Source organism: Urocitellus parryii, chromosome X, assembly GCF_045843805.1.
Source record: "Urocitellus parryii isolate mUroPar1 chromosome X, mUroPar1.hap1, whole genome shotgun sequence".
Lineage (NCBI taxonomy): Eukaryota > Metazoa > Chordata > Mammalia > Rodentia > Sciuridae > Urocitellus > Urocitellus parryii.
In genome coordinates, this window is record NC_135547.1 from 922,307 (window position 1) to 1,066,485 (window position 144,179).

General features: G+C 37.4%; 2 protein-coding genes and 1 pseudogene across 6 annotated transcripts in view; all 3 read left to right on the plus strand.

Annotated features, from left to right (window-relative positions):
- Nucleotides 1-11,580: 11,580 nt before the first annotated feature.
- On the plus strand, nt 11,581-11,912 carry LOC113201379 (eukaryotic translation initiation factor 1 pseudogene; annotated as a pseudogene).
- Nucleotides 11,913-25,978: 14,066 nt separating this feature from the next.
- Nucleotides 25,979-82,115, plus strand: Vamp7 (vesicle associated membrane protein 7). Its single transcript, XM_026415051.2, has 8 exons — nt 25,979-26,064; nt 31,840-31,994; nt 36,675-36,732; nt 38,900-39,037; nt 41,273-41,363; nt 60,356-60,423; nt 78,799-78,891; nt 81,957-82,115. Exons 2-8 carry the CDS (start codon nt 31,849-31,851, stop codon nt 82,023-82,025), a joined length of 663 nt encoding a protein of 220 aa, XP_026270836.2. The 5' UTR covers nt 25,979-26,064; nt 31,840-31,848; the 3' UTR covers nt 82,026-82,115.
- A 59,547-nt stretch (nt 82,116-141,662) lies between these two features.
- Nucleotides 141,663-144,179, plus strand: part of LOC144250845 (uncharacterized) — a 12,872-nt gene continuing 10,355 nt past the window's right edge. For 4 of the 5 annotated variants that reach the window (XR_013342595.1, XR_013342594.1, XR_013342596.1 and 1 more), the window contains exon 1: nt 141,673-141,862. Coding sequence is in view for 2 of the 5 variants with exons in the window: in XM_077794027.1 (XP_077650153.1) it covers nt 141,707-141,862 (156 nt within the window). In the remaining 3 variants the exon portion in view is untranslated. Of the gene's footprint in view, nt 141,863-144,179 lie in introns of all 5 variants that reach the window. The other variant, XM_077794028.1, reaches the window with a different exon arrangement.

The window sequence follows — 144,179 nt, forward strand, 5'->3', positions numbered from 1 at the left end:
ATGCAGGAAAGTTTAGAGGTGAGATGATCATGTTATAAGAGCTTTAACCTAAGCAGTGCATTAATGCACAGATATGGATTAACTGAGTGGTAACTGTAAGCATGTGGAGTGTGGCTAGAGGAGGTAGGTCACTGGGAGTAATCCTTTGGGGTATATATTGTTTGTTCCTAGTGAGTGGAGCTCTCTCTGCTTCCTGATTATCATGGGCTGAACTGCTTTCCTCCTTCCACTGTCATGTTCTGCCTTGTCAGGTCCAGGGCAATGGAGGTGGCAATCTATGGACTGAGACCTCCAAAACAATGAGCCAAATAAACTTTTCCTTCTTTAATTGTTCATGTCACATCTTTTGTTCACAGCATTTTTTAAAAAGCTGACTAAAACATTTACCATGGTCTTTACCACCCCCCTTTATTGCATACTGAATATTTAAATTCATATAGGCTGTCTTCAAGATCTGAAGGTGTTTTTCTATGCCATATAATCTATTGGTGATGCTTTCATGTTAATTTTTAATTTGATTCATTGTGTCTTTAATTTCCTGGAGTTCTGACTGGTTTCTTTTTAATATATCAACTTATTTATTGAAACAGTTTTCACCTCCTGTATTTGTTATCTTAATTCATTCCTTAGATCTTCTTTTACTTCATTGAACATTTTATTGATCAGTTTTTTATTATCTTTCTTTGGAATTTCATCCACTTTTATACCTATGAGAGCTTTTTGGGGGGATTATGAATTTGGGGAAGATTTGTTTGCTTGTTTTTTAATGTTTTCAGAGGTCTTGGACTTGTGCATCAGTTGAGATAGATTCCCTGTCCTCTTTCATTCACGTGTCTTTTTGAGTATAGTTATCTTTTTTATTCTGAGGCTTCTCTCTGTTTTTCATGTGCATGTAGATGTCATGGTGTGGTCTCCCTCTAGCTGCTTCTTCTTGGGGCCGGGTTGTTGGTTTGGGATTTTTCTCTCCCCTATTCTATGTGCTGAGGTATTGTTGAGGCTTAGTGGGTCTATATCATGTATGGGGTGATATTTGCTGCTTCTTGGCTGAGTTTTGAGTATTGTTCAGCAGAAGATCTATACTCTGTGAACTTGAAGTGTCCCGATCAGTTTCCAGCCCCTCTTAGAGAAATGGAGAGCCAAGCATATTAATAATGTTAGCAAAAGATGTACAGCCTTATAATTAATATCAATAATGTTAGCAAAAGATGTACAGACTTAAAAATAATCTTAGAAAAAGATTTACAGCCTTAAAATTAATGTCTGGTGTCTACCTTGATATCTATAACACTAATTACCACCTGTAGAGGAATGGTGAGGTCAGAATTTAACATCAGCACCAACAATAAACAACTGTGAACTGAATCAGACATTAAGTGGCAGACACCCACTAGATCGGCCACTATATTCATAATCATAACAAGACAAATGGGTTGGGAATTACATAAACTATCTAATTCTATCAGATAATGGGATTAAAATTTCTCAAGTGAGGGCTGGGGTTCTAGCAAGAGCACTTGCCTAGCATGTGTAAGGCACTGGGTTTGATCCTCAGCACCACATGAAAATAAACAAATAAAAAGACATTCTTTCCATCTATAACTACAAAAATTTTTTAAATGTTATAAAAAATTTCTAAAGTGAAGAGAAAATAGGGTGTAGCTTTCAGCTTCTTTTCTTCCAGTACAGGATGGGATAGGCTAAGAAGGGTTGACAAGTAGTGTACTTCTTTAGTGAGGCTGAGGCAGAGTTCTAAATTGGAAGCTCAAGCAGTTGGGATTTAGTCTTGGCTGATCTTTGGAACTCTGTTGGTGGGTATTTGAAATTGAATCAATACCCCCAATGTTGCTGGGGAGATGCTGATCTCTACTGGACATCTGGGTCTTGGGGTGATGCCATAAATTTCACTTTTAGGGTGTGCAGTCTAAACCTCCGAAGGTCCCACTTTCACCACTATGGATGTGAATTACCCAGGATGAGCCCAGAAGTGCAGATGCTGCTGTCTGGCCAGTTACTGGCATCTCCACAATAGTTCTTATGGGATGCTAGCAACAAAGAGAACCCTCTTTCCTTGGTATCCTGACCCTGGATCACCCTGTTTCAGTCACACTGGTCCAAGCACACTCTGAGCCCCCATAATAGGTGATTGCTAGGTCAGGCTGGTTACTTCCTTTATAAGTTTCCAATCTCCAGTCTCTGCTCACTCCCCTGCCAACCAGTGCTACAAATGACCTTAGTTTCCACCAGAGTGTACACCTGTGGGTTGAGTGATTTTTGTTGCTCTTCATTCAACAACATCCTCCACTGTCTCTAGCTCCATTAAAATCAGCCTCCCTCTCCATTCCACAGGTTTTCCCAAGTAATTTTTTTTCATAATGCCTTTCTCTCTCTCTGCCTATGCTCCCCCTGCCCTCAGCAACCGAGGCCACCACACTTCCCATGTCTCTAATGTATTATTTCTTGTGTTGAAAGTTTCTGATTTTGTGTCTCTATGATTTCTTTTACTAATCAATGTTGAACTATAGTGAATTCCCTTAGTTACCCATCTCACTGAAGATCAGTCTTCCTACTTTCTAAATCTTGAGCTGAGGAACTGCTGGGAAGGGTGCCCTTCCTCTAATCTACCATCTTTCCTTCTCCTGGGGTTTTAAATTTATGGTTTGAGTTCAGTTTTAAGCTTGGACTGAGGATGGTGTTGGGGCTTGGGCTACAGGGGCTCAATTTTAGGATTTAAGAATTCAAGATTTTGTTAGGATTCAGGTTTAGTGTTAAATTTGGCATCAGCAGGCACAGAGGCAGAGGCCCTATCCCTGGTAGCAGAGATCAGAGCCAGGGACACTAAAAGTCACAGGCCCACAGGGCAGAATTGTGGGTGCAAAAGATATAGTCTCCAGACATAGAGAAATACTCTATAGCCTTGAAGCCTAATTGAATTTCCTCTGCTGGACTTCGAAATTTCTTGCCAATTTTACCTTTCATCCTTCTATTTTCTCCGTTTACAAATTTGGTTTGCCCATAATTTTTAAATTATGCTTGTCTTACTATTGTATTTTGATAACAATAACTTGATTTCTAGTCTTATAGGTCCACAGATGGAGAAAAATTTTATCCAGGTTGCATTATACCCAGAATCTTATGCATACCTCACATATCTTTGTCTACTTCAGGTTTGTAAAAATACTGTCCTATCTTTCCTCAAAGAGTCATTATGGTAATAGGTATTATGTTTGTGTATATAATTTCAGATTGATTTTTTTAAATAATAGAAGTGAGAGATTATGGGATTTTCCCCATATGGATATCTAGTTTCCCAGCACTATTCGAAAGATTTTCCTTATCTTATTGAATTGACTGAAATTTTGTATAAAACCAGTTGACCCCATATATTAGTTTCCTGTTCCTTCTGCAAATTACTTGGTTGCTTAAAAAGTTTGTCATTCTGAATGACATAAGTAAGAAATCAGTTTCACTGGACCAAAACTGAGGTGAAAAAACAGCTACATCCCCCTCCAAAGGCTCTAGAGGAGAACCTATTCCTTACCTCTTCCAGCTTCCAGTAACTAAAGCATCCTTTGGCTAATACCAGCATTAGTCCAGTCTCTGTCATCTTCACATTGCCTTCTAGGTGCCAAATATTCCTCTGTTATGTTCTTATAAATTCACTTGTGATGGCATTTAGGTCCAATCAGATAATACAAATAAACTTCCCATCTAAAGATCCTTGACTTAATTATATCTTCAAAGACCATTTTTATTTGCTTATATGAAGTAACATTTAAAGGTGCCAGATATTAGGACATGTATTTATTTCTTTGGAAAGGGGAAGTTTTTCAGCCTACTATGGTAACATACAATTGTCAAAAATCACTGAAGTGAACACTTAAGATCTGTAAATTTTGTTGGAAGTAAATCATACTCTCAACATTTTAAAAATAAAAAAAGTCACCAGTTTAGAGAAATGGGCAAGAAAATAAGAAATGATTATTATCTATAATATAGTAAGAGCAATTTCAAATCAGGTTTTAAAACATCAAAATAAAAAACAGTATGTCTTTTGAGAAGTAAAGCAAGATGACTGCTGAGTAACATCTTCTGGAAATCATATCCCCACAGATGCACAAGTTGAACAGTTATTCATTCACCAAAGTAGATTCAGAAGAACTAATGAAACTAGGTGAAAGGCCATAGTGGTTGCTTTCAGTATAATAAAAAGAAAAGATGCATTTAGGAAGGTAAGAAGGGAAGAGCTGCCTATGTCACTCCACTTCCAACTGTAAACAGTGCAGCATAGAGAAAGAAATCTTTTGCTTAGAGGAGAGAGAAAGCGAATTGAGTTCAGGTCTTAGACTTAAAACCAAGTACTCTAAGGAGCACCATGACCTCTACTGCCAGGTCAATATCCACAGACTAAGACATTAGAATTGGTAGTCATCAGGCAGCAAAAAGACCACTTCTCCAACCCCAGGCAGCAGAGTAGGCACAAAAGCTATAACAGGACTCTGTCTTGGAGCTCAGTTCTAGGTACACCATGGTGAAACCAAGTCCAGATAGAAAACAAAGGCATCCCAAAATGGAAATTTTAGTCCTGTCCCAACATCAGGCACAGACTTATATTAGACTGTGACACTTGGAAGTGAGCCTGGGGAATATTTCCATGCTCTACAACTGTATAGGTCCTTGTAGCTGTGAGACTCAAGGTGACTTGTGCAGCTGTGACCAAAATACCTGACAAGAACAATTAAAGTAGGAAAATTTTATTTTGGCTCATGGTTTCAGAAGTCTCAATCCATAGATGGTCGACTCCATAGCTCTGGGCCAACTCCATACCTCTGAGGCCATTTTTGGTGGAAGGCTGTGGTGGAGGAAAGCAGCTTAGGACATGGCAACCAAGAAGCAGAGAGAGCTCCATTCACCAGGGACAAAATATAAACCCCAGTGGCATACCTCCCATGACCTACCTCCTCCAGCCACATTCCATCTGCCTACAATTACCAACCAGTTAATCCTCATCAGTAGATTAATCCACTGATTATGTTATACTTCTCATGATCCAATATTTCACCTCTGAAAATTCTTGTATCAGTTCACAAATGAGTTTTTGGGGGATACCTCATATCTAACCATAATACAACCTAGCTTAGTGACAGCCTTAATGGCTAAGGAACTGTCTCCACTACCCACTTCCCAAACTTGGGAAGCACTGTTATCTTTAAGCCAGTGTTCACTGATAGAGCTCTAGACCTACCCTGGCACCAGGGAGAAACCTGTGCCCTAGGAGGACAGACCCAGGTTTTGACCTGCATCATCACCAGCTGTAGTGTGGGCTGATGACCTGAGACTGCAGGTTCTTGTGGCTATGAGACTCTGCTGAGACCCAGCTAACCATCAGCCTACACAGCTAAGGAACTAAATTGACCAACATTATCCTAACCTTGGGAAGGATAGTGTGGAGCAAGACTTAGTAGGATAGCAAGCACGGGACATTTCCATGGAAATTAGTGCTGAACTGGCGAAACCCAACACTGGGTACCTAACAGCCCCCTTTCCCAAACTGGAGCGTCTGAAACATCCCTGGTGCCAGGGGAATACAGGTAGCCCCGGCTATTTGACTTTTATTCTGGCAAGCATTAGTTGTGACCAGTTGCAGCATTCTCAGGCCATTAATTCAACGCAGAAGTAAGAATCCCATAGAATTGTGGGCCTTAGTCCTTCCCCAGTGTTGTGCTTGTCTTGGTGGGTTGTGGGCTTAAGGCAGCACCTAGCTTGGCAGCGTTGGTGGCCACAGACATGACATAGGAGTCTGGGGCTGGTGATTCCATGGTAATTCTGTCCAGAGCCATGCATAATCCTATAGTGCCTGACAACAGTCTGGTGACTGTGAATGAGACATCTGGGCTTACTCCACTCCCAGGGAGAGGCTTGAAGAGATGGAGTTCTCTTTCCAGGTACTCCCCTGGTTCATTCTGAACCACACATTAACTATGGATTTGAGACATACCTGGGTTCTATCACCCTGTGGTACTGGAAGAGTGACAACATACCAATAGCAGATTATTCACAACCTTGGACTTTGGCTCCATCTAGTGCTGAAATCATAGAAGTGACTACAGGCTCAGAGAAAATAGGGAGACTGCTTAGAATTTCTGGAAAGATAGGCACAAAGCCAGATTAGGACAACTGAAATAAATACCTAACCCTTCAATACCCAGACAATGTCACATGCCAGCAAGCATCATGAGTATTCAGGAAATCATTATCTCACCTAATATTCAAAATAAGATGCCAGAAACTGATCAGAGAGTATTCAGTATGGAAGAATTCTCAGAGAATTTAAAACAGCTATTTTTAAAAATCTTTTTGTAGTTGTAGATGGACAGTATGCATTTATTTTGTTTTATTTTTATGTAGTGCTGAGGATTGAACTCAATGCCTCACACATGCGAGGCAAGCACTCTGCCACTGAGCCCCAGCCCCAGACCTAAAACAGCTATTTTAAAGAAATTCAATGAGCTTGAAGACAACACAGAGAAATGTGCTGCAAGAGAAGACAAACAAATAACACATAAGGGTGGCCAAAATTGCCTGACAGTAGACTTCTCAATAGAAATCTTACAGACAACAAGAAAGTGGCATGAGATTTTCAAAGTACTAAAGGGGAAAAAACTGCCAACCAAAATACTGTACACAGCAAACCTATCCTTTAGAGACAAACGTTGACAGAATTAATACCCATCATACCTATCCTATATGAAATGTTAAATGAAGTTCTTCAAAATAAAAGAAAGAGACATTAGTGAGTAAGTAGATAACATAGGAAGGTAGAAACCTTCCTAGTAAGAGTAATGATACAAATTTAGAATGCTCTAATATGGTGAGCATAATATATAAACCATTCATATCTTTAGTATGAAGAATAAAATACAAAAGAATAAAAATAATAACTATATGAATATGTTAAGCAATAGGCAATATAGCAAGATGTAAAATGGGTTATCAAAAATTCAAAATGTGGGGAGTAACTGAATGCAACTAAGAATTTTCTCTTGTTCTTTGTTCATTTTTATTCTTATCCTTACAATCAGGTTATGCTGCTATCGTTTTAAAATAGATTGTTACAATAAAAAATGTTTTAATGGATTTTATTGGTGCATTATTATTATACATAAAAGTGAGATTCATTGTGGCACAAACAATGAATCCCACTCTTATGTATAATTATAATGCACCAATATATATATATATATATATATATATATATATATATATATATATATATATATAATCTCCAGTACTGGAGCAATACTGGAGAAGCTAAGTACATAAAGACACAAAGCAAGTATTAATAGACCTAAAGGCCTAAAGGGAGAGATAGGCTCCACTACAATAATAGCTGGAGACATTAACACAAAAAATTTCAGTAATGGAAATATGATCCAGGCAGAATATCAACAAAGAAATATCAGAGTTAAATTGTAACCTAAACCAAATAGACCTAACAGATATCTACAGAATATTCCATCCAAAAGTCCTTTCCCAGTGTTGTGCTCATCAGCTCATGGGATGTTCTCCAAGATGGAGTATATGATAGAGCACAAAATAATTATCAATAAATTCTTAAAAATTGACAATATCAAGTATATTTCCTGACTACAATACAGAAAAGGTAGAAATCAATAACAAGAAAAACTTTGGGAATCATATACATATATGGAAATTGAGCAACTTAACTTTTGAAACGAACACCAATGGATCCAAAGAAGTAAAAAAGATATTATAAACTTTTGAAAAGAAACAAAAATGGAGACAAAACAACAAAATCTATGGGACATAGCAAGAGCATTACTGAGTAGTTTATAGAAATTGGTGAACACATAAAAAGACAGAAAGATCTTAGATAAATAACTAAAACTGCATTTCAAGGAACTAGAAAAGCAAGACTCAAATGAACCCAAAGTTAGTAAAAGTTCAGAAATAATAAAGAATAGAGCAGAAATAAATGAAATGAAGACTAAAAAGCAATAAAAAGATGAATGAAACAAAGAGCTGGTTCCTTGAAAAGATGAAATAGACAAACTCTTAGCTAGACCAACTTAGAAAAGGAGAGAGAAGACTCAAACAAAACCAAAAATGAAAAGGAAAACATTGCAACGGACACTACAGAAATACAAAAGGTCATTTGTTATTATTATATGTCAGCACATTTGATAACCTAGAATAAATGGACACATATACTTTACCAAGACTGAATCATGAAGAAAGAGAAAATCTGAATAGACCAATAACAAGTAACAAGATTGAATCACTAATACAATCCTCCCATCAAAGAAAAGCAGAGGACCAGATGACTTCACTTCTGAACTCTAACAAACATTTAAATAGCTAAACCAATTCTTATTACATTATTTCAAAAAAATTGATGAGGAATGTATTCATAGAAACATATTTTATGAGGCCAACATTATCCTGCTATCAAAACCAGATAAGAACACAACAATAAAATAGGACTACATGATGGTATCCTTGATGAACATAGAAGCAAAGATCCTAAAATACTATCAAATCAAATACTAAAAAGACTATTCATCATGATCAAGTGGGTTTCATCACACAGATGCAATGATTGCTCAATATATGCAAATCAATATTCATGATACATATCATTAACAGAATTAAGAACAAAAATAACATGATCTTCTCAATAAAATTCAATATCTATTCATGATAAAAATGCAAAAAATAGATATACAAAGAATTTACCTCGACATAAAAAAGTCATTTATAACAAGCCAACAAAAACATTATATTGAATGGGTAAAAGCTCTAAGATGTGTAAGAAGATAAGAATGCCCACTTCTGTCACTTTTATTAAACACAGTGCTACAAGTCCTAATGAGAACAATTAGACAAGAGAAGAAAATAAATGGCATGCAAAGGAGGAAATTAAATTGTTGCTATTTGCAGATGACATAATCTTATACATAGAAAACCCCAAAAATTAAACCCAAAACTATTGGAACAAATAAATTAATTCAACAAATTTGAAAGATACAAAATTAACACAAAAAACTCAGCAGCACTGCTATATGCCAATAGTGAATTATCTGAAATAGAAATCAAGAAAGCAATCCTAGAGCTGGGGTTGTAGCTCAGTGGTAGAGTGCTTGCCTCACATGCTCTTGGTTCGATCCTCAGCACCACATAAAAAATAAATAAATACATAAAAATAAAGATATTGTGTTCATCTACAACTAAAAAATATTAAAAAGAAAGAAAGAAATCCTATTTGCAATAGCTAAAAAATACCTTGGAATAAGTTTAACTGGAGATTGGAAGATCTCTACCATGAAAATTATAAAACATTGATGAATTAAATTGAAGAAGACACAAAAAGTGGAAAGACATTTTATGGTCATGGATTCAAATAATCAGTGTAATTAAAATGCCCATACAATCTAAAGCTATCTATAGATTCAAAGCAATATCTTTTAAATTAACAATGGCATTCTTCATATAACTAGAAAAAAATCTAAAATTTTTTATGTAAACACACACACATAGACACATAAGATAAAGAAATTTTAAGCAAAAAGAATAAAGAAGGAAGCATTATACTACCTGGACTTCAGAACGTTCCATAAAGTTATAATAATCAAAAAAGCATGGTGTTGGCATAAAGACAGACATCCATAACAAATAGAATACAGACTCTGGGGGAAAAAACGCCAGGCGTCTACCACCAACTGATTTTTGAAGATGTGCTAAGAACACACATTGAAGGGCAGTCTTTTTAATAAATAGTGTTGGGAAAATTGTACATCCACATACAGAAAACTGAAGCCCCTTTCTCTCACCACTAACAAAGATCAATTCCAAATGGATTAAAGACTTAAATGTAATGTAAGACCTGAAACTGTGAAACCCCTAGAAGAAACAGGAGAAATGCTTTAAGACATTGGAATTGGCAAGTTTTTTTTTTTTTAACAAGACTCCAAAAGCACAGGAAACAGAGACAAAAACAAATAAATGGTATTATGCCAAACTGAAAAGCTTCTGCACAGCAAAGAAAATAACAGAGTGCAGAGACCACCTACAGAATAGGACAAAATATTAGTAAACCATACATGACAAGGGTCTAATATCCAGGATACATAAGGAACACTAAAAATTCAATAGAAAAAGTAAATAAATAAGCCAGGCATGACAGTGCATACTTTTAATCCTAGTGGCTCAAGAGGCTGAGGCAGGAGGATTGTGAGTTTAATGCCAGCCTCAGAAATTTAGCAAGACCCTAGGCAACTTAGGAAGACACTTTCTTAAAATATAAATAAATAAGTAAATAAATAAAAAGTGCTGGAGATGTTGCTTAGTGGTTAAGCACCCCCAGGGTTAAATCCCTGATGCCAAAAATAAATAAATAAATAGGAAAAGAAATAAAAATAATATTATTAAAAGTTAATAATATTATTTTGTGTAATAGATCCGAAAATACATTTATCAAAGGAAAACGTACAAACTACCAATGGGTGTGTTTAAAAATGATCAACATCACTAATACTGAGGAAATTAAATCAAAACAACAATGAGATATCACTTTACCCAAGTAAAAATGGCTATGATAAAAAAGACTAAGGATAACACACACTGGTGAGGATGTAGAGAAAAGGAAACTCTTGCACGCTGTTGATGTGAATGTAAATTAGTACAGCCATTATCGAAAACAGTATAGATATTCCTAAAAAGAATAGAAATATAGCTACTGTATGATCCATATATTCCACTACTAGGTGTATACCCAAAGAAAATGAAATCAGTTTGTCAAAGATATATTTGTATTCCCATGTTGACTGCAGCACTGTTAACAATAATCAAGATATGTAGTCAATCTAGGTGTCCGTTGACAGATGAATGGATAAAGAAAATGTGGTCATATACACAATAAATTGTATTCATCCATAAAAAGAATGAAATCTAATCATTTGTGGCAACATGTATAGAACTGGAAGACATTATGTTAAGTGAAACAAGTTGGGCATGAAAAGACAAATATTGTATTTTTTGCTAACATGTGGATACAAAAGAGCTGCTCTCATAGAGGTAGAAAGTACAATAGTGGTTACTATACACTGAGAAGAGTTGGGATAAGGGAGGATGGAGAGAGGATGGTTAACAAGTATAGAGTTGCAGTTGGATAGGAAGAATAAATTCTAATGTTATGTAGCATGGCAGTATAACTATGGAGGACAGAAATTAACATCATATTTCAAAATAACTATAAGAGATAATTTTGAATACTTGCAACACAAAAAAGTAATAAATGTTTAAGGTGAAGGTTATGTCAATTACCATTATTTTATTATTATGTACTCTATACATGTGCTGAAATATCATGCTGTACCCCATAAATGTGTAAAATTATTACCAATAAAAAATAAAAACATGGGCCCCGACCCAGTCACTGAGCAGCCACCGAGGACTCAGCAGCCTCGTTTCCCTTTGCTCCGTGTGCCCCCCACCTCCATCGCCCCAACTTTTCCAGCAGGGGCCTTTGGCAAGCCAGGAAAAGGAATCCTGGAATCATATGGTATGTGTGCTATTGAGAACCTCCACTCTTTCGACCCCTTTGCTGATGCAAGTAAGAGTGATGACCTGCTTCCTGCTGGCACTGAGGATTACAAGAATTCAACAGAGAAATGGCAGGAAGACCCTTATTACTGTCCAAGGGATCTGATGATTACAATAAAAAGAAACTAGTGAAGGTGTTTAACAATAAATTTGCCTGCCATGGTACTGTAATTGAGCATCCAGAATATGGAGAAGTAATTCAGCTACAGGGTGACCAGCGCAAGAACATATGCCAGTTCCTGGTAGAGATTGGACTGGCTAAGGATGATCAGCCAAAGGTTCATGTGTTTTAAGTGTTTGTGGCTCATTGAAGCTTAAGTGAGGATTTCCTTGCATGAACAGAATTTCCCTTCTGTCCCTTGTCACAAGTTTAAAAATCTCACAGCTTGTATAATATAACCATGTAGGGTCCGCTTTTAACTTGGACTAGTGTAACTCCTTCATGCAATAAACTGAAAAGAGCCATGCTGTCTAGCCTTGAAGTCCCTCATTTAAACAGAGGTCAAGCAGTAGGTGCCTAGAAGTGTCCACCCTGAAACAAAGCAATAACATGATGTTTCAGCAAAGCCCAGAGCCCCAAGATCAGATGGCTGTGTCTGACCAGAAGCTTCTCCACTCTCCCTCAGCTGAGGCTCCTGCCTTCAGAGTGTCATGACCTGATCAGGAGGATGTGGTAGGCAGCTGTACCACTAGAGGGGGTCTTTAGTAGTTTTGGTTTTTTGTTTGTTTCGTTTTTGTTTTTTAAAAACAATCCCTGGTGTCTAACCTGTCCAGGTGAGCAGAACTCAGAGGCCACCTTCCTTCCAGTGAGGTGACGCAACATCTAGCTTGCCACAAAGGTCTTTTTGACTATATTCTACCAAAACAATAGAATGTGAGGCCAGCTTAATATGAGTGAAACTTTTGACAAATACCAAACTGATGTTATCAGTCCTGTAGCTAGCTGTAGAGCTTGCAACTCACTAGCAACAGCTTCCCAGTGCCATGGTTTTTAGTTTTCTTTTTCCCTTCTAGTTTTAGTGTTATGTAATGTATTTAAACCCTTATTTAAATAAAACTTGTTTTCAGAAATAAAATAAATAAAAAATGTGAAAGAATGGGATCCTATAACTTGGGATGGGTACATAAGAGAAGATTCTGATAAAGTTGGGAATATTGAGCCCCTATATATTATCAAGTTTTGTTTGCCAGTGGAAGTGGTCTCTTTATTCTGTCTGAGGGAATTAACTCTATGTTACCTGAGAAAATTTTCAAGGCCCTCTATGAGGCAGTTTCCACACATGACAATGTTAATTCTCCTCAGAAACCATCCCCATCTCTTCCCTTTGTTTTTAGACCTCTAACTGTACTCAAAGTCCCAACAGGCCTCTCAGGGTGTGGTTAAAAGTGTCACTAATGAGGAGGTGTGCTGTACTCCAAAAAACTAAAGTTTTCTAATTTATACAGGCAGAAATTCAGGGAACATGTGTTGGAATGGACATTAAAAATGTAAGATATTGGTGGAAGGATTATAAAGTTTGATCTGGCCATATTTATTTAGGGCTAACTAAACAGAGATTCTGCATTTAATATTGCAATTGAGAGGATTAGGAAGGGCTCTAACCATTGGCTTGATTTCTTGGCTGAAATATAGACAAAAAGGTGGCCCACAGTGAACAAATTTGAAACACTAGACATGCCTGGGTTTAATGTAGAAAGGACATTGGAATATTACAATAAATTTGTCATTTAAGACCAATTCACCAACACTAGAGTATCCAGAAGACACAGAATTCACAAATACTTTAAGAAACAAATGTGTGAAGACTGGGCATCTGTGAAGACCTCTTATCAGTCATCTCTGTAGATCAGACCTTACAGTGGGAACTACGGTGAGCATAAACAATACTTTGAATTTTGATCTTTTCCCAGGTAACAATATTTGTTACAATGATACTTTAACACAATGCTGGACAGTGGCAGTGAGTTGCTATTCTCAATCAGTAACATGATCATGAAGGTAAACTACTGATATTCTACAGTATATATGTTGCTAAACTATGATGTTAAGTAGGTTAACTATTTAATGCATTTTAACTTATAATATTTTCAAACTAAAATGGGTCAATTGGGATGTAACCCCATTATAAGTCAAGGAGCAACTGTAGTTCAAATTAGTAAGTGAAAAAGAAATTATGCAACAAATAGTGATTAGACTTACCCATAAGAAAAAAAATCCAGATGGAACAAATTTATATATATGTAAATTCAGCTTCAAATAATGTCAACTCTGCCTTTAATATAGATCTTGTATCACTACATTCCTGTTCCATGTACACATATCCTAGAGCAGAGGCTACTAAAATATCTTACTAATCCTACCTCTGATCCTTACTCTCTACAATTTATTTTCCATACAGTAGTCAGAGTAATCTCTTGGTGGAATGTGATGGTCATCATTATACGAAGTACATGTATGAAGACTTGAAATGGGTGTCAGCATACCTTATATATAAACAGAGATGTGAAAAATTGTGGTATATATGTGTATTAAGAATTGTAATGCAAAAAAGTACATGTATAATGGCATAAATTGGCGTGAACATACTTTATATAGAGAGTTAAGAAAAAATGTGCTCTATATGTGTAATAAGAATTGTAATGCATTCCACTGTTTTCGTGTATTTAAGAAAAAAAGTCTAAACCAGAACATGTTGCATACCTGTGTAAAACATCTATTACTTCACATTGTGAATAAAATACACTCATAGAGATGAAATAAACATAAACTGAATGAATATATAATGCTAATGGAAGCATTAATCATTATAACAAAAGAACCCACTAAAAATAGCCTACATGTCCATCAAAATGACTTGTTAAGCTGGGCATGGTGGTGTACGCCTGTAATCCTTGTGGCTTGGGAGGCTTAGGCAGGAGGATCATGAGTTCAAAGCAGTCTCAGCAATTTAGTGAGGCCCTAAGCAACTAATCAAGATCCTGTCTCTAAATAAAAATATTAAAAAGGGCTGGGAATGTGGCTCAGTTGTTAAGTGTCCCTGAGTTCAATCCCCAGTACCAAAAAACAAAATGACTTGTTAAATTATTTATGAAACACTTATCCAAAGAAATATTACATAGTCCTTTAAGAGAATGGAGTAGAGCCATATATACTAGTATCAAAATTTACCTAAGATGCAATACATGAACAAAGCAAATTACAGAGTATTATGCATTGAGTGAGTGTATTTGTGCAAATAATGAAGAAGGGGGCTATGTTTGAAATGCATTACTATGGAGATGAGAATGGTAGAAAAGAAGAAATTTATTTATCAACATACATTTCCTTATTGTTTATGATCTTTATAAATAGCATGGTTTTGCTTACATAGTGAAAATTAGTGAATAAAAATAAAATTATTTTATTTATTTTTTAAGAGAGAGAGAATTTTTAAATATTTATTGTTTAATTTTATTTTTCGGTGGACACAACATCTTTATTTGTATGTGGTGCTGAGGATCGAACCCAGCGCCGCACGCATGCCAGGCGAGCGCGCTACCACTTGAGCCACATCCCCAGCCCTATAAAATTATTTTAAAAGGCAAGATCACAATGAGTACATCAAAGAAAAAACACCTAAGCAAACAACAATAAAGAGGATTAATTATGCCCTTTTATATGGGTAAAATGTTCAATTAACAATGTAAATATGACAGTACTAAGAGAAAAATAATGCTAATGGAAACATTTTAAATTTGTCTTATGATATTAATGGATAATTTTCAAGACAGTAAAATTGTGACTTACACAAATATAAAATAAATATGTGTCAAAGACTCTATTTAGCTTACTAATTAATGTGTTAAAATTGGTTTAAAAGAAAATATGAAGGAGTCACTGGATATATCAGCCAAACAAAAACTAAGTGGGTGCTACATAACTAAAACATACAATTAATAATATATATCTAACAGACATCTATAGATTGAATTCACTTTTTTTCAGCAGCATATGGGACATATTCTAAAATAGACAACATTTTAGGCCACAAAGGAAATCTTAGCAAACACACAAAAAATAGAGATAATACCTTACATTATATCATATCATAATGAAATGGAATTAGATATCAATGATAAAATAGAAAACAGAAACCACTGTGGATTAAATAAAACACGTTTAAATGATGAATTAATAGCAGAATAAATAGGAGAGAAATTAAGAAACTCTTAGAAGTAAAGGAGAATAGTGATACAACATCAAAATCTCTGGGACAATATAAAGGCAGTTCTAAGAGTAAATCTCATAGCATTTAGCTCAGACATTAAAACAATAGAAAGATACCAAATAAATAACCTAATGTTATTCTGAAGGACCTAGAAAAAGAACAAACTAATATCAAAATCAGTAGAAAACTGGAAATAATTAAAATTAGAGCTGAAATCAAAGAAATTGAGATAAAAAATACAAAAGATCAATGAAACAGAGTTGGTTTTTGCAAGGATAAATAAAATTGATAAACCCTTAACTAAGCTAACCAAAAGAAAGAACAAAGAACTCAAATTATCGAAATCTCAGATGAAAAAGGAAATATCAGCACATCTACTACCAAAGGATCATCAGAAACCATTTTGAAAATTTATACTCCAATAAGCTAGAAAATCTTGAAAACACTGGCAAATTCCTAGAGACATATAACCTACCCAAATTGAACCAGAAGGATATAGAAAATTTAAACAGGCCAATTCCAAGTAATGAAACTTAAGTAGCCATCAAAAGCCTTTCAACAAAGAAAAACCCAGGACTGGATGGATTCTCAGCAGAGTTCTACCAGACCTTTAAAGAAGAACGAATAGAAATCTTCCTCAAATTATTCCATGAAAGAAAAGAAGGAAACTCTGCGAAACTCATTCTAAGAAGCCAGAATCACCTTGATACCAAAACCAGACAAAGAAACATCAAAGAGAGAAAGCTGCAGGCCAATATGCTTGATGAAGACAGATGCAAAAATCATAATAAAATATTGGTAAATGACATAGAAAAACACATTAAAATATAGTGCAGGGCTGTGGTTGGCCTCAGTGGTAGAGCACTTGCCTACCACATGTGAAGCACTGGGTTCAATCCTTAGCACCACATAAAAATAAATAAAATAAAAGTATTGTGTACATCTACAACTAAATATATTCTTTTAAAAACAGTGCACCATAGTCAAGTGGGTTTTATCACAGGGATGCAAGGTTGGTTTAACATATGGAAATCAATGAACATAATTCACCACATAAATAGATAAAGACAAGAGTCACATGATTATCTCAATAGATGCAGAAAAGCATTTGACAAAGTACAGCACCCATTCATGTTTAAAACATAAGAACAACTAGGCACAGAAGGAACATATACCAAGATTGTAAAGTCTATGTATGACAAACAAGGCCAACGTTATTCTGAATGGAGAAAAATGAAATCATTTCCTCTAAAAACAGGAACAAAACAAGGATGCCCACTTTCACCACTCCTATTCAACAAGACAAGGATGCCCGCTTTCACCACTCCTTGGAACTCTAGCTAGAGCAATGAGGCAAGAGAAAAAAAAATTAAAGGAATACAAATTGGAAAAGAGAGCTTAAATAATCTGTTTGCTGATGACATGATCCTATATTTAGAAGACCTGAAAAACTCCACCAGAATATTTCTAGAGCTCATAAATAAATTTGGCAAAGTAGAAAGACACAAAATCAACACCCAGAAATCAATTGTGTTTCTATGCTTCAATGATAAATCTGCTGAAAAAGAAATTGGGAAAACTATCTCATTCTCAATAATCTCAAAATAAAAAAACCTTCAGAATTAATCAAACAAAAGAGGTAAAAAACAAAGGAACTTTACAATGAAAACTATAGAACACTAAAGAAAAAAATCAAAGAAGACCTTAAAAGATGGAAAGACCTCCCATGTTCTTGGATAGGCAGAATTAATATTGTCAAAATGGCCATACTACCAAAAGTGTTACACAGATTCATCGTAATTCCCATAAAAATTGAAAAGACTTTCTTCACAGAACTAGAAAAAGCAGTTATGAAATTCATTAGGAAAAAAAGAGACCCAGATTAGCCCAAAGTAATCCTTAGTGAGAAAAGCAAAGCAGGAGTCATCATAATACCAGATCTAATTATGCTACAGAGCTACAATAGCAACAACAGAATGGTACTGGTAACAAAACAGACACAAAATCCAACGGAATTGAAGACACAGAGACAAACCCACATAAATACAATTATCTCATATTAGACAAAGGTGCTGAAAACATACATTGGAGAAAAGAAAATCTTTTAAACAAATAGTGCTGGAAAAAATGGAAATCCGTATGTAGTAGAATGAAATTTAACCCCTATCTATCACCCTGCACAAAACTCAAGTGAATCAAAGGCCTAGGAATTAGATCAGAACCCCTGCAACTGATAGAAGAAAATGTAGGCCCAACACTCCAACATGTCAGCTCAAGAACTGACTTCCTTAACAAGACTCTGAAGAGCAAGAAGTAAAATTTTAAAAATCAATAAATAGGATGGCATCAAATTTAAAAGCTTCTTCACAACACAGGAAACAATGAAGAGCATTGTTTTCAATCAGATACAGCATTAATATCCAGGAAATGTAAATAACTCAAAAAACTTAACACACACACACACACACACACACACACAGATACAGCATTAATATCCAGGATATGTAAAGAACTCAAAAAAACTTAACACACACACACACACACAAACACACACACACACACAAACCAAATAATCCAATCAAGAAATGGGCAAAGAAGCTAAACAGCCATTTCTCAAAAGAAGAAATACAGCCGAATATGATGGTGCATGCCTGTAATCCTAGCAGCTCAGGAGGTTGAGGCAAGAGGATCATGAGTTCAAAGACAGCCTGAGCAAAAGCAAGGCACTATGCAACTCAGTAAGACCCTGATGTGGCTCAGTGGCTGAGTGTCCCTGAGTTCAAACCCCAATACCTCCCCCTCAAAAAAGAAGAAATACAAATGGTCGATGAATATATGAAAAAGTGTTCAACATCTCTAGTAATTAGATAAATACAAATTAAAACTACACTGAGATTCTACCTCACTCCAGTTAGAATGGCAATTATTAAGAATACAAGTAACAATAAGGGCTGGGAATATAGCTCAGTTGGTAGAGTGCCTGCCTTGCATGCACAAAGCCCTAGGTTCAATCCCCAAAATATATATATCTCAAGCACAAAAAGCATTTTAAAAAAGTAACAATAAATGTTGACAAGGATGTGAGGAAAAGGGTACACTCATACATTGTTGGTGGGACCGAACATTGGTGCAACCACTCTTGAAAGCAGTATGGAGATGCCTTTAAGAACTTGGAATGGAACTACCATTTGACCCAGTTATCCCACTCCTTGGTATAAACCCAAAAAACTTAAAATCAGCATAATAAGGTGACACCACCACTACAGCAGCAGCACAATTCACAATAGCCAAGCTATGTAGCTAGACTAGATGCCTTTCAACTGAAGAATGGATAAATAAAATATGGTATATCTACACAATGGAGTATTAATCAGTCATAAAGAAGAATGACTTTATGGCATTTACAGGTAAATCGAAGGAAATGGAGACTATCATGCACAGTGAAATAATCTAGTTCCAAAAAGTCAAAGGTCCAATGTTTTCTTTGATATGCATAAGCTAATCCAAAATAAGGGGGAGAGAAAATAAAAAAGGATAGAAGAAATATCAGTGGGAGTGGACAAAGGGGAACTAAAGGAAGGGAGGAGGAATGGGCTAGGGAAAGAGAGTGGAATGAATCTGAGCTAACGTTCCTATGTACATATATGAATATACCACAGTGAATCTCTCCATCATGTACATCTACAAGACACTAATTTTAAAAAAACTAAGTAAATAGCAGAAAGAGCAGTACAGTAGAGGGAAGAGAACAGGGGGAGGGAGGAAGGGAAGGGAATGGGAAGTACTAGGGACTGAATTAGAACAAATTATATTCCATAATTTTATAATTATGTCAAAATGAATCCTATTGTCATGCATAACTAAAAAGAACCAATAAATATTTTAAAAATAAAAAGTATGAAGAGTTGATATATGTTTGCTAACAGATAAAAATTTGTATTCATATGTACTATATATTATGTAAATCAGTTGTATATGTATTAAACAATACTCATTTGCATTTCTATGGACAAAAATCTTTTATACTACCATTAGTAGTATAAAAGATTTTTAGACTTTTAGATTTGTAAAAGTCATGTCAAAGCCAAAGTCATAAATCTCTCTAGAATCAGATTACTGGAATTCCATTGCCCAGTATTCCACTAAATGGATACACAGTCATTTTTGCATATTTCTAAGCCATTCCACATTTTTCCTGAGAGTTTTTGGCAGATTATCTAGATAAAAAGAATAAAAAGAGCTAACAACTGAAAAATGTGGTTAGATATCCACATTCATATGAAAAAAGAAACTTTTTTGGCAGTATGGGAAAATTGACAATGTACTAAGTCATAAATGAAAACTCAGTCTCAAAACAGAGATCATGAAAACTAAATACATTGATCACAATGTTATAAACTGGAAATTAAGAAATGTCTGCATAAAATCCCCAACTGCAGAAAGCCACCAGTGAAATGTGTGAGGACCTTTTCAGCATGGAAGCCAGTGAAGGGGTAGATCAGTGTTTGGGAACATAGTGGCAATCCCGCTATTAATATCGCCCATTACATGTGAACTCCACTTCAGCTCTGCCAAGAGATCCCCCACAGCACCAGAGATGGACATGACCCTACCCCCACCTCTATCCTGTTTTGGCAAAGAACTTTCTATTGAATTCCTTTGATCTGTTCTGATATAAATAAACCGGGTGTGGGCTCCATTCTTTGTTAGAAGATGTACCCATCTGGTCAGCTTGGCCCATCATTGCCTCTACTCTGAAACTATATTTCTGTGTCCTGTGGTTATTTTATAGTACTATTTTCTTAGCTTTTATTTCTCAGCCAGCCCATCCCTTGGGAAGGGAACCCTTTCCCTCGCCCATGCAGGACTTGGATGAGGTCCAACTATTTGGAAAAAAAATTTAAAAATCTTGAAAATAAGTTCTGAATCAAATGTGAAATCAAAATTGCAACTACATATTAATGGGATTCAGTGTAATACTTCAACACATGCATAGAGTATGTCCTAATCAAATCCAACCACCATTTATTCCCATCCCACGCTTTCACCTGCCTTAATATGTACAATCTATACATGTTAACCCAAAATAAAATATTTAAAATGCTAATTATAATAAATAACATGCTTACCCTTACAAAACTTGTAACTACAAATGATTTAAGGATATGAACACTGAAAATATTATTTTTCAAAACGTGTTGCTGTAAAAATTATAGTCTGAAGAACTTGTAACTCCTTACACACCTTGATTACTAAACAAGACTGAAAATAAATGTAGTATATATTGATTAATAAGTTAGAAATAGAATAGCAAGACAGCAACAGTAACACCAGCACAAAGTAAATGAGAAAATTAATAAAAAATAAGTGCATATAATTTCAAAATAGAAAAATTGATAAATTGAAGCCTATTGTTGAAAAAAATTATTGAGGGTATTAGAAACAAACAGACCTCAAAATGTTTACTGGTTCAAGCACACTTAAAGTTCCTCATTCATATAATAGTATAAGGCGGATGCGCTTAGTAGGCAAGGGATGCTTTGCTTCTACATGGTCATTCAGGGCTCTTCAGTCTTCAATAAATTGCACCCAAAGTTGCACTGGTTATCTCAATTTTTGTCCACTGAAAGGAGAAACAAACATTGAGGAGTGTACATGGAAAATTCCTAAATGTCAGATCTCCAAGTGTCACACATACCATTGGCCAAAACTCATATAGTTACTCCAAATTGTCTGTCTACTTCAGCAAGAAGGTCTGGAAAATGTAGTCTGTTTCTGTGCCCAGAAAAAAAAAAACAGAATGCAGATTATGGTACATAGCTATCAATTTGCTGTGTTTAGTAAGTCTGTTCAAGAACAATGAGAGACAGAAGAATTACACAATGTTCAAGGGAAGTAGGTATAACGTGAAAATTTCACAAGGTGAAAACCTAACAAATATCACTGGTGACACTTAAAAATAATTTGAAAAAAAGATTATCTAGAAAAAAGTACTAAACTGATTATAGGAGAAATTTTAAAATTCTAGTAGAATCCAGGTGTGTTGGCACATGCCTGTAATCCCAGTGGCTGGCTCAGGGGGCTGAGGCAGGAGAAAGGATTGAGAGTTCAAAGCCAGCCTCAGCAACTTAACAAGACCCTGTCTTTAAATATAATATAAAAAGGGGTGGGATGTGGCTCCGTGGTTAAGGCCCCCTGGGTTCAATCCTGGTATCCCACCCTAAAGTTTAAATAGATAAAAAATGGAAGAAATTAAGTTAATGGAAAATAAGGTTTATCAGGTATATTATTAAAAGCCTGCATGGAATAAATATTGTCATGATATTTTTAACAGTTCTAGAAGATCATCCTAATTTTGAATGAAATAAATATCGAAATTCAAAGAAAATGCATATTATAAAGTTACTGAATAACATCACTTATGACCTTAGGATAAAATTTTTTAAAAAATGGTAGCAAATTGAGTAAATCATAACTAAACACAATTTATGCCAGGAATAAAAAATAATTCAATACCAGAAAATTTATTATATAAACAATTTGATCTATAGGTTTAAAAATAATTCCTCATAAAAGGTATCTAAAAATTATGTGACAAAATTGAGCATCCATAACTAGATTTGTTTTAGACCTCAGGAAACTATGGTAAAAGGATATTTCCTGAACATGACACAAATCATATATCTGGAACCAATACTCATTCTTAGAAACAAGAGAAGGATGACCATTATCAACATAACATAATTCTGCAAGTAATTTTCAATGCAGTAGAACAAGAAAAAGAAATAAAACGTAGAGCCAAGCATGTGGATGCATACCTATAATCCCAACTACTAGGGGGACTGAAGCAGGAGGATCATAAGTTCAAGGCCAGCCTGAGCAACTTAATGAAACCCTGTCTCAAAATAAAGGTGAAAAAGAGATGAGGTGTAGCTCAGTGGTAAGAATGCTAAGCACTTGTTTCAATCCTCAGTACCATAAATAAACAAATAAATAATATAAAACCTTAAAAATAAATAAGACTTACAAATACTGACCAGAAAGAGCAGCATTTTTATACATACTACATACTTTATAGAAATACTTTATTTATAAAATTCACTCTTGTCTATTTGTAATTTTAAAATTCAAGGCAATTAACTGGAAAAAACCCATTGGAACATGAGAGTAAAGTAATATGTTGTGGTAAAAATAAAATTTAAAATATATAGTTTTCCATCAAATAAATAATAACCATTTAGAATATATGCTGAAAATGTAAACTCTTTAAGAAACATAATAATATGATACAAAACAAGAATCTGTATAATACTAGAAAATGTAATATTTTAAAAGCTTACTAAAGGACTTAAAAAAATACTTGCATGAACAAACCAACCTCCATGTTTCTAGAAGGGGAAATGTCATAAGCTTTCAGGATTGTAATATTTCAACATCATTAGGTTTTTAATTTTTTGCAATTTAATTTTCAGGTTTAATACAGTTTCTATTCAGAGCCAAATACGATTATTTGGGGAGAGGGATCTAATACAATGATCCTTATGTTCACATAGAAAATATATGCACAAGAATAGCCAACAGCATTCTGAAAAAAAAAATACTAGGGAGTGTTTTGCCCTTTCAGATATTAAAACATTATAAAGCTGCAGTAATTAGAACATTTGTTACCAGTGAAGGACTACAAACCAATAATAGAAGAAATAGATGCAACTATGCATAATAACTTGCTATATAATAAAAGTGTATCATTTCAAATTAATTGGAAAATAATTCAATAAAATATAGTAAAAAATAAAATTCGATCATTTTCTTATAAGCATACATCAAAATATAAAACAGGTAGAAAAAAGAGTTAAATATGAGAATGAAAGCAAAAAACCTTGGCAAAAGTGTCAGAATACTGATACAGGCCTTTTCCCCTAAGCATCAAGGAAAAGATGGATATAATATATATATATATATATATATATATATATATATATATATATATATATATATGATTACATAAAACTTAAAATTCCTTTAAAGTACTGTAACTAAGATAAAATATTAACAATGTTAAAGGCATTTGCAACATAACAAACATCTGAGGGGTTTATGTCCTAAATACATATAAAAGTTTCTTACAAATGAATAAGATGAATACTCCAATTTTTTTAAAAAAGGAATTAAAAACTGGAATAAACAATTCAGGTTCAATGAATATCTATTGTTTTCGTTTTCAGTACTACCCTTATTCTGGAAACTCTCCTTCTTCTTATTCCAATCACATGATTTGAGATTTTTACATGTTCCTTCTTCCCTAAATATAGTTGATTGGCCCAAGGAGAGCATCTTTTTTTAAAGATTTCCCATCTCCTACTTTCAAACTGAACTCCACGTCTGAATATTCAAAGCTATCACCAATGAGGTCAGAAAAAAAATTGTTTCCTCTTATTTAGAAAGATCTATATTTCCTAAAAGTTGTAAATTACAATTATACTTCACTATGATTGAAAAGCTTCCCAATTCCCATATTGGGATATTAGAGTAGGGAAGCTGGGGAAAATACCAAGTTATAGTGTTGAGCTTATTTTTTGGAGGGAAGAAGTTCAATATCCTACTTCTGTAGCTTTGGGAGTGTGTTGTCTGTCTTGGTTCAAAATGGGAAGTTTTAATCAAGATTACATAGTGGTATTTAAAATAAATAACTCAGACATCTGATACAGGTATTCTTGGGAGTAAAATCAAGGAAGCACAAAAAGTCTGCAAAGGTGAGGTGAGGAAAACAAGTGGAGATTAACAAGCATCACTACTAGCTACTTTACCAATCGAATCCTCCTCTTCAAAATCACAAAGCTAGTAAAATACAGTATTTGGTGTACCTTCTCCTAAAGGTTCTTTCTTGGAGGGCTGAGGAGAGAGCTGAGAGTTGAGCAGATGTCTCATGGGGTGAAGAATGATTATTTGCATTTCTGGGGGTAGAGCTGTCTACAGTGAGGCTCATTTCTACTCCTGTCAATTTGTCTAGCTCTTTGTATCTGAAAGAGTTCTGGACTTTGGATATTTTCAAGTAAGTACGTAGGATAAAGACTCATGGGTCAATAACATGTAAGCAGCATACGTTTTTCAAAAGAAAAACTAGGTCGTTGATCACATAAATATTGAAATAGGTACCACCAATAATTTTTAGAAGCATAATAAACATAATAACAAAAGAGTAAGATGATACAGAAGCAACTAAATGAAAAGATTATGTTAAAATAAAAGTAAAGATAGATGGGATAATAGAATGACTGCAGAATGAATTTGTGAAATGGAAGATTGAGGAAATCTCCAAGAATGGTAAGGGACAGAACAATGAAAAAAATATAAAACAAAGTTTAGGAGGTGTTAATGATAGAACTAGATGCTGGCATGTGGATAACTGGAATATGAGAAAAGGAAAGATAATAATAAAAAAGGAAAGGAAGTATCGAAGGAATAATAAAGATAAATTTCCAAGAAACATTGTATTTCTCAAGCTTATAAAATAAGAAAGTTGACTTTGGAATATTATAGACAATGTATAGCATGGAATGGTATAGGTAAGAGGAATTTTAACAGTCTTCAAATGCTGCTAAGAAAAAAACCCAAATAAGTAGGTAGTCCATGAGGGACGATGAAAATGAGGGGTTCATCAATGGAGCTAGACTGTGTTGGAAAGAGGGAAAATGGATATAAAGGGGCCAACTTAGAGCAAAGGAAAGTAGTTGTCGCTATTGCAAAAGAATGGGAGAAAGAAATGGTGAGGAAGACAAGAAAGTTAGAAATTTTCATGGCAAAAGTAGAGGGAGTTCCTGTCAGATGAATTCATGTTTGTGAAGCAACAGGCGATTTGCTGACCGTAAGCCCTAATTCAATACTCGTACATTCTTTTTGTTGCTTTGTATCCGCTGGTTTCCATGGATTATTATATAGCGTTTGACGTTACCCCAATTGTTGCAGACACAATGTATGACAGACCCCACGACACTCCAGTCAGAACTACCACTCCCGGAATGCAGTACGGCTCCGGGGAAGTGCCAGAGGCTGGGAACACAGCAGAACCATACCGCCTGCTCCCATTGGAGGAGCGCTTACGCTCCCAGGAGCCCACGCGTAGGCGGGGCGCTTTACACGGAAGTCAGCAGCGTCCGGTCCTATCCTCCGTGTACCGGTAGACAGGAACCCAGAGCCGCCCGATCCTCTTGGTCTCGGACTCGCTTGCCTTTACCAGGTGCTGGACTGGTAAATGGAGTGGGGCGTTCCCTGTGGGAGGGAGGAAACCTCGGAGGAAGGGAGGGAGAAGGTATAGACAGGAAGGTGCTGAATGGAGCGAGGAGGCATTGCAAAGGTGACTTAGGTTTCTCTGTGTCGGCAGTTGGAATTGTCGGGCACATCCAGTTTGGGCGAAGTGCGTTGTTTTTGTTTTATGCTGCTGAAAAGTCCACGAGTTTAGGAATGTCAGAATGCGTCAATTAAGTTGTCATTATGGGATAGGAAATGTTAACTTTATCCCTTAATTACCGTTCTGCAAGACCTTTCTGTAGTATCTCACTCTCTTGAAATCGCCAGTCTTCTAAAAACTCTTTATACCCTTGTTCGATGACGTCACTTTCTGCTTCACCTTTTTCGGGCTGATCTTGCTCCTTTGTCAACTCTTACCCCATGAGCCCTTCCTACATCTCCCAGTGTTGACATTGCTCAGTTTGAGTAAGACCTATTTCTCTGCCCAGGCCTATTTTCTCAGCGTCAGAGATGTGTGTTATTTTAATTTTTGTTGATGACCAATATCTATCAAATTGATCATGTACTTTACTCTTTGATCAATACTTTATAGCTCCCTCTCCCATAACTTCCACAACCAATCAGTTACCAATTCCTTTTCATTCTGCCTTATTAATTGGCATCTACTACTTGTACCACCATTCTCCCATCTTTAAACCCAGAAACTACTATCACTATCATGTTTTACACAATTCTTTCACTTTCAATAACTGTGGCTGAGACCAGGTTCATTCATACACTTAACAAATATTTATTGAACAGCTGATATATGCTAGACACTCTAATAAGGGTGGGCATTATGGCTAGCTGTAAACAAGACATAAGAAATTGCTACTCTCAGAAATTTGCATATTTGGTAGGCAGGGGAAAAATCAAAGTGATGTTTTAAATTGTTTAATACAAAATAAAATATGTGCTTGACTTGACTGGATAGTCTTATCCTCAGAAAGTAAGAGGGATTGGGTTCAGTCTCAACCATTGTCCAAAAACAATATTTTTGATACCAATAAGATAGTTTTTATCTGTAACTGCACTTTAAACACCTCATCTGTCTCCCTATCATACCAGTGTTCCTTCTTCTTTTTTATATTTTTTATGGTTATAGATGGACAAAATGCCTTTAATTTATTTATTTTTATGTGGTGCTAAGAATCAAACTCAGTGCCTCATACATGCTGGGCAAGTGCTCTGCCACTGAACTCCAGCCCTTATTCTTCATTTTTTATGTCTTCTCTAACATTATAACATCAGAATTCATGGTTTATCTGTCTTTTTCATGTCTATTCCTCATTATATTATGGTTCCATTAAGTATAGTAGTCCCTTCTTCCTCACCTTTGAATGGCAGTTCTACTACTTTGGCTGTCATATAGTAAACCATTAGTATATATGTAATGAAGTGAAACAGACCTCATTTAATCAATTCAAATAGCTTAATTTATACAAAGTCTTCTCTATATTAAGCCATCAACCTTATTCCTCAACCTTTTTGTTCACCAAGTATGCTTTCTTCCATCTCATCAGATTGGTTTATTTACTCTCCTTAAGTTTTTTTTCACCTCATGCCTTCTCTTGTTTCATGCATCCCTTCTAAAATGAGTTTCTTATCTCTTTCCAGAGTATTTTGTGCCCCACTCATTAATTTAGTAGGGCAACTAATTTAATAGTATGCTCATGATACAAGATAGAAAAAAACTTGATTTCCATTGCATATGTCATATGAAACTTTCTGCAATGAACTGTTGTAAGAATTAACATATCTCCTTTTAATAATATAATAAAACAAAATGCTTTCTTTGGTTTTTCATTGACTATTACCATGTGCTATATGATGAATTAAATTCTGTTTCTTTGAACAGTTGCACAACCTTTGTTCATACACCACATATAGTATAATTTGTTTTTCACTAGATACAAATGCATCTTTGAGTACTATTTTCTCCTAGGTCTGAGATAATTTTTAAAAAATATTTTTGTTTTAGTTGTAGTTGAACACAATACCCTTTTTTTTTGTGTGTGGTGCTGAGGATCGAACCCAGTGCCCTGCACATGCTAGGCAAGTGCTCTACTGCTGAGCCACAACCCCAGCCCTGGTCTGAGAGAATTTAATGTTACTCTGCTATATTGTCATTTTCAGAGTCTTAGATAAAAGACTCAATTCTAAAATTGAAATTAAAGTCTTATTTCATGTAATATCTTTCAATTGTAAATTATTACTACTGACCACAACTTTTAAACTGTTTTAAAAATATGACAGGAATATAAGAGTATTTGAGTCATGATTGCTTTATGATTTTAGGAATGTATTACCCTAAGATCAGCCCGACATGTTTCTAAGACATTAAAAATTAAGCCTTATCATTTAGGGGGATTTTTTGGCACCTTTGCCTTCATGGTCATGAACACAAATGCAGCCCTAAATTGTGTGTCTTTGCTTATTTATAATGTATACATATTTGTGATCTAGAATAGTCTTATACATTTTAGTGTTATTTGACTACTGAGGTAGAGATAAAAGTACTGTAGCTACCAGCCAAGGAACACCAAGAATTGCCAGCAAACTAACAGAAACTAGAAAGAAACAAAGACAGATTCTCCCCTACAGATTTCAGAGAGATCATAGCCCTACCAATACCTTGATTTTAAACTTCTGGCCTTTGTGAGCTGATAAATTTCTTTTGTTTTAAGCCACACATTTTGAGGTACTTTGTTATAGCAGCCACAGGAAACTAACTAATAGAAGATTATTAGCAGGAATGAACTATGATTGGGAAGATGGCTCTTGGACCAAGTGAGGAGTGAATAAGAAAACAGGGAGGAACAGTGTTGAAACAAGGCTTTCTTTTATATTTCATTATCTTTTTTCTTCTCTCTGGCTTATCTTTTCATTCTTTTTCTTCATAAGTATTATATTTATATAGCACTCTGTAGTTTTAGGCATTCATACATTGCTAATAATTAGCAGAGCTAGATTTTGTGATTTCAAATACAGTATTCTCTCTGACATTGTTGTTTCTCTTATTTCAATACTCATAAAGATGTTACACATTTAACTTCAAGAGTGTTTCATTGCAGGCAGGTGAGACTTGATTATAGGTGGGATGTTTGGTAGTATAGGACAGGGGAAGGATCTCCTATTAATGACATATAAAAGGAAAGTTAGGTTTCTTTTGCTGTGTACCAACAAAGAGTGATTTGTAATTGGGAACTACTTTTATTGACTAAAACACTGCTTCTCTGTAACTTATATTCTTTATTCCTGGGAAACCCAAAATTTACTAGAGAGAGGAGAAAGTCATCAAGAAGACAGAAAAAGCAGCTGGAGACGTAGAGTGTTTCAAGAAAGAGGACTGGTTAATGGTCTTGACTGTTTCTGAAAAGCCAAGTAGAATGAGAATAGAGAAGTTAGTGCTGTGTTTTGCAATATAGAGGCTGTTGATTATCTTAGGAAGCATGGTTCTGTGGAGTGCCAAGGCAAAAGCCAGAGTATTGTAAGTTGAAGAGTTAAAATGGTGCATGCCTGTAATCCTAGTGGCTTGGGAGGCTGAGGCAGGTGGATCATGAATTCAAAGCCAGTCTCAGCAATGTAGCGAGGTTTTTTTGTTTGTTTGTTTGTTTTTGTTTTGTTTTGGTTTTTGCTTAGTTGCCCTAAGCAACTCAGTGAGACCTTGTCTCTAAATAAACTGCAAAAAAAGGGCTGTGGATGTAGCTCAGTAGTTAAGTGCCCCTGGATTCAATCCCTAGTGCCAAAAAAATTTTAAGAAACAGATACTGGAACATGTTATATGGTTAAGGGAGATTTAAGGATCAAAGGTGAAAAAGTATGAGACAGTGATTTGGAAACTATAGCTTGCTACATATATGTAAGGAGAATTCCAGTAAAAGATGATTGAGGACATGATCCTGAGGATCAACTTCATTTAGAAAGTAAGATTGAAGGGAGGGGAAAGGAGGGGGCAAGGGGTGTAAAAATGATGGTGGAATGAGATGGACATTATTTCCCTAAGATCATGTATGAAGACATGAATGGTGTCAATATATTTGTATACAACCAGAGATATGAAAAAATGTGCTCTATATGTATAATATGAATTGTAATGCATTCTGCTGTCATTTATAACAAAGTAAAAAAATTACAAAAAAGAAAATAGGAATGGGGAACACAAGAGGAGTTTAGCTGAAGAGACAGATGGGTGCCTCCTCCTATTTACTGCCCTTTGATACTGGAATTCCAGTCAGGAATCTGCAGATTCTCTGGCTCCAAGCATTCTCTCCTGTGTTTACAAAGTATGAATTACCTGCATTCAGACAAGACTATTTCAGATACAGATTCCAGGGTCCTACCTAAAGCTTACAGAATTAGAATTTTAGGAGATGATGCCAAGAATTTGAGTTTTGGAAGTGGCTCTCATTCTGCCACCCAAGGTGATTCATACCCTCACTACAATTTGAGAACCACTGGCCTGTTGGGTGGAAATAAACATGTTAACAGATAACATGAGGCTGAAGAGTAAATTGAAGACTAATAAAGTTTATTCATGTCTATAAGTTTATGCCATTAAATAAGGGAAACTGGTCTTTTGTTGGGGGAGGGCATAGCACATATGCACAGCCAAACATAAGGAAAATAAACTCATGCCATATTGTTTTAGGAATTTTTTGTTTATAAAAGATATTACCATAATTTATAAAACCATTTCTTTTTTGTGAAAAGTTTCGGTTACTTTCACTTTGTTTCTATCACAGATAATGCCTTTATACTAGAGGTAGTATACCATAGTCTAACATTGTATTTTCTGAAATCATACTGCCTCAGAATAAGTCATAGCTCTATCACTTACTAGCTGTAATTTTGGGGAAATTATGTAAGTCATCTGTGATTCAGTTTCCTCATCTATAATAGGAATATTGTAATATTATATAATCATATTGAGTTAGGAGGATTAAATTAATTAATAATTTAAAGCACGGGGTGCAGTAGTTCACACCTGTAATCCCATCAGCTTGGGAGGCTGAGGCAGGAGGATCATGAGTTCAAAGCCAGCCTCGGCAACTGCAAGGCACTGAGTAACTCATTGAGACCCTGTCTCTAAATAAAATACAAAATAGGGCTGGGAATGTGGCTCAGTGGTCAAGTGCTCTTGAGAGTTCAATCCCTGGTACCAAAAATAATCATAATTTAAAGTACTTAAAACTGTTGCCTGTCATATAGTGAACACTTAATAAATGTGGGCTATTGTTTTTAATATCTACATTTTTGAATCTAGAGTCTAACTTTTGTTAAACTGGTTCCCTAGGATAAATTTTCAGGAAGGGATCATTATGTTAAAGTATGAAGACATCTTTATGTCCTTTTGCTATCATTGGTCATTGCTTTTCAAAAAACTTATCATTCTTATGTGCATATTAGTATGGCTTAGGTTGTAAGCTTGTAGAAGACTATGACCTTGGATTTTTGTTTTGTTTTGTTTTGGGGTTTTTTTGGTGTTTTTTTTTTTTTTTCAGGAGCAGGGGTACTGGGGATCAAACCCAGGGTCTTGTACATGCCAAGTACACACTCTACCACTGAGCTCTGCCCCCAGCCCCTATTAGGCCTTTTGTTAATTTTCATGTTCTAGTACTGCATTTAGTATTGTCGCTAGGTATATTTTGATAAATGATAGTAAGTTACTTTTGAAAGATCATGTCAAAAATATTCTAAATCTGTCTTTTTTTCCTTTTAATAGATTGACACCATGGCCATTCTTTTTGCTGTTGTTGCCAGGGGAACCACTATCCTTGCCAAACATGCTTGGTGTGGAGGAAACTTCCTGGAGGTGACGGAGCAGATTCTGGCTAAGATACCTTCTGAAAATAACAAATTAACATACTCACATGGCAAGTGAGTTCTGCTTTACATCTGGTAGAGGGTGAAAGAAAGGAATTCTGCTCTAATCAGAATAGTAGAAAACTAGAAAGCAAGCTTCTAGGTAGTTTAATCTGAGTACACTCATAGAACAGTAACTTTCATCAGCTTAGAAAATATCTGATTTTATTATTTATAATTTTAACTTGTGATTATTTTTATCCTATCATTGAAGTTATATTACTATTTTAAAGGAAGATATGAAAATGTTAAACATAAAAATCTCTTTGCTATGGAGTTCTTGGATAGGTAAAATGGTATATATAAAATAAATAATATTTCTTATTTATTCTTTAAGTAAATATTTACTGAGTCCTTAACTATTGATAGGTACTTTGCTTGGTGATGGTGAAACAACAAGAAAGGCAGTATTTTCCCTCATTGAAATTAGAGTTTAATGAGGGAGATGGTCAATCCACGATTATATTAGAGATTAGTAGGTAATGGCATTTCAGGTAGAAGGAATAGCAGGTAGAGAAGCATGTAGACATGAGATCATATTTTGGGAACCGCATGTTATTATTCTGTGATTGGTACTCAAGATGGTAAAGATAAATCCAGAAAGATGGGTAGAAGAAAAGTCATGTAGGGCCTTGTAGGGCATTTTAAGAGTATGGACAGCCAGAAGGCATCAAAAGTTTTCAGTCAGTTATGACAGCTTTTGCTTTAGAAAAATGTACTGGTGGCTTGTTGAAAGTACATAAATGGGAAATCTTGGTAAACCTTCCTCATTGATGCTTAAAAATCTTTTGTTACTTAACCCATCCTTATTTCCTTAGTTCTTATTTCAGAAGGAGATCCTTAATACTTTCTATGGCTAACCACTTTTATAATTTATAGTCCAATCTAAACTATTATGAGAGAGACCCCAAGATGTAGAATTAATTTAAATAAGATAGTTCAGAGGTGAGTGGTTCAGAGCTGGTGAGATGGCTCTGCCATTCTCAATCAGTGCCTTCCAACTCTCGAAAAAGCAGCTTCTTTCAGTTTTTCTTATAACTCGGTGCTTTTCCAATATTTTTTAAAGGTAAGGCCCAGAAGTGGTCTGACATTTTATTGTACACTGTGTAGTCATGTAGGTAACTCAGCCCAGAGGGAGACCAGGAGATATCATCTCTGGCTGTGTGGTCAAAATCTTGGCTAAAGCTCCATGACTCTAGAGGAACTTAAAGATATCAGAAAATGGATTTTAGTCTTCCATTCTACTCCTACAATCATACAAATATCTGAGTGAACTCCTCTTTTCAAACATAGAATATGCCTCTTCTCTGAGGAAGGTAACTGTAAAGACTCATCTGGTTGTTGCATTTTGTTCTTAGTCCAGAGATTTGGGGTAATACTTGGTCCTCTCCATCAGGCCCAGGGGTTGCTCCTATGGCTCACAGACTGTAAACTGAATGATAAGTCATATATTTCACCTTCTCTCCCAGCCCAATACTATAAACAATGGTAAAATAAGAAAAGAATTACCAGAGTGAGAGTTAAAAACTTTCATTTGGGAAATAGAAGAGAAAGAAATATGTAGAAGCTATTGCCTCCTGTCAATGATCAGATAACTGCTTCACAGAAATTTCAAAGACTCTCTGTTCTGACTGAGGAGTGATTAGTGGTTCTTCTTTCTCCCTGACTCCCGCATTTGTTCTCCAGGAGGTTCTTCCTAGTCTATTGTCTTTTTGCCACATCCAGAATGGATATTGGAGAATGTGTCATTTTCAGGAACTGTATAGGTTTTGTAGTCTGCTTTCTGCATTGTGGGTTTAGGGGCCCAGAGATTGTTCTAAGGGTTAAATAACCCCAGCCTCTTATGAGTTCAGCTTTGTAGTTTCTTCAAAAACTTATTAGGCTTACAAAGTGTGTGTTTATAGTCAGTTCCCAGGAAAATGCTCAGGGGAAAGCATATGGAATCCTTTTAGAAGTAGGGCTTATATCTTCCACTCATAATATTATGTGCCAGAGCTTAATAACATAGCTACATGTAGCTACAAGGGAAGCTAAGAATACATAATCTAATTTGAATGTAAATTTTAGTAGAAGAAAATACTATCTATCTGCCTCTCATCTGTGTCCTGATCCAGTTCTCCCTTGTATCCTCTGGGGTGAGGCTCTATCACTGAGATTTCTTTTTTTTTAAACTGGTGTCTTGGTTTCTGTCCTATAATCATGTTCTATCATCTCAATAAAATATCATTTATTACTGTATGTTAAACACTTTTCCCCTGAAATCTATTCTTCTTGTTTACTGTAACAACATCACTAGCCACTCAGTTGACTAACCCTAAAACTTTAGAATAATATTTAACTTCTTTACCAGTTCCTTACCATTCTCCTACAACATGTTTTTAAATCCATTATATTTCCTCTATCCCATTGTCACAATGTTAATTTAGGCCTTCATTATTTGTCATTTCAGATAGCTTTCTCCTGACTGGTCTTCTTGCTTTTGGTTGCTCCTACCTTAAATCTGTAGTTCAAATTCCCTTGATGATACTTTCTTGCTGTGAGGGTTAAATAGCCCCAGCCTCTTATGAGTACAGTTTTGTAGTTTCTTCAAAAACCTATGAGGCTTACAAAGTGTGTATTTATAGTTGATTCCCAGGAAAATGCTCAGGGGAAAGCATATGGAATCCTGTGCAATTTTGTCCATTCCTGACCTTTTATTATTATCTATATAAGAATTCTTGCCATTTCCTGACTTAGTGTTATTTCAATCATTGGTACATTTTTTTTCATGATTTTATATGTTCTGCAAGTGTCTTTTCCCTTGTAGGCCCTCTGGTAAACTTTTGCTCATTCTATAGGTCCCAAATGAAATACTTTTTAATCTGTCGGAAAGAGCAATTCTGATCATGTCCCTTCCTTTAGCAGGTTCCTTAACATCATTTGGGAGATTTTTCTGAATCTGGCCCTTTTCCTTTCTCCGACCTTGTTTTTTACTAATTTAGTCCTCATTTTTATCCTGCAGCCATACTTAGCAATTTATAGTTCAGTGCTAGGTTCCTTCTCTATTCCTAGCCCTTATAATAGCTGTTACCTTTTATTGGAATATATTTATCATATTTACTTTTTTAGTGGTGCTGGGGATTGAACCAAGGACTCATGCATGATAGACGAGCACTCTTATCACTAAACTATACCTCCAGTCCCTATCATATGTAGGCTTTTTAAAATCTGCTTTTGTCTTCCTTAGTTTAGATATTTAGAAACTCCTAAACACCAGACTAGGTTAGATGATTCCTTTTTGTATATCTACATAGCATTTAGTATTTATTCAAATTGTTGCACTTATCACACTTATAATTGCAGTTTTGATCGTCTCTGTCCCCTAACTATAGGATCCTTGATGGTAGGGATCATATCTTGATATCTCTCATGGCTTGTATACCAAGTTATTCCCAAGTCTAGTTTAGGAGAGACTAATTTTATGGGGGGAAATGATGACTTCCATTTTAAGACCTGTTTTAAGTTCTCTGTGGTATGTCCAGCTGGATCATGTCTAATAGACAGTAGTGTATTAGGATTAAAGCTCAGGAGATAGGTCAGATCTAGATTTGGGAATCATCAGCAAATCTGATCACATTCTCCCCAGGCTCTACTTTGGATGACTGTGCATTATATAATGTGCAGTGTGGTTTATAAAGTCTTGTATAGCCTTGTGTTTGTTTCTCCAGCATCTTAAATATCCAGACAATTTATATTTTTTCTATATATTCTGTATTCTAGTTATATGAATGAATTTTACTTTCCTGTATCTATTATGTGCTATTTTATTTCCAGGCTCTTATACCTTTCTTTTTTAAAAAAAATCTTTTTTTAGTTGTAGATGGACGCAATACCTTTATTTTATTTATTTATTTGTTTGTTTGTTTATTTATTTATTTATTTATTTACATGTGGTACTGAGAATTGAACCCAGTGCCTCACACATACTAGGCAAGTGCTCTGCCACTAAGCCACAAACCTAACCCATTAGGCCTTTATACTTTCTGCTTCACTCTGGAACACTCTTCACTGACTCTTTACCTTATCATCTCTTATTTATTCTTTAGGTCTAAGAACAGACATCTCATTTTCCAAGAATAATTCTCTTTAACTCTTGAGCAGATCTCCACTATGTGCTTCTTCTTCTATGTCCCCAGAGTTCTATGTACTGCCTTTAACTTCCTCATCATCCTGTTTTCCATTCAGCACTGTAATTCCATGCCTTGTGATGCCTAAGAAGGCAGGAACTAATGGTTTTCTCTTTTGTATCTTCAACATCTAGCATAGTAACTGGCTCAAAGTCGATATTCAAATGTTAAGAATTTGTTTTGCAATATTAAGAAAAAGAAAGGAAAACTATATGGTCCATTGGGACTTAATTTTAATCATGTGTCCCTTCACATATGTCATTTCTTATTCCAGTCTTAAGGTACCAATTATATTTTTGCACAAGGCTAATCCACATTCCGTTTTATTGTGAAGCTACAGTTAAGACCTTCTTTTAATTTCTTATTCAGTTTAACTTGAGAGGAACAGATGTATGGGGGGAGGGGATGAGGAGAATAGACTGAATCTGTAAATAATGTGATATTGGCAGTACTGAAATTACTTATACATACATAGAAGATAAAAGTGTTGCTTATAACTACAGTAAGTTTTATATCTTTTATTCTACAGTTATTTGTTTCATTACATCTGCCAAGACAGGATTGTATATCTTTGTATCACTGATGATGTAAGTAACTTGAAGACATATTGCTATTTAACTATGTGTACTGTTAATATAGTCAGTTCTTAATTACATATACCTATGATGGGTAACAGTGATGCAAACTTGGCATTGCTGGAAATTTTTTCAATACTTTTTATTTGTCATATACAGCAGCATGTGACAAAACTTGATAACCTGGGTATGTACAAATCAGTTCAGTTTTGGTATAGTTCTAACTTAATCTCTTGTAGCTTCTACATTTATCCTATTGTGTAATGAGAATTGTTTTCTTAATTATGATTCTTTGGCATCAGAGTTTCTCAAAAATTGTTCAACTGGAATATTAAAAAGATCATTTCATTCCTCAAGTAGTTAATGAATTTTTAATGTACCTAGACTTTGGAAAAATAGAATCACAACACATTATGATCGGCTATGTAAACTTGTATTTTTACATTGGTTAGTTTTTTTTTTCTTTTTTGAATATTTGTTGGCTCTAGACCCAAAATGCTCAGTAACTTAATGATGTCATCAAGAATCTTTCTCTCTCCTGCTTTCCTCAGTGTCAGTTTCTTTCTAGACAGGTTCCCCTTAGGGTTGCATGGAGCTACGTGCTTATGTATTCATATACAGAGAAGATGGACTATATACTTGTCTCTCTTATTGTAGGAATGAGAAAACTTTTCCTAGAGGCACACCATCCCCTCATCTCACTTTGAAAGTGAGCTTACTTTCATGTTCACATGCTCATTTTTAAACTGTTCACTGAGAAGAGTCATGAAATTGGCATGATTGCTGTAGATCAGTGTTCCTAATCTTTATTGTCACAGACTCCTTTGTCACCTGTGAGCCCTGCTCAGAATGTCATTAAATGAATGAAATAGAACACACATGATTCCAAACAAAACCAAATATATTGAAAACAAAATACACACACACATACACACACACACACACAAAATATTCAGGATTTTAAATTTTTTTTTTCAGTTGCAAGTAGACACAATACCTTTATTTTGTTTATTTATTTTTTAAGTGGTGCTAAGGATTGAACCCAGAGCCTCACACATGTGAGGCAAGTGCTCTACCAGTGAGCCACAACCCCAGCCCCTTCAGGATTTTTTTTTAAATATATTAATATGGATACTCTAAGAACTCATTATTAAGACTTTGCTGTGGGTCTAATAGCTAATAATAATTTTCAAATGATGATGAGTGTAAATGATATTTCAAGATATCTAGAAACCTTTGATGGTATATGAAAAACAAAGATTTCTATGGGTGACAAAGTTACAGTTTAATACTACTCTGGTTACCTACGTTGACAATTGAAATTTGAGTTAAAGTTTAGGGAAAATAATAGTGCAATTTTTTTCTATCTAAGTCTGGTAGCCCCTTGAATTTTGTCTACTGATCCAAGTTTAAGAACCCTTGACTATGACTAAGTATTTTGGGTGAAATGGAAATGATTGTCAACCACAGTGATCATCACAGTGATTTTTAGCCCGGGTTTCACAGTGTTTTCTAAAATTAGAAAAAATACAAATATATCTGAAGTAAATGATGTGAAAGCTTGGAGTAGATGGAAATATCACAAGGCCTGGAATGGTCAGATTTGAACCTTATATTCCATGAGCTATAGTTGTCTACATGCTGACACATGCACACACACACACACACACACACACACACACACATGCATACACATACAAATACACTTTTTGACTGACTGGAACTAGACAAGTGTAGGTCACTTGACCCTTTCAAATGTGTAACCACTATTAGAAAATATCAATTCAAAGTTCCTATCAATAGTGTTATCTTTGAAAGACTATTATTATTATGAATTTATTGAACATATTCTTATGCTGGACTTTCTAATAGATTCTATGAAAAATATGGAGGAATTAAAACCTAATTTCTGACCTCAAGAAGTTGATAACCTAGGAACCATTATCTTCTGCTGGTAATAACCAGACATATTTGGATTTGATTCTCACCTCTTTCATTTGCTAGTTGTTGGAAATTCAGCAAGTTAGCTATCATTTCAGTGGTTTTTCCTCCTTATATATAAAATGGGATCAGTGCTAGGTTCTCCTTATAGTCATTACTCAATAAATATTACTGCTTGTTATTGTTTTATTGCTAATCATCCACATAATCTTTATTTTCTATGTTGGGTGCCTTCCAGGATTTTGAACGTTCCCGAGCCTTCAATTTTTTGAATGAGGTAAAGAAGAGGTTCCAGACAACTTATGGCTCAAGGGCACAGACAGCACTTCCATATGCCATGAATAGCGAGTTCTCAAGTGTCTTGGCTGCACAACTGGTAAGGTCTTCCTCAGGATATACTATTTTTATTCATATTTTCTTCTTTATTACCTTAAAGCACATGAATATAGGGAGTCCTGACTTGCAATACAGTTTTCTGTTTGTGTTACTATAAGCTAACATAATAAAAAACCCTGTTAAAAAATGTGAAGGGGCCATTTTAATGTAGAAAGCTAATAATTAATGATATTTTTCTATTAATAATGGCCAGAATATCTCAAGATTAGGAAGAACATTAAATATCATGTAGTTCAACCACCCATCTCTCATGTTTAAATCGACTCAGCATGCCAAGTAGTATTTTATTCTCTATATAAATTTTCTACCCTTCCATAAGCTAAAATGTAATTTTTTTAAAACTTCAAATTAATCACTTGAAAATCTGTTTGTCTGTATAAATCCCTAATGGTCAAATCAGTGATTGTTTGCATATGTATATCCCTTTGAAATATCACCAAAGTTAAGACAGACAGCCTTTCCATGCCATTAGGTTTTTCTCATGTCCCTTCCCAGTCAGTCCCCTTCCCCATGCAACCTCTGATCTATTTTCTGTCACTATAAATTAGTTTTGTCTTTTCTAGAAATTCTTATAAATGGAATCATACAGTATGTACACTTTGTGTCTTGCTTGTTTTGCTCAGTGTAAGGTTTTGGATATTCATCCATGTTGTGTAAATCAGTAGTCTGCTTCCTTTTTTGCTGAGTGGTATTGTATGCATATACCATAAGTGCGTTTATTCATTTACCTGTTGCTAGATATTTGGGTTGTTTTCAGTTTTCAACTATCATGAGTAAAACTGCTATGAATCTCCACGTACAAGTCTTTGTGTGGACATATGTTTTTGTTTCTCTTTGGTAAATACCTAGGAATGGAATTGCTGGGTCATATGGTAAGTGATGTGTATTTTTTAAATTATCACACTTTTTTCCAAAGTGATTGTACCATTTTACATTCTCACCAGCAGTTCTAGTGTCTGTGCATCCTTGTCAACACTTTTGTTTGTCTTTAATTTTAGCCATTTTAGTGGATGTACAATGGTATTTCATTATGGTTTTAATTTACATTTTTTCGTGATTTCTAATGATGTTTAGCACCTTTTAAGATGCTTACCTTTTATTCATGAAACTATTTGAGTACAAACATATAACTGCTAGCTATGATTCTGTTTTGAATGTGGAAAAAATACATTTTAATTAAATACTTTTCACTTCTATTAGTGTTCTTTCTAAAATTCTTTTTGAGTACTATTCCTCTAAATACATGCATTTGCATGTGTGCCTGTGTGTTCATTTCTTTGGAAATGAAATCCCTTTAAATTACTTAATTATAAACCTTTATCATTTAAGCAGTAGGTTTGTTTCACACTTCCCACTTTGGAATGTTCATATATGTGAAGCTGTGAAAAACACTACCAACAAAATATAGACCAATGCACATTCGAAAGTAAGTAGGGTCAGCTGGCAGAAAAGCTTTCAAATTTGCTGGTTTGTCAGTAGCTCCAGATTTGCATGTGACCCTTTGAGCAAACCTGTCAGCTTCCCATTATTAATGGAGATAATGGAAGCATCTTCATTATAAAGTTTTTGGGTGGATTAAATAACATCCCCCTCCCCAAGTTGAAGCATTGAGCATATTGAAGTAACTGGAACAGTGTATATTAAATACTCCATAATTGTTAGTTATGTATAATAATTTCAAAATATATATTATGATCAGTGTCTTAGATTCTAGATTCTATGAGAAATCAATGAAAATAGGATGCATGCTATTAACCCCGCAGATAGAACAGATACTAAGAAACTGAGCCTGTCCCTAACTCATCAAACCTAAGAAATGGGAAACAATTTAGAGTGCCTTTTCTCTGTTCTGTTTCTTCTACCCCAACTATAGTCTTCTTTTTTCTCTTCTCTTCCTTGTCTGAAAATAGATTACCTATTCTTTCACTTCTACCCCATGAGTATCAGATGTGTATTTGATATGTTATAATACATTTTATTTTATTTTATGTAAGGTGCTGTTTTATACTGTAACAGTTATATTTCATACAGAAGCATTTTTATGCTGCCAGTATTTTCCCTAGGTCTGATACCATTTTATAGTGAAGCAGCATATATCTTTTATGTAATATAAATTTTATAGCATTTCTCAATATAAATTATCATTCTTCTTGCTTTTATTTTCCTATTGTAAATAATGTCTGGGTGCCATTGGTTAAAACTTATTCTCTTATAGAAGCATCACTCTGAGAATAAGGGCCTAGACAAAGTGATGGAGACTCAAGCCCAAGTGGATGAACTGAAAGGAATCATGGTCAGAAACATAGGTATGTTTCAATGGCATAGTTTCAAGCATATGGACAGAAATGATAATGGATTACTTGATTATGATCAAATTGTTCTAGAGAAGCTCTAAACAGTGCTTTCTGTTATCACTATTAGAAGATAATTGAAATATGGCGGAGATGTGGAGGTTATTTACCTATGGTACTATCTGCTTGTATGAATGGTTTTATCTTAGTATTTATGATTGTTATTAAATCTAAATTTATTAGTTTGCTTAACAAGACTAAATTACAAAAACCTTATTTTAGCAATTTAGAATAATTTTGTCAGTTTTGTTTGGTGATACCCAGACAACTAATATTATCAGTAAATACTTTAAATATAACTATTTGACCTTCCTAGGGAATTTGTGACTCTTGATTGAAAGAAAAATAATTGGGGCAAAATACTGTTGTATTCTTCAAAATAAGATGCTTTGCATGTTAAAATAATCCAAAGAGATGTATCATATTTATTTTTAATTGATTTATCAGTGATATTTAAATTTAAGATGATGTTAGTATTTAGCAGCATCAACATCACCTGGAAGCTTATTAGAAATGCAAATTTGGGGACCCAAACCAAACCTGCTGAATCAGACATTCTGGGGATGCAGTTCAGCAAGCTGTGTATTCACAGCTCTCTAGAGGACTCCAATGCATATTTAAGTTAGAGAGCCACCCTTTTAAATATATCTTCTAAAAGTAATATTTTTACAGAATTGAATGAAGTCATTATATAACTGCTTTATATTTGAGACATGGTCAAATATTATAAATGTACACCATTTTCAGTCACTCCCCATTTCCCTTCAACTCCTAGGCCCCAGCAATGATTAATCTCCCTTTTGTTTCTATAGATTTGGCCTATTCTGGACAATTTATATAAATGGAATCACATGTGACATTTTGTGTCCTGGCATCTTTCGCTTACCATAACAATGTTGAGAGTCATTTATTTTGTAGCATCTCTCAGTACTTCATTCAGTTTTTTAACTGATTAATATTCCCTTATCGATTAATGGTCATTTAAGTATTTTCCATTTCCTGGCCATTATTAATAATGCTGCTGTGGACATTTGTGTACAAGTTTTTGATTGAACATGTTTTCAGCTATCTTGAGTATATATACATAGGAATAGAATTGCTGGGTCTCATGGTAACTCTGTTTTACATTTTGAAGAAGGGCCAAATTTTCCTGTATATTTCCAGTAACAATTTATGAGGATTCCAACTTCTCCATGTCCTTGATAAAATGTATTATTAAATCTAAATTTGTGTGAAATGGTATCTCCTTGTGTTTTTAAAACATATTTTAGTTGTAGATGGACGCAATACCTTTATTTTATTTATTGATCTATTTTTATGTGTTGCTGAGGATTGAACCCAGTGCCTCACATGTGCTAGGCAAGCGCTCTACCACTGAGTTACAACCCCAACCCTCTTTGTGTTTTTGATTTGTGTTTCCCTGATGGCTAATGATGTTGAACATTTTTTCATGTATTTATAGGCCATTCATATATTTTCTTTCTTTGCACAAATATCTATTAAAAAATCCTTTGCCATTTTTAAGAGGATTATTCGTCTTTTATGGTTGAACTATAAGAGTATTTTATATATACTAAATAGTACACCCTAAAAGTATAAATATTTTATCCCATTCAGTGAGTTGTTTTTCTACACTTTCTTTATGGTGTCTTTTGAAACACAAAAGTTTTAAATTTTAATAAAGCCTGGTTCATTTTTTTCTTGTCATTTCTAGGAATATAATTGCCTAAGCCAAGGTTACCAAGACTTAACTCTCAAGAGTTTTCTCCCAAGAGTTTTATAGTTTAGTTCTTACATTTAGATCTGTGATTTATTTTGAGTCACTGTGTGTTTGGTATGAGGAAGTAGTCCAAATATATATATTTGTCCCAGAGCCATTTGTTGAAGAGTTTCTTTCATCATTGAATGGTTTTAACACTCTTATGGAAAATTAGTTATCCACAGATGTATGGCTTTATTTCTGGACCTTTGGTTCTGTTCCATTTAACTTTATGCCAGTACCTTACTCTCCTGAGTATCATAGCTTTGTAATAAGTTTTAAAATCAGGAAATATTAATTTTTCAACCTTGTGTTCTTCTGAAGATGGCTTTGGCCATTCTGGGTACTTTTATTTCTCTCTGAACTTTAAGGTGAGCTTGTTTGTTTCTGCATAACAAAACAAACAAAAACTATCATGGATTTCAATAATTGTGTTGAATCTGGGAGTTTTGCTATTTAAACTGTTAAACTTCTGATCCATAAATGTGAGACATCTTTGTATTCATTTACATCTTTATTTTTTTCAACAATGTTTTATAGTTTTCAGTGTAAAAGTCTTACATGACAAAGACACTCTGTTTGACTAAGCTTCTGGTCGACTTCTCTGAGCCCGCTCGCTATTTAGCTAGGCTTCATCCTTGGGCTCTGTCCTTGGCCTGCTTAAAGCAAGCCTTAAAATGACTCCTGCTAAGTTAATATTCCACCCTTGATATCTGTGACCCTAATATCTGATCAAGTTCCTCATCCCCTACATTTACTATATAAGTCTGGCTCACTCTTAGCAAGAATCCTGTTTTAGAACAATTTAGCAAGAACCCCCTTGCCCGTGATATCTCTTCTTAGTAATTTTCCATCCACTAACACTGTATTGTGTACACTGGCTATAGATTTTCATTGTTCTTATTATGTTATGAGTTGAACTAAGACCCCTCTTGCAATAGCCTTAAATAAAATATGTCCTACAATTTTTTCCATAGTTTTACTGGTGTGTTATAGTTGTACATAATGATGGGATTTGTTGTTATGTACTCACACATGTACTTAATATAACAGTATAATTTGGCCAGTATCATTCCTTAGTATTTCTCCTTTCCATCCAGGAATCATTTACAATAAAAGAATATTAAGTCTTCATTCCATACTTTAACAAAGGCACTTATGTTATTAACAAATATTAATTCGAAAGCCTTAAGATGAGAATCAGGCACTAAGTTTTTGGCAAATTTGCAACAAAAATACAGAATGTTAGTGGAACACAAAACACAAAACCTCTGATATTAAGCTTAATACAGGTTCAAGACATAAATTCCAACCAACAGCTTATAGACCATGTGGAAGATTAGCTCACCCTTGATTGTAAAGGTACAAGACTATCCATAAGCCCTCACCAGCTTTCATAACTTCTTGAACATAATCCTTTCCTGAGATCTCCAAAACTTTGCCAAATTTATTTTTCAGTCAAGTTGCTTTCCACTCAGCCAGTCTTTGTTGCCTGTACATTTCAATAGCCCATTTGTCCTCCTCATTAAATTTATCTTCATTATCCTTTCTCTTTTCATATGTTTGCACCACTGACTGCTAGAGAATTTGCTGCTTCTCCTTTTCCACCTTCTTCTCCAATTCTTTCAGACTTCCTTTGAGGGAAGGATGCCCTTTTTGTGTAAGATGTCATTCCATTCAGTGTCTGCATTGGGGTCCTGCATCTTGTCTTTGAATGTTCAACCCAGCCAGCCCTGCCACAATGTCCCCACCCCTCAGATCTCTTCCACTGTCCTACAATTTTTAACAAGTGTCAGAGTAATTTATCTTTAGCAGTATCTCTCAAAACATCCTTCTTGCTTTATTACTAAATATTTTATTTTATTTTATTGATGATTTTTTTACTTATACATGGTAGTAGAATCCATTTTGACATATAGGCATGGAATATATATTATGCTAGTTAGGATATCATTCTTATGGATGTATATGATTGTGGGATTCACTGTGTTTCATACAGGTACATGGGAAAATTATTACCAGATTTATTCCATTGTCTTTCCTTTTCCTATTGCTCCTCCCTGCCCTCCATTCCTCATTATCTAATCTACTGCATGTCTATTCTTCTCCTCACCACCCCGCTTATTGTAGGCTAGCTTCCACATTATCAGAGAAAACATTTCATCTTTTGTTTTGAGGGACTGGTTTATTTCACCTAGCATGATAATCTCCAGATCTATCCATTTGCTGGCAAATGTCATTCTTCCTTATGGCTGAATAATATTCCATTGTTTATATATGCTACATTTTGTTATCCATTCATATGTTGAAGGGCACCTAGATTGCTTCCATAGCTTTACTGTTATGAATTGAGCTGCTGGAAACATTAATGTGGCTGTGCCACTATAATATGTTGATTTTAAATCATTTGGGCATAAACCTAGGAAAGGGATAACTGGGTCAAAAAGTGGATTCATTCCAAGTTTTTTGAGAAATCTCCATACTGCTTTCCAGAGTAGTTGCACCAATTTGCAGTCCCATCAACAGTGAATGAGTGTATCCCTCTGACACATCCTTGCCAAATTGATACTTATACTCTTTTATTGATTGATTGATTGATTTTTTAAAAATAAATGACAGTGGAATGCATTACAATTCTTTTATTTATTTATTTTTTAGCTTTCAGTGGATACAACATCTGTATTTTTATTTGTATGTGGTGTTGAGGATTGAACCCAGCGTCCCACGCATGCCAGGCGAGCACGCTACCGCTTGAGCCACATCCCCAGCCCTACAATTCTTATTACACATATACAGCACAATTTTCATATCCCTAATTGTATAGAAAGTATGTTCACACCACTTTGTGTCTTCATAAATGTACTTTGGATAATGATGTCCATCACATTCCACTGTCATTGCTAACCCCCTGCTTCCTCCCTTCCCCTCCCACCCCTTTCCCCTATTTACTGTTCAGCTATTCCTCTAATGCTCCCCCTCCCTACCCCACTATGAATCATCCTGCTTATGTCACAGAAAACATTTGACATTTTGGGGGGAATTGGCTAACTTCACTTAGCATTATCTTCTCAAACTCCCTACATTTACCTGCAGATGCCATGATTTTATTCTCTTTTATTGCTGATTAATATTCCACATTGATGTGGCTATGTCCCTGTAGTATGCTGTTTTTAAGTCCTTTGGGTATAGACTGAGGAGAGGGATAGCTGGGTCAAATAGTGGTTCCACTCCCAGATTTCCAAAGAATCTCCATACTGCTTTCCATATTGGCTGCACCAATTTGCAGTCCCACCAGCAGTGTGTGAATGTGTCTTTTTCCCCACATCCTCGCCAACACTTATTGTTGTTTGTCTCCGTAATAGCTGCCAGTCTGACAGGAGTGAGATTTGATTTGTATTTCTCTGATTGCTAGAGATGATGAACATTTTTTTAAAGAGAGAGTGAGAGAAAGAGAGAGAGAGAGAGAGAGAGAGAGAGAGAGAGAAAGAGAATTTTTTAATATTTATTTTTTTTAGTTTTCGGCGGGCACAACATCTTTGTTTGTATGTGGTGCTGAGGATCGAACCCGAGCCGTTACCGCTTGAGCCACATCCCCAGCCCCTAGATGATGAACACTTTTTCATGTATTTGTTGATTGATTGTACATCATCTTCTGAGAAGTGTCTGTTCAGGTCCTTGGTCCATTTGTTGATTGGGTTATTTGTTATTTTGGTGCTTAGCTTTTTGTGTTCTTTATATACCCTAGAGATTAGTGCTCTATCTGATGTGTGAGGGGTAAAAATTTGCTCCAAAGATGTAGGCTCGCTATTCACCTCATAGATTGTTTCTTTTGCGGAGAAGAAACTATTGAGTTTGAATCTATCCCATTTATTGATTCTTGGTTTTAATTCTTGTGCTGTAGGAGTCTTATTAAGGAAGTTGGGGCCTAATCCCACATGATGAAGACTAGGGCCTACTTTTCATTCTATTAGGTGCAGGGTCTCTGGTTTAATTCCTAGGTCTTTGATCCACTTTGGGTTGAGTTTTGTGCATGGTGAGAGATAGAGGTTTAATTTCATTTTGTTGCATATGGATTTCCAGTTTTTCCAGCATCATTTGTTGAAGCGGCTATCTTTTCTTCAATGCATGTTTTTGGTACCTTTATCTAATGTAAGATAATTGTAATTTTGTGGGTTAGTCTCCTCTGTGTCCTCTATTCTGTACCATTGGTCTACCCATCTGCTTTGGTGCCAATACCATGCTGTTTTTGTTACTGTTCCTCTGTAGTATAGTTTAAGGTCTGGTATAGTGACACCACCTGCTTCGCTCTTCCTGCTTGGAATTGCTTTAGCTATTCTGGGTCTCTTATTTTTCCAGATGAATTTCATGATTGCTTTTTCTATTTCTGTGAGGAATTCCATTGGGATTTTTATCAGAATTGCATTAAATCTGTATAGTGCTTTTGGTAGTATGATCATTTTGATAATATTAATTCTGTCTATCCAAGAGCAAGGTAGATCTTTCCATCATCTAAGGTCTTCTTTGATTTCTTTCTTCAGGGTTCTGTAGTTTTCATTGTATAGATCATGTGATTCTTATCTTTGAGTCTATTGATGTGATGAATTACATTTATTGATTTCCGTATGTTGAACCAACCTTGCATCCCTGGGATGAATCCCACTTGATCATGGTGCACAATCTTTTTGATATGTTTTTATATTCCATTTGCCAGATTTTTATTGAGAATTTTTGCATCTATGTTCATTAGAGATATTGGTCTATCTAAAGTTAGATTCTTTCTTTGATGTGTCTTTGCCTGGTTTTAAAATCAGGGTGATATTGGCCTCATAGAATGAGTTTGGAAGTGCTGCCTCTTTTTCTATTTCCTGAAATAAATTGGAGAGTATTGGTATTAGTTCTTCTTTAAAGGTCTTGTACAACTCAACTGTGTATCCATCTGGTCCTGGGCTTTTCTTGGTTGGTAAGCTTCTGATGGCATCTTTCCGCACTTGATATTGGTCTGTTTAAATTGTGTATATCTTCCTGACTCATTCTGGGCAGATAGTATGACTTAAGAAATTTATCGATGCCTTCACTGTCTTCTATTTTATTAGAGTATAAGGTTTCAAAATAATTTCTGATTATCCTCTATTTCTGTAGTGTCTGTTGTGATATTGCCTTTTTCATCACAGATGCTGATAATTTGAGTTCTCTCTCTCCTTCTCTTCATTAGCGTAGCTAAGGGTCTGTCAATTTTATTTATTTATTTTTTGTTTTGTCTACTTTCCAATTGTTTCTTTTGTTTCGATTTCATTGATTTCAGCTCTAATTTTAATTATTTCTTGTCTTCTCCTGCTTTTGCTGTTGATTTGTTCTTCTTCTTCTAGGGCTTTGTGATGTAATGTGAGGTCATTTATTTGTTGACTTTTTCTTCTTTTAAGGAATGATCTCCATGCAATGAACTTTCCTCTTAGAACTGCTTTCATAGTGTCCCAGAGATTTTGATATGTTGTGTCTGAGTTTTCATTTACCTCTAAGAACTTTTAATCTCCTCCTTGATGTCTTCTGCAACCCATTATTCATTCAGTAGCATATTGTTTAGTCTCCATGTGATGCAGAAATTTTTATTCTTTATTTTGTTGTTGATTTCCAATTTCATTCCATTATGATCTGATAAAATGCATGGTAGTATCTCTACTTTTTTTGTATTGGCTAAAAGTTGCCTTGTGGCATATTATATGGTCTATTTTAGAGAAGGATCCATGTGCTGCTGAGAAGAAAGTGTATCCGATTGATGCAGGTTGAAATATTCTATATATTTCCATTAATTCTATGTTATTGATTGTATTATTGAGTTCTATAGATTCCTTGTTCAACTTTTGTTTGGAAGATCTGTCCAGTGGTGAGAGAGGTGTTAAAGTCACCCAAGATTATTGTGTGGTGGTCATTTTGACTCTTGAACTTGAGAAGAGTTTGCTTGATGAACATAGCTGCACAATTGTTTGGGGCATATATATTTATGATTGTTATATTGTGTTGGTGTATGGTTCCCTTGAGCAGTATGTAATGTCCTTCTTTATCCGTTTTGATTAACCTGGGCTTGAAGTCTACTTTATTTGGTACAAAGATGGAAACCCCTGCTTGCTTCCGCAGTCTGTGTAAGTGGTATGATTTTTCCAACCTTTCACCTTCAGTCTGTGTATGTCTTTTCCTATCTGATGAGTCTCCTGGATGCAGCATATTGTTGGATCTTTTTTTAATCCAATCTGCTAGCCTATGCCTTTTGATTGGTGAGTTTAGGCCATTAACATTCAGGGTTATTACTGAGACATGGTTTGTATTCCCAGCCATATTTGTTTATTTTTGTTACTGAACTTGACTTGATTTTCTTCTTTGATTAGTTTTTCCTTTAGTGTACTACCTCCCTCTGTTGATTTTCATTGTTGTTTTTCATTTCCTCCTCATGGAATATTTTTTCCAAGGATGTTTTGTCATGCCAGTTTTCTAGCTGTAAATTCTTTTAAGTTTTGTTTATCATGGATGGTTTTTATTTCATCATAAAATCTAAAGCTTAATTTTGCTGGATACAAGATTTTTGGTTACCATTCATTTTCTTTCAGAGCTTGATATATGTTGTTCCATGATCTTTTTTTTTTTAAGAGAGAGAGAATTTTTTAATATTTATTTTTTAGTTATCGGCGGACACAACATCTTTGTTGGTATGTGGTGCTGAGGATCAAACCTAGGCCGCACACATGCCAGGTGAGCGCGCTACCACTTGAGCCACATCCCCAGCCTGTTCCAGGATCTTTTAGATTTCAGGGTCTGTGTTGAAAAATCTACTGTTATCCTAGTTGATTTTCCCCTATATGTAATCTGATTCCTTTCTCTTGTGGTTTTAAAATTTGTTCCTTATTCTGTATGTTGGGCATTTTTAAAATTTATATATGACAGCAGAATGCATTACAATTCTTATTACATATATAGAGCACAATTTTTCATATCTCTTGTTGTATACATAGTATATTTACACCAATCCTTGTCTTCATACCTGTACTTTGAATAATAATGATCATCACATTCCACCATCATTTATTACCCCAGGCCCCCTTCCCTTCCCCTCCAACCCCTCTGCCCTATCTAGAGTTCATCTATTCCTCCCATGCTCCCGCTCCCTATCCACTATGAATCAGCCTCCTTATATCAAAGAAAACTATCGTCATTTGGTTTTGGGGGATTGGCTAACTTCACTTAGCATTATCTTCTCAAACTCCATCCATTTACCTGCAAATGCTGATTTTATTCTCTTTTATCGCTGAGTAATATTCCATTTGTGCATATATGCCATAGTTTTTTATTCATTCATCCATTGAAGGGCATCTAGGTTGGCTCCACAGTTTAGCTATTGTAAATTGTGTTGCTATAAACATTGATGTGGCTATGTCCCTGTAGTATGCTGTTTTTAAGTCCTTTGGGTATAGTCCAAGGAGAGAGATAGCTGGGTCAAATGGTGGTTCCATTTCCATATTGGCTGCACCAATTTGCAGTCCCACCAGCAGTGTATGAGTGTACTTTTCCCCCGCATCCTCGCCATATGTTGGGTATTTTTATTATAATATGTCTTGATGTGGCTCTGCTGTGGTTTTGTTCATTCGGTGTCCTGTAGGCTTCTTGAATTTAGGTTTCCACTTCATTCTTCATGTTTGGAAAGTTTTCTGACATTATTTCATTAAATAGATTACTCATTCCTTTGGTTTGAACCTCTGTGCCTTCCTGTATCCCAATAACTCTTAAATTTGGTCTTTTTATGCTATCCCATAGTTCTTGAATGTTCTTCTCATGGTTTCTTACCATTACCACTGTGTAGTCTACGTTCTTTTCAAGATTATATATTTTATCTTCATTGTCTGATGTCCTATCTTCCAAGTGGTCTACTGTGTTGGTGATGCTTTCATTTGAGCTTTTATTTTGGTTTATTGTTTCTTTCATTTCAAGGATTTCTGGTTTGTTGGTTTGTTTGTTTTAGAATCTCTAACTCCCTGTTGAGGTGATCTTTTGCTTCCTGTATTTGTTTATATAGCTCCTTGTCAAAGTGATCTTTCACTGCCTGTATTTGCTTTCTTATATCTTCCTTGAGTTCACAGAACATTTTAACCATGTACACCCTGAACTCCTTCTCTGTCATTTCTTCTGCTGTGGCTTCCAATGATTCTAATGATGTGATGTCTTGATTTGTTTGGGGCACTTTCTTCTCTTGTCTTTTCATGTTGCTCATGTGTCTTCCTTTCCAGCTCTGTGGGTGTGATTGTTTTTACCCTACAGGTGTTATTGTTTTACCCTACAGGTTTGTAGTGCTCTTGTAGGGTTCCAAGATCCCTCCTTTGTGGGGAAGGACAATGTTAACAGATCCCAATATCAACAATATAACATGTATGAACAATTTGTTGTTATTAAGATGTTTACAGTTTGGTCTCAATGTACAGAAATGTTGGATTCAATTATTACCTAAAATATAATCAGTAATTTCATAAAAAGATTTACATAGTTTCTGACAGTGGACAATGAACTGGGGGTGGGGCTTAGGATGACATGCTGAGGAGGTGGGATTTGAGGATATAGAGTTAATATATCTTTGGAAGTGTGAAAGAGAAATCTAATGAAGAGGGTTAGTAGCAAGAAAATAGACAGGAAGTAATTTAGGGTAGGCAAGTACGTAGGAAGACAGTATTGTACATAAAACAAACACACATATGTATTTAGAAAAATACAAGATGTTAAAATAGTAAAATTTGGAGAGAGAAAGAAAAATGAAAAAAGAAAAAAGAGCAGAAAAAAGGGCATATACAACACCTCTATATTATATTATTCAGATGACTCAGTCCTCAGAATCCTATTTCATGCAAAGTTCTTGGTTTCACATATGTTGGGGATATGAGTGCCAGAGGATGGAAGGGGTAGAAGACAAAGAGAAAAAAAAATTAAAAATACCCAAAGGAAGAAACCAGGGTTGTTGCTAGTTTTAGAGATCTGTATCTTTCCTGCTTCCATTCTCATCCAATAGTTGGGGTTGTCTGTTGTAAGCTGGTATCTCTGCCCTCAGAATGGTGGAGGTAGCCAGGGTGGGAAGACTGGTCCTAGGGCAGGGCACCTGGAAGCAGGGAATGGCACCTGCCAGTCCCTGCAGGGAGACTGCACCTCATGGGTCTCCTTTTGGGACTGCTAGTATGACTTGAGCACACAGTACTATCTCCCTCTCTTACTTGGAGATTTCCCAGTTCCTGGTCTCTCTGTTAGGCTTCAAAGTTTAGCCCCATCTCTCTCTCCCTTAGCAGGTCCCAATTGTGGGACCTCTCACATCAAGGCTCACACCAGGTGGGCAGTGCCCTGGTCACACTGCACACCTGTCCAACTGAGAGCTGTTTTTGTGTTGGGTAGTTACTGTGTTATTGCCACTACGGAGAGAGGGAGTTGGAAACCTGGTACCTGGCCAGAATGGAGATCCAGTCTGGGAGCTGCCCCCACCTAATATAGCTAGAAAGGTTATCCAAGATGGAGGCAATCTGCTTCCAGCACGGGGTGTCTGGTGAGGTAGGGGGAGCCAGACGATGGCTTTGTGCTGTGGGTAAGTAGCAGTTGAATGACCTGAGTGGGAGCGGAACGAAGTCTGAGAGTTCTGCACAGGTGCTGATAGGTGCTTCTGCTAAGGCGCTTGAGAGCCCTCCGTGGGGTAGAACTGCGGGCTTTGGGTTTTGGGAGCCAGGAGTCTGGAGTCCTACTCGAACGCTGAGGCTCAGAGCCCTGCACGGGGTCACAACACTGGTGATTTCTGCAGAAATCAGCTGTTTAGGGGTCCTCTAACCCTCTCATAGATGAAGTATTCCAAGTAGGTGAGATCTGGATCATGGAGTGACACAGAATGCTGCTTCCCTCTGGCCATCTTCTGTCCTCTATACTTATATTCTTGATAATTGCCAAGACTTAGATGGAATCTCAGTGTAGTTTTAATTTTCATTTCCTTAATTGCTAGAGATGTTGAACATTTTTTATATATTTGCTGACTGTTCATATTTCTTCTTCTGTGAAGTGCCTGTTCAGTTCTTTTGCCCTTTAGTTGATTGGGTTATTTATTTTTCTGGTGTTAAGTTTTTTAAGTTCTTTGTGTATCCTGGAGATTAATGCTCTATCTCTGGTACAGGTGGTAGAAGATATCTCCCATTCTGTAGGCTCTCTCTCTTGTTCTTGATTGTTTCCTTTGTTATGAAGAAGCTTTTTAGTTTGATGCCATCCCATTTGGTCATTATTTTTTATTAGTTGTTGAAAACATTACAAAGCTCTTGACATATCATATTTCATACATTTGATTCAAGTGGGTTATGAACTCCCATTTTTACCCCAAATACAGATTGCAGAATCACATCGGTTACACATCCACATTTATACATTCTGTCATACTAGTGTCTTGTATTTTGCTGCCTTTCCTATCCCATTTGGTCATTATTGATTTTATTATAAGTAGAATATTTCTCTTTAATTTTTATATTGTTCATTACTAATACATAGAGATTCAGTTGATTTTTATATTGATCTTTTATCACACAATTTTGTTGAATGTATTTAAAGTTTTTTGTCTTTTTGCTTCCCATTCCAGATGCCTTTATTGCCTTCTATAGCCTAACTGCCCTAGCTATAACCTCTAGTACAGTGTTAAATAGAAGTGGTGGAAGTGTATATCACTTTCTTATTATTGGTCTTAGGGAGATATGGGAAGTTTTTTGCAGTTAGGTATGAAATTAGCCGTGGGTTTTTCACAGGTGCCCTTTATCAAGTGAGAAAATTCTCTTCTATTTTTTGTTTGTTGAGTAGTCTTATCATTAAAAGATACTGGATTTTGTCAAACTTTTATATATATGTTGAAATGAATGTATGATTTTTATTCTTTAATAATATGATATGTTATAGTAACTGATTTTCAGATATTAAATGAATGTTGCATTTCTAAAATAAATTCCACATAAATTCCATATAATCCTTTTTGTTTATTGCTATATTCATTTTGCTAATACTTTATTGAGGATTTTTTAATGTCTATATAAGAGATTTTGGTCTGTTGTTTTCTTGTGATGGATGTCTTTGTTTGGTTTTGATACAAAGGTAATACTGCCCTTCTATAATATGTTGACAAGTGTTCTTTTCTATTTTTGGAAAATTTTGTGAAAAATTGGATATGGATTGTTCTTGAAATGTTTGGTAGAATTCACCTTTGAAGCAAGCTGGGGCTTTGACCTTTCTTCGGGCAAAGTTTAAAAATTGCTAATTCAATTTCTGTACTTATAGCTCTGTTCAGATTTTCTATTAATTCCTTTTTAAAAAATTTTTTAATTTTTTTTAGTTATAGATGAACACAATACCTTTACTTTATTTATCTATTTTTATGTGTGTTGAGAATCAAACTCAGTGCCTCACATATGTTAGACAAGCACTCTACCACTAAGCCACACAGCTGCAGCACTTTCTATTCATTCTTGAGTCTGTTTCAATGTTTTGTATCTTTCTAGGAATTTGGCCATTTCTAACTTATCTAATTTGTTGAAAAAATTTTGTTAATAGCATTCCCAAAGGATTCTTTCCATTTCTCTAAGATTGATGGTGATTTGCCTCTTCTTTTAGTCCTGATTTTAGTGATAGTTGAGTCTTCCCTCTCATCTTCTAGGTCATTCTGTATAAATGTTTGTCAATTTTGCTGAACTTTTCAAAGAACCAACTTCTGGTTTCGTTGTTGTTGTTGTTTTTCTATACATATATAGGTCTTCCCTAATTTTTCTGCTCTAATCTTTGTTTCCTTCCCATTGCTAGTTTTGGATTTAGTTAATGCTTCTTTATGAAGTCTTATAGAGTGAAAAAAATTAGGTTATTGACTTGAGATTAATTTGTTTTAACTTGGGTCACCATAACAGAATACTGCAGACTGGGTTACTTAAGCAATAGAATTTTTTTTCTCACATATCCAGAGGCTAGAAATCCATGATCAGGTTACCAGCATAGTCACATTCTGGTGAGGGCTCTTTTCCTGACTTACAGACAGCAGCTTTTCCCTGTGTCCTCACATGACAAGGAGAAAGAGAGCTTGTTCTCTGATGTCGCTTCTTATAAGAGAATTAGTTCTATCATGACAGCAATGTATCCCCTGCAATCTCTTCTAAATTTAATTATCTTCCAAAGGTCATATTTCCAAATACTATAGCAAATTTCTTCTCTTTAATCTAGGTGTACTCTGCTATAAACTTCCCTCCATACACTGCTTTCACTTCTTCCCAACAGTCTTAGTATGTTGTTTTATACTTTCATTCATGTCAAAATATTTTCTAATTTCCCTTGTGATTTCTTCTTTGACCATTTGGTTATTTAAGATTGGATGTTTAATTTTTATATATTTTTTGAATTTCCCAAGTTGCTTTCTGTTACTGATTTCTAATTGTGTTCCTTTGTAGTTATAGAGGATCATTTAAATTTGTTGGGGGTCATTTTATGACCAAATATATTGTCTACCAATGGAATATTCTATAAGCACTTGAGAAAAAATGTTACTGTATTATTGCTAGTAGAATGCTCTGTATGTGTGTTTTGTGTTTAGTTGATTTATTGTATTGTTCAAGTCTTCTAATTTCTGTTTATCTGTTGCCTAGTTTTTCTAGCCATTATTGAAATGTTGTACCAAACTTTCCAACTATTATTGTTGAATTGTCTGTTTTTCTTTTTAATTTTGTCAGTTTTTGCTTCATATATTTTCAGTCTCTCTTTTTAGGTGCATTTATTATGTTCATAATTAGCTATAGACTCATCAATTGGCCCTTTTATCTTTAAAGACTGTCCTTTTTTATCTCTACTGATGGGCTTTTGTTTTAAAATATACTTTGTTTTCTGTGTGCTCTTTTCTGGTTTCTTTTACCAGCTTGTTTGTATCTTTGAACCTAAAGTGTATCTCTTGTAAAGAGCATACAGTTGGATTTAGTTTATTCAGTCTAACAATATCATTTATTATGTTGTTTCATCATTTGATATTTAGTGTTATATAAAGTGGTAAGAATTTTTTGTTTTGAGACAAGATAGATCCTCCCTCTGGTGCCTAAGTAGCTGGGACTGCAAGCAGGTATCACCATACCCAGGGCCTGCACCACCACCCCTAACTGACATGTATGGATTTATATCTGCTATTTTATTTTCTACTTTCTAGACAAATCATGACTTATTTATTTATTTCTGGTTTTATATTACTGGATTCTTTTGAATTCAGTGACTGTTTTCTGAGTTTTAAGTCCTATATAGATTTTTTTCACTATATATGTATTTTCTCCAGAGCTTATGTTATACATATTTACTTATCATAATTGACTTCAGATTTATATAAATATAATTCCAATGATATATGTAAATATTACTCTTACACAATTTATTCACTCTTCCCCCTTTTTGTGCTATTATTTCAGTATATAATATGTCCATATATGTAACAAACAGTAAATTTGTTTTATAAACCTTACCATTTCTGGTTGTTTTCATTTTTTCCAGGGATTTGAATTACTATCATCTATTATTTCCTTGCTTCAATACACTTTTGTATTCATCTCCTTTATACTTTTATTTTAAAATTTATTATATCCCTGTATGGCATATGACCAACAATAAAATAATACATATATTGTTTTATACAGACATTTGTACATAATTATCTTTATCTTTATGTGTGTGTATGTGTAGATTTAGATTACAGTTTGGCATCCTGGTTTTAGCCTGAAATTTTTTCTTTATTATTTCTTTTTTTTAAATTTTGTTTTTATTTTTATTTATTTATTTTTATGTGGTGTTGAGGATCTAACCCAGCACCTCACACATGGTAGGCAAGCACTCTACCATTGAGCTACAACCCTGGCCCCTCTTTATTTATAACACAATTCTGCTAGTGACACATTCTTAGTTTGAATGATTTTTTTTGGCCTTCATTTTTTTTTTGTACCAGGAATTGAACTCAGGGACACTCAATCTCTGAACCACGTCCCCAGCCCTATTTTGTATTTTATTTAGAAACAGGGTCTGAGTTGCTTAGCACCTCACTGTTGCTGAGGCTGGGTTTGAACTCATGATTCTCCTGTCTGAGCCTCCCGAGCTGCTGGGATCACAGGCATGTGCCACCGCACCCAGCTTACCTTCATTTTTTTGTATACCTTCATGTACTACTTATCTTTATGTGGTGCTAAGGATCAAACCCAGTGCTAGGCGAGCGCTCATACATGCTAGGTGAGCACTCTAGCACTGAGCCACAACTCCAGGCCCTCACCTTCATTTTTAAAAGATCATTTTATGTAATAGATGATTCTTGGTTGAAATGTTTTTTTTTTTTTTCTTTCGTCACTTAGAATGTCATCTCACTACCTTCTGGCTTCCATTGTTTCTGATGAGAAGTCATCTTTTACTGGTTTCTCACGTGTGGGATAAATTGCTTTTATTGGCTACTTTTGAGATTTTCCTTGTCTTGCTGGGTGTGATGGCACAAGTCTGTAATCCCAGTGGCTCAGGAGGCTAAAACAGGAGTATCAACAGTTCAAAGCCAGCCTTAGCAATGGCAAGGTGCTAAGCAAGTCAGTGAGACCCTGTCTCTAAATAAAATACAAAATAGGGCTGAGGATGTGGTTCAGTGGTCAACTGAACCTAAGTTCAATCCCCGGTACCAAAAAAAAAAAAGAGAGAGAGAGATTTTTCTTGTCTTTGTTTTAGCTAGGGTGTATTCAGTTGTGGAACTCTCTGTTTCTCCTTATTGTAATTTTTTTGATTCTTTAGATGTGTAAATTAATGTTTTTCATCAAATTTGGGATTTCACTAATATTTCTTCAAATATTTTTTCTCCTCTCTCTAGCTCCACTTCCTCTGGTATTCCCATTACTCATATGTTGGTGCATTTTTGGTGTCCAACATTTCTCTGAGGCTCTGTTTATTTTTCTTCATTCTTTTTGTATCTTCATAAGAGATACTCTAAGTTGACCTATCTTCAAGTTTGCTGATTCTTCTATCTGCTCCAATCTACTGCTCATTTCCTCAAGTAAATTTTTCATTTATTTTATAGTGCTCAATTTCTACTTGGTCCTTTCAAAATTAATTTTAACTCTATTGCTTTATTTAATGAGACATTGTCATCATATCTTCCCTTGACTTCTGTAAGCATGGTTTCCTTTAGTTCACAGTATATATGTATTGTGGGTACTTTGAAGTTTTTGCTTTTTTCAGCAGCTGTATTCCTCAGTCATTTTTCTCTTCCATGTTCTTTTTTCCTATGTATAGGTCATGCTTTTTTGTTTGTTTCTTTATACCGCATAATTTTTGTTGAAAATGGACATTTTAAATAATGTATTTTAGCAATTTGAGGTACTGATCCCCCCCCAGGGCTTATTGTCTGCTTGTTTATTTGTTTTGTTATTGAGTTGGACTTTATAATTAAAGCTCGTTTTTTCCACAGTATGCATCCTCCAGTGCCAATCCTCAGAAGGAATAGCCTTGGGTATGCACACTGTCACCCTGGAATAATATATATCTGTTTGAGTATCTGTTTTATTGATTTTTCTTTTAAACTTCCCATTGCTCTGCTGCTGTCTCTTACTCAGTTGTTAGTCTCCACTAATTAAAGGCTAGTTTGTTGCTTTTGATAGTGCCCCAGAGGTAAATTGCTCCAATCTGATATAATTAGATGTGGGTTCCATTTGGGAGGCAGTTTTGGAGGCTTGTTCTGATCCCGGGAGAGCTCCTGTTAGTTGCCTTTTCTGTGTTTCTCTGTTAAATTTTTAGCTGGCCCATAGTTTAGCTTGATTTTCTCATGAAGTTGCAGTCTCATGTTATTTGCTTACTTCCAACATCTCATTTTTGATAGCACCCTTAGGCTTGAACTTCCCTGTACTCTATTCCAAATAGTCTGTCACCCTAGGGAAAGTTCTGTGTTCATAAGGCTTACCTTTCCCCTAGTAAAAAAAATCTCTGGGCCACTGCTCTGTAGTTATTAATAGTGACAGTGGACTGCTTCTCTTGGAGTGGCACCCTTTCCTTACCAATGGAGGGCTGGGTAACCTCCTCTTTTTCCCTCATAGCATGGAAACTTCACTCTGAGTAGAAGGAAGAGCAGTTAGGACCCAGTATTCTTGGCCTGCCACCTGAGGTTAGCTTCTGTCCTATGGGTAAAGGCTAAGTAGATGAAAGGAACCCCAAACCTATTAGCTCTTCCTCCCCAGAACTGAGCTTCTGCAGCACAGAATTGAGCATAGAGTGGAATGATAAAGGATGGTAACCTGCCTTTCCTTGGAAAAGGGAATAGCTCTTGACTGGGACCTGTGGGAAAAAGGGAGTCCCCAAGCTGTACTTACCAAGAAGAGAGCTTCTGTGTCGCTGAAAGAGACACTGGAAGAAGAGAGGGATTTACACACTATAGTTCTTGGGTCAAGTCTGGTCTACTGCCTGTTGTTCTACATAAAATTTCATTGGAATACAGTTACAACAATTCATTTACATATTTTCTATTTCTGGCATAGTGAAAGTAATTGCAATAGAGAATGTATGGCACACAAAGCCTAAAATATTTAGTAACTGGCCCTTTACAGGAAAAAAAAACCTGTCAACCCCTACTTTATTTGATGAGCTTTACTAAAATATTTTTTAATTTATTAGGAAGAAAGATTTATTTTGGCCCATGGTTCTTAAGGTATCAGTCCAAGATCAAGTAGTCCCATTGCTTTGGGCCTCTGATAAGGGTAGCATATCATGGCAGGACGACATGGCAAAACAAACCAAAATCTTTTATTACTTAAAGGTATAAGCACTTCTGTTATAAATATGGGCTGTCAAGAATACCATCTAAATTAAAATAAAATTTCAATTAAACAAACACAAAGCCAGGCATGGTGGTGCATACCTGTAATCCTAGGGGCTCTGGAGGCTAAGGCAGGAGGATCGTGAGTTCAAAGCCAGCCTCAGCAACTTAGTGAGATGTTAAGCAGCTCAGTGAGACCCTGTCTCTAAAGAAAATACAAAATAGGGCTGGGGATGTGGCTCAGTGGTTGAGTGCCCCTGAATTCAATTCCTGATACTCCCCTTTCCCCCCCCAAAAAAAAAAAAACAAAAACAAAATTGCATATTTTTAATATAAAACATTTTTTCTTTTTTCTCATATTTTCAGATCTAGTAGCTCAGCGTGGAGAAAGATTGGAATTATTGATAGATAAAACAGAAAATCTCGTGGATTCAGTAAGTATGGAATATGATAATATTTTTCAGGATATAAATTAGAGAAACTGTAAACGATAGCTAATTAATTGAGAAGTGTCTTAAATTCAATATTCTGGTTGTTCTCCTTTCTTATTTCCATTATGTGATTATATTGTGATAAGGAGGATAACAGTGAGGCATAGCAAAAAAAAAAAAAAAAAAGCCACTATGCATTAGTAGCCTTTGGTAGCATTAGTAAGCTTTGGTTTGGAAGATGATGCCTACATAATTCACAACCTCAATATTAAGTACTAGTCTTTTTTCTCTACAAATCTGTAAAACATGAAACAAATAAATGTATACACCATTTGTGACCCAGTATGAGTCCTGAAAACTGGATAATTCACGTTTTTTAAAGATAGTTTCATCTTTCCTTGAATAAAGCCAAAGGAATGGGTTGGAAAGAGGAGGTAAGCCTTAAAGAAGATGGTAAGATAGTGTGTCCTTGTGACCTACTTATACTAGTTACATATGTCTTCACATTTTCTATGTGGTTAAATGAATCAACATTTGGAAAAAGTTGATAGATATATGGTGAACAGATGGGTGGCAGAGATCAGTTCCAATTGGGTAACATAATTACAAATTTAAATGCAGAGCACAATTTTGCAGATTATGTTTTGGTTAGCTTTTTCACTGCTATGACCAAAAGACCTGACAAGAACAGAATGTAGATAAGGACAAGTTTATTTTGGCTCATGGTTTCAGAGATCTTAAACTATAGACAGATGACTCCATAGCTTTGGCAGGAGGACATGGAAGAGGAAAGCAGCTCAGGACATGGCACCAGGAAGTAGAGAGAGCTTTGCTCACCAGGGACAATATATAAACCCCAAAGACACAGCCCAGTGACCACCTCCTCCAGCCACATCCTGCCTACCTATATTACCTACTGTCCAATTAATTCATCCATATGGGTGGATTAATGTACTGATTAGGTTAAAAACATCTCATAATCTGATAATTTTATCTCGGAAAAATCTTACATTGTCTCTCACATGAACTTTTGGAGGACACCTTATATCTAAACCATAACACCTTGAAGTAGATCAGTTTAGCTCCATTCTAGGACTTCAGTAAAACTTGAAGTTCGCCCACAACTCATGATGCTCTGTTCATTTTCTTCAGTCTTTTTCTCTCTGTTTTATTTAGGATAGCTTCTAATGCTATGTCCAAATTTTCTTTTCTTCTGTAGTTTTTAATTTGCTATTAATCTCATCCTGTATATTTTTCATTTCTACTAGTTCGGTTTGAATCTTTTATATGTCTCCCTCACATGTGCATGTTTTCCTCTACCTTCTTGAATATGTGAAGTCTATTGTAATTGAAGTGTTTATTCCTCTTACATGTAATATAAAATTGATTAAATTGGGTTTAAGTGAGCCATCTTGCTCTTTGTTTTTTATTTCCTCCATCTTCTTTTGATTACTTAAGTTTTGTATTGTTCTTTTATCATTTCTACTGGTTATTTTAACACTTTTATTGAGAAATGAGCTCAGACCATATAAATAAACCATTTAAGTTGCATATTTCAGTGATTTTTGATAAATTGCATTATCAGTTTTTTAAATTGTTGCAAATGTATAGCATAAATTTTGCAATTTTGTCCATTTTTTAAGTGTAAAATTTAGTGACATTCATAGACCTACAGTGTGTTCCAACCATTGTTACTTTTTCCAAAAGAATTTATCACCCTGAACAGAAACTTGGGACCTCTGAGTAATAATTCCCAATTCCCATAGTTAATATCTTGTATCAACTTTGTCTGTGAATTTGCCTGTTCTAGGTATCTCGTGTAAGTAGAATTAGTAATATTTGTTCTTTTATGTCAGGCTTGTTTAACTGAGCATGATATTTTCAAGGTTTATCCTTATTGTAGCTTGTATCATAACTTTATTCCTTTTATGGCTAAATAATATTCCATATATTGTATTATATACTACATTTGTTATCTATTCATATATAGATAGACACTTGGGATTTTTCACTTTTTAACTATTATGAATAATTTGTAGTGAACAGATATGTATTTGAATTCTGCTTTCAGTTCCTTTGGGTCTATACCTAGGAATGAAATTGCTGAGTAATATAGTGATTCTATGTTTAGTTTTTTTTTATTGTTGGTTGTTCAAAACATTACATAGTTCTTGATATATCATATTTCACATTTTGATTCAAACGGGTTATGAACTCCCATTTTACCCCGTATACAGCTTGCAGAATCACATCAGTTACACTTCCATTGATTTACATATTGATATACTCATGTCTGTTGTATTCTGCTGCCTTTCCTATCCTCTACTATCCCCCCTCCCCTCCCCTCCCCTCCCCTCCCCTCTTCTCTCCTCTCTCTACCCCCACTACTGTAATTCATTCCTCCCCCTTGTATTATTTTTGCCTTTCCCCTCACTTCCTCTTGTATGTAATTTTGTATAACCCTGAGGGTCTCCTTCCATTTCCATGCAATTTCCCTTCTCTCTCCCTTTCCCTCCCACCTCTCATCCTTGTTTAATGTTGGTCTTCTTCTCGTGCTCTTCTTCCCTAGTCTGTTCTTAGTTACTCTCCTTATATCAAAGAAGACATTTGGCATTTGGTTTTTAGGGCTTGGCTAGCTTCTCTTAGCATAATCTGCTCTAATGCCATCCATTTCCCACCAAATTCTATGATTTTGTCATTTTTTAATGCAGAGTAATACTCCATTGTGTATAAATGCCACATTTTTTTTTATCCATTCGTCTGTTGAAGGGCATCTAGGTTGGTTCCACAGTCTTGCTATTGTGAATTGTGCTGCTATGAACATCGATGTAGCAGTGTCCCTGTAGCATGCTCTTTTTAGGTCTTTAGGGAATAGACCGAGAAGGGGAATAGCTGGGTCAAATGGTGGTTCCATTCCCAGCTTTCCAAGAAATCTCCATACTGTTTTCCAAATTGGCTGCACCAATTTGCAGTCCCACCAACAATGTACAAGTGTACCCTTTTCCCCACATCCTCGCCAGCACTTATTGTTGTTTGACTTCATAATGGCTGCCCATCTTACTGGAGTGAGATGGTATCTTAGGGTGGTTTTGATTTGCATTTCTCTGACTGCTAGAGATGGTGAGCATTTTTTCATGTACTTGTTGATTGATTGTATGTCCTCCTCTGAGAAGTGTCTGTTCAAGTCCTTGGCCCATTTGTTGATTGGGTTATTTGTTATCTTATTGTCTAATTTTCTGAGTTCTTTATATACTCTGGATATTAGGGCTCTATCTGTAGTGTGAGGAGTAAAGATTTGTTCCCATGATGTAGGCTCCCTACCTCTCTTATTACTTCTTTTGCTGAGAAAAAACTTTTTAGTTTGAGTAAGTCCCATTTGTTGATTCTAGATGTTAACTCTTGTGCTATGGGTGTCCTATTGAGGAATTTGGAGCCCGACCCCACAGCATGTAGGTCATAGCCAACTTTTTCTTCTATCAGATGCCGTGTCTCTGATTTGATATCAAGCTCCTTGATCCATTTTGAGTTAACTTTTGTGCATGGCGAGAGAAAAGGATTCAGTTTCATTTTGTTGCATATGGATTTCCAGTTTTCCCAGCACCATTTGTTGAAGATGCTATCCTTCCTCCATTGCATGCTTTTAGCCCCTTTATCAAATATAAGAAAGTTGTAGTTTTGTGGGTTGGTTTCTGTGTCCTCTATTCTGTACCATTGGTCCACCCGCCTGTTTTGGTACCAGTACCATGCTGTTTTTGTTACTATTGCTCTGTAGTATAGTTTGAAATCTGGAACGCTATACCACCTGATTCACACTTCCTGCTTAGTATTGTTTTTGCTATTCTGGGTCTTTTATTCTTCCAAATGAATTTCATGATTGCTTTCTCTATTTCTACAAGAAATGCCATTGGGATTTTGATTGGCATTGCATTAAACCTATAGAGAACTTTTGGTAATATCGCCATTTTGATGATGTTAGTTCTGCCTATCCATGAACAGGGTATATTTTTCCATCTTCTAAGGTCTTCTTCAATTTCTCTCTTTAGGGTTCTGTAGTTTTCATTGTATAAGTCTTTCACCTCTTTTGTTAGGTTGATTCCCAAGTATTTTATTCTTTTTGAGGATATTGTGAACGGAGTGGTTGTCCTCGTTTCCATTTCAGAGGATTTGTCGCTGATATACAGGAATGCCTTTGATTTATGCATGTTGATTTTATAACCTGCCACTTTGCTGAATTCATTTATTAGCTCTAATAGTTTCTTTGTAGACCCTTTTGGGTCTGCTAGGTATAGAATCATGTCATCTGCAAATAGTGATAATTTAAGTTCTTCTTTTCCTATTTTTATGCCTTTAATTTCTTTCGTCTGTCTAATTGCTCTGGCCAGTGTTTCGAGAACTATGTTGAACAGAAGTGGTGAAAGAGGGCATCCCTGTCTTGTTCCAGATTTTAGAGGGAATGCCTTCAATTTTTCTCCATTCAGAATGATGCTAGCCTGAGGCTTAGCATAAATTGCTTTTACAATGTTGAGGTATGTTCCTGTTATCCCTAGTTTTTCGAGAGTTTTGAACATAAAGGGATGCTGTACTTTGTCTAATGCTTTTTCCGCATCTATCGAGATGATCATATGGTTCTTATTTTTAAGTCTATTGATGTGGTGAATAACATTTATTGATTTCCGTATATTGAACCAGCCTTGCATACCAGGGATGAATCCTACTTGATCATGGTGCACAATTTTTTTGATATGTTTTTGTATCCGATTCGCCAGAATTTTATTGAGGATTTTTGCATCTAGGTTCATTAGAGATATTGGTCTGTAGTTTTCTTTCTTTGAAGTGTCTTTGTCTGGTTTCGGAATCAGGGTGATGTTGGCCTCGTAGAATGAATTTGGAAGTTCTCCCTCTTTTTCTATTTCCTGAAATAGCTTGAAAAGTATTGGTATTAGTTCCTCTTTAAAGGTTTTGTAAAACTCTGCTGTATATCCATCCGGTCCTGGGCTTTTCTTAGATGGTAATCTTTTGATGGTTTCTTCTATTTCCTCAATTGATATTGGTCTGTTTAGGTTGTCTATATCTTCCTGACTCAATCTGGGCAGATTATATGACTTAAGAAATTTATCGATGCCTTCACTATCTTCTATTTTATTGGAGTATAAGTCTTCAAAATAATTTCTGATTATCTTCTGTATTTCTGAAGTGTCTGTTGTGATCTTGCCTTTTTCATCCCGTATGCTAGTAATTTGAGTTCTCTCTCTTCTTCTCTTCGCTAGCATGGCTAAGGGTCTGTCAATTTTATTTATTTTTTCAAAGAACCAACTTTTAGTTTTGTCAATTTCTTCAATTGTTTCTTTTGTTTCAATTTCATTAATTTCAGCTCTGATTTTAATTATTTCTTGCCTTCTACTTCTTTTGCTGTTGTTTTGCTCTTCTTTTTCTAGGATTTTGAGATGAAGTATGAGATCATTTATTTGTTGGTTTTTTCTTTTTTTAAGGAATGCACTCCAAGCAATGAATTTTCCTCTTAGAACTGCTTTCAATGTGTCCCATAGATTCCGATATGTTGTGTCTGTGTTTTCATTTAACTCTAAGAATTTTTTAATTTTCTCCTTGATGTCTTCTAAAACCCATTGATCATTCAGTAACCTATTGTTCATTCTCCAAGTGATGCATGATTTTTCCTTCCTTCTTTTACCGTTGATTTTCAGTTTCATTCCATTATGATCAGATAAGATGCATGGTATTATCTCTACTCCTTTATATTGTCTAAGAGTTGCCCTGTGACATAATATATGATCTATCTTTGAGAAGGATCCATGTGCTGCTGAGAAAAAAGTGTAGCTGCTTGATGTTGGGTGGTATATTCTATATATGTCAATTAAGTCTAGGTTGTTAATTGTGTTATTGAGTTCTATAGTTTCCTTATTCAACTTTTGTTTGGAAGATCTGTCCAGTGGTGAGAGAGGTGTGTTGAAGTCTCCCATGATTATTGTATGGTGGTCTATTAGACTCTTGAACTTGAGAAGAGTTTGCTTGATGAACATAGCAGCACCGTTGTTTGGGGCATATATATTTATGATTGTTATGTCTTGTTGGTGTATGGTTCCCTTGAGCAGTATGTAGTGTCCCTCTTTATCCCTTTTGATTAACTTTGGCTTGAAATCTATTTTATTTGATATGAGTATGGACACTCCTGCTTGTTTCCGCAGTCCATATGAGTGATATGATTTTTCCCAACCTTTCACCTTCAGTCTATGTATATCTTTTCCTATCAAATTCGTCTCCTGTAGGCAGCATATTGTTGGGTCTTGTTTTGTGATCCATTCAACTAGCCTGTGTCTCTTAATTGGTGAGTTTAAGCCATTAACATTTAGGGTTATTATTGAGATATGGTTTGTTCTTCCAGCCATAATTTGTTTATTAATGCTATTAAACCTGATTTGTTTTCCTCTTTGATTATTTTCCCCCCTTTACTGTCCTACCTCCCACTGTTGGTTTTCATTGTTGTTTTCCATTTCCTCTTCCTGTAGTGTTTTGCCAAGGATTTTTTGAAGAGATGGTTTTCTAGCTGCAAATTCTTTTAACTTTTGTTTGTCGTGGAATGTTTTAATTTCATCTTCCATCCTGAAGCTTAATTTCGCTGGATACACGATTCTTGGTTGCAACCCATTTTCTTTTAGCATTTGAAATATGTTATTCCAGGATCTTCTAGCTTTTAGAGTCTGTGTTGAGAGATCAGCTGTTATCCTGATTGGTTTACCCCTAAATGTAATCTGCTTCCTTTCTCTTATAGCTTTTAAAATTCTCTCCTTATTCTGTATGTTGGACATCTTCATTATAATGTGTCTAGGTGTGGATCTCTTATGATTTTGCACATTCGGCGTAGGCTTCTAGGATTTGGGATTCTGTCTCATTCTTCAAGTCTGGGAAGTTTTCTCGTATTATTTCACTGAATAGATTGTTTATTCCTTTGGTTTGGAGCTCTATGCCTTCCTGTATCCCAATGACTCTTAAGTTTGGTATTTTGATATTATCCCATAGTTCTTGGATGTTCTGCTCATGGTTTCTTAGCAGACTTGCTGAGCTGTCTATGTTCTTTTCAAGTTGAAATAATCTGTCTTCATTGTCTGATGTTCTATCTTCTAAGTGATCCACTCTGCTGGTAGTATTCTCAATTGAGTTTTTAAGTTGGTTTATTGCTTCCTGCATTTCTAGGATTTCTATTTGTTTGTTTTTTATTACCTCTATCTCCCTGTGAAATTGATCTTTTACTTCCTGGATTTGTTCATGTAGTTCCTTGTCAATGTGATCTTTCATTGTCTGATTTTGCTGTCTCATGTCTTCCTTGAGACTCCAGATCATCTGAAGCATGTATATCCTGAATTCTTTGTCTGACATTCCATCTGTTGCAGCTATTACCTCTTCTAAAGTTGAGTTGACCTGCATTGCCTGTGGTCCTTTCTTTCCTGTCTTTTCATACTGCTGGCGTTTCTTTCTGCTTGGTGAAACTGTTGTGTTTTTGAAATTTTCCCTCTATTTATTTATATTTCTCTTGTATAGTTGAAAAATCACCCTTGCAGGGCAGGTAGTGGCTGTGATCCTCCTCCAATTGGTGTGATCCGTCTACCACGCTGGCGGGCCCTAGGTCTGCTCTGCTGGTCGGTCAAAGGTCCGCCTACCCAGCAGGCGCGAGGGGCACCTCTGTCACTCTGCAGGTTGCTGGGCCTAACCTCCCGATGGGTCGCAGGTTTGCCTACCTTGCAGGTGTGGGGGGAGGGGGCAGCTCCGCCCCTCAGCAGGCCGCTGGGCCTGATCTGCCGGTGGTCACAGTCCCGCCTACCTTGCAGACACTGGGGGAGGGGACGGGCCTGCCCCTCAGCAGGCCGCTGGACCTGTCCTACTGGTGGGTCGCAGGTCCGCGTTCCCTGCAGGCGCGTGTAGCTGCTCTGTCACTTGGCAGGTTGCTGGGCCCTGACCTGCCCGTGGGTCGCAGGTTCACCTAGCTTGCAGGCACTGGGGGAGGGGCCCCTATGTTTAGCTTTTTGAGGAACCACTAAACTTCTCCATAGCAGTTGCATCATTTTGCATTCCCATCAGCAATGTGTGAGGGTATCAGTTTCTCTACTCTTTGCAAGCACTTACTTTCCACCTTTATATTATAATCATCCTAGTGGATATGAAGTAGTATCTTATTATTTTGTATTTTCCAATATTTTAAGAACATACACATTTGCTATGGTATGGTAAAGCTATTGGGCCAGTGGAGGAGATGAGAATGAGTCTTGAAAGAAAGAAATTTATTATGCTTTTAGGTCCCAGAGATAAAGTCATCACATGCCACATGGGTTACAGGAAAACACCAGGGTGTTTAGAAAGCCAAAAGACCAGGAGAAAGGGAAAATTCAATACTAAAGCTTTTATTGTGGCTTCTGCAGGAAAGGCAAGATAGAACAGAGTAAAACAGTTTAAGATTGACTATCTTATATAATTTCAGTGGACTCTTTTAAAAATATTTTTTTAAAGATGGACACAATATCTTTATTTATTTTATATATTTTTATGTGGTACTGAGGATCAAACCCAGTGCCTCACATGTGCAAGGCAAGTGCTCTACTGCTGAGCTATAACCCCAGCACCTCAGTGGACTCTTAAGTTATCAGGGTGGTCTATAGTTACCTGGTATCTGACCCTGAGATGATAAGACAAAAGGATATTGACTCTTGAAGTGCCTGAGCCAGAAGAAGGAGATACAGCTCTGGATTGGTCAATTTGCATATCAAACACATGCTCCTTTCTGGGCCCTTTGCTATCTCTGAGAGTTAGCTGCCCCTAAGAGAAGTACTCTCTCCTTGGCCAGAATATTTTTTTAAGATGTTAGGATATCATAACATGTAAAAAAATTAGATATGTAATACAACTAATAATGTTGAATATTTTTTCCATGTGCTTATTGTCCATCTATTTATCTTCTTTAGAAAAAAATAATTCAATCCTCTGGCCATTTTTAAATAGGGTTTTTTTTTAATCATTGAGTTTCAGGAGTGTTTTTTTTTTTAATATAATCTGGGTATTAACCCCTTATCAGTATATGCTTTGATTATATTTTCTTCGATTCTGTGGGTTGTCTTTTCATTCTCTTACATTAATGTCCTTTGATGTGCAAAAGTTCTTAAATTTTAATTCATTAGACAAATTTTTTCTTTGAGATTTTGTGCTTCCGGTGTTACATCCAAGAAAGCATTGCCTAATCCAGTGACATAATGCTTTTGCCCTATGTTTTCTTAAGAATTTTATAGTTTTAGCTCTTAAGTTTAGGTCTTTGATGCATTTTGAGTTAAATTTTGTTTTGTCTTATATAAGGGTCGAACTTCATTCTTTTGCATGTGGATATTTGGTATTGGCAACAGTATTTATTGAAGAGACTCTTCTTTGCCCCTTGAGAGGTCCTGACACCCTTACGGAAGATCATTTGACCATATATATGAGGTTATATTTCTGGATTCTGGATTCTGTTTCATGATCTGTGTGTTTTTATGCCAGTACCACATAGCTTTGATTATTTTGGTACTAAGTTTTTAAATCAGGAAGCATAAGTCCTCAAAATTTGTTCTTCTTTTTCAAGATTGTTTTGGCCTTCAAGGTCCCTTGACATTCTGTATGAAATTTAAGAAGGGATTTTTTAATACTTCTGTAAAAAAAATGCTTTTGGGATTTCATAGAAATTACATTGAATCTTTATAGATCATTTTGGGTGCTGTTATCATGTTAATGGTGTAAAGTCCTCTGGTGCTTGAACATTTATTTAGAGTGTCTTTAATTTTGTTCAGCAATGTTTTCTATTTTTCACTGCACACATCTTTTCCCCTCAGTGGTTAATTTCATTTCTGACCTATTTCATTCTTATTCATTCCAATAAAAGTCAGAGATGTAAGAAGAGACATTACAGCTTATACCATACAAAGCATCATTAAGAGACTATTGTGAACAATTGCATGCCTACCAAGGCTGAATCATAAAAAAAGTAGAAAACCTAAATACACTGATAGCAAGTAAGGAGATTGAATCAATAGTTTAAAACCTCCCAACAAATTAGGACCAGTTGACTTTACTGGTGAATTTTACTAAATATTTAAAGAAAGGTCAATACTAATCCTACTTAAGCTCTTCAAAAAATCAAAGATAAATAGTTCCACACTCATGTTTTGAGGCCAACATTACTTTGATATCAAAGTCAGACAAAGATACTATAGGAAACTACAAACCAATATTCCTGATGAATATAAATGCAAAAGTCCTCAGCAAAAATACTAGGAAATCAAACTCAACAGTATATTGAAAGGATCACACACTATAACCAAGTGGGAGTTATCCCTGGGATACAAAGATGATTCAACATATGCAAATCAATTGGTATTTTATACCATATAAATAGAATGAAAGATGAAAATCACATAATAAACTCAATAGATGTAGAAAAAGTCAGTTGACAAAATTCAGTGCCCTTTCATGATAAAAAGTAAAATTCAACAAACATGGAATAGAAAGAATTTACCTCAATGTAATAAGTAGTATATATAAAAAGTCCACAACTGACATTATACTCAACAGTAAAAACTGCAAGTTTTTCCTCTAAAATTAGCAACAAGACAAGGATATCCACTCTTTTTTAAATAATTTTTTAGACCTTTATTGTATTTATTGATTTTTATGGTGGTGCTGAGGATTGAACCCAGGGCTTTGCATGTGCTAGACAAGCACTCTACCACTGAGCCACAATCCCAGCCCCTAACCACTCTTATCACATCTATTTACTATAGTACTGAAGCCCTGACCAGAGCAATTGGGAGCAAGAAAAGAAAAAAGAAAAAAAAGGGGCATCTGGATAGGAAAGACATAAAATCATTTTGTTTGCAGATGGTATGATAACATATGTAGAAACCCATAATGATTTAACATATACATCATACACACACACACACACACACACACACACACATCACAGAACTAATAAACAAATTCAGTGAGGAGGCAGGATGCATAGTTGACATACAAAAATCTTGCATTTCTACACATTAGCAACAAACTATCCCTAAAATAAATTAAGGTAAATATGAAAATTCCATTTATAATAACACCAAAAAGAACAAAATAATTAGGAATAAACTTAATCAAGATGTTGAAGAACTTATATGTTGAAAACTATAAAACATTGATGGAAGAAATCATTGCCCAATGAATTAGGCAAGAGAAAAAAGTAAAGAACATTCAAGTTGGAAAGGAGGAAGTCAAATTATTTCTATTTACATTTGACTTGATCATATATACGTAGAAATCCCTGAAAATTACACCAAAAACTGTTAAAATTAATAAACAAATTCAGTAAAGTTGCAGGATACAAATCAACATACAAAATCAATAGCATTTCTATATGCCAATAGCGAACTATCTGAAAAAGAAGTCAAGAAAGTTATCCATTTATAATAGCTACAAAACAAATAAATATCATAGGAATAGATTTAACCAAGTAGGTGAAAAATCTCTACAATAAAAACTAAAACATTAGTAAAAGAAATTGAAGGTGACACAAATAAACAGAAGGTTATGTAATTAATGGATTGGAAGAATTAATATTATTATACCATCCTAAAGTGATCTACAGATTCAATACAGTTCCTATCAAATATTGATGACATTCTTCACAGGAATAGAAAAAATCCTAAAATCTGTGTAGAACTAAAAAGGATCCTAAATAGTCAAAGCAATCTTGAGGAAAAAAAACAAAACTGACTTCAAAATATCCTACAAAGCTGTGACAATCTAAACAATATAGTATTGGGATGAAAACCAACATACAACCCATGGAATAAAATAGCCTAAAAGTAAACTCATATATCTAGCCAACTAATTTTCAACAGGGTTCTAAAAAGTATGCATTGGAGAAAGGACAATCTTTTCAATAAATGGTGTTGGGAAAACTGGATGTTCACATGCAAAAGAATGAAATTGGCCCTTATCTTATACCAGAGGCTTTTTAAGAGAATTTGTTTCTTTCTTCTTCTGGTTTCTCTTGGCTGCTGGTATTCCTCAGCTTTTGACTGTGTTAATGCAGTTTCTACTTCCATGTTCATATCACCTCGTGTGTGTGTGTGTGTGTGTGTGTGAAATCCCTCCTACTTTCTTTCTGTAAGGATGTTTGTGGTGGCATTTAGGGCCTATCTGGATAATCCAAGATGCTCTCCTCATCTGAAGAATGTTGACATCTGTAAAGACCCTTAGTCCAAATAATGTCACATTCACAGGGATTGTGATCTGGGCATATCTTTGGAGCTGTCATTCAGTCTACTACAGAGGTATGGCAGCTCCCCAAGTCTCCTTACAGCTGCTAAAGAAATTATCCAGCTTTTCAGATTTTCTTTGTCATTCCCACAGGAATTTTTATATCTTGTTCTCTTCAGCCTACCCCCATACACAGTCCCATGGAAAGGTTTGGTAAGTTGTGACAATTGGTTGTTTTTTTTTTTTTTTTTAATAGCTAAACTGATCTTAAACAGGTAATCTATCAGTGTTCAGGTGTTGACCTGAGAATTGTGAAGGAATCTCCATTCCAATTTATTGAATCACAAAACTGTTTAGATATATTTGTTTCATTGCTTATTACTTTTTTTAAAATTCATGTTATCTTCCTTTTCCTTGAAGTCTTTATTGCGATTTAGTTTTTATTTGAGATGTCTTGACACGTTTTCTTCATAATGATCTAAATCTTTTCAGGAATGAATTTGTTCCCGTTCATATTTGAACAATGTTTTGAGTGGTATAGAATTCTAAAATTAAGATAATTTCCCCTTATAATTTTCTAAATGTTGATACTTTTTTGTAACTAATTGCAAAGAGTTTAGGAAACTGAGAAATTAAGCAGTTATACAGTTTAAAAGGCACAATTCCAAAAACCACCCTCACTTCTGATACTAATTACTAGTCTGGAGGTTCCCAAAACCACCTTCACATTTGATAGTTTGTTAGAAGGCTCACAGAATTTCGTGAACATTGTAATGCTTAGTTAACGTTTTATTGCAGGCAGAAGATACAGATTTAAAAGGAAAAAGTCCATTAGGTAGACTTTGGAAAGGTACTAAATGTGGAGCGTGTGTCATCATAGAATCAGGATATATTACATTCCTGTCATAACATGTAGCACCAAGCATGGAATATTGCCCAACAAAGAAGTTTAATCAAATCTTAGTGTTCAGAGTTTTTATTGAGATTTCATTAAACAGGCATGATTGACTGCCCTCTGGCTTGATCTGTCTTCAACTCTCTGGGTGTGACCTAAAGCCCCCTAAATCACATGGTTTGTTTTTATGGAATGACTAGCTCTCATCCTAAATCATATTGTTACTGTCTAGATAACTATATATTATAAAAGGAAATCAAGAAATCAGTCTCATTTTTGATAGTATCAAAAAGGATAAAATACTTAGAAATACATGTAACCAAGGAAGATAAATATCAATACACTGAAAACTATAAAACATTGATTAAAGAAATCAAAGAAAACACAAATAAATGGAAAGATATGCTATATTCACAAATTGAAGAATCAATATTGCTAAAATGCCCATATTGCCCAAAGCAACATACATGTTCAATACAATACCTATCAAAGTTCCAGTGGCATTTTTCACAGAATAGAGAAACAATTCTAAAATTTATATGAAAGTTCAAAACATCCCAAATAGCTAGAACATTCTTGAGAAAGGAAAAAAAGTCAGAGGCTTCACACTTTAGTGGTTTCGAATTATATTACAAAGCTATAGTAACCCACAGTTTAGTTCTGGCATGAAAAGACATATAGAGCAATGGTGCAGAATAGAAAGCCCAGAAATAAACTCATGCATATTTACTGATAATATTTGACAAGGATGCCATGAACATGCAGAGGGAAAGGACGGTCTCTTCAGATATTGGGAAACTTGATATTCACGTACAAAAGAATGAAATTGGACTCTTATCTTACACCATACACAAATCAATTTAAAATAGATTAAAGAATTAAAAACATAAGACCTGAAATCATAAACTCCTGGAAGAAAACGAAGGGAAAGCATCTTATTGTTTTAGGCAATGATTTTTTTTTTTTGCATATGAATCCAAAAACTCAGGCAACAAAAGCAAAAATAAACAAATGGAACTACATCAAACTAAGAAGTCTCAACATAGTAAAAAAAAGCAGTCAACAAAAAGAAAAAGCATTGCCAGAAATTTGGAGAACAGGCAAAAATGATGATTCTGCTATCTTTCAATATCATGTAAATAAGTCTACCACAGGGCCACCTGACTAGAGAATGGAACCCTGGACTGGTGTCATTCACTGTCAATTAGGGTCTAATGTCTATGACATCAGATGTTTAACTTGTAGAAATTGATAACTACAAATGACTTCTGTCAGGAAAAAAAAGCTAACTCTGAAGGTTTTGGTTCAATGTCATGTAGGGGCATTAACCTGATTAGCATATGATTTAACAATCTACTTTCTAATTTTACTTACTGTTTTACTTGCCATACACATCAGTCTGATGTTCTCACACTGGTTTTGTTTGCCTTCTGATTAAATAAAAGTTTGATATGTGCTAAAAAAAAAAGAAAGAAAAAGCAACCTACATATTGGAATGAAATATTTATAAACCATACACCTGATGTAACAGGTTAGTATTCAAAATTTATTAGAAACTTACACTACTCAAATAGCAAACAAAAAATAACCTACTTAAAAAATTGTCAATGGTCCTAGTAGACATCTGTTTAAAGAAGACATGCATGGCCAACAGGTATATGAAAAGAAGTTCAACATCACTAATCATCAGGGAAATACAAATCAAAACCATAGGGAGATATCACCTTATACAATTGGGTTGACTGTTTTCAAAAAGATGAGAGGACAAGCGTTGGTAAGGGTTTGGAGAAAAAGGAACCTTTGCACACTGTTGATAGGAATGTAAATTGATATAACCAATATGGAAAACATTATGGAGGGTCTCAAAATACTAAAACAAGAACCACCATATGATCCAGCAATTGGTCTTTAGCATGTCTTACACCCAAAAGAAATAAAACCAATACCTCAAAGAAATATCTTTGTGGGCTGGGGTAGTTGCTCAATAGTAGTAGCTCAGCACTTGCCTTGCACATGTGAGGCACTGAGTTTGATCCTTAGCACCACATAAATAAATAAAATAAAGGTATTGTGTTCATCTCCAACTAAAAATAAAAAGATCTTTCCACCCATGTTCATTGCAGCATTATTCATAATAGCCGAAATATGGAAACAGTCGATAAGTGTCTTCCAGTGGATGAATGGATAAAGAAATGGTGATACACAAACACACACACACATTGGAATGTTATTCAGCCATAAAGACAAAGGTGATCCTGCCATTTGCAGCAACATGGATAAATCTAGAGATATACTAAATGAAATAATTTAAATAAGAATGCTAAAATGTTGGATACATAGAAGCAGAGCATAGAATACTGGTTCCCAGGGAGCTGGGGGAAGAGGGAAAATGGAAAGATATTGGTCAAACTGTATGGACTTGCAGTTATAAGATGAATAAATTCTGGAGACCTAATGTACAACATAGTGACTATAGTTAATAAGATATTGAGCTGGTCTCAGTGGCGCATGCCTGTAATCCCAGCAGCTCCAGAGGCTGAGGCAGCAAGATCATGAGTTCAAAGCCAGACTCAGCAAAAGCAAGACACTAAGCAACTCAGTGAGACCCTGTCTCTAAATAAAATTCAAAATAGGGCTGAGGATGTGGCTCAGTGGTTGAGTGCCCCAGAGTTCAATCCCCGGTACTCAAAAAATAATAGTAATATTTTTATTATTGAATATTTCAAATATGCCATGAGAGCAGATCTTTTTTTTTTAGAGAGAGAGGGGGGGGAGAGAGAGAGAATTTTTTTAATATTTATTTTTTAGTTTTCGGCGGACACAACATCTTTGTTTGTATGTGATGCTGAGGATCGAATCCGGGCTGCACGCATGCCAGGCAAGCGCGCTACCGCTTGAGCCACATCCCCAGCCCCAATAGCAGATCTTAAGCATTCTCAGAACACATGTAAAATGTAACTGTGAGGTGATGGATGTTATATAGCATGATTGTGGCAGTCATTTCCCAATGTACACATATATGAAAACATCACGTATTATACCTTGAATATCTGTAATTTTTAACTATCAATTATATCTCAAAGCAGAAAAAATAAAAAGTAAAACATAAAAGCTTGGAGTTCTGAAACGTTACTGGGAGATGGAAAGTATGTGCCTTCTTTCAGTATTCTTGCCACATACCTGACTTGTTATGTCAAAAGATTCAAGTCATTCTTAGTTTGGGGACTTCCTTCTGGTGGTTCTTTGATTATTGATTCTTCTCTTTTGTCTATATTGGCTCATTCTGCACCTGCTAGTAGGTACCTAAAAGTACCAGGAAGATAGTAAGCACTTGTTAAATATCTGTTGCTTATGTAAATGGATCCTGAATTTGCTTGATCAGTTTTCTGGGTATCTTACTTACATCTTTCATAATTTATATCATACACATTTTATTATGTGTTCTGAGACAATTTTTCAAGTTGTTGCCACAAAAATGGCTTTTAGCCATTTATTTTCTGCTATTTATAATTTTCTAAAACTATGCATATTTATTAAAATGTATATCTTAGACTATTATACCATCAAATTTTTCCCTTTTTGTCTTCCCTAACTTATGAACTCTTAAATCAATGTAATGATGTTTTATATATGAAGATGCTTCTTATAAATTTTTATTACTATCATTCTCTCTTTTCTACATTAAGTTTTTTTCCATTGAGGCCCATTTACTCTGATTGCTTGGCTTTGTTTCCTTTGTAGATTCTTCTCATGTATCCAAGTCGATGCATATATTCTATTCAATGTGTATATTTAGGGCTAGATGTGATCTGTTTGTATATGTAGCATATGCTCCCTTAGCTGTTGGGTCTGTCCTTCCACGTGTCATCTTATTATTCTGCATTAAGTGAAACCTGAGGGCTGGTGCCCCTCTCACCTGCTCTACTAGAGAGACTTGTAGAGAAGGTGGATGGGCATGAATGTATGGTCAAGAAAGTGGATTTTTAGAAAACAATTTATTGAAGTGTAGTTTATAAGTAAAAAAGGACATCAACCATAGTGTACCCCTTGTTGTATTTTCACAAAGTGAATATACCTATGGAACCAATGCCCAGATTAAGTTCCCTCTGTCCTCATAGTCACTACTCCCCTCCAAGGGTCAACACTCTTCTGATGTTAAAAATCACGTTTTTGAGATTCATTCATGATGTTTACATTGTTAATTACATAAATATAGTGGTGGACTTTAATTTCAATCACTACATGGTATATTCCATTATGCATTTTATGCAATTATATGTTTTTAAATTTTTATAGTTTATGCACTGTATATATACATTTATATATACATTTTTATGCATTATATAAATTTATAAAATTTTATTCAATTTATTTACGAATTGGTCATTTGATGGGCATTTGGGTAGTTTCTAACTTGTGAAAAGTAGTGTTGTTAGAAATATTTTTGCATGTGGCTCTCGGTGTTGCACGTACATTTCTGTTCAGTATGTACCCAAGAGTGGAATTCTTGGGCTATTAGGGAGTCTTTTTTAATATTTATTTTTTAGTTGTAGATGGACACAATACCTTTATTTTATTTATTTATTTTTATGTGGTGCTGAGGATCAAACCCAGTGCCTCACACGTGCTAGGCAAGCGCTCTACCACTGAGCCACAACTCTAGCCCCTGCTTGTGTCCTGGTGGGAATGGTTCAGTAGATATTGAGAAATTGATGATGCAAACAAAAATGGATAACCAAAGGAATGGAGTTCTATGGGTTTTGGCCCTCATACAAATAAATACATTTTCCTATGCAGATCAAACAGATTTTTATGGGTCAGAGTCCCAAGAGTATAGTGGGCAGAATGTGCCAACATGCTTGCAGCCAACTGGCTTAGAAGGAGCCTTTCTATTTGGAAACCTAAAGAGGAACAAGCTTTTCTGCTAGATGGAAAGAACTACTTCTGGTGCTCAATATCATGTACATTGCTGCAGTGGGAAGAAAAAAGATGAAGCCTCTGTAGTTATAGGCCTGCTTATCATAGGTCTGGTAGAGTTCTGCTCCTGGAAACTAGTAATCATGAATAGCCACTCTCATCTTGTAAAGGGAGGGGAGGGTTAAAGGACATTAGAACTTAAAATACATTTAATGAAAATAAAATATTTGTACGGTGTTACTACATATTATTGATGCAGTCAGTGCCAAGGTTTAAATAATATGCTTTTTTCCTAGTCTGTCACCTTCAAAACTACCAGCAGAAATCTTGCACGAGCCATGTGTATGAAGAATATCAAGCTAACAGTCATCATTATCATTGTATCAATTGTAAGTTTTTGTCCTTTTAATGTATGGTTTTAGTTTTCAGCCTCTAAGGAATTAGGTGCTGGAATTCCTTGTCAATGATTAATATTCTGAAATGAACTACATTTTTAATGGTGAAACACATGACCACTAGAAGGTGGATTTCCCATAAAATCAATATGAAATATTTTCTCAAACCCCTCTTTCCTATTGAGAATTCTGTATATAATATAAAACTGACCTCACAGAAATGTAATCATTTGTTTTTTTTTTTAAGACCAGGTCTTACTATGCTTCCCAGGCTGGTCCTGAACTTCTAGGCTCAAGCAGTTCTCCTTCCTCAGCTTTCCAGGTGCTGGCACTAACAGTCATGTGCTACCATGCCTGGTTAATATATTTTATAGAAATATTATTACTGTTTATATTAAGAGGTTTATTGTCACTATTTTTTTATTTGTTGTAATTAGTTATACCTGAGAACAGAATACATTATGACTCATTGTACCCAAATGGAACACAACATTTCATATCTCTGGTTGTACAAGATTCAGAGTCATACCATTAGTGCAGTCTTACACATACATAGGGTAATAATGTCCATCTCATTCCACCATCTCCCCCCCATAACCCCTCTCCTCACTCCCTTCTGCCCAATCCAAAGTTCCTCCATTCTTCCCTTGGCTGCCCCCATTATGGACCAGCATCCACTTATCAGAGAGAACATTTGGCCTTTTAACTGTTTTTTAAAAAGATTTTTTTAGTTGTAAATGGATCTTTTATTTTATTTTATTTTATTTTATTTATATGTGGTGCTGAAGATCAAACCCAGTGCCTCACACATGCCAGGCAAGCACTCTACCACTGAGCCACAACTCCAGCCCCACCTTTTGACTATTTTGAAACTAAATATGCATGTTTAAAATTTTAATTTATAGTAACATAAATGTTGATATTTGTAATCTCTCTAAACAAAAGTTCTTTGTCATCCTCAGTAATGTTTGAAATTGTAAAGAGGAGCTGGGGGCATAGCTCAGTAACAGAATAGTTTCCTAGCATGTATGAGGCTCTGGGTTCAATTCCCAGCACCCTCCCCTACCCAACAAATGTAGAGGTACTGAATAAAAACAATTGAGACACTGCTGAAGGGAGGGGAGCTTTACCCTGGGCTATTTCGTGGCTAGGCCTTTCCTTGGCTTGGGAAGCTGGGGCAGGAGGATCATGAGCTCAAAGCCAGCCTCAGCAATTTAGCCAGGCCCTAAGCAACCCAGTGAGAACCTATTTCTAAATAAAATATAAAAAAGGTCTGGGGATGTGGTTCAGTGGTTAAGTGCCCCTGGGTTCAATCCTTAGTACCAAAACAAACAAAAAACCTGCCTTTTCTCCCTGTCCTCTAGTTACTTTCAGAAGCCCAAAGTTATCTGTGAGCAGGTGTCTTCAACTCTGCTTTACTTCTCCTTGATACCTCTACTTAAGGTTTCTGCACCTTAGCCAGTTAGATCTATTTAAGAGAAAAGAGGAGGGCTGGGGTTGTGGTTCAGTGGTGGAGTGCTTGCCTTGGACATGTGAAGTACTGGGTTTGATCCTCAGCACCATGTAAAAATAAATAAAATAAAGATACTGTGCCCATCTACAACTAAAAAATGTATTTTTTTAAATAAAAGAAAGGAGGGGTCTGGGTTGTGGCTCAGTGGTAGAGTGCTTGCCTAGCATGTGTGAGGCACTGGGTTCAAGCCTCAGCACCACATAAAAATAAACAAACAATAAAAGGCTTTCTCTCCATCTATAACTACAAAAAAGATTCAAAAAAAGAGGAGTCATAATTTTATACATTTTATATTAGAGATGGTTGCAGTTGTTTTTCCTTTTTGCTCGGTATCCTCAGGTAGCACATTGTAGGATCCTGAGTCTTCCTTATTCCCTTGGGAATTTAGATTGATTTATGCAGGCAAATTATTAAATGTTAAGATTATATTTATTGATTATTTCTTGCATGCAGAGCCAGTACTGTAAATGCATTATCAATATTTAGTAAAAAGATATTGTCATCTAACATACTGTGCCTCAGCTTTATAATTCCTTATAATTTGCTGTGGCAAATGGTCAACTTTACATCAAATTTAAATGTATGTTTTCTGAGAGAAATTTTTGTAGAATATGTATTATGTATGTGTGTATGTATGTGTAGTTTAACCTATCCATTAATAACTGGAATGTTATGTAACTAACCCCTCCACACCAATATTATATAGGGAAGGCAAAATGCTTTGCTCACTTTTGGAGAATTAGACATTACTAAATGCATTTTTTCCTAGTATATGAGTAGTGATATTAGTTCCTTAAATATCTGAAAAAAAGTTGTAAAGCAAAATAAAATGACTAAGTTTAATTCAGTGAATCTAATGTATAAAATAAGTCTACAGTTTAGAATGCAATAATGTAAGCAAATAGATATTATTTTAGGATATAATTTTAAAATTATAATACTAGAATTAAAAGCTAACATATTCATAATAGAGCCAGAATTTTGCAGTGTTTCACCATTAACTTTTCTTTGATTTGGTAATCATAATTATTATGTCATTATCCACTGAAACGTTCATAACAATAATTTTGTTCAGTTTATATAGTTGAGGCATGAAATATATTGTTTATTACTTATGCTTTTTCATATATTCTTATCCTAATAATAAAAAATCAAATTCATATATAAAATCTAAAAATATAATCAATAGTAAACTCATACTTCAAGGAAATAGTGGTTGTGATTTTTATAATGCATTAATGATGCATCAGTAAGGGCTACTCACATAGCCTTGATTCTCCCTAGTTACCAATGAAGATCAACAACCCCCCATGTTTTTTCTGTCACTGAAGAAAGCATAGTGAAATCAAGTGGACAAGTTATATCAGAAAGGATAATTGTAACTTTCTCCTGTCTTTGAAAATAATTTGTTAATTTGTCATATTCGTACATAACCACTACTATAATGGAATCAGAAATGTCTCTTTAAAAGAGCTTTACTATCCCTTATATATTATTTAGGCATATATGATAGATTCAAGAAAATAAAATTGCCTTGCTCTTCCAGGTGTTCATCTATATTATTGTGTCACCTCTCTGTGGTGGATTTACATGGCCAAGCTGTGTGAAGAAATAAGAAAGAAAAAATTATCATTGACCAAGGATACAAGAGAAAAAGGAGTTAAAAATATTCCATGTGACCCAAGCCTTTCATTACTGGCAGAAAGTGTTTCCTAGTCTCTTCAGCCCTCTTTTCATTGATTCTTTTTTTAATCTTAGTCTATGTCTCCAGATTTATCTTTGTCCTATCAACCAATTTATTCCAGTGAACTTCAGATCAAACCAGTCATTACAGCAGTAGCCTTAAAAATGCTTTGGTTTGTTTCTTTGGTTTGTTAACTAGTGTTACCTACTTTGAAAAACATTTTTGGTTTTAATTGCACAAAGCTATTGCCAAGGTGGATACCACCCATCTTAAGAGATGTCTACTAAAACTATAGAGGAGCTTTGTATGTGCACGTAAAAGTATTCAAGAGACAAATAATATTGCTTACCATTCATCTTAATGTATTTTGTTATTGAAGAGTTTTAGGTGCTTCAAAACAATATAAATGAAGAATAGTCGTTATTTGGGGAATTGTAATTAAATTGTCGGTGCTGCTTATTTTCAGGAGCCCAGATGGGTAAAGTATTATACATATTTATTTCATTCAGATGGGGAACATTTTGCTAGCCTACCAGAAGCACACAGATTATTCTTGTCCTCCTAGTATTCACTTTCAGGAATAAAATTAAGGGCACTAATCATTTACAATATAGTGATTAGCTTATTATCTTCTGTTTTCCCATTGTAGTCAATTGGAGAAGATTATGGTTTAAATATTGTTAAAGCTTATTGTTTTTATATATTCCTTTTCTTTGAATATTATACAGCAATCCTATTGTTAATAGAATGGGTAATGGAGGGGTGGGAGGCAAATTCCTGTGACTCACCAAAGAAAAACAAGGGAACCATAGTAGGTATAGAAAGTGGGGTAGTTTGGGAAGTTTTTTCCATTCTGAGAAAAGCCCAAACTGAATACAGTCAGCATTCAACTCCAGAGTTTGGAATTGACTCTTGTTGAGTAATAGTTTGAGCATCCTTTATGGTTTACTAAATCCTTTAATCTGCCTAATGTTGAAGAATTCTTTTGTGAAACCTGAATATAGACAGTATGATGTATAGACACAACACATAGCAGTTTAACATCCATTTACTGCATTGTACAAAAATTGGGATGTAATCATACTGCTTCAGCTACTCTGACATCTGTTATCTCATGGTTGGTGTGTATCTGAAAGGAAGCCATTTGCTAACCCAGATCTAACTGCATTTATATATAAATAAGTGCCATTAAATGAAGTTATATTTTACTTTTCTCCTTTCCTAATGAAAGAACAAATTAGTCTATAGAATTTAGCCACCTGTTTAGCCTAGTCATGTGCCTTGAATATATATGAGTCCCTCATGGTAAGTTTTATTCCATCTGTACCATTCAATTCATGCTACCTAATTCATTTATTTGACATGTACCTTAGGTTCACTGCATCTATTTTCTTGTTGATCATGCACACCACAAATGTTTTTCCAGTCTTTATTAACACTAATTCCTTTTAATTGCATCACCATTTCCTTTTGAAAAATACATTTGTTTCAGAAAAACATTTGGCATTCCTGAATAATTTCCAGATGCTTTTGATCCAAAGAAAAAGGCTTAAAACTTATTTCCCTTTCTCATACACACCTGAACAAAATTGATGGGCATGTTTTAGAGATTGATTACTTAAATTTGTTTTTTGGTCTATTTATGTATGAGAATGCTTTTTGATGTACATGTCTCATTGTAAATGATGCACAAACTGAAGACATTAATAAAATTTAAGAGTAATACAATGAATGTCTTGTTTTAGAAGTTCTTCCTGGATGAAGTTTCTTCTTATGACATTTAAGCCTAGTGTACAGAACAAAAGAAATTTTTATGTTGTAAACATATTAAGAAATATTACCTGAATCCTTTTAGTAAATGTCTATAGTATAGTGCCAGGTGTGTTGAATTTCTTCAGAACCAAAAGATACAAAAGAACTAAACAAAATATTTAGGCCACTGAAAACAGTGAAAGATCCTGAAATGACTCCAGACCTCCACAACATTTGATTTAGACTAAACCAGATAAACAATCCCAGAGAGTGCCATCCCATTTAACATAATTTTGAAAATATTTTCTGCATAAAATTGCATGACTTTGGGGAACTGGGGCATTTCTCAGTGGTAGAGAATGTTCCTAGCATACATACACAAGTCTCTGGGTTCCATGTACAGCACTACAATATATATATATATATATATATATATATATTTGATTCTGAAGGAGATGGCTCAAATAACAAGGTGGGAAAGCCAGGCACAGTGTCACATGCCTGTAATCCCAGCAGTTTGGGAGGCTGAGGCGGAAAATCACAAGTTCAAGGCCAGCCTCAGCAACTCAGCAAGACCTTGTTGCAAAATAAAATGGGCTGGAGATGTTGCTCAATGGTTAAGCACCCTGGGTTCAATCTCTGGTACAAAAAAAAGGAGGAACAGAGATAAAATATACAAAAACCTAGACCACAACAAAGAGTTATCAGTCCCTTGGGGTCTGTGAATATAGGTGGCTGAAGTCTGGTATTAAATAATGTTTTTGTACAGGCTAGAGTAACAAAACACTACATTTAAGTTTTCCCTAAGTGTCATCCAGATTTCAACTGAAGTTTGCTCTGTGTTGCTGTTTAATTGGTTGTTATGAACAAAATAATACCAATTATTTTCCTTAAAATCCTTTTCCCCAAGGTTAAATAATATCACAATCCAGAAATTTCCTTAAGAATAATTAACATGGTTTACACTCAATTATTTACTCCTTATGCAACTATGTTGGTACCTATCTTTCCTGGCCTCCAGATAGGCAAAGAAATTGAGTTGCTTCCCAGAGTATCTTTATGGAATTGAATATAATGACAATAATAACAACTCTAAACCCCACTGATGGGATTCTACATTAGAAGCAGATTTATTTCTCACAGTTCCATATTCTCAAGAATAATAAATGGGTAGACGTGGTGGCAGTAGTGGTTGTGGTTCACCTGTGTATCAGTTTGAATTGGGTGAGGAGAACAGAGACAAGACAGGATTAGTATAAGGAATTGAATATAGAATTTTGATTTATACAAATATATGCCTCACCTAATGCAGAGGTACTGATGACTGGCTGTCCTTGAGAAAAGATTCAAAATGTCACAAAGGTGTTGCAGGAAGCAGACAGGTCAAGAAGCTACAAACAGCACTCAGAGAATGGGAGAACTCAAAGTTTATTTTATACCAGTGGGTCCACAGGAGATCAAATTCTGAACCCCCATTCCCAGTTTGTCACACCATTTATAGGCTATCTGGTGTCATAAAATTGATAGTCTATGAGATAGAAGGCCTTGTGCTGGCTTTCTAGTGAAAAGCCAGAGTGCTGAAAGGGGAAAAACTGGCTCTTCTCACTGGTCTGTATTCTTGTGTCTGAAGCCTGGAAAAGGGGTATTTATACTTCAAAGGGAAGTAGACCCCTATTTATAATCCAAAAGTTAGGGACCTATGGTTAATTAGGTTTCTTGAAGAAGGGCTGACAAAAGGGGAGGGGAGCTAATCCTTTCCCCTGGCACCAGTTTTTCATAAGATCATTTTACAACCAGACCTGGTTTTGCCATCACACATGAAGTAAAAAAATCTCCAGTGGAAGTGGGAAGCGGGCACAAGGCAGGAGACTGCAGTCATCTAGCTCTTTCTGACTCTTCATTGACAGGTTTTACTGGACTCCCTGATACCATAGAGGTAATAACCCTAGTGAAACATTTTCTTCCTTGTCACTACTCTCACCTGGCATGTATAACTCAGGTGACCACTTCCAAATCAACAATCTGTGCCACTCTTGTCACCCAATGCAATTGTAACCATTAGTCTGCTGTAACCTCCTTTTTGTTTATTTTCTAAACTGTAAAACTCAGACCACTCAGATATCATTTCATGAACACTTATCCTGAGCATCCAGTACTCCTCTTTCTCTCTTGGTGAGAAGTACTGCTCAGTGCCCTAATCCAGGTTGTTGGCAGACTGCTCCTGCTTCTCCCAGGGCAGTGGCATGTGGCAAGCTCACCTGCTTAAAGCTACTAGAAGAAAGGTGTCCAGAGAATTGAGGAATCCTTGGATGACATGCCCTAACCCTAACCTTAAAGTAGAGCAGAAGAGGAAGCCAGTGCCCTCCAAAGGTCAGGGCAGTGAGACAGAAAATGCTTAGGTGCCTAGTGTGCCCCAGGTTTTCCTAAATTTCCTCCAATCCACATACAACTAATTCTTTGGACTTCTGGCCTTACTGACCAATTGGGACAAGCCTACCACCAGGTCTTGGCATCACGTCTGAGGCTGTGGCTTTCATAAGCCTTTCCATATCTCTTTTCACAGACCCACTTGGGCAGGAAGACATACAAAAATTCTCAGTTTTTTGAAAGATGCAGCATGGAGAGATTGTTCTTAGTTTTCAGAAATCCATAAAGAAAGGTAATCAGCACAAAGTGAAATAGTGAATCTACAAATTAGGTACTATCCTACCTGATCTTCCAAGCCAGTGGTTCTAGGGGGATTACCCGTGGGAGAGGATGAAAATTCACTGTGGGAGGGAACATGCATGCCTCAGATCGTGACTCAGTCTGGCACGGGGGTGGCCTGAGGCTACAATGGCAAAGCTGTCGAAGTCAGCAGAGCTCTATTTTCACTGGAAGCCTGGCAAGGACATTCAGATCAACATTGGGACAGATCCTTCCTCAGAAAGAGGCTGAAGCCAGGGATGGAGTTGGGGGTGGTGGTGGAGGTGAGCTTAGGTCACATGACTTTGGCTGCCTGGACCAGATGCAGTGTCGTCTTCCCTACTTGAGGCTATGGTTGTGCCACATATGGACCATGCTTCTTCCTCCCTCTAGTAGGTTGTGAAATTTCTTTACTTACTGGTTCTACCATCCCACTTAGCAGCAATCTCCAGAGCATGTACCTGGAGCAGGGTCCAGGCACAAGTGGTGGCTGGAGGAGGTGAACAGCTTCCTGATGACAGAGCCCACACCACAGGCTCCTGAATTCATCCTCCACCAGAGGTAAACCCCAAGAGCCACAGGCTGGGACAATCAGGTAGTATCATGCCCAATTTACAGATTCACTATCTCAGATTCTTCTATCTTTATGGATTTTTGTAAACTACTAAGTTACAGTGTCCATCAACAAATGAATGGATAAAGAGGTATATATACACAGTGAAATTTTATTCAGCCATAAAGAAAAATGAAATTATGTCATTTGCAGGAAAATGGATAGAACTAGAGACCATCATTTTAAGCAAAATAAATCAAATTCAGAAGGTCAAGGTTTTATGTTTTCTCTCATATGTGGAAACGAAGATGGGAAAGATCTCATAAAGGAGAGATGGATAGAAGAAAGAGACCAAGGGGCAGGTAGTTGGGAGGGAGGGGAAGTACTAAGAAGTGATAATGGCCAAATTATATTGTGTGCATGTACAGATATGTAACAACAAGTTCCATAATTATCTACAACTATAGCACACCCACAAATGTGGGTGGGAAAAAAGAGCAAACAAATAGGAAAAACAACAGTAGTTTTTCCCTCAAACAGAAGAACATCCCCAAACGTCAGAGCAGATGTTGGCATCCTGTCTGTTGGATGGTGCTCAGTGTTCATCCCATCTCTGCACCTGTGTGGGACCTTTGGCAGAGAAGGGTGGGAGTTCACATGTATTTGGACCATCTCACCACTGTGAGTTCCCAATACCAGATTTTCTCACTCAATGGCTTTCATGCAAATTGATCTGGTCCATGCATAGTTTATGGATGGCTCTTGACAGAGCATCACATGTAAAGATACCTTTGCCAGACTAAGGCCTGCCTTCCCCATGGCCCCTCATTGGCTCTGTCAAGATCCATACTCTGGACTCAGGAGGGGATGCTGCAATTCAACCCCAGTTCCCTGTCCACTTTTTTCACCACCTGGTTTTTCATTGCAACAGCACTAACTGAACCCTTCTCAGCCATGATCAGTGGTCAGGAGTTAAGGGTGATGCATCCAAACCTTTACATGGCTGGTCAAGATGCCAATCAACCTGTTGACTTCAAGACACCATGAAGCAAGACTCCACCCCTGAAACTTTATCCCTGCCTTTGATGCTCTCCTTTAAATAAAGAATCAGAGCCATTTTTAAAACTATTCTGTTTCAGCTCCTACCAGGACTGGAAGAATTTATCAGGTGCTTTGCTTTAAAAACTAATTCTGACTTAGTCTCTTATTTCTTCACCAATTATTTCAGACTATGTTTTTCTCAGGTGGTTTATCCCCTCCTGTAAAGGAAAAATTACCCTGGCAAGGTGCTGGCCACCTTGCAATAATGCTGTGTTGGCTTTCCAGGTGCAGTGGCCGGATGGCAAGGCCCTCTGCAATGCCTTCTGAGGAGCCAGAATGCTGTTTTGCCTCCTACAGGTCAATTTATTCAGAAGTACCCAGACCAGTCAATGAGGGGGCCACACTCTCTGGAGGTGCCAGCGAAGTATCTATTTCCTGCCTGGCTCTAGCTTCTGTAGTTTCTCAGCTGTGGCAGCAGAGCTCTAATTTCCCCAGAACATTTCCGTATATAAGTTTCTGTTTCTGAATTCTTTTTTAAGGACAAAAAGGCTGTATAGATTTTCCTATACTTGAAAATTTAAGTTTATGGATTATCTTGAGTGACTTTTGGGGTAAGTAATAGAGTTTATGTCTATGTTCACTTTTTTCCATATGTGTTCCAGTGGTTCATTTTTTTTCATAATTGTTCTGTAGCCCATTTTGCAATACACTTTTCCCCATTGAATTCCTTTGTTCCTTTGACAAAAAAAAAATCAGTGGACTATATTTACATGGGTTTATTTTGGGGCTCTCTTTTCAGTTCCATTTTTCACCTTCCATTTGTCTATTCCTTCCCCAATAGCATACTCTTTTTTTCTTCTGTAACTTTAGAAGTGTTTGAAACCTGAGTGTAGGTCATTTAACTTTCCTTCTTCAGACTCATGCTATTTGTTCTAAGTTTGGGGTCTGTTGGTATCTTTAGTGGAATTTGACTATGATTTTAATGATTCTATAGATGCATTTAAAAAGAATTATCAACCAACAATAATGATTTTACTGTTACTGAAAAAGGAGTATCTCTGCATTTATTCATATTTCTTTTGATTTCTCTTAACCATGTTTTATAGTTTTCTGAATGCATATTTGTACATATTTTGGTACTTTTACACTTCAGTACTTCAGTTTTTTTGAATGCTATTGTAAGAGGTATATTTTATTTTATTTATTTATTTTTTGTAGTTGTAGATGGACAGCATGGCTTTATTTTATTTATTTATATGTGGTGCTAAGGATTGAACCCAGTGCCTCACACATGCTAGGCAAGTGCCCTGCCACTGAGCCATGGCCCCAGCCTCTGTAAAAGGTATTTTTTAAATTTCAAATTTCAATTATTCTTATATTACTGACATTAGTGACTTTTTAAAATACTGGAGATTGAGTTCAGGGTTCTTCTACTACTGAGATAATCCCCATCCCTTTTTACTTTTTATTTTGAGATGGGGTCTCACTAAGTTGCTTAGGATCCTCCTTCTGCAACCTCCCCCCAAATCACCAAAATTATAGGCATGTGCCTACACACCCAAATTCAATTGACTTTTATCTACTGATCATCTATTTTGTTCTTACCATCTCTTTTGGCCTGTTTTCTGTTCTTATATAACTTAATACTGAGATTGAGTGCTTCATAAAGAAAATAAATGTATTTTTTACTGTTCTGGAGGCCAGGAAGTACAACGTCAAGGAGATGGAGCTGTTGAGGTCCTTCTTTCTGGTGGGGCTTCTCTTCAGAGTCCTGAGGCAGTGCCGGCCATGGTGAAGCCAAGTGTGCTAGACAAAGCTTGCTTTTATAGCAGAACCACTCCCTTGGTGAACTACTGGTCACTCAATTCATGAATGGACTAAGCATGAGCCAATTACCTACCAAAAGTCCCTCCTCTAAAAACCCCCAGAATATGACTTTGGGGAGTAAGTTCCCAACAAATGAATTGTGAAGCACAACCATTCAAACTATACCACCATCCTTTCAGATAAAGGTAGGATATTTCAGTTTAAATGACTAAAATCATGGCATGGAATAATCAGAACACTTAATTTCTTAAGGTATATATCTGGACTTGGCAGGCTTAGAATGTAGTTGCTGCCTGTCAAAAGAAATAAACGAAAGTTGTTTGGGGGGGAATCAAGGTACAGTACAAGGTCCTCCATGCTAATCAGAGTTAGATCATTGGAGTCACCCTCCAGTTTTTCCCTGGCAGGTGTGGCCCTGTAGGGCTCCTGCAGTTGCTTCCAGGTCTGGCTGTCCTTCCAAAGGAGGCTCCTGTGGGCCAAGATTCAGACCTGAGTTTTTGCACCTGCATTCTCTTGAGTTCATCTGCATCTACAGGTATTCCCATATAGAACCCACATTGCCCCACTGTGAGATAAAAAAGGCAAGGTGGCCCAGGTGCAGACCAGTGCAGAGACCTAGGGGAGCTCAGAGATCCCACAGAATACATGGCATTGATGCACTGCAGTTCTGTAATTTATTCACCTATTGAAGCACAATAGGTGAATACATTTCTTTTGTCCAAATTGAAGAGTCTTTATTTAGCTGGGCAGCCGGTGACCACTCCCCATAGAACCCATAACTGTCTCTTCAAGGAATAGCCCCGAGCCTGATTTCTTAAGATGTTTGGTCATTATGAATAGAACTGTTGTATGGAATTACATACTGTTATTTAGATATATTTTCAATTCCTAAATTCTTAGGATCATGTTGGATTATATGGTTAGATCATGTTTAACTTTGGTAAATACTATCAAACTTTTTTTAAAGTGGTGAAATATTATGCATTCTACCAGCAATGAATGAGAGTTCTTCTTGTTCCACATCCTCCAACTGATACTGAATTCAAAATAGGAGTTCAATGCCAATAATCCCAGGGTCTTGGAGAGCTAAGACAGGAGGATTGCAAGTTGAAGACCAGCCTTGGCAACTTGCAAGACCCTATTTCAAAATAAAACATAAAAAGAGCTGAGGATGTAACTCAGTGGTAAAGCATCCATGGGTTCAACCCAAGTACTGCAAAAAAAAAAAATATTTTTAGCCATTTAATACATGCACAATGCTATTACAGTATTGTAGTTTACTTTTTTCTTATGACAAATGATACTAAGCAACATTTTCTATCCTTCTTTGTCAATTGTATATCTTCTTTGATGAGAACCCCTGCCCTAACCCTAACCCATTTTTATTGGATTATTTGTTTGCTTATTGTTGAGTTTCTTGCTATAGTTAGGATACAAGTCTACTTCATGTATGAATTTTCCAAATATTTCCTCAGTCTGTGGCTGATCTTTTTGTTCACTTGATATGATTTTTCACAGAGTAGACATGTCAATTTTAAAGTCCACATTATCAATTTTTTTCTTTCTTGGATTTGTTTTTGAACTGCATTTAAAAACTCATCATGAAACATGTGGTCATGTTGCTTTTCTTCTAGAATTGTTACATTTTCACATTTTAAATGTAAATGTATGGAGGGGCTGGGGTTCTGGCTCAGTGGTAGAGCACTTTCCAAGCATATGTGAGGTTTTGTGGGGCAGGTTGCTCAGAAAACATACCAAGTCTCAGTTTTGTCCAAATTGAAGAGTATTTATTTAGCTGGGCAGCCAATGACTGCTCCCCACAGAACCCATTACTGTCTCTGCAAGGATTAGCCCCAAGCCTGAGCATTTTAGGATATTTAAAGGCAAAAATCACAAAACCCACATCAGGGTTGAAGTAGCTGCAAGCAAGCAAGTAAAGAAGCTGAATTGGGCAGTTAGCGAGACAATGCAATGGATACATGGGTATTTCCCACAGGATTTTCAAGGTTGGCATAGAAGAAAGCAAGCAGAAGGGAAGGGGGTCAAAATGACCCTAATTGAGTACAAGTTAGAGAATGGTTACTAACGTCTAGACAATCAATCTCTGACAAGGTATATCACCCAAGAAAAATGGAAACCAAAGAGAAAAATTTTACATTGTATAAGAATTGCTACTTTGTGTTGCCAAGTATACTATGCTAGGCAATTACTAATGGGCACAGAAGTGGGACTTTCCCATGGGAGAAGCATTTCTTACATGATATGGAGTCTCAGGGTAAAATGGAGTCTGTTTGGTCATTACCCATATAGCCTGACCCATAACATGAGGTACTGGGTTCAATCCTCAGCATCACATAAAAAATAGAATAAAGACATTGTGTCCATCTACAACTAAATATTTTTTAAATGTAAATGTATGGAACCTTTTGAGTGACTTTTGGGTAATTTATAAAGTTTGCCTCTGTCCATTTCTCCTGTAAACAGGCACAACCTCAGGTTGGTGCAAGTAGTACAGGGAGGGCCCAGCACCTAGAGACCCATCACCATCTCTGAAGAAGACACTCCTTTCTCCAGTGAAAGCTTTAATCCCTTTGTAAAATCAAGCTGTCTATATGTATGTGGGTGTGTTTTGGGCTCTCCACTCATCTTCATTTATCTCTGTTTATTCCTGCACCATCATCACATTTTCTTCCTGTGTTAGCTTTCTGACAAGTGTTGGGATTCAGATTTGTGAATCCTTCATTTGTTCTTTTCCAGACAGTGTCATCTATTCTAGGTTCAAAACATTTGACTGGGATTGCACCAAATCTACAGATCAAGTTTAAGAGAATTTCATCTTAACTATATTGAGACCTAACCAAGGAATATCCCTGCATTTATTTATATTTTATTTTATTTCTTTTGATTGTGTTTAAGATTTTCTGTAAGTGAACTGGGGCTGTAACTCAGTGGTAAAGTGCTTGCCTGGTATGTGTGAGGCACTGGGTTTCATCCTCAACAATACATAAAAATAAATACATAAAATAAAGATATTGTGTCCACCTATAACTAAAAATATTTTTTCTTTTTTTATTGATTTTTATATATGGCAGTAGAATGCATTACAATTAATATTACACATATAGAGCACAATTTTTCATATCTATGGTTGTATATAAAGTATGTTCACACCAATTTTTGTCTTCATACATGTATTTTGAATAATGATGTCCATCACATTCCACCATCATTTCTAACTCCCTGCCCCACAACTTCCTTAATAAGACTCCTATAGCACAAGAATTAAAATCAAGAATCAATAAATGGGATGAATTCAAACTAAAAGTTTCTTCCCAGCAAACAAAACAATCAGTGAGGTGAATAGAGAGCCTACATCTTGGGAGCAAATTTTTACCCCCCACACATCAGATAGAGCACTAATCTCTAGGGTATATAAAGAACTCAAAAAGATAAACACACACAAAAAAACCAAACAAATAAACAAATAACCCAACCAATAAATTGAACAAGGACCTGAACAGACACTTCTCAGAAGAGGAAATACAATCAATCAACAAATATATGCAAAAATGTTCATCATCTCTAGCAGTTAGAGAAATGCAAATCAAAAATACTCTAAGATTTCATCTCACTCCTGTCAGAATGGCAGCTATCAAGAATACAAACAACAGCAAGTGTTGGCAAGGATTTAAGGAGAAAGGCACACTCATGCATTGCAGGTGGGACTGCAAAATGGTACAGCCAATATGGAAAGCAGTATGGAGATTCCTTGGAAAAGTAGGAATGGAACTACTATTTGACCCAGTTATCCCTCTCCTCGGTCTATACCCAAAGGACTTAAAATCAGCATACTACAGAGACACAGGCACATCAACATTTATAACAGCACAATTCACAATAGCTAAACTGTGGAACCAACTGAGATGCCCTTCAGTAGATGAATGGATAAAAAAGTGGTATATATATATATACACAATGGAATTTTACTCAGCAAAAAGAGTAAAATCATGGCATTTGCAGGTAAATGGATGGAGTTTGAGAAGATAATGCTAAGCGAAGTTAGCCAATCACAAAAAAAAACAAATGCTGAATATTTTCTCTAATATAAGGAGACTGATTCATAGTGGGGTGGGAGGGGGAGCGTGGGAGGAATAGAGAAACTCTAGATAGGGCAGAGGGATGAGAGGGAAGAAATATATTTTTAAAAAGATTTTCCAAAAGTATTATGATACTTTAAGACTTATATTTAAGGGCATTTTGGGGGTGTGCTATACTTTAAATGGTAATGCTTTTTAAATTTTCTTATTCTAGTTGTCAAATTCCAAAATTCTCTATATATTGTCACTGATATATAGGAGATCAAACTTTTGCCTCTCTACCATGTATTTGTTTTCAAAATTTTTTCTAATTAGTTATACATGAAAGTAGAATACATTCTGACAGGTTATACATAAATAAAGCATAACTTCCCATTCATTCTGGTTGTACATGATGTACAATCACACTGGTCATGTAATCATATATGCACATAGGGTATTAATTTCCAGTTCATTCTTTCTACCCCCATATGCTGTCCCCTCACTTTATTTCCCTCTGCCTAATCCAAAATACCTCTATTTTTCCCTAGTCTCCCACCCACACTTATTGTGAATTGGCATTCACACATCAGAGAAAACATTTGGCATTTGGTTTTTTGGGGGTTGGCTTATTTCACTTAGCATGATATTCTCCAGCTCCACCCATTACTGACAAATGCTATAATTTCATTTTTCTTTAAGGCTAATATTCCATTGTGCATATATACCACATTTTCTTTATCCATTCATCTGTTGAAGGGCACCTAGGTTGCTTTTATAGTTTAGCTATTGTTAGTTGAGCTGCTATAAACATTGATGTGGCTGTAGTATGTGTCATTGTAGTATGCTGATTTTGTCCTTTGTATATAAACCAAGGAGTGGGATGGTTGAGTGAAATGGTGGTTCCATTCCCAGTTTTCTGAGGTATCTCCATACTGCTTTCCATTGTGGTTGCCCCAATTTTCAGTCCCACCAACAATGTATGAGTGAAATTTTTCTCCACATCTTCGCCAACATTTATTGTTGCTTGTATTCTTGATAACTGCCATTCTGAATAGAGTGAGATGAAATCATAGAAGTAGTTTTAATTTGAATTTCTCTAACTGCTAGAGATGTTAAACATTTTTCATGTGTTTGTTGATTGTTGTATTTCTTCTTCTATGAAGTGTCTGTACAGTTCCTTATCCCTTTTATTGATTGGGTTATTTGTTTTCTTGGAATTAAGGGTTACTTTAGCTCTTTATATATCCTAGAGATTAATACTCTCTCTGAGGTACAGGTGGCAAAGATTTTCTCCCATTCTGTAGGCCCACTGTTCATGTTATTTTTTTCTTTGCTGAGAAGAAGCTTTTTAGTTTAAAACCATCCCATTTATTGATTCTTGATTTTACTTCTTGCACTTCTTGTTCAGGAAATCAGGTCCTAAGCCGACATGATGGAGAGTTGGGCCTACCTTTTTTTTCTATTAGATTCAGGTTCTTCATTCTAGTGCCTAAGTCTTTGACCCACTTTGAGATGAGTTTCATGCAGGGTGAGAGATTGGGATTTAATTTCATTTTGCTATATATGTATTTCCAGCTTTCCCAGCGTCATTTGTTGAAGAGGCTATCCTTATGCCAATGAATGTTTTTGGTGCCTTTGTCTAGTAGGAGAGAATTGTATTTATGTGGGTTTGTCTCTGTGTCTTCTATTCTGTATCACTAGTTTATGTGTCTGGTTTGGCACCAATACCATGTCATTTTTGTTACTATAGCTCTGTAGTATAGTTTAAGGTCTGGTATTGTGATGTCTCCTGCTTCATTCTTCTTGCTAAGGATTGCTTTTAGCTATTCTGGGCCTCTTATTTTTCCTAATGAATTTCATGATTTTTTTTCTAGTTCTGTGAATAATCTCATTGGGATTTTAATAGGAATTGCATTCAATCTGTATAGTGCTTTTGGTAGTATGGCCATTTTGACAATATTAATTCTCTATCCAAGAGCATGGATCTTTCCATCTTCTAGGGTCTTCTTCAATTTCTTTCTTTAATGTTCTGCAGTTTTCATTGTAGACATCTTTTACTCGTTTTGTTAGATTGATCCCCAAGTATTTTATTTTTTAAGGCTGTTTTGAATGAGGTAGTTTTCCTAATTTCTCTTTCGGTGGATTCATCACTGATATATAGGAATGTGTTTGATTTATGGGGGTTGATTTTATATCCTGCTACTTTGCAGGATTCATTTATTAGTTCCAGAGGTTTTCTGGATCTTCTAAATAAAGAGTCATGTCATCATCAAATAGTGATAGTTTGAGTTCTTCTTTTCCTATTTGTATCCCTTTAATTTTTTCATCTGTCTAATGGCTCTGGCTAGAGTTTCAAGGACTATGTTGAATAGAAGTGGTAAAAGAGGGCACCCTTGTCTTGTTACAATTCTTAGGGGGAATGCTTTCAATTTTTCTCCATTTAGAATGATGTTGGCATTGGGCTTATCATAGATAGCTTCTACAATATTGAGGTATGTTCCTACTATCCTTAGTTTTTTCTAGTATTTTGAACATGAAGGTGTGCTGTATTTCATTAAATGCTTTTACTTCATCTATTGATGAAGTTTTCTTTTCTTGATGTGTCTTTGTCTGGTTTTGGTATAAGGATAATACTAACTTCCTACAATGAGTTTAGAAGGGTTCCCTCCTTTTCTATTTCATGGAATAATTTGAGGAGTATTGGTGTTAATTCTTCTTTGAATGTCTTATAGAACTTTGCTGAGAATCCAACTGGTCCCAGGCTTTTCTTGGTTGGTAGGCTTTTGATAGAATATTCTATTTCATTTCTTGAAATTGATCTGTTTAAATTGTGCATGTCCTCCTGATTCAGTCTGGGTAGGTAATGTCTCTAGAAATTTGTCAATGTCTTCAAGATTTTCTTATTTTATTGGAGTATAAATTTTCAAAATAGTTTTTAATTGTCTTCTGTCCATTGTTATAGTTCCTTTTTCATCATGCATTTTAGAAATTTGAGTTTTTTCTTTATTTCTCTTTGTTAGTGTGCCTAAGGGTTAATCAATTTTATTTCTTTATTTCTAAGAACCAACTTTTTGTTTGTCAATTTTTTGAATTGTTTCTTTTGTTTCAATTTCATTATTTCAGCTCTGATTTTAATTATTTCCTGTCTTCTACTGCTTTTGGTATTGATTTGTGTTTTTTTTCTCTAGAGCTTTGAGATATAGTGTTAAATCTTTTATTCATTGATTTAATATTCTTTTAATGAATGAGCTCAACGCAATGAACTTTTCTCTTAGCACTACCTTCATAGTGTCCCAGAGGTTTTGATATGTGTATCTCTATTCTCATTTACCTTTAAGTATTTTTTTAACTTCATCCCTGATTTCTTCTGCTATCCATTCATCATTCAATAATGTATTATTTAGTCTCTAGGTGTTAGTTTTTATTTTTTATTTTATTGTTGATTTATATGATAGAATGCAGGGTATTACCTCTATTTTTTGTATTTGCTAAGTGGTCTATTTTAGAGAAGGATCCATGTGCTGCTGAGAAGAAAGTGTATTCACTCATTGAAGGATGAAATATTCTATATATGTCCATTAAGTCTAAATTATTGATTGTATTATTTAGTTATATAGTTTCTTTATTTAGTTTTTGTTTGAAATACCTATCCGGTAGTGAGAGAGCTCTGTTAAAGTCACCCAATATTATTGTGTTGTGGTATATTTGATTCTTGAAATTGAGAAGGGTTTATTTGGTGTATGTAGATATTCCATGGTTTGGGGCATAACCATTTATAATTGTTATGTCTTGTTGATGTATAATTCACTTAGTCAATATGAAATGGCCTTCTTTGTCCCTTATGATTGACTTTGGCTAGAAGTCAACTTTATCTGATATGAGGATGGAAACCCCTGCTTGTTTACTCAGTCCATGTGAGTGTTATGTTTTTTCCCATCCTTTCACCTTCAGTCTGTAGATGTCTTTTCCCTATGAGATGAGTCTCTTGGAGACAGCATATTATTGGGTCTTGTTTTTTAATCCAATCTGCCAGTCTATGTCTTTTGATTGATGAGTTTAGGCTATTAATATTCAAGGTTATTATTGAGATGTGATTTGTATTCCCAGTCATTTTGGTTTATTTCTGGTTTTTAATTTAACTTAGTTTCTCCTTTAACTATTCCTTTAGTGTAGCTCCTCCCTTTGTTGGCTTTCACTTTTTTAATCATTACCTCCTCATGGAATATTTTGTTGAGAATGTTCTGAAGTGCAGGCTTTCTAGTTGTTAATTCTTTTATCTTTTATTTATCATGTAAGGTTTTTATTTCATCTTCAAATCTGAAGCTTAATTTTGCTAGATACAAAATTCTTGGTTGGGGGCTGGGGATGTGGCTCAAGCGGTATCGCGCTTGCCTGGCATGCGTGCCACCCGGGTTCGATCCTCAGCACATACAAACAAAGATGTTGTGTCCGCCAAATACAAAAAAATAAATAAATAAATAAATAAATATTTTAAAAAAAATTCTTGGTTGGAATCCATTGTGTTATAGAGCTTGATATATGTTAATTCAGGACCTCCTAGCTTTGAGGGTCTTGGTTGAGAAATCAGCTGAGATCTGAATTGCTTTCCCCCTATACACAATTCGATTTTGTTTTCTTGTGGCCTTTAAAATTCTATCCGTATTCTGTATGTTAGGCATTCTCATTATAATGTGTCTTGGTGTGGGTCTGTTGTAACTTTGTACATGTGGGGTCCTGCAAGCCTCTTGTATTTGATTTTCCATTCCATTCTTTAAGTTTGGAAAATTTTTCTGATATTACTTCATTTAAAAGATTGTACAGACCTTTGGTTTGTATCTCTATGCCTTCATCTATCCCAATAAATCTTAAATTTGATCTTTTTATGTTATCCCATAATTCTTGGAATTTCTGTTCATGGTTTCTTACCATCTTTTTTGCCTGGTCAACTTTATTTTCAGGATTATATATTTTGTCTTCATTGTCTGAGTTTCTGTCTTCCTATTGGTCTAGTCTTTTGGTGATACTTTCCATTGAATTTTAAATTTGGTTTATTGATTTCTTCATTTTGAGGATTTCTGCTTCATTTCTTTTCAGAATCTCTATCTCTTTATGAAGTGATCTTTCACCTCCTGAAATTTATGTCTGATTTTACTCCTTATATTATCTTTTATGTCCCAGATCAGATTAACTATGTACCTTCTTGTTGGGAGCCGGCGACCGCACCCTCAATATGGCGCTGGTCTCTGCTTCTGCTTCGTTAGCGGTTAGAGTTGTTAGAAGTAAACAACTCCTTGTAAGGCTGTGGGCTGGGCTCTGGCCTGCTTCCACTGCGCTGTACCTATTAGACTTTCCCTCCTGGTACTAATTCATTGGCGGGGCTGGGTACTAAAGCTAGGGCAGACCGACCGCTCGCTCTCTTGTTCCTGTTTTCTCATCATGATTCAAAGGTCCTGAGTAAACTGCTGAAAGAAGAATCCTGTGTCGTGTTTCCCTTGCCGGCGAGAGGTCGCGACACCTTCTAAAATCCTTCTCTGACATTTCTTCTACTGTATTGTCAATGGATTCTATTATTGGAGCATCTTGGTTTGTTTGACAATTTTCATAATCCCAAGTGATTTTTAATTTCTGCTTGGGAACTGTGTGTGTGGCTTATTGGCAGAGTACTTGCTTAGTATGTGTGAGGCCCTGAGTTCAATCCCAGCACTGCACACAAATATAGGATGTCTTTTACAGGACCCAAATGTCAGAGGTATTGTTTAAAAAGATTTTATATTTATACATACACTCCAGACCTCTTCCAATTTTAGATGAAATTATTCTAACCAAAATTTGCAAATTCATTAGAAGATAGAAACAAGATGGCAATATTTTAATGCATCTATTGATATTGTATTGTGCCTAAAACTACTATAATTTTTCTTCAAGACTCAAAACATTATAATATGTAAGAAACAATGTAAAGAATCTCAAAGAAAGGAGACACAGAAACAAGGTGCAGGGACAGAGAAGGTAGCAGAGTGGCCCTTTGTCCAAGCGACCACATTTATTTATACCAATAGGTTATATTTATACCAATAGGTTATATTAGATCATTAGTACCATAACCACATTATCGTTTAGAATATCAGTAAAGTTGCTTAATTGCAGTTACATTTCACAGTTACAATATGCAATGTTAGGAACTTTGTGAAGTTCTCAAGATAGTCCATTGTCTGAAGTTACTATTAGGTGGGCAGCTCCAGGAGCACCGGAGCTTGATGAAACATTGTAGTTATCTATCAAACAAATTCTTCTATTCCCAGGAGTTATGTACCTAAGATCAAGGTTGAAACCCTTGTGAAGAGCATTGCTACAGTGGCCAGGCATCCCATGACTTTTATACAGAAGTTTCCCAGTAGCCAGGCATTCTGCATCTTTGCACAGAAACTTCCCAGCAGCCAGGCATTCTGTACCTTTGCACAGAAACTTCCTAGTCATCAAGCATGCCACAATCATGAAGTTTATCAGAGACCCCAATCCCAAACACAAAACTCCTACGAGACAAGTCAGTAGCTACTTGTAAATCAGATACATTTGCTAAAAATAAACTTTTTTGTTAAACACACATTCTTTTCTACTTTTCAAATTTAGAAAACATATTCATATGTCATTAAAATGATCATATATTACCAGAAGTTCTTAGTGGAGGTGGAGAACTCTATTAACTTTTATCATTTGAAATTGTACCAATGTGCTTTTGATTTCAGAAACTTGAATTTCTACTTTTCAGATTACACACACACATATTTAGTAAACGTTATCTTGTCTGGTAAGTGCCATATTCACATTTTATCCCCCCCTTTTGCTAATACATTATTATTATACATAATAATGGGGTTTATTTTGACATATTCATGGGATATAATTTGTTACTTTTCAGTCCTCAGTACCTCCTCCTTTCTTCCCTTTCTTCCCCCAAACCCATTCCCCCACCTTGCTCCCCTGGCCTCCCCATCTATTTATTGTTTTTATAAATTGGACTATTATAGGAATACATAAAGATGGAATTCATCTTGGTACATTCACACATGCACAAAGGGTAATTTGGTCAACCTCAATCTGCTGTTCCTCCCCTTTCCCATCCCTCCACACTCCCTTTCAACCCTCCTTCTCTCTTTCTCTGATCTTCGTTCTGTTTTCATGGTGTTCACCCCCTATTTCCCCTTATTTTCCATTAGCTTCTGAATATGAGAGAAAACATTTGACCCTTGACTTCAGAATCTGGCTTATTTCACTCAGCATGATGTTCTCCAATTCCATCTATTTACCAGCTAATGCAGTAACTTCATTCTTCTTTATAGCTAAGTAAAACTTCATTGTGTGTGTGTGTGTGTGTGTGTGTGTGTGTGTGTGTACATTTTATTTATCCATTCATCTATTGATGGGCATCTGAGCTAGTTCCATAACTTGGCTATTATAGGTTGTGCTGCCATAAACACTGATGTGTCTATATTACTATAGAATGCTGATTTTAGTACTTTTACATAAATGCCAAGGAGTGGGATAGTTGGGTCATATGATGTTTTTTTGAGGAATCATCATACTGCTTTCCAGAGTGGTTGTACTAATTTGCAGTCCCACCAACCTTGTATCAGTGTACATTTCTTCTACATCATTGCCAGCATTTAGTATTATTTGAGTTCTTGGCAATTGCCTTTCTAACTTGAGTGAAATAAAATCTTAATATAGCTTTGATTTTAATGTGACTGATTACTAGTGTGGCTGAATATTTTTTATAGCTTTGTTTGCCATCTGTATTTCTTCTTTTGAGAAATGTGTGTTTTTTGCCCATTTCTTGATTGGTCTATTTTTAGGATTTTTTGTGTATGTTTTTTGAATTCTTTATATTCTCTGAATACTAATCCTCTGATGGAGAAGTAGTGGGAAAAGATGTTCTCCTATTCTATAGGCTCCCACTTCATGCACTTAATTGTTTCCTTTGCTTTGCAGAAGCTTTTTAATTTGATGCTGTCCACATATCGACTCTTGGGTTTATTTTTTGAGCAGGTGGGTAGTGTCTTGTTAAGGAAGTCATTGCCTGTGCCAATATGTTGGAATGCTGACCCTGTGTTTTCTTCTAATGATTGCAAAGTTTATGGTCTAATTTATAGGTCTTTGATCCATTTTGAGTTGACTTTTGTATGGGGTGAAAGATAAGGATCTAGTCTCATTCTTCTACATATGAATATCCAGTTTTTCTAGCACCATTTGTTTAAAATGGTTGTCTTTTCCCCAATTTATGCTTTTGGTGCTGATCTGAGTATCAGATGATTGTATCTATGTGGGTTTGCCTCTGTGTCTTCTCTTCTGTTCCATTGATATTTATGTCTGTTTTGTTGCTGACACCTGTAAGAATTCTGACTGTGGGAATATACAGAACAGCAAATTTCTCTGGTGAGCAGACTCCCAGAGAATAATAGGCATCTTGTTTCCCACAGCTGGAACATTCTGCACAATTGAACTCATTGTAACCTGCTGTTAGCTACTTAGTGATATAATAAACAATAATGTACTAATGGTGCCAGTGACCTAATGTAAACTAATGGTATAAATAAAGTTGGCAGTTTAGATGAGCAGCCATTTTGCCTCTGCATCTTGCTTCTGTCTCCTTTTGATTTTTTTACAGACACCATGTTGTTTTGTTATTATAGCTCTATAGTATAATTTGAGATCAGGTATTGCAATGCCTCCAGTATTGCTCTTCTTGCTCAGCATTGCTTTGGATATTCTGGGTACATTTTCTCTTAATGCCAGTACTCCTATGTTCTTATAAGGTAGTTTTAGAACAGAGTTGACTACATCTCATATTGTTGGATTCATTTAAAAAGTACATATTCTGTTTATCACATTTTAAAGGGTTATTATATTTGAATTAATAAAAGCAGAAATCAGACATGTTAGTATTTTGAGGTGAACAAACTAGAAATTTAGTTTAATTTTTTTAGGAGGTCAACATATTGGCTTCTACCCTTTTTTATATAGTTGTCTATTATTATATGTCTGGCCTGGAGAATTCTTTTGTCCCTGTGTATTGAACCCAAGTTGCACATGCTATGGAAGCACTGAGGTACATTCCCAGCCTTTTTTATTTTATTTTGAGGCAGTTTCTCACTGAGTTGTCCAGGCAGGCCTCAAGTTTGTGATCTTCCTGTCTTAGCCTAATAAGTATCTGGGATTACAAGCATGCATCCAAATGCCTGGTTTGTCTTGGAAGATTTTTATGTCAGTGTTCTATGTTCCCAACTTGTTATTAATTTTCTAAGCTATACTATGTCCATTTTTATTCTTTCCAACAACCAATATAGCCTTTTGTTGTTTTTTTATTGTTTTGATGGTTTCCTTAATGTGAACATGCTTTATGATGTGACACCACTGTTTATGATAGTCTAGCTGTGCAATCAATTGTAAGGAAGAGTAATTTAATTCTAAGGAAGAATAATTTGATTCTGATAGTCTCAACTGTGTTTCAGGTCCAACATGTTTTCCTAGCAACAGTAATTATTCAGTTTCTATTTGATTATCCAAATAAGGCACAATATCTTTTTTTAGATGTTGATGGACCTTTATTTTGTCCATTTATTTATATGCAGTGCTGAGAATCAAACCCAGTGCCTCACACATGCTAGGCAAGAGCTTGACCACTGAGTCTCAACCCCAGCCCTGCACGATATCTTTTTAATTTTCATTTGTGGTGCTGAGGGGTTGAACACAGGGCCTCCTGCATGCTGGGCAAGCACTCTTCCACTGAGCTGCATACCCAGTCCCATAGATACTTTAGTTTTTATTAGCTTCATGACAGGATATAGTAATAATAAAATGAGATAGTAGTTAAACTAATTGTTTACGATTTCTAAAAGGTAATGTATTTGGGCATCCAATAGTTCCTGTGGTTTCTAGAAGGCAGAGTGTTTTCCCACAACACAGTATCATCTAGGGTCACTCCTGGACTTACTGCCACCTGTGCTTCTCTGGGCTCACTATTTCCTGCAGAGCTTCATGGAGGAGATGGATGCCAGTGTCCTTAAACCCTTCTGCTCAGGAGGTAACACTCATCATATTTGCCAATCCTATTTTATTTTTCTTTTCTTTGACTATTTGTCCTATTGGCAAATATTAGATTCTGTTGCTGCTGAAGGATATGCACAGAAACAAAATGAAGACAAAGATTCTTTGGGATAAGTGATCCAATGACCCTGAGTGGATTTTCCATTAGAAAATATTTTTTTACAAAGTCACTCTTTTGAGAAAGTTAAGCCATGATTTGAAATATAGTTTCTACGTGTTATTTTTTCTCTAAAGTGATAGTTTTTCAAAGGCACACCCAGAACCTAGTGACAGCATAGAACATTATAAATAATTTTACACGTGTGTAATTACTTCAACATAAAATGCAAAAGAAGCACTTATCTTGAATTACATATTGATTTGAATTATTTAATTTTGTGCTACAAGTGCTCTTAATAAAATTCAGTACTAGTTAAGAGTATCTGTTATAGGGATGGGGTTATGGCTCAGTGGTAGAGCGCTTGCCTCAAATGTGTGAGGCACTGGGTTTAATTCTCAGCTCTGCATAAAAATAAGTGAATAAAATAAAGGTCCATCAACAACTAAATTTTTTTAAAGTGTATCTGTACTAGTTAATTAACAGTATAATTAAATAAAGTGGTATTTGAATAAAGTGTAACCATGTCATAAAGTTTTAATTTAGGATAGTTTTTTCCCTTTGTTATTCCTTCATTTGATAAGAATTTTTTAAATTTTTTATTCTAATTTATTATATATGACAGAATGCATTACAATTCATATTACACATATAAAGCACAATTTTTCATCTCTGGTTGTATACAAAGTATATTCACACCATTCCTATCTTCATACTTGTGCTTAGGGTAATGATGTTCATCTCATTCCACCTTCATTTCTACCCCCATACTCCCTACCTTCCCCTCCGACCCTTTTATCCAGAATTCATCTATTCCTCCCATGCTCCTTCTCCCTACCCAACTATGGGGGGGGGTGGCTAACTTCACTTAGCATTATCTTCTCCAACTCCATCCATGTACCTGCAAATGCCATGATTTTATTGTCTTTTATTGCTGAGTAATATTCCACTGTGTATACCACAGTTTCTTTATCCATTCATCTACTGAAGGACATCTAGGTTGGTTCCACAGTTTAGCTATTGTGAATTGTGCTGCTATAAACGTTGATGTGGCTGTGTCCCTATAGTATGCTGCTTTTAAGTCCTTTTCATATAGACCGAGAAGTGGGATAGCTGAGTCAAAAGGTAGTTCCATTCCCAGTTTTCCAAGGAATCTCCGTATTGCTTTCCATATTAGCTGTACCATTTTGCAGTCCTACCAGCAGTGTGTGAATGTGCCTTTGTCCTCACATCCTTGCCAACACTTATTGTTGTTTGTCTCCATAATAGCTGCCATGAGATGATATCTTAGAGTAGCTTTGATTTGCATTTCTCTAACTGCTAGAGATGATGAACACCTTTTCATATATTTGCTGATTGATTGTGTATCATCTTCTGAGAAGTGTCTGTTCAGGTCCTTGTTCAATTTATTGATTGGGTTATTTGTTTATTTTTATTTTTTATTTTTTTGGTGTTTAGCTTTTTGAGTTCTTTATATACCCTAGAAATTAGTGCTCTATCTGATGTATGTGGGGTAAAAATTTGCTCCCAAGATGTAGGCTCTCTATTCAACTCACTGTTTTTTTTGTTGTTGTTGTTGAGAAGAAACTTTTTAATTTGAATCTGTCACATTTATTAATGCTTGATTTTAATTATTGCACTATAGGAGTCTTATTAATCAAGTAGGGGCCTAATCCCACATGATGAAGACTAGGGCCTACTTTTTCATTCTATTAGGTGCAGGGTCTCTGGTTTAATTCCTAGGTCCTTGATCCACTTTGAGTTGAGTTTTGTGCATGGTGAGAGATAGGGGTTCAATTTCATTTTGTTGCATATGAATTTCCAGTTTTCCCAGCACCATTTGTGGAAGAGGCCATCTTTTCTGAAATGAATGTTTTTGGCACCTTGGTCTAATATAAGATAATTGTAATTTTGTAGGTTAATCTCTGTGTCCTCTCTTCTGTACCATTGATGTACCAGTCTGTTTTGGTGCCAATACCATGCTGGTTTTGTTACTATTGCTCTGTAGTATAGTTTAAGGTCTAGTATAGTGATACCACCTGCTTCACTCTTCCTGCTAAGGATTGATTTAGCTATTCTGGGTCTCTTATTTTTTCCAGATGAATTTCATGATTGCTTTTTCTATTTCTATGAGGAATGTTATTGGGATTTTGATTGGAATTGCATTAAATCTGTAAATACTTTTGTTAGTATGATCATTTTGACAATACTAATTCTGCCTTTCCAAGAATAAGGTAGATCTTTCCATCTTCTAAGGTCTTCTTTAATTTCTTTCTTCAATGTTCTGTAATTTTTATTGTAGAGGTCCTTCGCCTCTTTTGTAAAGTTGATTCCCAAGTATTTTTTGAGGCTATTGTAAATGGAGTAGTTTTCCTTTCAGAGGATTTGTCACTGATATTACAGGAATGCCTTTGATTTATGGATGTTGATTTTATATCCTGCTACTTTGTTGAATTCATTTACTAGTTCTAGAAGTTTCCTGGTGGAATTTTTTGGGTCTCTAGGTACAGAGTCATATTGTGGCAAATAGTGCTAATTTGAGTTCTTCTTTTCCTATTTGTATCCCTTTAATTTCTTTCATCTGTCTGATTGCTCTGGCTAGTGTTTCAAGAACTGTTAAATACAAGTGGTGAAAGAGGGCATCCCTGTCTTGTTCCAGTTTTTAGAGGGAATGCTTTCAATTTTTTTCTATTTAGAATGATGTTGGCCTGGGGCTTAGTGTAGATAGCTGTTGCCACAACTAAGCACTCAAGGTCACTCCAGGTGAACTGGGCTGGTACAAAATAATCACACAGAGACAGAGAAATACCTTTATCTTTGGGTCCTGTGAGAGAGAGGAGCATGTGCTGAACACATTTATTGGGAAGAAGCTGTTCAAATGAGGCAAGGGTAGGATTACAAGGGAATAGGTGAGTGTAGCTCAAGCCCTACAGGTGATGCCTACATCTGGAGACCCACCTTGCAATTTGAGATGGCACAATGTCCAAGTCACCATGAAATGTAGTGATTGTTCAGAGCCTTGTGCTTCAGGAATGGAAGGCATAATCATTCAGAGAAGCTCCCCACAAATAACTTTTATGATATTGAGTCATGTTCCTGTTATCCCTGGTTTTTCTAGTGTTTTGAACATGAAGGGGTGCTGTATTTTGTCAAATGCTTTTTCTGCATCTATTGAGATGATCATATGGCTCTTATCTTTAAGTATATTGATGTGATTAATTACATTTATTGATTTCTGCATGTTGAACCAATCTTGCATCCCTGGGATGAACCCCACTTGATTGTGGTGCATTATCTTTTTTATGTTTTTGTATTTGATATATCAGAATTTTATTGAAAATTTCTGTATCTATGTTTATTAGAGGCATTGGTCTGAAGTTTTCTTTCTTTGGCGTGTCTTTGCCTGATTTTGGAACCAGGGTGATATTGGCCTTATAGAATTAATTTGAAAGTATTCTCTCTTTTCCTATTTCCTGAAATAAATTGAAGAGTATTGGTATTAGTTCTTCTTCTTTTTTAATATTTAATTTTTAGTTGTAGTTGGACACAATACCATTATTTTATTTGCTTATTTTTATGTGGTGCTGAGGATTGAACCCAGGGACTTGCACATGCTAGGCAAGCACTCTACCACTGAGCCAAAACCCCAGCCCGGTGTTAGTTCTTCTTTAAAGGTCTTGTAGAACTCGGCTGTGTATCCTTCTGGTCCTGGGCTTTTCTTGGTTGGTAGGCTTCTAATGGTGTCTTTCTATTGTTTAAATTGTGTATATCATCCTGATTCAATTTGGGCAAATCATATGACTCTAGAAATTCGTCAATGCCTTCAATATTTTCTATTTTTTTTTTGGAGTACAAGTTTTCAAAATAATTTCTAATTATCTTCTGTATTTCTGTAGTGTTTGTTGTGATATTTCCTTTTTCATCACATATGTTAGTAATTTGAGTTTTCTCTCTTCTTCTCTTCGTTAACATGGCTAAAGGTTTGTCAATATTATTTATATTTTCAAAGAACCAACTTTTGTTTTGTCAATTTTTTCAATTATTTCTTTTGTTTCAATTTCATTGATTTCAGCTCTGATTTTATTTATTTTCTATCTTCTACTGTTTTTGGTATTGATTTGTTCTTCCTTTTCTAGGGCTTTGAGCTGTAACATTAAGTCATTTATTTGTTGACTTTTTCTTAAAAATATCTTTATTTTATTTTTATGTGGCGCTGAGGTTCAGACCCAGTGCCTCACGCATGCCAGGCGAGCATGCTACCACTTAAGCCACATCCCCAGCCCAACTCTTTCTTCTTTTAAGTAATGAACTCCATACAATGAACTTTCCTCTTAGTACTGCCTCCATAGTGTCCCAGAGATTTCGATACATTCATACATTCTCATTCACTTCTAAGAATTTTTAATCTCCTCTTTGATGTCTTTTGCAAACCATTGTTCATTCAATAGCATATTATTTAGTTTCCAAGTGTTGGAATAGCTTTTATTTTTTTTATTTTATCATTGATTCCTAATTTCATTCCATTATAATCTGATAGAATGCAGGGTAGAATCTCTACTTTTTTATATTTGCTAAGAGTTGTTTAGTGGCATAATATATGATCTATTTATTTAGAGTAGTTTTATCTTCTGTAGAGAATCAAATGTGACTGCGTTACTATTAGTGTCCTTGATGGAGTTTGCCTGCAAACGAGATATAGAAAGGCAACAACGGACATGCTTGCAAACGAGGTGTCTGCTGTCCTTGGGAGGGCTTACTTGCAAACGAGGGGCTCCTTCAAGGTTTAGATAAAGTAACAGCGGACATGCTTGAAATCGAGATGTTTGCTGTCCCTGGGAGAGTCTGCTCGCAAACGAGAGGCTTCTTCAAGGTTTAGATAGGTGACAGCAGACATGCTTGAAAACGAGGTGTCTGCTGACCTTGGGAGAACTTGCCTGCAAATGGGATGTTCTGCCAAGTGGGCTTGGAGGGCGCTAAGAAAAATTTTTTATCTGTTCTAAACAAAGAGCAGAGCTCAACATACTCCGAGCCGAGAATAGATTAGCCATGAGAAGCGGGTCACTTATGATTAGAAAGTAAAACTTCTATGCGCTATGTTTAATTAGCTGAAAGACCTGACTTATTGATGTTGGAAGGCTGCCTTTTTTGTTCACAATACTATAAAAAGATTGCTTGTACACAATAAAGGACTTTTTTTTTTCTGCTGCTGCTTTGCTTGCTCTGCTTCTTCTTTTTCTTTCTTTTCTCATGCTGACCTGCAAGTGAATTACTGCAACAATCTTCAGAAAGAAAAAGAAAATACAGAGATTTCCCATTGTAGACTTGACCTAGTTTTTTCCCTTATTATGTTTTATATGAACTATACCAGAGGTGCTAGCATTTTACATTATTTGTCATGATGAACAAACAAATACTGTCATGATATTAACAGAAGTCTATGTTTTGTTTGGGTTCCCTTTTCTGTCTCTTCCAGTTTCAGGACCCCATCAAGGATCCTGCATAACTTTTAGTCATCCTGTCTTAATAGGCTCTTCTTGGTGGTGAGAGTTTCTCTGATCTTGCTTGATCCAGTGACCTTGGCAGTGTTGAGAAGAACCTATCAGGTATTTATAGATTGTCCTCCATTAGTTTTTTTCCCCCTCATATTTAGACTGAGATTATGGGTTTTTGGAGGGCAGGTCACAGAGATGAAGTGCTGTTCTGTCAGCTCACACCCTCAAGGTGTAATATCTTGTTATTATTAGGTGTGATCACCTGGCTGAGGTACTGTTTGTCAGGTTTCTCTTGTAAAGTTACTTTCCTCCACATGTCCATGTTGCATATTTTGTTTTTTTTTTAAAGAGAGAGAGAGAATTTTTTTAATATTTACTTTTTAGTTTTTGGTGGACAGAACATCTTTATTTTCTTTAATGGGTGCTGAAGATCGAACCCAGTGCCCCGAGCATGCCAGGCGAGCAAGTTACCACTTGAGCTACATCCCCAGCCCCTGCATATATTGTTTTAAAGGACATCATTGTATAGAGCCTACACTTAAGGAGTGGAGAGATAATGATATTGAAAACTTCCATCTGGTAGAAGGAGACACTCATCGTTACACAAAATGCATGTGCATGTATGAAGAGGTGAGGAAAAAAAAGAATAGCATTATCTTAGATTAGGTAGAGAGAAGTGATGGGAGGGGAGGGGAGGGTTTGGGGAGATAGGAAGGATAGTAGAATGAAACAGACATTATTATTACTGTGTGTATATATGTGACTGCATGACCAATGTGATTCTGCAACCTGTATACTCAGAAAAATGTGAAATTATATCCCATCTGATTCAAATGTATGATATGTCAAGGTCATTGTTCTGACATATGTAACTAATTAAAACAAATTACAAAAAAAGAAAACTTCCATCTGTCAGCTAAATATGCCCATTGTATCTTGACCCTCACAAATGACAATGCAAAGAAGTGTATATGTGTGTTCTACTCTACACACATGTGCATGCACACACACACACATACCTAATTATAACTGTTTTCATGAGGAACAATCTATGTATGTACTATGCTAAACATGAGTTTATACTGACATCTTCAGTCAAAGGATTGACACAGATCATTCTGCCTTCACTCTGTAACTTCTTTAACTTCTCATCTCTGCATGAGAAACCTGGCTCCTAGTTTCTGCCATGTAATTAATTCCTTTTTCCATTATGAGCAATAAATTCATTATTGTTTCAGATTAGATGTTGTGACATAATAAGAAAAATACGTTTGACCTGCCCCCAGTTTCTTCTGCAACACTCCTAAAATCCTCATATTTCCTGAATGACAGAGGTGTTAGGATTGTCTTTTGTTCTAACATTTCTTCTTTGATCTTGGTTCCTTGTGGGAAGCCAACTGTGAATTACATGAGGATCTGAAGTGGCACTCCCTTTCTCCACAGAAAAGTCCTCTTCACCATGGCTGATTTTAGGACTGTCAGCAAGAGTCCATTGTAGATAAACTTGCTATTTTCATGTCGCCCTGTTTACTTGGCCACTGGCCAGGAAGATACCAGCACTCCAGGTGCTGGACACCCCCTTACTAGTTTTTCACAAACGTATCCAGTATAGTACTTTGAAGAAATGTGCAAACAAGGCCTCTGGTCTTGAGCTGGGCTTCACAGAGAGGTCTACATTTTTAAGATAAGTTTCAAATGGGCTCCATGGTAACAGCTGGCAGGGGGAGGAAAGAAAGGGGAGAAGAGGCTCTCCCCTTCTCAGGTGTTGTCCTTGAAGAGTTAACTTGCCCAGAACAGTGAAAGAAAAATCTGCTTTTATGTGAACTTCTGCAGACTGTGAACTTCTGAGCTCCTCCCTTACATGCTGGTATAAATCTCTGAACCTCCCTGAACTCGGGGTTCAGGGGATTGATTGATTACAGCAAAGGCTGTACCCTCTGAACCTGACTGCAGCCAAATAAAACTGTTTCCTGCTGTCTTTGGTGCCTTGCCTCATTTGTCCCTACAACAGATCTTCTCTGGATATGGTAGCAAGGGAGATTTAGGTTTCACATTGCAAACTATCCATGGCTCTCCCACTGCAAGAGATTGCCCAATGCACATGACCTTTATCTCTGCTCTGCTAGGAAGATCCCTCATATAGCTCCAGAAATGGACATAACCCATCAGTTACTAGATAGCCCACATTTAACCTTTTTTGGTGAAGAACATTCTGTGGAAGACCTTTGATGTTTCCTGATATAAATAAAGCAGGCACGGCTCCATTTTGCCATAGTATAGAAGCTCGATCTGTCTGATTGGCTTGCCTGTCCTGCCCCCACTCTTGAAACTACTTTCTGTGTCCTTTGCTTTTTTATTGTCCTATTTTTCCTAGCTTTTATTTCTCAGCCAGCTCATTCCACCAAGGGGAGCCCCATTTTCATTGCCCCTGCAGGACATGGGTGAGAATTGGTGCCTGGAACAGGGAACCTCATCACCTGGAATGGAAAAGTAACTAGTGGGTGTTTGTCCCTCTTGCACAGGTAAAGCCATTTGTAGATTAGCATATTGTGGATTAACATATTCTGGATTAGAATGTTGTGGATTAGTATATTGAGAGAAAAAGGAAAGAATTTTTATTGTGGGGTGTTAAGCACATGGAATTCTTTGTCTTCAGTGAAAGAAATTTATTTTGCAATTCTGAAGATAATAATAAAACAAAAGGAAAAGATATAAAAAGAGCCCAGACACCAGCCCACAGATAAGGAGAAATCTGTCCATAGGTGCAGGCAGGCAGACCTGCAGGTGGTGCAAGATGGAGCACAGGCAGCTGGGAAAGTTCTATGGGCAAATAGCAGCACAAGGGCTTGCCTGGGAGCCAGATGCATAATGGTGGAGGCTCACAGACCCTGCCGAACTCAAGCAGCTGGGGAAGCTCTTGGGATGAATAGCAGCTCACCCAGCCCAGAGCAAGCAATGCAGGGCTATGGCTGCTAAGGCTCTTGGCCCCACAGCACCCAGGACCAACAGGGCTGTTCTCGGCCTGGCAGGGTCTAGCCAGGACTACCAGTATTCTAACTTAAGATGGACAGGCATGGAGGGCAGTCAGGACAGGATGGCATGCAGGTTGGGGACCCTGGGGCTGCAGGTGAAATATCAGTTTGCATGGATGGTGCAAGGGAGTGGCTCTGGCCATGCTGCAAGCGACTTGGTGGATTTCTTTCTGCTTGGACTTCTTCCAAGCCCCACCTCCCACAGCCAGGACTGCTTTCTCTGGCCTTCTCTCAGTCCTTCTCACTAACTCTCTGTCTGGCCTTCCAGCCCCACCCTCCAGCTTTGTGGAGCCTGCACGTGGCAGTCTCTGTGCCTTAAACAGGAACACCCAGCTACAAAATTTTATTTCATGTTTCTAAATAAATACTTCCTAACAACAACAACAACACGAATTTTACAGGCAAAATCCAAACCAACAAATTCCTGCCTCTTTAACAGTCTTGTTCTTAATTTTGTCCCGGTACTGTTAAATAAACTAATCTCTAATTCCATTAACAGACTTACCCAAGGAACTTGCCCTATTCTTTTTTTTTAAAATATTTACTTTTTAGCTTTAGGGGGACACAATATCTTTATTTTATTTTTATGTGGTGCTGAGGATCAAACCCAGTGCCCCACCATGCCAGGCCAGCGTGCTAATACTTGAGCCATATCCCCAGCCCCTGCCCCTGCTCTTTACAGCCATACTATTAAGAAAGAGTTGCAAAAAATTATTGCATTGATAAAAGATGTTCTACTTATGTTTTCTCACTGATTATTTTTCTTTTTAGGTATACTAACTGTAAATTTGACATTATGAGAACAAAAGCTGGCAATCTGAAATGTTTAATTGCACAACATTCTCATAATGGCCAAAATTTGTATTCTTCTGATTTCTAAATATGTAAACACAAGGATTAAATATGTATATGCATGAAAATTCTATTTTAACTACATTACATAATGTCAAAGTTTCCATAGATAAAAGAGCGCATTCTTAATAGTTAAAGTAAAATAAAAATGGATCCAAATACTTTTAAATCATGACTTAATAAGACTCAATTTAAAATGGCTAATTAAATAAAAATAAAGTATATCTTCATTCTTAATACATATTTTTTCCAGCCAGTTAAATAGTCTATGTAATTTTTAATTTGTAGGATCATTAACACGTGTCTATTTGCTCCTAACAGTTTTTCTTCAACAGGAAATATATAACTCATATTATTATGTGTTTACCTGATGCCCTGCCTTTTACAGTTAAAGATAAATTCAGGGTAAATATAATTCATTATATAAATGCCTATTTCTTTTTTTTTTTCAGAGTAGAAATTAGAAGTTTATTAAAGGACAGCAGAAAAGACTTCTCCCGGAGGAAGAAGGGGACCAAGAGGTGGAATCCATGGAAGTGCGGTTGTCTCCCCTTTTTATAGTTTTGGTGATGGAATGTGGGTTGAAAGGCCCGAGGGGTGGGACACAGGTGGGTCAAAGAAGTAATCTGGGCAGGAAGGACTTCATTATCAATTCTTGGGATGGGCTATCTTCAAATCTGCTGGGGGCTGTTCATTAACACTTCTTTGAGGTGGACTTTGGCCTAGGGCCTTTTCTGACTTCATTATATAAATGCCTATTTCAAGAGATACTTACGAGTTATAAAGTTAAGATGCTAACATCAAGTAATCTTAACTCCTAACTATTGTTTAGGTCTTCATAAAGTGGTAAACAGATATAATTCTATGTACAAATGTGTGGAAAAGCTTTGGCTACATTATCATTGAAATATTTCTTCTTATTAAAATAAAATAATTTACCTGGATTCAAAGATTTAGAGGAATTGTTCCAAAATGTAAGCAGAAAGAAGAATTCTAGAAGGAAAGAAAGAAATGCTTCTACAGGAGGAAAGAAAAATTCGAGAGTCCTAGAAGGAAGAAAGAAAACATCTCTGGGTAAAAAGATTTTTATGTATTGAAGGCTTTAATTATAGAAAGAAAAAGATTTTTTCTGGATAGAAAAATATTTATATGGTTATATACAGAAGGTCTAAGTAAGTAATATAGAAGGTTTGAGTAAATAGAGATTTTTTCTGGATAGAAAAATATTTATATGGTTATATACAGAAGGTCTAAGTAAGTAATATAGAAGGTTTGAGTAAATAGAGAACAATTAGTATGTAACTAATTGGAGATATATATAACAATCAATTAAAAATATTAGAGGCTTTCCTCTAAGAGCAAATATTAATGTGCTAATATAAACCAAAATTTTAACCTATACATTAATCTACTCTCATTCCAATAAAAAAAATTAGTTATGCCTGCTAAGTTTTATTACTTAAAAATGTCTAATTTTTAAGACATTAAGATTCATACATTTTTACTTAAACAAATAATTATTTTCAAATGCAACCTTAAATCCCAAAGTTCAAATTTCTCTTTAAAAGCTAAATTTAATTGATTTAAAAATATCAATATAATTATGATAATTATTACTAATTCTTATATATCAATTATATCTCTGTTTTCTAAATATAAAAATATTTATAATATTTAAGAGACATTTTACTAAACTAATGCACTACAAGCTAAAAATTTTTATAGTGATCTGTTACCAACTCATATAATAACAAAATAATTAAAAATCTATTTATATGATTTTCTATAATTATATAAATATATTATACAGCTTACATATTACTCTTACACTGGGAAGTAGACTTAGTTATATTTTAAAAAGACAATTGAAAGATACTAGCTTATATCATAAGATATAAAAATGTTTTAACATCTCCTCTCAAGAAGGGATTAAAAGTTCTCTTAATTTGTCCATTTCATATTGTAGATATAACATTGAAATATGTCAACTAGTTTATATTGACCCAAAAAATTACATACAAAAGTTTATAGACTGATATTCAAATGAGAAACTGAGATTAATTTCTTTTTTTAAATTGATTTTTTAAAAATGACAGCAGAATGTATTACAATTCTTATTACACATATATACCACAGTTTTTCATATCTCTGTTTGTATATAAAGTATGTTGACACCCAACTCATGTCTTCATACATGTAAAACACCTTACCTAACTTTTTCCAAGAAACTCATTGTTCCAAAAATTAAGAGGTATACATGAAAATCTCATAAAAAATCTACTGTTCACAGATAACCACTGTTAACATCTAATACATAGCATTCTAAAGTATTTTCTATACATATAGATATACATATTTTATACAAATATAGGATCATATTAATATTTTTAAAACTTATAAAATCATTTTAAACTATATATTGTTCATGCTCTTTTACAATGTTACTTTTAATGACAAATTTTTATCATACAGTTCCTTTATCCAAAACCTATGTTAATCTTACTGCCTTCAAATCAAAATTATTTAAAATATTCATATGGTTATATCTTTATGCATAAAGATTGTTTTGATGTAAGTCCCTTGAGATGTCATTGCTGAGTCAAAGCCATATGAAATTTTAAATTTTTCTAAGTAATTCGTTAAATCACTGTCCTAACAATATTACTGACTCACTTTACCCATCAATATTTACAGTATTAATTCTCCATACTTAGATCAACATTAGATTTAATGATAATAAATTTTTTTTCTAAATTGACAAGTAAAAGACTATTCATTCTTCTATTTCATTTTGTATTATTAGTAATAAATAATTTTTCCTATGCTCTCTAAATATATATGTTTATATATATTATATATATAAAATTCTAAAAAAGATGTCTATTTATGCCTTCTGTATCTTCGTACCACATCTCATAAGTTAAAACTCTGCCTCTCACATCATTCCAAGTTAAGATACCTGTCGCATTCCTCACAACTAAACATTCAATATCACTTCAGGCGAACTGAGTTGCACAAAATAATCACACAATAGACAGAGATACCTTTTTTGGGGGTCCTGTGATGGCTCCTCTGACCTTAGGGATCTGTGGAAATTAATTTATTTTTAAGTTATAGGTGGAAACAAAGTCTTTATTTTACTTTATGTGGTGCTGAGGATCAAAATCCAGTGCCTCACACTAGGTGAGTGCTCTACCTCTGAGCCACAACCTCAGCCCTAAACTTTATCATTAGCCTTAAATTGTACATAATGGCCTAGAATAGTCCTATGAACCTTATTTTAAATGAACCTGGATGGGTATCTTAACTTGGAATGATGTGAAAGGAAGAGTTTTAACTTATGAGATGTGGCCTCTATAAAGGTATAGAAGGCACAAATAGACATCTTTATATATATATATATATATATATATATATATATATATATATACACACATACATACATACATATATATACTTAGTGAGCATAGGAAATAATTTTTTTATTTATTACTAATGATGAAAACTTTTGAGGAAAGGACATCATAGGAAGGACCTAGACAAACAAGTCATACTGGTCCTTAGAACTTAAGATTGTATTTATACATCTGTACAGTTATTAAAATAGAATAATTATTGAAATAAATTTTTCTCATAACAAGCCAGTTATTTCCACAGAATATCCACCAGTATTTTACTGCCCTAATCATTCTGCAATAGAATTTGGTATCTTTCCTGAGTGACTGAAGTGTACAAATGTTTTGCCAGTGCAACATAAAATCTCTAGAGGTGATAGATATGTTGAGGACTAATCTTCAAAAAATTGATAAAAGACAGTTATATCAAGACACCACTTCCAATAGAAAATCCAAAGTCAGGAGGATTTAATGTGGAAGCACTGCTACTAAATGTGTTTTACTTCTACTTCTTAAAAGAAATTTGCAAACAACTATGTTTTAATTTGGAAGTATTTAGTAAAAGATCTAAGAAGCTAGCAATATAATTGAGTTATCTAAAACTATTTTCTGAATAAAAAATAAGATTATATATACTACCATTTTGATTCTTTAAAAATCCATATGATATAGATTACTCCCTGTTGTTTGGGTATTATTTACAGCCATATAATGAAGGCCAAATTAAAGCCTGGCAAACTGATTGATGTTACATTAGAAAGATCAATAACTCACATTTGGATTTATAATAGTCATTTCTTATTTGGTGATAATTTGGGCCCAACATATCTTAATGTGTTCTTTAAGGCTTATATCTGACTCCATATTCACTATATTTATGGACATAATCCATTCTCTTATGATGCAATGATCCTTGAAAATTTCATTGGTAATATTCTAACTTTCAGGGAAGATGATATTCAAAAAGATCTCTGGCGTTTAATTGTTGCCTCATTTTCTCCATCTTTCAAATGGCCTCATATTTAACTTTATAGGCATGAACTTCAAGGAGGGTTCCTGCTATGACCTGCAAGCCTCTATTCAATCTTCTTGTTTAATTATTGGAGATATGGAAATAAAAAAATAAATAATAGATATCCTGAAAATTGTAAAAAAAAATGTAATCTAACTAAGCTCATTTTCTTAATAAGTTGACTCAAAATATTTCTAAAGTCCTCTGCAATCAGGTAAGTATTAGTAAGAGTTTACAACTAAATTAAATATTCTAAAAGCTATTATTATAAATATCAATAATAAGCTTTCTACTCCCAAATTCAAAGGCTTAAATGCCATGCTAGATATAAGTAGGCCTGTATTACTTCAGTCAATTTTTCTGCTTCCCAATGAAATTTGGAAAAAATTAGAAATCATCTGATGGATGTTTGTCATAGCAATAATAATGGCTTAAACCTCATGGGGATACATTGGAGCACCCAATATAGTTAAAAAAACAGGATGAATTTAATGGGCTCTGCGTCTCTAGCTGATCAAATACTTTATAAATTAAATGGCTCCCATCTTGGGAATATAGTAAAACATTCTACATGTTATATTATTGGAATGATATGTTTGCTACTAATTCTCTCTTGTACTGTGATAATAGGTTGTTGCACCCTCAGAACAAGAATCCAGGAACTTGAAATAACGTGTCATTATTTATATTTGCAAAGTAAAAAGAGGGAATATGCGGGAAGCCACCTATGATTTACATAAGGATCTTCTCTTGGTATGGAAGCCAGGGAAATTTAGGTTTCACATTGCAAACTAGGAACTATCCGTTGCTCTCCCACTGCAATAGATTGCCCAATGCACATGACCTTTATCTCTGCTCTGCTAGGAAGATCCCTCATAGTAGCTTTTGCCATAGTATAGAAGCCCATGCTGCCCCACTTTTGAAACTACTTTCTGTGTCCTGTGATTTTTTTTTATTGTTCTATTTTCCCTAGATTTTATTTCTCAGCCATCCCATTCCACCAAGGAGAATCTCATTTCCAGGATTCAGGTGACAATTCATTGCACAGGTGATAGGAGGGACTTTTGCTCTATTAAGGACTTTGGTGGGGTCTAGGGCAGCTTCAGGATGGAGGATGGTCATGAGAAAGACCAAGCAATAAATAAAAACTTGGAAATTTCAGTTCTCTACCCCATTCTCTGGGTAAAGAAGCTGGGGATTTTGTTAATAATCCATCATGCCTACATGATTAAGTCTCCACATAAGTCTCTATAAGAAGTGTTTTATGGGGGCTGGGGTTGTGGCTCAGTGGCAGAGTGCTTGCCTAGCATATGTGAGGCACTGGGTTTGATTCTCAACACCACATATAAATAAAAAAATAAATCTCCATTGACAACTAAAAAATAAAAATTAAAAATTAAAAAAAGAAGTGGTTTATGGAGTTTCTGAGTTGCTGAACACATCCATATATAGGGAAAGTATGCAACACAACTCCGTGTGAACAGAGGCTCCTGAACAGGGGAGCATCCTGGGGTTCATCCTGTATATTTCCTTATCTAGTAATTCATGTCTACCCTTTATAACAAATCAGTGTCTTAGTTCTCTCAGGCTGCTATACCAAAATACCTTAGACTTTGTAATTTCATAAATAACAGAAGTTTATTGCCTACAGTTACAGTTGATGGAAAGTCCAAAATCAAAGCACGGGTAAGTTTGATGTCTGGTGAGGGCTTGTCAGAGATGGAAGAGTGTACAAAGAGGCTTCCTTAAGAAATCTTTATAGGAGTCTCTTCTCATTTCCCAATGACTTCAATCTTCACCTTTTGCCTACTGCTTCTGGTGAATGTGTCCATTTGCTTGTAATACAGTTAGATTCTTTCTCATATTCTGTATTTCATCATTGGGTATTACCAAATTCTAAAGAATTAAATTCGAGTAGATTGTGATTTTCATAGGTTTCCTCAAATGCATAATGTCAGGTAACCTCCATTTAAGTGTCATATAGAGAATATTGCAACCCTCCTCCCTATACCCACTGGTATATCATCTCTGTAATTTTACCCTTTCTAGAATGTCATAAAGTGGGCCGTGCAGTGTGTAGTCTCTTCAGTCTGGCTTATTTAATTTAGGTAAAGATAACAGGTAGGATTCATCTGTATATTTGTATAGTTTGGTAATTTATTCCTTTCTATTCAGTATTACTGAATATATTCTGCTGCATGCATGTACCATAATTTGGTTATGTATTCAGCTACTGAAAGATATTCTGATTTCTAATCTGATCAGCATGATTAGATATGTTGTGCATAATTATATGCTGGCTTTGTTTGAACATGTTTTTCAAAGACACTTGTCTAAATGCAGATAATATAGGGGTATGTTGTTGGGTCATAAATTAGACTTATTTTGCTTTGTAAAAAAATTGGCATACTGTCTTTCAATGCAGTGTGTTCTATCAGCAATGAATAAGAATGTTGGTGTCCTGTATCCTCCAGTTGTTGGTATATTGTCAATTTCTTAGAGTTTAACTGTTCTAATAGCTGTGCCACATGATCTCATTATTTTTTTCTTGGTTTCTTTTAATTATACATAACATTGGGGTTTCATTATTGTTTTAATTTTCAATTCCTTAGTGAACTGTCATATTGAGCATCATTTTGTATAACTATTTGCAAACTTTACATTTTTCCTTGGTTAGGTGTCTGTTCAGGCATTTACCCATTTTTACTTGGGTTTTTCAGTTGTTGGTTTTTAAAAGTTTTTTTTTTTTTTTGTATTTTGAATAAGAATTCCTTTTCAAAAAATGTGTTTTGTAAATAATCTATTCCAGTCTGTGGCTTGTCTTTTTCTTCTCTAAATGAGTTCCTTTACAAAGTATAAAATTTAATTTTTGTGTAATGCTTCAGATTGAATCCAGGATCTCATACATGTTGGCAAGTGCTCTACCATTGAGCTACATCTCCATCCCTTTTTGAGAGTGGGTATTGTTATATATCCCATGCTGGCCTCAAACTTACTGTTTTCCTGCCTCAGCCTCCTGAGTAACTGGGATTACAAGAGTGTAAACATATTCTTGGTGAAAATTTATAAAGTCTATTATCAACATTTTTCTTCTGTAAATTGGCTTTTAGTATTGTGTTAGAACTTATGACAAAGAGCTAGGTGTGTAGCTCAGTATCAGAGTGCTTGCCTTGCATGTGCAAAGCACTGGGTTTGATCCCCAGAACCCTGCCCCACACAACCTTATCAGTAAGTCTAAGGTCGCATGAATTTTCTTGGTTTTTTTTCTAGATTTTTAAAATTTTTTTTTTCTCAAATTTCAGTCATAGACTATTTTGACTAAATTTTTGTAGACCAGTTTGTGTCTACACTTATTTTGTTCAATATAGTTTCCAAATACTTGTTCCATAACCATTTTTTAAAAATCATGGTTAATGGTGTTCATTTTGGTTTGAATTTCCAAGATCATAGAACAATCTGAATACAGTACTGAATTTCAGACATTTCTCAAGAATGTCAGGATGGGGGCGTGCGTACATTGCTGAAGTACAGCCTCCTGTGTTGCAGCCTGGTGGCCACCAGAGGGCATGCACCACCTCTGAACCCACAGTGTTCAGAATGGAGGCGTCAAATCCAGAGAGAGTCAAGCTTGACCTCAAGACAGAGACAAATGAGGTGCTGTGGTTTGTCCTGCCGTGAATAGTGAAAGCTTCCTGTTCACACCCTGAAAGCAGGGAGGGAGACCTCAGAGAACCCAGTAGAGAAAGAACTTCTTGTAGAAAGAAATTCAGTGACCACTGTTTCCACCTACACCCAAGACACATGTTCCCTAGTGTAATGTCCATACAGGACCCTTTATTACTACTTTATTACTTTATTCTCCATATGGGGCTTCTAATACTAATAGAATATCTACATTGGACTTTAATATTAATATATCCATATGTGGCCTCAACATTAATACAGTCTCCACAGAGAGGCCTCTAACACTAATACTCACACTAAAGCTTCTATCACTAATATATCATCTGTGCTGTGGTCATGAACACTAATATAATACCCTCACTGGAGCCTCTAACACCAATATAATGTCCACACTGCAACCTCTAAAACTAAAATAATATCTACACAGTGATCTTAATCATAATGTAGTGTCTACACAGTGGCCAGGAGTACTACTATATTGTCCCTAGAGTGTCCTCTAATGGTCATATAATTACTACATCATGATCTCTTACTATCATGAAGACAGGAACAGAAAGTCATGGACAAACAGAGAAGGAAAAGTCTAGTTTCTCTTTCTTCCTGGAATAAAGGCAGCATTTCAGAGAGAAATGAGAAAATAGAGAGTAATAGAGGGAAGGAAAGACAGTACCAAATAATTTTATTTGTTGTGATGCTGAGGAGTAAACCCAGGTCCATACTACCTTCAGCCTCAGCCTTTTTTTAATATTTATTTTTTTTAGTTGTAATTGGACACAATACCTTTATTTATTTATTTTTATGTGGTGCTGAGGATCAAACCCAGGGCCCCGCATGTTCTAGGTGAGCACTCTACCACTGAGCCACAACCCCAGCCCAGCCTCAGACTCTTTTATGTTTTATTTTGAGACAGGGTATTGTGAGACTACACAGGATCATTTTAAACATACCATCCAACCTCAGCCACCCTAGTCACTGGACAGTTTATTTAAATATGTATATGGGTATCCAAGAAGTCTAGGCTTCTTCTTTAAGGAAAAAGAACAAATTCTTTGTGTCTCAGGCTGTATTTCCTGGGATTAGCATTGTTGGGGGAACATGCCATCTTCCATACCTTAAATTGCTAACCTCACAGGGCTGGGGATGGAGTTCAGTGGGTGGAGGCTTTCCCTGGAGTATATGATGCCCAGGGCTGTGGTATAAATGATTGAATGAATGAAGGAGAAGATGACAACCAAACAAAATAAGACAAACAAAAAATGTTTATGGGATGCTAATAGCATTTATTTTTTTCTAGCTAGATGTTAACTATGTCTTATGTCTGAAGAAATATCAATGCATGTTCAAGTGAACCCAAATCAAACCTTCAAAAAGAACTTTCCTGCAGGATCAGGATAAACAACTTGGGAGATAATTCATACCATCCAAAATTAGAAATGGATAGATGCGGTAGTCTGAGGTACCAGTAATTTCAGAAGCCAAGGCTGAAATTTAAACTAAGCCCAGGTGTTTGGGCACAGCCTCTGGGAACACAGCCAGGACACACTGAAAAAAAAAAAAAGAAGAAGAAGAAGAAGATTTGTAAGGAATGGAAATTCAGGGAAGAAACAGAAGGCAATGTCAAGCTTCTCTCTTTCATGCTGCCTTTCTTCACATGAAAGAGACAAATAGGAAAGAGAGAGTGGAAAAGATTCCAAGTTCTGGTCTCACTTTTGTGCTCTGTGCAAGTTTGAGCCAGGTTTGTAGGTACAAGGAAACTCTCTGAAAGAGCACTGTGTTTGCCCATTTGTCCAGTTAGGGCCCTAGTAGCTCCAATGGACCAGCAGAGCCTGTCTCCATCTGCTCTCTTCTTGGGAGATTGGTTGTCAAGGTTTTTAGCCCTCATTCCCTCCTGACCTGCTGGAGAGATGGGGAGAGCACGCCGCCCCCACTGACCGTCAGCACCCAGCCGTCCAAAGGACAATCAGGGAGACCAGTCAAAGCAGGATCTCGTTTAATGAGAAAACACACACAGCTAATGTAATGTACAGGAGCTAATCAGGATAAAGGTCATCAAGGTGGTGAGAGTTCATGGGTATACCCATCCTGTAAGGGACCGGCGAAACGACAGAGAAAGAGACCACCAAGTGACTGACTCATGCAATTAGCAGAAGGGGATTTATTGATCCAGCATGCTGGGGCTCCATGCCCACACAAGAAGGGAGAGCAGCCCAGAACCCAGAGCAGGGTTTGAACAATGCTTAAGTACACTTTTGGGGGAGGGCGGGGGCTTTGCATACATCACAGTCTCCTTTAACAAATCACCATACACTGCGGGAAAATCAAACAATAATTCTTAGATTTCATTAGTACATTCATTGGTGGGAACAGGGCTGGCTAGAGTGATAGGTCATTCCTAAGGAGGGGGTTACATTTAAACTGATTGGTTCGGGCCCTGAATGCCTACGTGACAAGCTGCACAGGGTCTTGAATGCTTACGTGACAAGCTACACAGGGTCCTAGGCTATAAATCAACTAAATGGCCAGTAGGGCATTGTCTTAACTGCCTCAGGAATTTAACCCAGGCTTTGCAGTTTAGAAGCAGGTTTACAATGCCTGGTCCTTTACATTTTTAACTCAGGCTTTGCAGCTTAGAAACTTTACCCTTTCAATCCTACAGTCAGTAATGGGAGACACAAGCTGTCCACGAGGGCGGAAGGGTTCTGAGCCTATCCTAGAGGTGGTCCAATTTTTCATCACAACCCATGGCAACTCCTTCTGGCTGATCGCCAGGCGCTATCTTGGCCACATGTGGCCCCAGGACCAGGAAGCAGGTAGCAGCCAGCAAGTTAGGTTTCCTCTTTTCTGATGCAACATGCCCTACATGTTGCATGTCCTACATCAAGTTAAGTTTCCTCCTTTATGACTCAACATGCCCCACATGTTACATCATGCCCTACAATTGGTAATGTTGAATGATGCCAGTAACTTTCTGCCACCACCTCGCCTGGCCTGTAAAGGGTGACTCCTGGTCTGGCCTGCATGGATGACCGGTCAGATTGGGCAGTGGTTACTCTTGGTAGAGAGCCAGGACATGCCTGGAAGGTCTGATGAAGGCTGCTGCTGACTCCCAAGATGCTGGAAAGTGAGTTTGAAATGTACAAATGATCTTGGTAATAATCCAGACTGCATTGTCTGGGGAATGTGCAGCCATGTCTGTAGCCCATCCCAATTCAGGATGCATGAGGTCAAAGTCCACAGGGGGAAAGTAGGATGTAAGTTCCAGGCTGAGGATAAGAAATGGGTGCTGCTGGGTGAATGCTCTCTCACCCTGGTTCATCTCCCTTCAGTCACTCCTGGGACAGTATCCCATCCCAGAAGCAACATCTGCCCCAGAGTACACTGTCCCTGTCAAGGACTGAGATCCCTCCTTCCTTGTCTTAGAGATGCTAAAGGGTGGTGGGGGAGCTGGGAGTGGGGGTTGGAGTTGTGCTCAGGACTCCAGCTGTGCCACTTACCACCAAGTGACCCAGGCAGCCACCTCAAAGTGGTGTGCTGAGTGTCAGAGCCTGTTTCAATACAATTAACAGGACATAAAAGAGCTCCAGTAGAAGGCTGGTGTGACACTCAGGTGCAATATTCACAAATGCTGTGAAAAAGAGTGGCTTAATTGTTTCAGGCCAAATTTACATTCAGCCAAAGCAGGCCTTGGATCTTTCCAACCTGGTCCAGAAAAATGCACTCCAAGAATCAAACAAATGTGGGCAGCTAGCCCTGGATGGAGGAAAGAGGCCTGCCTTCAAATGTTACCCACACTGAGGCCATCCCCTTTTCATGGTGAGCCACACTAAAGCCCAGCTCCTTTTCAAGGTCAAGATTAGAACACCAAAATTATATGGTGAGCTTTATGGTTAAGTGGGAATTACGTTTGGGGTTGAGCGTGAGCAAATTTATGGTCTGGGTTTTTGGTCAGATATTGGCTGCAGGATAGGTGGTAATGTGTGTGTGTGTGGGGGGGGTTATAGGGTAGATGTTAAACAGAAGTGCATAGTTTGTGGGCTTATATTTAGGTTTTTAGGGTAAAAGGAGATGGGAATAGGGTTAGTGTTTTAGAGTTATGGATAGGCAAGAGAGGTGAGGATTATGGTCAAACTAAAACTTCCTTAGAACTCCGCATCCCTGAGATACTGTCCTTCATATTGTGTTGCCCTTGACCACCTCCTCTTATGACCAGCTCAGTAGCCCTCCACCACTTCTCTCACAGCTTCCTGTGTAGCCCTCTATCACATCCCATAGGTCCTCTGATATACCTTCCACTGCTTGTTTAGCGCTCCCCCACCTCCTCTCATGGTCCCTCCCCCACTGTCTCTCCCTCTGTAGCCCTACCCCAACTCCTGTCATCTCCTGTGTATTCTCCCACAACCTCCTCTTTTGTCCTAGTATTTCTCTCTCCAGAATCTCCCCTCAAGGACCCTGAAAATTAGTCCCTTCACCAACCCCTTTATCTCCTCCTGGTTAGTCCTCCACCATGTCCTCTCAGACCCTGTGTATTCCTTCACTCCACCACCTCCTCTCAAGTCATTCACCACCTGTTGTCATAGGCTCCAGTTTAGCCCTCCACCACCTCCTCAAGGTGGTGTCCCTGTCAAGGACTGAGATCCCTCCTTCCTTGTCTTGGAGATGCTAAAGGGTGGTGGGGGAGCTGTGTATCTCTCCACCTACTCCTCTCATCCCCTCTGGTGTCACCCTCTATCACCTTTTTCCATGGCCCCCTGTGAAGCTCCCCTAACCTCCTTTATGGCCTCACATGTAGCCCCTCCAAATTGCTCTCATGCCCAAACCACCCTTCCCATGGAAGCTCAGCCAGCCTCAACTCAGCTGAGCATTCCTGAGAATTTGACCTGTTCCAGAAGTTATGATTCCCCATAGTTTCTAATAACTTGTACATTTAATTGGCTTTTTCAGTTTGTCCTTTAAATTTTGTAAACCCAAGTTACCCAGATTCTTCAGCAATCTGTGATTTTCTTCATTTGTGTTCTGAGTACATGAAAAAGGCCAAACAAAGCAGGGAGAACAAAGATAGCAGGACAGAGGGAGGCAGCATTCTGTGTCTCTCCATGATCCAGATCTCACCTAGTCAAAATACTGCATCTCTGAGAATGTTAGAGGACCCCTCTACAGCTGCTTTCCACAGAAATCACAAATGCTGTGACCCCATGCACGGCTCCAGACCTCAGCATTTGATCAGGTCTCTGGACTCCCAGCTCCTGACACCCAAAGCCAAAGTTTCAACAAATGTGGGGCTAGGGAGTGCCTTTGCAGAATCACATATTAGCACCTCTACAGAACTCCTAGACTTTGATCCACTCCAATGCAGGTCACTCAGCTGCTACCTACGCCCAGCACAATGCCACCACCCAGCTTTCCTCACCTTACCGACACCCCAGCACTGGAAGCAGACTGCCTCCCTCTTGGATCACCCTTCTCACCATATTAGGTGGGGGCAGCTCCCAGATCAGATCTCCAGCCAGCCAGGTATCAGATTTTCAATTTCCCCCTCTCCCCAGTGGCGGTAACCCAACACAGAAATGGCACAACTCAGTGGCAGTGCAACCAGGATGCTGCCCACAAGAGCCCCGGTGTGAGAGGTCCCGCAATTGGGAACAGCTAAGGGAAGGGGAGATGGGGCTAAAGTTTGGAGTCTAACAGAGAGATCAGGAACTGGGAAATCTCCAGGCAAGTGAGGGAGAAGTACTGGGTGCTCAAGTCATCCTAGCAGTACCAAAAAGAGACCCATGAGGTGCAGTCTCCCTGCAGGGACTGGCAGGTGCCATTCCCTGCTTCCATGTATCCTGCACTAGGACCAGACTTCCCACCTGGTTACTTCCACCATCCAGAGGGCAGAGACACCAGCTTACAATGGACAACCCCAACTATTGGATGAGAATGGAAGCAGGAAAGATACAGATCTCTAAAACTAGCAACAACCCTGGTTTCTTCCTTTGGGTATTTTTAATTTTTTTTTCTCTTTGTCTTCTACCCCTTCCATCCTCTGGCACTCATATCCCCAACATATGTGAAACCAAGAACTTTGCATGAAATAGGATTCTGAGGACTGAGTCATCTGAATAATATAATATAGAGGTGTTGTATATGCCCTTTTTTCTGCTCTTTTTTCTTTTTTCATTTTTCTTTCTCTCTCCAAATTTTACTATTTTAACATCTTGTATTTTTCTAAATACATATGTGTGTTTGTTTTATGTACAATACTGTCTTCCTACGTACTTGCCTACCCTAAATTACTTCCTGTCTATTTTCTTGCTACTAACCCTCTTCATTAGATTTCTCTTTCACACTTCCAAAGATATATTAACTCTATATCCTCAAATCCCACCTCCTCAGCATGTCATCCTAAGCCCCACCCCCAGTTCATTGTCCACTGTCAGAAACTATGTAAATCTTTTTATGAAATTACTGATTATATTTTAGGTAATAATTGAATCCAACATTTCTGTACATTGAGACCAAACTGTAAACATCTTAATAACAACAAATTGTTCATACATGTTATATTGTTGATATTGGGATCTGTTAACATTGTCCTTCCCCACAAAGGAGGGATCTTGGAACCCTACAAGAGCACTACAAACCTGTAGGGTAAAACAATAACACCTGTAGGGTAAAAACAATCACACCCACAGAGCTGGAAAGGAAGACACATGAGCAACATGAAAAGACAAGAGAAGAAAGTGCCCCAAACAAATCAAGACATCACATCATTAGAATCATTGGAAGCCACAGCAGAAGAAATGACAGAGAAGGAGTTCAGGGTGTACATGGTTAAAATGTTCTGTGAACTCAAGGAAGATATAAGAAAGCAAATACAGGCAGTGAAAGATCACTTTGACAAGGAGCTATATAAACAAATACAGGAAGCAAAAGATCACCTCAACAGGGAGTTAGAGATTCTAAAACAAACAAACCAACAAACCAGAAATCCTTGAAATGAAAGAAACAATAAACCAAAATAAAAGCTCAAATGAAAGCATCACCAACACAGTAGACCACTTGGAAGATAGGACATCAGACAATGAAGATAAAATATATAATCTTGAAAAGAACGTAGACTACACAGTGGTAATGGTAAGAAACCATGAGAAGAACATTCAAGAACTATGGGATAGCATAAAAAGACCAAATTTAAGAGTTATTGGGATACAGGAAGGCACAGAGGTTCAAACCAAAGGAATGAGTAATCTATTTAATGAAATAATGTCAGAAAACTTTCCAAACATGAAGAATGAAGTGGAAACCTAAATTCAAGAAGCCTACAGGACACTGAATGTACAAAATCACAATAGTTCCACACCAAGGCACAATATAATAAAAATGCCCAACATACAGAATAAAAAGATCATTTTAAAAGCCACTAGAGAAAAGAATTAGATTACATATAGGGGAAAATCAATTAGTATAACAGCAGATTTTTCAACACAGACCCTGAAAGCTAGAAGATCCTGGAGCAATATATATCAAGCTCTGAAAGAAAATGGATGCCAACCAAAAATCTCATATCCAGCAAAATTAAGCTTTAGATTTTATGATGAAATAAAAACCTTCCATGGTAAACAAAAGTTAAAAGTATTTATAGCTAGAAAACTGTCACTACAAAACATCCTTGGAAAAATATTCCATGAAGAAGAAATGAAAAACAATAATGAAAATTAGCAGAGGGAGGTAGTACCCTAAAGGAAAAACTAATCAAAGAAGAAAATCAAGTCAAGTTAAATAACAAAAATAATCAAATATGGCTGGGAATACAAACCATGTCTCAGTAATAACCCTGAATGTTAATGGCTTAAACTCACCAATCAAAAGGCATAGGCAAGCAGACTGGATTTATAAAAAACCAAACACATCCAACAATACGCTGCCTCCAGGAGACTCATCTGATAGGAAAAGACATACACAGACTGGAGGTGAAATGTTGGGAAAAATCATACCACTCACATGGACTGAGAAAGCAAGCAGGGGTTTCCATCCTTGTATCAAACAAAGTAGACTTGCTGAGAGCCATTACCAAGTAGGTATGACGCATCGTAATCCTTGCCAGTGTACCCCATGTTAAATGGACTTGCCTTGGAAATTTGCTGCGACCTTGCTTGTGTGTTTGAGAAAGGTGACCCTGCTCAGTCACCAGGGTGGATCCAGGATTAGGGTGTATTCCTGCAGGTTAGTATCCCCGTCCTTGGGTTTAGGGCGTGACAATAGGAGTTTTAGGGAAGTTAGAGGTTGAAGATTATTGCTGCTGGGAGTAGGGCGTGCCTGCTGCCTGAGTTCCCGCTGAGTCCTCGTGGAGAAAAAGTATTTAGGACGTGTATTGTGGGGGAGATAGAGATTTTCCCCTGAGCGTGTGTGGAGGCTGGTGTGAGATCGGGAATAAAGAATTGCTGTTTGAACCTACAAAGCTGTGTGGTGGCTCGTGATTCTGTGCCAAGCCGAAACATTGGCATTCGGCATTGACATCGGCATTCGGCATAGACTTCAAGCCAAAGTTAATCAAAAGGGATAAATATGGACATTACATACTGCTCAAAGGAACCCCTTCATGTTCAAAACACTGGAAAAACTAGGGATAACTGGAACATATCTCAACATCGTAAAGGCTATCTACACTAAGCCCCAGGCCAACATCATTCTAAATGGAGAAAAATTGAAGGCATTCCCTCTAAAAACTGGAACAAGATAGGGATGCCCTCTCTCACCACTTCTAGTTAATATAGTTCTTGAAACACTGGCCAGAGCAATTAGATGAAACAAATTAAAGGGATTTGTATAGGAAAAGAAGAACTTAAGTTAGCACTATTTACTGAAGATATGATTCTATACCTAGAAGACCCAAAAAGCTCCACCAGAAAACTCTAGAACTAGTAAATGAATTTAGCAAAGTAGCAGAATATAAAATTGAGACCCATAAATTAAAGACATTTCTGTATATCAGTGACAAATACTCTGAGAGGAAAATGAAGAAAACTACCCCAGTTACAAGAGTCTCAAAAAACAAAAATACTTGGGAATCAACTTAACAAAAGAGGTGAAAGATCTATACAATGAAAACTACAGAACCCTAAAGAAAGAAATCAAAGAAGACCTTAGATGATGGAAAGATCTACCTTGCTCTTGGATAGGCAGAATTAATATTATCAAAATGATCATACTACCAAGAACACTATACAGATTTAATGCAACTCTTATCAAAATCCCAGTGGCATTCCTTGTAGAAATAGAAAAAGCAATCATGAAATTCATCTGTAAAAATAAGAGACCCAGAACAGCTAAAGGAATCCTTAGCAGGAAGGGTGAAGCAGGTGGCACCACTATACCAGGCCTTAAAGTATACTACAGAGCAATAGTAACAAAACAGCATGGTATTGGCACCAAAACAGACAGGTAGACCAATGGTACAGAATAGGGGACACAGAGACTAACCTACAAAGTTACAATTATCTTATATTAGACAAAGGTGCCAAAAACATGCATTGGAGAAAAATAGCCTCTTCAACAAATGCTTCTAGGAAAACTAGAAATCCATATGCAACAAAATGAAATTAAACCCCTGTTGGGGATGCAAATCAAGTCAAGATGGTGCCTGGCACTTTGCCAGGAGGAGTGGTTTGTGAAGCAATGCCAGCGAGCCATTAAGATGATGAGGATTCCTTAATGACTGACTGCTGTATCTAGATGATGTTAATTAAGTTAAGCTGTGTGTAATTAGTTGGGTATATGTACCTCTGCTGTCCTGCAGAGAAGCGGCTCCTGCTACCTTGGGTGCCCGCTACTTTGAGTTCTCACTCAGTTCCCGCTGAGTTCACTCGAAATAAAGTAGTTCCCGCTTCAACCTTCAAGTTGCTTGTCACCTCTCAGTTATTTTGCCCAGCCGGACTATGGCAAACCCCTATCTCTCACCATGCACAAAACTCAACTCAAAGTGGATCAAGGACCTAGGAATTAAACCAGAGACTCTGGGTCTAATAGAAGAAAAAGTAGGCCCTATCTTCATCATGTGGGATTAGGCCCCAACTTCTTTAATAAGACTCCTATAGTGTAAGAATTAAAATCAAGAATCAATAAATGGGATGGATTCAAACTAAAAAGTTTCTTCTCAGCAAAAGAAACAATCTGTGAGGTGAATAGTGAGCGTACATCTTGGGAGCAAATTTTTACCCCCCACACATCAGATAAAGCATTAATCTCTAGGGTATATAAAGAACTCAAAAAGCTAAACACCAAAAAAGCAAATAACCCAATCAATAAATGGGCCAAGTTCCTGAACAGACACTTCTCAGAATAGGATATACAATCAATCAACAAATTTATGAAAAAGTGTTCATCATCTCTAGCAATTAGAGGAATGCAAATCAAAATTACTCTAAGATTTTATCTCACTCCTGTCAGAATGGCAGCTATCAAGAATACAAACAACAATAAGTGCTGGTGACGATGTGGGGAAAAAGGCACACTCATACACTGCTGGTGGGACTGCAAATTGGTGCAGCCAATATGGAAAGCAGGTTGGAGATTCCTTGAAAAACTTAGAATAGGACCACCATTTGACCCAGCTATCCCTCTCCTATACCCAAAGGACTATACCCAAAGGACTTAAAAACAGCCTACTACATGGATACAGCCACATCAACGTTTATAGCAGCACAATTCCCAATAGCTAAACTGTGGAACCAACCTAGATGCCCTTCAGTAGATGAATGGATTAAAAAATGTGGCATATATACACAATGAAATATTACTCAGCAATTAGAGAGAATAAAATCATGGCATTTGTAGGTAAATGGATGGCATTGGAGAAGATAATGCTAGGTGAAGTTAGCCAATCCAAAAAACAAAAACAACAACAACAACAAAAAACAAATGCCGAATGTTTTCTCTGATATGAGAAGACTGACTCATAATGGGTTAGAGAGAGGGAGCATGGGAGGAAAAGATGAACTCTAGATAGGGCAGAGGGGTGGGAGGGGAAGGGAGGAAACGGGGGCTTAGCAAGAATGGTGGAATATGATGAACATCATTATCCAAAGTACATGTATGAAGACACGAATTGGTGTGAACATACTATATATAAAACTAGAGATATGAAAATTGTGCTCTATAATAAGAATTGTAATGCATTCTGCTGTCATTTATTTTTTTAAAATGTCAATAAAATTTTTTTTAAAAGGCCAAAGCACTCACTTCTCAGGGTTGATTCTTAGCACTTTCCCCAGGTAATGTAAAAGCTATTTTTGTAACTCTGTGCTTTTCTTCAAATATTCAAAAAATATCACCTGCTTACTACCTTGGTGTAATACATTTGCCAACTTAGTGTTTACCTGGGTTTGTGGACACACCTCCTCTCTCTGAAGAGGATTTGATCAAATGGATTGGATCCCACATCACATGCTGCGGGACAGCCATGGCTGTCAGGCAAAGGCCCTGGATGGAACTCTGGTTTCTCCAACCAAGTAGTCCTGTTTCCTGTGTTTGACGGAGACTTAAGCATGGTGGACCTCTGCTGGTCTTTGACCCCTGATGCGAGCCCTGTTGCAGGATCAGTTCCTCCTCCTTCCCCCGCCCCCTTCTATCCAAGATACATTGCTGCCTATATTGGGACCTGGGTTTTCCTCTGAATGAAGGTTGACTCCTAGGCAGGAACAGGGGCAGAATGAGCAAGGATAACTTCCCAGCCCCTTTTGGCCTCTAACCCTAGACATCCTGTTTCTTGGCTCCAGGCAGGTTACATTGAGTTCCCTGCAACATAAATACCAATGGCTCCATCCTTGGGAGTTCTCTCAAGCTGCCCATTCTATTTCTTTTAAAGAGAGAGAGAGAGAGAAAGAGAGAGAGAGAGAGAGAGAGAGAGAGAGAGAGAGAGAGAGAGAGAGACAGAGAGAGAACGCTAGAGAGGGGGGGATTTTTTAATATTTATTTTTTAATTTTTGGCAGACATAACATCTTTGTTTGTATGTGGTGCTGAGGATCGAACCCGGGCCGCACGCATGCAGGCGAGCGCTACCACTTGAACCACATCCCCAGCCCAAGCTGCCCATTCTAAATCCCTGCCCAGGTGATCTTTTCCATGACTTTTCCTCCTCCAGTCCCTGAGTCACTTTGCATTTGGCAGATTTGGGTCTGTATGTAGCAACCTATCCATGACCATACCCAGATTATCTGTGGAGCAGCTTTCAGGCCTGGCCCCCAGCATCCTTTGTCCTTGAGACTTGCTTTCTCCAGGTGTTGGGCCCTGACACACAAGAACCACAGCCGGGAAAATCTTCTCAGTCAGAAGAAAATCTTCTCAGGATTTATTCAGTTCCATCTCCAAATGAGCCCAGACCCTCAAAGTCCCACCCTGGTATCTCCATAGTGAGTGCAAAACACTCTTAGCTTCTAGGTACATCTCCCCTGTGATGACTAGGAACAATAGAGAATGGAGATGAAGTCCTCCATGAGTGGGCTGCAGGTGGAGTTTGGGTTTGATGTGGACTGAGTGGTGAGATTTCAAATAAGGAAGGGGCTTCCACCAGGGGATGGGACTGGCTTTCTGAGAATGATCCTTCACCCACACAAGTACTTGTACTAAATTTTAAAATAACAAGTTAAAAGGCAATTGCCAGGATGGCTCAGGGCATTTTTTGTAGGCACTACTGTGCAAGCATGTTGGACAGAAAGATGGAAGCCTAAGATGGGACAGCCTGATTCCCTAAGCTCCTGTAGTGAGGACTGGTCTGAGGACAAGGAGTTCATTAACAGATGGTGTCAGTCCTTATGGGTTGGTGGCTGGAACAGCAACTTGTCAGCTCAAGGCTCACTCTCTTCTTTTCCATAAGAGATCTGCAATGTGCTGGGAGTAGCCACTCTCCTAAGATAATGGCTCTGGTGTGGTCATACAACTGAGCTTTGAGTAGAGGGCTGTGAGGAATTGCTAGGGAGGAGACAGAGGGAGGCCACAGTCCCCTCCTGCTATCTCTTCTTCCTGGTGCAGGTGGGGAGCACACATGTGACAGCTGGAGCCCTAGTCATTAGGTGCCTTGAGGCACTCCAGAAGGGAAGCTGCAGAGGTCAGCAAAACTGAGGTACTAAGGGGACCCCATATGGGTCTGCCACAGTCACTGTATCAATATGCTGCAGCTCCCATCTCTGTCCTTGATTTCCCCCTTTCTATTACAATCTAATGTAAACCCACATACTGTAGTCAGGGGTGTAGGTTGTCGTGAACCTCAAAACCTCTAATTAAAATGGCTTTTCTCCTGCTTTTCTATTAAAGTGCTTCCTGCAAGCTTTTGTGAACTCAAGAGAAAAATGAGAGCTTGGCGTCCAGCCCTCCTCCTGTCTTAACTCACTCTGGTCACCTGCAGCTACCCAGACCTGGGTAGCAGGTCTGGAAGAAAGCAGGCATTGCAGAGGGTGTATCCTTCCACTGGCTTCTCCAGGATACTTGTGCCCTCCCACAGAACCACTGCTGAATCCTGAGGCTGGCCACAGCATGGCCACTTCAGGCACAGGTAGGTAATGGTCACTGCAGGCACAGGTAGGTAATGGCCTGAGGTCTGAAATTCAGGTTCAGAAGAATAACAGGCCAGGAGGATGGCAGGAGGACAATAGTCACTGCCCAGGATGATGCTTCCAGAGATCTCTGAGGCACCCATGCATTCTGTTTACCTTCCAAACGGTGACCACTTCAGGCCTGTGCACCCAAAAACCTCAATGGACCCAAGCCTATGTCCAGGACTGTCAGAGTTGATGATTTCCACCTAGGACTGGGTCCAGGATTCTGTCATAATGGTCAGTGTTCTTTCAGTTCTGCCACAGTGGAGAGCGTGCACCCAGATCTGTGTGTCCAGGACTCTCAGTCACAGTGGACAATGTGCATCTGGTTCTGTGTCCAAGTGTTGGGCCTGTGAGTTGGAAAGCAGCCAATATTGCCTATGTGAGGGGCTCTCAGGATTCAGCACACTGAATCTGGATATTTGTGGTTGGAACACTAACCATGATCAGCCCCATCACCATGGTAATCTGGCCACCCTCAGGTACATAGCATGTTCCTTCCCTTATGCTTTTTTACTGCTGACCTATTAGCCCATTGGTTGCCATTTGTAAGGGTGTTGCTAGCTCATTGGATTATTACGGCCCTCAGCTAATGTGCTCAGTAACAGGCTATGCATAAAAGCCTTGCCTACACAATAATAAAGTGGATTGAGTTCTCTGAAACTGGTCTCTGGAGGTCTGTTTTCAACTCTGTCGCCACACCCTCCTCAGCTCTTTGGTGGGCTTTGGCTGGACCAAGTGAGCCCACATTTAAGACTCTGTCACAGTGGACAGATGTGTTCTCCTGGCACTATTTCTCCCTGGTCATACCCACAGGGTGTCCCTGCAGGTAGGTAGCAAAGCCCATTTCCTCTGGGAGAACTGTTGAATGGCCTAATATTGAGACAGATGAGGCTACCTAGAAGTCAGTGCTGAAAGTGATGACATTGTCCATATTCTGCTTCATGTCACCTCAACTCCCTGGCATCAGGAAGGTGGGAGAGTGGCAGGTGGACACAGGCAAAGAAGCCAGGAGAGAAGATATCTATTTGTGTTAGGTTAGGCTTGAATTTGGATGGAGACTTGGGTTTAGGTGAGGCTTGGGTCCAGGGTTTACCCAGCAGGGATGAGGCCTTCACTTTCCCCTCCTTGACAAAACTGCTGCATCCAGGCTGAATCCACACTTCCTTTCCTAACACCAGAGCCCTGCTGCTTCCAATGTAGACAGGAGGGAGTAAAGTGAGTCCTGAGTCACCTAAGTGTAGACAGGAAAAAAACCATGTCCTCAGCCAGAAGAATGTAGAGCAGGAGGAAGCAGGGTCTTGAGTCATCTGAGTGCAGACAAAAGAAAACCTACTCCAGTGAGTGAAGACAGTAGGAAACCAAATCCTGCCAGTGAGTGTAGACAAGAGGAAACCAAGTCCCAAGTTAGCAGACTGTAGACAGAAGAAACTGTGTCCCAAGTCCTCTGAGTATAGATAGAAAGAAACGAAGACAAGAGGAAGCCATGTCCTGAGTGTAGACAGGGGAGAAAAACGGTGTCCTGAGTCTTCTGAGTGTAGATAGGAGGAAGACACTGTGTCCCGAGTCTCCCAAGTGTACACTAGAGGAAGACACTGTACCCTGGGTACTTTCAGGACCCTGGCTCTCTTCAGACTCTGTGCCCCTGAGCTCCATCAGACCTCTGAGGGGTGTTGGACTGCATACTTCCATAGGGAGGTTCCCTGAGGGTTCACAGAGGAACCTCCTATTTGTGTCCTATCGCAAATGTGTCCTATTCCTTCACTAACCATAGAAGTGAAAGTAGTACTTCCTCTGGCTGTTTTCAGGGTATACCTGAACTGGACTGCCCCAAGGAGGCGCTTAAGGACTTTGCTTAACATAAAGTGCTGAACACGAGGCCTCCTTATGCATAAAGAATATGCAAACATGAGTCTCTTTACTACAAAGCACTTTGCTGAAAGATTTAAGAGACTAGGGGGCAGCCAAAGGAAAAGTACGGAAAAGTCCCAGGCCCACTGGCATTCCTCTAACGATCCTCACAGCTACCCGAGAAAGGCAGCAAGACAGTCAAGTCCTGTGGTGGCCCTGCCAGCTCTCCTCCAGGCGCACCTCCAGGGACGAACCAGAGTCTTGGCTCCAGGCCGCAGGCATGTGACCTGAGGCTGGTCCAGCGCTGGGTATGAGAGAGTCTCTCTGGTGACTTTCCGAGGCTCTACCTGCCCCTCTTCAAGCCCAAGCAGTGTTTCCAGGTGTCCCTTGCCCAGGCCCACGCGGAGCCCCTGGGGCAGGTTTTAAGTCGCCCCGGAATGCCCAGGGGTTGCTCCACATCCTGGCGAGGCGGCGCCCAACAGCGGACGTCGGTCCCCTGACAGCCGGATGAAAGCCTGGACCCACTCCCCGGGCCCCTCCACCACCGCCCCCTACTGTCCCCGCCCCAGGTCCTCCAGACATTCGCGCCAGCCCTGGGATCTCCAGGCCGCCCCTTACTCTGCTTCCAATCAAGCCAGTCCCCACCTTCAGCATCCTCCCTCCTCCTCCCTCCTCCAAGGCTGCCGGCCGTTGCCCACTTTGCGCCGCCCTCCCAGCCGGACCCAGGCTTATTGGTTACTTCCCTGCCGCTCCCTCCTCTATCCCCGGCCTCGCCCCCGACGGCTGCTCGCCGTCCCCCTACTCCACTTCCAGCCATATCCAGTCCCTGACCAAACGTCCTTCCTAGCCCCTCCTTCCTCCATGCCTGCCTGCCGCCTCCGGCAAGCTCGCAGGGTCACCTCCCGCTGCCCTGCTCCCCGCCCCGCCTGCCGACCGCTCCCGACCCGACCACAGCCTCTGGCCCTCCCAGTGCCCTCTGTGTGGCTCCCCCTAGATCCTCTCAAGACCTGTATATTCCGCGCCGCCCCTCAACCCCTTCTTTGGCCCTCGACTACTCCCTACCAACATCGGCTCTTTCGGTCCCTTTTTGACTCTGCACTCGACCCTAGACCCTCTCCGAAGAAACTCGGTCCTCCCCAAAACCCCTCGGCTCTCAGCGCCACAGTTCAGCAGCCTAGAGCTCTTCCTGTCCGTCCTTGGCCCTTTCCGTATACACTCGGCCCTTCCGAGGCCACTCGGCTCTTTTCCTCAAGTCTCGGCACTTCAGCCGTCCTCGGCTCTTCTGGTTGTCTCTCAGGTTTCTCCGTACACACTTGGCCCTTCCAGGGCCGCTGGGCTCTCTTCAGTGCTGTACCCTTGGGCCACCTTGGCCCTTCCTGTCCTTCCTGGACACGCCCCAACTCCCCCTCTTGGTGTCCCTCCTCTGTCCACCTGGTGCGCATTTCAGACCCCGGGATCCCCAGCTTTTCACTGCTTCTTTTGTCCTGGGCCTCAGCTGAAGTCGCACCTTCTGGAGCAGTCTCCTCCCATCACGTGGCTGTCTGGCTCTGCTTGCCTGCCTCACTTAGGTGCAGGAAGCCCTGCAGCCATCCAGCAGGTCTCTGTGAACCCAAATGTAGCCAGAGCCACCCTGGATAACTGGTCACCAGATACCGGATCTCATGCCTCAACCGCCCCCTCCTGGGTGATGTACCACAACCCTGTATCTGACCACCTTCCTCCCCTCCCCTTCCCCCATGATGTCCCACCACCCCTTTTCTGACCACCTTCATCCCCTCCCCCTCCCCGATGATGTCCTATCACCCTGTATCTTGTAGAGAATCAAATGTGACTGCGTTACTATTAGTGTCCTTGATGGAGTTTGCCTGCAAACGAGATATAGAAAGGCAACAACGGACATGCTTGCAAACGAGGTGTCTGCTGTCCTTGGGAGGGCTTACTTGCAAACGAGGGGCTCCTTCAAGGTTTAGATAAAGTAACAGCGGACATGCTTGAAAACGAGATGTTTGCTGTCCCTGGGAGAGTCTACTCGCTAATGAGAGGCTCCTTCAAGGTTTAGATAGGTGACAACAGACATGCTTGAAAGCGAGGTGTCTGCTGACCTTGGGAGAACTTGCCTGAAAACGGGATGTTCTGCCAAGTGGGCTAGGAGGGTGCTGAGAAAAATTTTATTATCTGTTCTTAACAAAGAGCAGAGCTCAACATACTCCGAGCCGAGAATAGATTAGCCATGAGAAGCGGGTCACTTATGATTAGAGAGTAAAACTTCTATGCGCTATGTTTAATTAGCTGAAAGACCTGACTTATTGATGTTGGAAGGCTGCCTTTTTTGTTCACAATACTATAAAAAGATTGCTTATACACAATAAAGGACTTTTTTTTTCTGCTGCTGCTTTGCTTGCTCTGCTTCTTCTTCTTCTTTGTTTTCCCATGCTGACCTGCAAGTGAATTACTGCAACATATCTGACAATCTTCCTCCCCCTCCCCATGATGTTCCCTCACACCTTATCTGACCACTTTCCTCCCCTCCCCCTCCCGGGTGATGTCCCACCACCCCTTATCTGACCACCTTCCTCCCCTCCCCTTCCCCATGATGTCCCATCACCCCACATCTGACCACCTTCCTCCCCTCCCCCTCCTCAGATGATGTCCCATCACCCTGTATCTGACAATCTTCCTCCCCCTGCCCCTCCCCGGATGATGTCCCATCACCCCTTTTCTGACCAACTTCCTCCTCTCCCCCTCCCCTGGTGATGTCCCATCACCCCATTACTGACCAGCTTCCTACCCTCCCCCCCTCCCCATGATGTCCTATCACCACTTATCTGACCACCTTCCTCCCCCTCCCTTCCCTGGGTGATGTCCCACCACCCTATAACTGACCACCTTCCTCCCCTCCCCCTCCACGGATGATGTCCCATTACCCCGTTACTGATCAGCTTCCTCCCCCCCTCCCCAGGTGGCATCTGCTCACCCCAATATCTGATCCCATATCCCACCACCCACTCTCCCAGGGGACATGAGAGGAGCAGTGGTGGCGACCCCTGAGGGCCTGTGCACACAGGAGCCAGCCCTGTGTCCAACCAGCTATGATGAGAAAGTATTGCTCACTACCCAGGAGACAGGCTGGGTGCAGGCTGGGTGGGATTGCTGAGCCAGAGCAATGAGCTGACAAGTACCTAAACCACAGGGACCACTGTCCCTCCATTGCCTCCACTGGGGACCCCCGCTCTCCCCTCCCCAGACCCTCTGAGCTCAGGCCAGTGGCCTTGATCTCCCAGACCCCAGGTTCCCCTCTATATGCCTGGGTTGTTGGTCCCCTCAGTGCTTAGCCCCCAGGCAGATGAGGGGGCAGGAGCCCTGAGGGTCCAGGACTGTCCCCCTTATCTTCAGGGAAAACAGGTGTCACTGGGATGTCAACATTCTTGGCCTGCAGCTTCTGTCCTGCCTGGTAGCAGCCATCCTGGAATGCATGATGACCTTGGGCTAGGATGGCAAGGCCAGGGGTCATCCCCCTCATCACAGGCCCCTCGAGACAGCATGGCTTCTGCCCCCTGCCCAGCACCTGAGGGCCCACCTGTGTGACCAGCTTTTACAGAACTCCCAGTAGGTTCCACCTGGTGTCCCATTAGTGGGGTGCAGCTCCCCTTAGTGTATGCCAGGAGGGACCAGGAGGATTGTTATGGACCAGCTGAAGGGTCTACAGATCCTCTGTAGTGGGGGCTGAATAGGAGAACCCTTGACTACAATATCCAGATTCTTCCCGGCCCGCAGCTGCCCAGGGTAGTGACACCACAGAGCGCCAAAGCACACTACCCAGAATCCCTGGGGTCTGCTGCTCGGCGGGGGAGGGGGTCCTTCATGGTGAGAGCTGGTGGACAGACCTCTGGACTACACTACCCAGTATGCGAATGGCCCTTGGCTTCCGGGGAGGGCCATGAGCCTACGTCTGGACTACACTACCCAGAATGCTCAGGGTCCTTGGCTTCCAGGACGTGGGGTAATCACGGTGAGGGTTGCATGGGCAGACCTCTGGACTACACAACCCAGAAGGATCTGGCCTGCTGCTTGGCCGGGGAGGGGGCTCTTCATGGTGAGAGCTGCGTGGACAGACCTCTGGACTACACTACCCAGAATGCTTGGGGCCCTTGACTTCCGGGAAGGGGGGAAAAAATCACCATAATGGTTGCATGAGCAGACCTCTGTACTACACTACCCAGAATGCTCAGGGTTCTCGGCTTCCAGGACGTGGGGCAATCACGGTGAGGTTTGCATGGGCAGACCTCTGGACTACACTACCCAGAATGATGTGGCCTTGGCTTTCGGGGAGGGGCATCCCTGGACTACACTAGCCAGAATGCTAATGACCCCCGCTTCCAGGATGGGGGGCATCATGGTGAGGGTTGCGTGGGCTGACCTCTGGACTACACTACCCAGAATGCTCAGGGGCATCGGCTTCCAGGAGTGGGGGCATCACGTGAGAGTTGCGTGGGCAGGAAGCTGGACTGCAATACCCAGAATGCTCCAGGGGCCATCATGGTGAGGGTTGCGTGGGCAGACCTCTGGACTACACTACCCAGAATGCTCGGGGCCCTCGGCTTCCAGGAGTGGGGCATCAAGGTGAGGGTTGCTTGGGCAGGATGCTGGACTGCAATGCCCAGAATGCCTGGGGCCGCTTCCCCTGAGGCCTCTGCGGCGGCTGCTTTGGTTTCAGGCCTCCCACAGTTGGGCACAGAGGTGAGGAGTCCCCTGTGCTGTGTGAAGTGCTGGCCAGCTGCAGGTGGCTACCCAGGGCTGACTGGGACCAGCGTGTTCATTCCTCTGCCTGCTCCACGGGCTGCAGCTGTGCTTGGAGGGGCCGAGTGCAGAGGATGGCACTTAGGAAGGTTGTCTCCTTGATACTTTCTCCTGAACGTCCACTGCAGTGATGTCACCGATGGGTACAACTGGACATCAGATGATGTCCACATCTGTGATGTCACCGACGGGTACAACTGGACATCAGATGATGTCCACATCTGGGATGTCACTGATGGGTACTACTGGACATCTGTGATGTCACCGATGGGTACAACTGGACATCAGATGATGTCCACATCTGTGATGTCACCAATGGGTACAACTGGACATCAGATGATGTCCACATCTGTGATGTCACCGATGGGCACAACTGGACATCAGATGATGTCCACATCTGTGATGTCACCCATTGGTACAACTGGACATCAGATGGTGTCCACATCTGTGATGTCACCGATGGGTACAACTGGACATCAGATGTAGCAGGATGGCTGGGAGGTGGGCTGAAGGACATGTAAGTGGTGGGATTTGTCTAGTTCTGTCCTTTCTGGGGCCCAGGGACAGCAAGGTGGAGGCTCAGTGTCCAGTCCCAGGAAGGCTGACCTCTTACTGCTCCTTGTCTTCATCCTCCACTGGCCCCAGGAGGTTGAAAGCTGAGGCCAGAGTGCCCAGACAGTCAGTGTGGGAAGTGACCACCTGGCAGTGGTGAGGGCCTGTGAAGTGCCCTGCTCCTGTCCCCTCCCTATGTGAGATGAGCTTGGGGAGACAGAGGGTGGAGCAGAATGTGCCTGTGTCATTCTCCTAGGGCTGCCTCGCAAAGTGCCACCAACTGGATAGCTTAGACACACAGAGACTGGTGGCCTCAGACTCTGAAGTCCAGAGCTCTGGAACTGAGGTGTCGGCTGCATTCCCAGGGATGGTCTCCCTGCAGCCTCTCTGGTTTCCTGGCTTTGGCAGCAGAGCTCCAGTCTCCACAGGGTGTCTATCCTGGGTCTGATTCCCCCTATTTATAAGACACGAGGCTATGCAGATTTTTTTTTCTATAAATTTTACAATTTTGCACTTGAAAATTAGACTTTATGGATTATTTTGAGTAGCTTTTTGGGTAAGCCATAAAGATTGCATTCGAGTTTCACGTGTTTCATTTTTATTTTCACAACTGTTCTGCAGCCATTTGTGGTTACAGATTTTTTCTCTCTATCGAGTGGCCTTTGTGCCTTTGAGAGGACCACTTGACTGGTTTTACTTGGGTCTTTCTGGGCTCATTCTTCTGTTCCTTTTGTCTATTTCCAATGCCTTTCCCACTGCCACACTCTGGGATCACTGAAGCTTTATGATAAGTGCTGTAACCAGATGTGCAGAGTCTTGAACTATTTTTAAAATATCTTTATTTTCTTTGTTTATTTTTGGGTGGTGCTGAGGATCCAACCCAGTGCTTCACATGTGCGAGGCAGGTGCTCTGCCACTGAGCCACATTCCCAGCCCCCTTTTGAGTTATTTTTGATCACTTCTATGCCATATCTTCTAGGCTCAGCATTTGTAGGTATCTTCTGTGGTGCTGTGATTGGGATTCTGCTGCATCTAAAGATCAAATTAAAAGAAGTATCTCCCTAACATTAATGGTTGAACTGATCCTGAGCAAGGAAAATCACGCATTTATTTATGTTTCTTTTCATTCCTTTCAACCATGTTCAAAGTTCTCTGAATGCATACTTGTATATGTGTTGTCAGAGTGACCCTTCAGTATTTCAGGAGTGCTATTTTTTTTTATTCAAATTCCAGTAATTCCTGTGTGGCCTACATATAGCACACTGGTTTCCTCTAGTCCCTTAGCTGTCTGCTTTCCCTCTTGGTATTTCCATCTGACTTGGGCTGTTTTCTGTTGCTGTATCTGCTCAACTGAGGCTGAGTCATTCATTAAAAAGCTATTTTTAGTGCTGGGGATATAGCTCAGTTGGTAGAGTGTTTGTCTCACATGCACAAGGCCCTGGGTTCAATCCCCAGCACCAAAAGAAAAAAAAAAAAGCTATTTTTAATTTAAGGTGTGTAGAGAGTCCCAGGTCAGGGGCTGCATCTGTTGAAGGCCTCTTCTGGAAGGGACTCTGCAGTATCCTGAGGCACTGCGTGAAGAGACCAGCTGGTGTTTGTAGCAAATCTGTTCCCTTGACAACTCATTGATCCACTAATTAATTAACTAAGTAATTAATGTTTGTGGTGGTGGGGATTGGACCCCGGGTCGTGTGCATGTGAATCA

What these genes read in the sequence shown, in the direction of transcription:
- Vamp7 (XM_026415051.2), top strand. Translation starts at nt 31,849, where the DNA reads ATGGCCATTCTTTTTGCTGTTGTTGCCAGGGGAACCACTATCCTTGCC. An exon ending in AATCATGGTCAGAAACATAG is followed by an intron (nt 41,364 to 60,355) that starts GTATGTTTCAAT and finishes TCATATTTTCAG; the next exon opens with ATCTAGTAGCTCAGCGTGGA. An exon ending in CAGAAAATCTCGTGGATTCA is followed by an intron (nt 60,424 to 78,798) that starts GTAAGTATGGAA and finishes CTTTTTTCCTAG; the next exon opens with TCTGTCACCTTCAAAACTAC.